The sequence below is a fragment of the Pristis pectinata genome, chromosome 11 (assembly GCF_009764475.1).
Source record: "Pristis pectinata isolate sPriPec2 chromosome 11, sPriPec2.1.pri, whole genome shotgun sequence".
NCBI classification, from domain to species: domain Eukaryota; kingdom Metazoa; phylum Chordata; class Chondrichthyes; order Rhinopristiformes; family Pristidae; genus Pristis; species Pristis pectinata.
This window is the reverse complement of record NC_067415.1, coordinates 34123078-34267256: the sequence shown is the minus strand read 5'-3', so window position 1 is coordinate 34267256 and position 144179 is coordinate 34123078.

Here is a 144179-nt window from a genome sequence, read left to right as displayed (position 1 = left end):
TCATTTTTATCTTACTTCTTTGTTGTGAGTCCATGACTGTCAATTCAGAAATCTCAGTGATGATGTTTCACCATTATCACAACAAAAATGTTTTAATGGCTGAGTTTAGCACCATCCTGAACACCAGGTGACTAGGTTTTAGTCAAGTGTCAATTCTTATGTTTACTACTTTCAAAGCCTGTTGGGGACAACTCCAGCCTTGGTGAAAGCAGACTTGTAAATCTTGTTGATAACCAGAAGGGTACAGAGAAAGCTGGTCATTAAGTTCCAACTGCATTCTGTTTCTATTCGTAGGAAGAGCTTCCTCAGCCTTTCCTTTCAGTTCACAGCTATTTTAAAGGCTTACTACAGTTTTTCACACATATTGGGATAGAAATGTTGGTCAATGTTCAGTCATTGCTGGCAACATGTTAGCTATACTATTTCTTATGAAATTTTCTTTTTCATAAGGGCCAATGCCAGGCTGTGGTGATAGGGCAGCTGCAAAGGATGCACAGGTCCGCCAAACTTACCCACATATGGAGGCACAGCTCACCAAGGCTCACTGCCCCATAACCGGGCTCCCGACCATCTCGTTGCAATGGATGCCTCATCTGCTTGTGCCCAATGGCAGGATTGGGCTGAGATCTCTTTCTCCCAATTTCAGGCTTCTCATTGTGCACTGTGATTTATTTTCAGGTCGGGAATAGGAGTTGAATCCAGAGGACTATTTTGTGTAGAGCTGGGCCTTCTCAGTATGTCACTGACTAGAACACCTAGACTCAAACATCAAATGTGAAAGATCATTTCTTTATGAAACATGCCAAGATCAATGTAACATAACAAAGCTTCAATAGCATGTTACAGCATTATCAGCACTTGGATGTTCTAAGGTGTCATATGAGGGAAAAGGATGCAAAAGGTTTCAAGGGGATATAGCTAGGCTATGTGAGTGAGGAAAACATGACAGATGGAACATAATGTGGAAACATGTGAGGATATCCATGTTGGTACGCAAAACAGAAGAGTTGAGTACTTCTTAAAATGGTGATGAAATGGAAAAAGTTGATATTGATGTTCAAAAGGAATTTGGTGCTCTTGTAAACAAGTCACTGACAGCTAACATGATAGTGTAGCAAATACTTATAAAGTCAAATAGCATTTGGGCCTTTACTAAGCAAGGATTTGAGTACAGTAGTAAATGTGTCTTACTGCAATTGGACCTTGGTGACACTGTACCTAGACCATTGTATACAATTTAGATCTCCTCATGTAAAGATGTACTTGCCTTTGAGGGAGTGTAACAGTACACTAGACTAGTCCCTAGGATGGTGGGTTTATGGAGAAATGATTAGGCTAAACCCTAACTCTCCAGAGTTTTGAAGAATGAGGGGAAGTCTCATTAAAACGTTAGAGTTTTATGGGGCTTGATAGGGCTGAAGAAGGAAGGATGGTTATGCTGGCAGAGGAGTCCAGAACCAAGGTTGCAGTGTCAAAACTAATCTGAGGAATGTTTCTTCCCCCACAGGAAAGTAAAGCTCTAGAATTCCCTTCCCCAGAGACTGAATCATTGAGTTCACTTACAACAGAGAGTGGATATTAAGAGAATAAAGGGATATGGGGATAGTGAAGTCAAAAAATGTTGAGGTACAAGATTAGCCATGATATTTTTGAATGCCAGGGTCCGAAGGCTCGAAGGGCCCGATGGCCTACTCCTGTGCCTAATTCTTATGCTCTGAAATACTGATTTTAAAGGTGGATATTGATGAAGTTAACATCATACAAAGGTCACCTCATTGGTTTTCATATTGATAGAAATATGAATTCATTGACTCGCATGTGGAAGCTTCCAAATTTCAGAAATTAGTTTAAATAAGAGCATATAAAGTGGATGACTTTCATTAATACAAGTCTCTCAAAAGATACTTATTGATATTTGGCATTTTTGTGCTTTGAGTTTCTGAGTCAAGTTATTGAACATCCTTTTCGTTTGTTGCAGGATTACCACATTTAAACAGCATTTGTTATGGATTCAAGCTAAAGTCAGCTTAGAAGCATGGTTGAGAAGTTACATCACATTATGCTTGTAAACTCTACTCAGCTATACGAGACATGTTATGTTAATTTCCTTGTAATTCTTCCAGTTCTCCCACATAGGGGTGGCACGGTAGTGTAGCAGTTAGCGTAACGCTATTACAGCCCCAGCACCCGGGTTCAATGCCCACTGCTGTCTGTAAGGAGTTTTTACGTTCTCCCCATGTGTCTGCATGGGTTTCCTCCGGGTTCTCCTGTTTCCTCCCACATTCCAAAGACATATATTCCAAATAAATATCTTATCTTATATCTTATAACTTCATTGATGGATCTGTGGAAATATCTTAATTGACTCTTCGGTTTCCAAAGGCCTTCCATCGAAGTTACGGTGGATGATTGGAGAGTACTACTAGAAATTCACCTTATGTGCTTTATTTGGGTAATAATGAGCTGAATTTTCCCAGCAACCTCCAATCCATAATAAAGATCTTACTTAGATAGATATTTATTTATTAGTCACATGTACATCGAAACACACAGTGAAATACGTCTTTTTGCGTTACTGAGAATGTGCTGGGGGCAGCCCACAAGTGTCACCACTTTTCCGGCACCAACATAGCATACCCACAGCTGCTAACCCATACGTCTTTGGAATGTAGGAGGAAACCGGAGCACCCGGAGGAAACCCACGCAGACACGGGGAGAATGTACAAACTCCTTACAGACAGGGGTGGAATTGAACCTGGATTGCTGGCGCTGTAATAGCATTACGTTAACCGCTACACTACCGTGCTGCCCAAAAAACTTACCTTGTGTGGTTTGTGCTTGTTTATGATTGCCCAAGCTCAACAGCAAGGCTCTCTGAGGGGGTCTTCTATGTCATGAAGCTGTTGTGTGGAAGAAGGGTGGCTAAGAATAAGGCCCACCTGTGATGAAAAGTATATGGACAGGTGGCTAAACCACTCACCTTGGCTCAGCTGGCTATCAAAGGAATAAAAGTTGTCTGAATAATATTGAATGTTTCTGAATTTCCCCTCTAATGAAATAAATGGAGGCATTGCTCCAATGCCAGGTTTTCTGGACCAATTACTCACTGTAACTAAGGATTTCCCACAGCTTTGCTCTATCACACTGGGCTCCATGAGAAGGCCAACACTAGAATACAGTTCACAAGACTACTGTGAACAGCTGACCATGTTGTCAGGACACCTTCATTCACAGGGAAAATCCTGGAGTCGTTACATTGGTAACAGCGAATATTTTCCACAAAATTAATGCCAATTAGTACAAGTGCAGTTACATAGGTCCCTAGTGAGACTGCACCTGGCATATTATGTATAGGTCGGGTTGTCCTACTTAAGAAAGGATATGCTTGTGATAGAGGAAGCGCAAGGAAGGTTCTCCAGATTAATTGCTGGGATTGGGGAGACGCAAAGGATTTTCCTATAAAAGAGATTCAGTGGACTGGACCTATACTCTCCTTTGAAGCTTGATATGGTATATGGCGGAGCAGACTCGATGGGCCCAATGGCCTAATTCTGCTCCTATATCTTATGGGATGATGTTTCCCCGGCTGGGTGTTGAAAACAAAGGATTACAGTTTAAAAAGGGTGAGCCATTTGATGCTGGAATGTGAAGAAATATCTTCATCCAGAGGGTTGTGAAACTTCAGAATTCTTACCAAAGAAGTTTGTAGAAACTCAGTCACAGAATATACACAAGAAAGAGATTGATACTTTTTTGGTTACTGAGGAAATCAAGGGCTACAGAGTTAGAGCAGGAGAATGGCATCATGATCTAATTGAATAATGAAGCACACAGAAACAGGCCGAATGGTTTACCACTGCTTCAAGTTATTCTTTTACACAATCCCTCAAGATCTGTTTATCAGTTCTATCCAAAGAGATAATATTGATAGAGTTCTTTGATTTCTGAAAATGTTATTATAAATTTATTATGTGCCTTGGGCAAAGACTCCAGAAATACTTGCTTGCCTTGGTACTGTGTTTGACCTGTCTTGTGTTTCATGGAATCTTTTGATCATTCCAACAAATAAAGAGGCCATTTGGCTCATTGTCCAAACTACCCCTTGAAGATCAGCAGATCAATTTTAGTTATAACTGTCTGCGTAAAAAGGTTTTTCAGCATATTTCCCCATGACTTGAGGCCATCAAGTTGAATCTACGTGTTCTGATCTTTGCTAATGGGAGCAGCTTCCCCTCTGTCTCCTATATCCTAACCAGTTTTGAGCTATCATGTCTGCTCTCAACCTTTCTTACTCCAAGTAGGAGCTTCTCCAGTCTAATCTTGCAGCTGGTGTCTCCAGAAACATCCTGGTAAATCTCTTCTACATTTGTCCAAGGCCTTCACATCCTTCCTGAAGTGCTGTGGCCAGAATTGGAGAGAGATTAAGAAATATTAGTTCATTGTCAGAGTGCAATGAAATTCCTTGCTCACCTGAAGCTCAGAGTAAACAGTATACAGGGCAATAATAAATACAACGATGAGCAGAAAACAATGGAAAGGTCAAAATTATAGGAGTGCAAATTGAAGTAGTGCAAAAAGAGAATGCTAAAGTGACAACAACAGAAGAGATAGAATTAAGGGTTTGAGAACATGGCAACACCACTCGGAAGGGGGTATGCAAGTGGTGACTGGAAGCAGTTTTCCAGTTGTGGCCTAACCAGTGTTTAACACAGGTTCAGCACAACTTCCCTGCTTTTCTACTTGTTGCCTCTGTATATGAATCCCAGGAACCTGTTTGCTTTATCAACCACTCTCAATATGTACCTGCCCCACTGGTGCCACACAAGGCTGTGTCCTCAGCCCCCTACTCTACTCCTAATACACTCATGACTGCGTGGCCAGATTCTGCTCTAACTCCATCTACACATTTACAGCTGATGCCACCGTTGTAGGCCGTACCTCAAACAACGATGAGTCGGGGTACAGGAAGGAGATATAGAGAGGTTAGTGGCATGGTGTCATAACAACAACCTTTCCTTCAATGTCAACAAAACAAAAGAGCTGGTCATTGACTTCAGGAAAGGGGGCGGTGTACATGCACCTGTCTACATCAACGGTGCCGAGGTTGAGAGGGTTGAGAGCTTCAAGTTCCTGGGAGTGAACATCACCAATAACCTGTCCTGGTCAGATCATGTAGACACCATGACCAAGAAAGCTCACCAGCGCCTCTACTTCCTCAGGAGGCTAAAGAAATTCAGTATGTCCCCTTTGACACTCACCAACTTTTATCGATGCACCATAGAAAACATCCTATCTGGATGCATCACGGCTTGGTATAGCAACTGCTCTGCCCAGGACCACAAGAAACTGCAGAGAGTTGTGGACACAGCCCAGCACGTCACGGAAACCAGCCTCCCCTCCATGGACTCTGTCTTTACCTCTCGCTGCCTTGGCAAAGCAGCCAGCATAATCAAAGACCCCACCCACCTGGGTCATTCTCTCTTCTCTCCTCTTCTATCAGGTAGAAAATACAGGAGCCTGAAGGCACATACCACCAGGCTCAAGAACAGCTTCTATCCCACTGTGATAACCCTTATACAATGAGATGGACTCTGACCTCACAATCTACCTTGTTGTGACCTTGCACCTTATTGCACGGCACTTTCTCTATTGCTGTGACACTTCACTCTGTACTGTTATTGTTTTCACCTATACTACCTCAACGCACTCTGTACTAACTCAATGTAACTGCATTCTGTAATGAATTGACCTGTACGATCGGTATGCAAGACAAGTTGTTCACTGTACCTCAGTACAAGTGACAATAATAGACCAATACCAATACCACTTTAAAGATTTCTTCACAAACCAAAGTCCTTCTGCTCCTTCATACCTGTTAGGTAAATGTAATTTTGTCTATATTTTCTCCCCTCATTACGTCTGCCAAAATTGATCACTTCACGCTTCCCTGAATTAAATTTCATCTGCCCGTGTCAACTGCTCCATGTGGTTACAAGTTCCACATTCTAACTATGCTCTGAGTATGAAAGGTTCCCCTGAATTCCTTAATAGATTTATTAATGAGTATCTTAAATTTTTAGAGCATCACATGAGAGAAAATATTTTTACTTTTACTCCAAGCAGCCTATTTATAATTTTAAATACCTTCAACATGTCATCCTGAACCTTGACTTTCCAAGGGAAAAGAGCTCAGTGAGACACACCAAGAAAGCCATGAGATAAGCATTATCATCATCCGCTTATATTCACAATCCTTTTTATATGAAGCTGTGATACCTGCAGCTCTCTTGACCCATGATATCACATTATAAAGTCAGCAGTACTGCTGAAGTATGCTGCAAAAGAGTATGCAGTAAAATAAAAATTACAACTGAGCTGCCCCTGCATAATCCTGCAAGTTCATTGGAAGAATAAGTAAACCAATTTTTGTGTCCTCTCCCAGACAAACATCCACCATGTCGAAGCCTTAATTACATTCAGTTGTCTACACTGGACTGGCCACATTGTTACTATGCAAACCACCAGACTCCCAAAACAGACACACCATTCTGAGCTCTGCCATAGAAAGACAATACCAGGGAACGGAGGAAAAGATACAAGGACGTGCTGAAAGCCTCAATGATAATAAAACAGTATTGCTGGTTTAATAAGGTGGTATCATGAAAAAATGCAACATCCCCCATTAACTCTTGGGAATCTCTAGTCCATGATCACTCAATGTGAAGAAGGAGAGTTCAGTGTGGTAATGATAATCTCAAGTTCTTGCTTGGGAAGCACACACACTCCTTGCTTAAATGGCAGTTACTCACAAATTACCCACCTGCCCACTGCATCAGGCAACCCTTGCCTCATCGGTGGAAGAGTCCCTGGTTCTCAAATTGGCCTCATCAGTGATCTCAGAACCCACAAAATCAAAGTGAAAGCAAGTCTCTCTTAATCCCAGAAGACTGCTTAAGGAGGGGAAGATGGAGACAATTGAGCAAATCACTTGTCTTAGGCTTTCTTGCAATATGTACCAAGCACCACATCATGAATAGTAGTAGAAAATTGTGTGCTTTATCAACTTGCAATGAATAAAGTACATAGGTCCTGTATGATGCTAGAAAGCAGTCCTGTTGCCAAAGATTTAGGTTGTGTGGAATGTAAATCAATATCAGCGGTTATTGATATTAGACAGCTGCAATCTAAACTCATTTGGGATATCTTCACAGAAACAGATGTATGTATTTGAGAAGGCTCAGCCCTTCAAAGATCATCCTGTTCTCACCAAGGTCTCCAAAGTTTAATTAAAATCTTTGCTTCTTGGAGGTAGCCATCGCCGCGTGGTCTTATTTCCAATCCAATTAATCAGTTATTGCTACCCTCCCCTGGCTCTCCCAGGGGATGAATGGTTGGACGATTGAATAGATGCCAGAGTAGCCAGGAATAAGGGAACTGAAATCACTGTACTATCATCACTGTTCTAAGAGGGAAGATCACTACTGCTACCTTGGGTCTTTCCAGCTCGCTATCTTAAACAACTACAAAGACTGTAGCAATTCAAGAAGTTGGCTAATCAACTGCACCCTTGCCTTGCCAGCAACATTCTTATTCCATGAATGAATAAAAGGACAATGGATCTTTCATGAGGGAAATGGTGCCCCTTGGAAAGATTGAACATTCTTACATGATGTTACTAGGCAGTCATTTTCTCACAAGCCCACTGAGAGCATAGTGCTTCTATTTACAAATGTCAAGTCAAAGATGGTTCTGCTGAGAATACTTTTAACTTTGAACAACATCATAACATAAGATGGTAATACTCAGTTGGCCCTGTTTTTCATTTAAATTGAAAATTCCCCCCACAGATTGATAAGTTGTAATACTGATATCTGTGCTTTCTTGTACAATGCCATAGTTATTCCTTGATGGAATAAATTGGTTACAAGCATCTCAACACCCTGCAGGCATAATCCATCAGGATTCATGGAATGAACGCTAATGATCAGAGGAGAGTTGGATTGAGGTTACCATTCCTCCATCACGCCGACAGGTTGTGATGGGAAGGGAGCAAATGCCTAAGATATGAAACTTCATTGTGGTGATGTGCACTACAGGATATCAGACATGCCAAATTACAGTGCTTCTGGAACCAAGGAACTAGAGGCCAAGAGTTTCCTTAAACAGAGCTCTTGAATATTGGGAGAGAGAAGACTTTTGCTTCCTTGTTTCGTCAAGATTTCCTCTTTACCTCCTCTTATTTAGCTGAGAATTCTTTTATTTGCTGACATTGTTATGATATTTAATATCTTCAAATGGTGTAAGGACATTCAAAGTATCTACCACAGCCGTCTCCTTCTCATATAACTCCTGTTGCTACATCTAGTATCTTCTTTCAGCTTTACCAATAGCAGAATTCAGCGCTAGATATGGTAAAATGATTTTCCCAACATCTTGCAGCTGCTGCAACAAACAATGTGCTGGAGGAACTCAGCGGGTCATGTAGCATCTGTTGGAGGAAAGAAATTGTCAATGTTTCAGCTCGAAACCCCATCCTCAACTCTTTAAATTGAATTAATTCTTGGCACTGCACCTTACACCGCTCCCTTTCTGGCTTTTCTGACCCAGTTGTCCAGTTCTTTTCCCATTCCTGCAGTAAGCAAAGCTGACCCTGGCACTTGCAAGGAAATAAGAACCCAAAATCTTCATCTGCATTCTGTAAATTGGAGTTGCTGCCAGTGATAGAGAATGGCTGGAGCTGTGTCATTAAATGTTTATGACAATGTGCAAAAATTAAATGCCCTTAAACTAACATTGCATCATTAATTTATCAGTCCTCTGACATAAAAAAGAATCTCCCCACCATGTCTTTAATCTTAGCATCTCATAGGCTGACAGTAAAGCAGGGATCGCTGCAACTTACCCTGGAAGATACATAGATAAAAATGAGTCACAATTGCTCCTTAGCTATTAGTTCTCTTATTACTGCTTTGGTAATTTAATCTTGAAGGTTGTAATCCACAATAAATATCTGCAACAGAGGGATACTGAGTGGATATATGTGACACGTAATAAAGTATATGGGAAAATAATTGCCTTCAGACAAGTTCAGGGTCAAATAATTTGTAGTTTCCCCATTTGTGATGATTTTCATGCTGGATTGATAATTATAGAAATGTAAATTCTCCATAAAAATTGGAATGTACAGCTTCACCTCAACTTATCTAGTGATTTGGTAGCGTGGGTCTGCTGTGTCAGCTTGGTGATGCCCTAGCAAGTATCATGCTTTGGTTTATTAAATGCACAGGAGCTGTACTTACAGGATGCTTGGGTTGTAGAAATGGGGCAAAGCTATATCTCCACTTCACACGTGCTTCAGGTGCATATTCTCTTCTACTGCATGCTGCAACTTTCTCCAGAAATACATCGAATTCCCTGCCTGTTCTCCATAACCATTGACTCCCCTAAATCCTATCTACCTCATCCTTGAGTATATTCAATGATTCACCCTCCACAGTAGAGAATTAAAATTATTCACCAACCCCTGTGAGAAGAAACTCTCTTCACCTCCTTCTTAAATGGACAATCACCTATTCTAACCTCTAGTGCTAGATTCTCTCATGAGGGGAGACACCCTCTCAGCATTCACCCTGTCACACCTCCTCAGAATCTTAAATATTTCAGTAAGATCATCTCCATTCTTCTAAGTTGCAATGAGCAAAGGTCTGACCTGCTTCGCCATAAGGCAACACCTTCATCCCAGGAATCAGCCAAGTGAACCTTTTTTGAACATATTCCAATGCAAGTATATCCATCCTTAAATAAACCTAAACGTGTATTCTCTTCTCCAAGCGTCATCTCACCAAAGCCTTGAATATTGCAGTAAGACTTCCCTAATTTTACACTCCATCCCCCTCATAATAAAGTTCAACATTCCACTGGCTTTCCATATTACTTGTTCTATCTGCACAGTAACATTGATGTACTAGGACATCATGATCCCTTGTGATCAATCTGTACTTTCTCTCCACTTAAACAGTATTCTGCTTCCCTCTTCTTCTCCCAAAATGGATAACCTCATAATCTCCACTTTCTACTCAAACAACTCTACATGTCAGGCAGTATCAGTGGGAGTGGAACAAAGTTGACGTTTGGGTCAAGGACTCTTCATTAGAACTGGTTAAAAAAAAAAGAGGACGCACATGTTTTAAGCTGTTGTGTTACTTATCTTCTTATTGTTCCAGTTATAATGAAGGGTCCATGACCCAAAAAGTTGACTTTCTTGCTCTCCCCATTCATCTGCCAGACCTGGTGAGTGCCTCCAGCATTTTTTGCTTTTGTTTTGGATTTCCAACATTTGCAGATTTTTGTTCCAAAAAGAACACATTACACTCCCTTACCAAGCTTCAATCAATTCACTAATCCCATCTAAGTCAATTTGCAGAATCTGTATCCTCCTCACAATTTACTTTCCCAGCCACCTTTGTATTATCAGCAAATTTGACCTCAATAGTCTCTTCATCTCAGTCATTAACATAGATTGTAGGTAGTTGAAGCCCCAGCACTTATCCTTGTTGCACCCCACTAGATATGGGTTGACAACTGAAAATTATCCATTTATCCCAACTTTCTGGTTTTCTGTCAGTTAGTTACTCCATTATCCATGTTAATATGTTACCCCCAATGCCATGAGCTCTTACCTTGTATAATAACCTTTTGTGTCCCACCTTATCAAATGCCTTATAAGAAGCCAGATTTGCAACATCCCCATTATCTATTGCTCTCATTACATTCTCAAAGGACATTAATAATTTGTCAAAAACTATTTCCCTTTCATAAACCTAATCTAACTCTCCAGATTGTATTGTCCTGCTACCACACTTGTATTAATAGATTCTAGAGTTGGGCAATGTTGCTGAGTGATCTTATGTGATTTTAGTGATAAGTGAGGTGCCGGTAGACTGGAGGGTAGTGTCTGTGTGTTGTGCCTTTACTTAAGAAGGGCAGCAAAGGAAAACCTGGGAACTATAAGACAGTAAGCCTAACATCTGTGGTAGGTAAGTTACTGGAGAGGATTCCGAGGGATAAGATATATGTACATCTGGAAAGGCGGGTTGATTAGGGGCAGTCAATGTGGCTTTGTGCATGGGAGATCATGTCTTACAAACTTGATGAGTTTATTGATGAGGTAACCAAGAAAGTTGATGAGGGCAGGGCAGTAGATGTGATTTATATGGACTTCAGTGAGGCCTTTGATAAGGTTCCACATGGTAAGATGCTCTGGAAGGTTAAATCACGGAGAATCCAGGGAGAGCTGGTTAATTGGATGCACAATTGGCTTGATGGTAGAAAGCAGAGGGTGATGGGGGAAGGTTGTTTTTCGGATTGGAGGCCCATGACTAGAGGTGTGCCTCAGGGGTCAGTGCTGGGCGCATTGTTGTTTGTCATTTATATCGACAATTTGGATAAGAGTGTATAAGGCATGGTTAGCAAGTTTGCAGATGACACTAAAATAGGCGGTATAGTGGCTAATGAAGGAGGTTATTAAAAATGACAGGGGGATCTTGATCAGCTGAGTAAGTGGGCCAAGGAATGGCAAAATGAGTTTAATTTGGGTGAGTGCAAGGTGTTGCATTTTGGAAAGTCAAATTCAGGTAGGACTTTCCCAGTGAACAGCAGGGCCCTGGAGAGTGTTGTAGAACAGAGGGACCTTGAATTACAAGTACATGGTTCACTGAAGGTGGAGTCACAGGTAGACGGGGTGGTGAAGAAGGCTTTTGTCATGCTGGCCTTCATAAGTCAGGGCATTGAGTATAAAGTTGGGAGGTCATGGTGTGCTTTGTACTGGACACTAGTGAGGCCGCACTTGGAACATTGTATTCAGTTTTGGTCGCCCTGCTACAGGAAAGATGTTATTAAACTGGAAAGAGTGCAGAAAAGATTGACAAGGATGCTGCCAGGACTTGAAGGACTGAGTTATAGGGAGAGGTTGGACAGGCTAGGACTTTATTCCTTAGAGTGTTGGAGACCGAGAGGTGATCTTATAGAGGTGTATAAAATCATGAGGGACATAGAGTGAATGCACTCAATCTTTTTCCCAGAGTTGGGGAATCAAGAACTAGAGGGCCTAGAGGGTGAGAGGGGAAAGATTTAAGAGGAACTTGAGGGACAACTTTTTTACACAAAGGGTGGTATCTATGTGGAATTAGCTGCCAGAGGAAGTGATTGAGGCAGGTACAATAACAACTTTTAAAAGACAGTTGGACAGGTACGTGGATTGGAAAGGTTTAGAAAGTCGTGGGACAAACACCGGCAAATAGGACTAGCTTGGATGGGACATCTTAGTTGGCAGGGACCAGATGGGCTGAAGGGTCTTTTACCATGCTGTATGACTCTATGACTCTATATGTGATCCAAAAGTCATCACAGGATTGAATGCAGACTCTGAATTGTGAGCATATTGGTTCAGAGTCAGACAAATGTAATTAAGAGCAATGTAAATAATAGTCAGATAACAGTTTGTGAGAGGATCCAACTGCAACAGCACAATCTAACTACAAAACTTCAACAACCACACAGAAAGAAAATTGCACAATACAGGACATTTCATGTACTTCACTGGTGTCAACATTGTTACCTGAATTCAATACAAAAACTAATAAAAACAATATCTTCAATGGTGAACATTGACCATACTATCAATATAACAGATGGTCTGTAGATAAAAGACAACTCAAGCAATAAATATACTAATTCATTTAAAACTGAATTATTTTTACTTCATCCTGAACCAAATAGTAAAAACTGATGTGTGGAAAGCTCTCCCAAGGAAGTGGCCATACAGCTGGTGGAGATCTACATTACTGGTTACCAGCACTAAATTAATAACTGTTGCTAGCTATATCCACAGTCACATATTCAGCTCCATTGATGTTTTCTCTTATGATGTTGTGAAAGCAAGCTTCTTGTCAACTTGCTCATTTGCCTACACATGACAAAATAAATGCCTTGATGATCCAAGGATTATGTAATGGGTCCTGTCAAAGGCAGCATATTTCAAGTTTTATGTTTCTAATTTATGGGATTTGTGAAATGGAGGCAAGGTTGAAATTTATTGCCCATTCAAATTGACCTTGAGAAGATGGTGCTGATTTATCTTCTTCAACTACTGCAGTCCTTCTGGTGTAGATACTCCCACATTGATCTTGGGCAGGGGTTCCAGGATTTAGAGCAGCTTTCAGGGAAACCTACGGCTGATGGTATTCCTATATGGCTGCTGGCCTTGCACAACTTGGCAGTAAAGCTCATGGGTTTTGAAGGTGCCTTCACAGAAGACGAGGTAAGTAACTGCAGTGCATTTTGCAAGTAGTACACACTGCAGCCGCAGTGCACCAGTGGTGGAGGGGATGAATGTAGATGAACTATCCATCAACTGGGCTATTTTGTCCTGGATGGTGTTGATCTCCTTAAGTATCACTGGAGTTGCAGTGTCCTAGCAAGTGGAGAGCATTCCGGCACACATTTTCATGTGCAGATGGTGAAAAGGCTTTGGAGAGTCAGGAGGTGAATCGCTCATTGCAGGGTATCCAGCTTCTTCACATTTACACATCCAACTGAGGCCAAAAAAATATGCAAATAAAACCCAACCAGCATCTGCATCCCCTTTCCAATGGGCTTCTGTGTGTGTCTTTGCTTGCTGAATTCCCCCTGAGAAATGTCTCCTCCATTGTCTAAAGCATTGCTGGTGGAAGACTGCTAACCTGCAGTGAAGGAGGCTGTAGAGGTCTCTGAAGGTTGACATTGAGCAGTTCTGAGCATAAATGGCTCAGCTTTGAATCACACTGTCTTCCAAACTCAAACACCAGACTGTATATATCTAAATATTTCCACCTTATTCATTTGTGTTGGAATTCTAGAAATCTATAAAAATGTTTGTGGTGAGCCTTTATAATGGCACCGGTGTTTCATACATTTTTTTGCCAATACCCCATGAAAAACAAATTGAAAATTAATATAAATTGTAATTGATGAGCACACCCCCCAATCTTCTGTCTTTTTGTTTGTCATTGAGTGTTGATGGAAAACGTGGGTCAGACTACACTGAAGCCCAACATATATTTTATAACTCTATTTTAATTTTCTTGAGCGCTTGAAGAGTGCTTTTCTTAATATTACTTTTGTCCAGGAAAGTGATGACTCCTTGTCAGGATACATTTACACTTACTCTGGCCATTGGCCAGGACTGAGCTCACTGGCCTCAATGACTAATGGACACCCTTACATACGAACGAGCTCCCATATTATTAAATTCAAAAGTCTGACCGACTTACATGGCAGAACTAGTTTCGTCTCTCTCCCTCTCTCTCTCCACTTTCAGTGATTGGCCTTCCTTACCAGTCTGCAACACACAAAGAGCTAGAGGAACTCAGTGGGTCAGGAAGCATCTATGGAGGGAAATGAACAGTCGATGTTTCGCATCAAGACCCTTCATCTGGACTGATACAGGGGAGATAGCCAGTATAAAAAGGTGAAGGACTACATTCTGCCTGGGTAGTCTACAACCCAATGGCATGAACATTTAATTCTCCAACTTCCAGTAAACTGCTCCTCTTCTGCCCCTTTTCTCTCTCCTCCTAACCGATCCAGCCCCTATCACTGTCTCTTCCCCCTCCTCCACCCGTTCCATCTGCCCATCACCCAAACACTCCTCTCAGTGGTTCCCCTCTGCCACTACTCCCATCTGGCCTCCCCACCTCCCTCCCTTTATTCCATGCTCCATGTCCCTCTCCCATCAGATTCCATCATCTTCAGCCCTTTGTCACTGAGAGCGCCAGTATATACAGTATAAGTGAGAGGGAGGAGTGAGCCTGAGGCTGGTAAGTGATAGGTGGAACCAAGTAAGGGAGGGATGATGGGCAGATAGAACCAGATGGGGAAGAGGATAGGTGCTGTGGGAGAAAAGATAAGGCCTGGGAAGATTCACCTGTTATTGGACTTCTATCTATGCTTAGTGGAAATTGCATAAATACAACCCGGCTCATGGGCCAGCATTTCCTTTTAAGATAGTGTTATCAGTGTTAAATGCGTGTGTGTGCCATGAATACTTACTCATATCTAATCTTCAGCAAAATCAACCACTGATGTAAAACAGAAAAGTTTGTTTAGCTGCATCAGTCCATGATCTTTTACCTTATTAATACATTTGTGCACAGTTTGGGAAAATACTCAATCCCACTGCCTACGAGGAGCTATTCCCATCATTTACCAAATTTTTATTATCATCTCAGAAGGCTTCAGAACCTTTCCTGTCTATCTGACTATGTCCAAGTTGTACGTATGGATGTCTTGTATGATTCTTCTTTGAGCACAATTAGTGTTCAGAAGTTACAACTGTGATGAACACTTGCCTATGATTCCTTTCTTGTGCTAGTGAGAGTGAAGACATATTGTCCTTTTAACTGAAGCATCCTTGAACGTGAACAGAAACCACTGTGACAATCTGTATGATATGAATGTCTAACTGCTGGATAGTGCTTGAATATTTGAGCTGTTTCATTAATGAGCTTCACAGACACTCAAATGCATTAACAAGAAAATATGTAGGGTGATGAGCGTAGGCAGCAAGAATATTGGAATATATGTACAGGAGGCAATTATGTCAAGAGTGCTTAGACCTATCATCACAATCCTTTGTGGACTAATGAACTTCCTTCTCCATCTTGTGGTACTAGCTGCCTCTGCTGCTAATCTCCAGGCAGCCTGACCCATTAGCTTTTGGGTTAGGAACAACTGAAGGGCCACTCAAAGCTCCATATTACAATTTCTTAGTGTTAAGAACAGCAGCATCTGTAATATTGAGTAGTTATCATCTAATCCTGCATACCAGTGGCAAATCTAATAAGATTGCTACTTCAAGCTCATTCTGCAAAGAAAATAATGACACATGGGAGGAATTTTCATCAGTTTTTTCCAGAGTAATTTGTATAGCATTAGACATGGTTTACTATTAACCTGCCAAAAGGAGTAGAATCCAGTCAGTTATCTTTCTAGACCTACAAGTATACCCACACATCAAGTGTGTGGGAGAATGACTGCACAGGCAATTTCACAGCCTGCAGCAGGGAACCAAGATCATTAGCAAGCTTTCCTTGAGTACAATGCATGTTTACACACAGAAGTTGCTGAATTGACCATATTTTCAAAGCAGATAACCAAAAGACAATTCATCTTGGTAATTTCAAGATTTATTTCCAGTAGATTTCAGTTGCTATACAATTGACTGGAGTTGTCTTATTTATTTTATTTGCAACCCCCCACTGTAGTTAGCAGTAAAAAAACACTTTTCAAAGAATAATAGAAAAGTTTTAGAAACGGCAGTTTTGTTCAGCAGATAGTTTTGTTCTTTTTTTCTTAACTGGTCTCTATCTCAGTCTGTTTTGGTCTATCACTCAATCTTTATCAATTTCTCTCTTCACTTAACCTCCTGTCTCCCCTTCTTGGTTACTCTTCCATAATTGATTGCCCATTCTGTCTTTCTATCTTTCCACTTGTCAGATGTTTCATAGTCTCTCTCTTTCTGTCTCTCTGTGTCTCTCTCTGTCTGTCTCTCTGTCTGTCTGTCTGTTTCTCTCTTTCACCCTTTTCCTTCAATCTGTTACTTTGCACTAAAATAGACTTTATCTTTTTGGTTCTAATTGTTCTTTCTTGTAAAAATGTATATAATTTATGTTTAATTTATGTTTTTCTTGTGAATGTTGCTTATATGATGCTATGTGCCTGTGATGCTGCTGCAAGTTAGATTTTCATTGCACCTGTTCATACACTTACATGTACATATGACAATAGACTCGGCATCAAAAACATAAGCTGAAGTCACAAAGTAGGATAATTAAGATTCATAATCAGGTGTTGTTAGATTTAGTTTAAAACCATGAAAAACTAGATCTTAATATTAATAAAGGGAGCAAGTTCATCTGAGGACATGGTAAGGAGTAAAAAAAATGAATTTATAAATCAACACTGGGATTTTACATGGTACTGCTTTAATATATCAAGCATCAACATTGCCACATCGGCATATTGAAGGCACTGTAGCTGCTGCCAGAATATTGTACATTAACTTGGAGAAATGGGAATATTAAGTTCATTTGTTTGGTCTCAGGAGCTTGATTTTTCATTCTGTTGGATCATGGCTGATCTGTGGCTCACTTACAATCGTCTGTCTTTTCTCCATATGTGCTTCTGTCCTGTAGTAAACCAACCCTTGCACATTAATCTTAGTGAATGTTTTCTTTCATCTATACCGTGGGATTGTTCCTTGGATTCAAAGTAAAAGTAATGGGTCAGAACTTGCTGAGGACATAACAATATGTGAATTAAAAACAGAAAATGCTGGACATGCTCAACAGGTCAGACAGCTGTGGAAAAAGAAATAGAGTTTACGTTTCAGGTGGAAGACCTTTCATCACAACTGAACATGTGCAGTTTTTTGACATTCACTTCATGTGATTGACTCACACCATTCTTGATATACAATTCAAACAGCATATTCAGGAAATAGGGAGTTACCTTGTGAGCTGTGAACCTCCAGAACTTTTGATTGATGGTCTGCTATTTGGTTTGCAGAAATGACATCCAGCCCTTAACACAGTAAAATATCCCAAGGCCCTTCAGAGGAGCAATTATCAAATAAAATATGATTGTGGTTTTGTGGATTGGGTGATTAATTGAGATTAAACATGTCACAGAAAGTTAAGTCTGGTACTCAGAAGTCTAAGTATATTTTTAATGATAATTGGTATTGACTACCAACCACTGGTTTGAGGTAGGGAGGGAACAACTTAAACTGTGGTGACACATTCCTTCTGTAAATTATTCCTGAAAATGTTAACAGCATCAAATAATTAATTTTTAGTTTTTTTAGTTTTCTGTCACTTTTTCTTACTCTCGCTCTTAATTAAACCTTGCTATCCCTCTCCTTATTTCACTTTCTGTGATTAGTATTAGTTCCCCACTCTAACCAACCTCCTCTTCCCAGTCGTACTCTACTTGTTTCTCAATCCTTAACTCTCATTGCTTAAGGAGATACACTGTATACTGAACACCCTGTCATTCACTAAGGGGCCGGTATGCTGTTACCCTCGACAACCCTTTGTCAGTTTGCTCCTCCACAGGCTGTGACCCAGAAAATCTTTCAGCTGAAAGAGACAAAAAAGTACAATCTAACTTTCCCCAATGAACTTTGGCTCAATATGTTATCAGTGTCAGGAATTCTGCAATTCCAGCATCGCAAGGAAATTGGCATTTGCAGGAACTGTATTTCAACAAATCGTTGCACAGAGCCCATGGTTTTCCACCAAATAAAATTAAAATGAATGAGTATAAGCCTGCAGATTTTACAATCACAGTCTTGAATGTCCAGTTTCTATTCTGTAAGAATCACCATAGTGTGGAAGTATCCATAAAATTCAGATGTTTTTCTAGGGCCGTCCCTCAGGATTGAAGATAATTTACTTCCACCCTGTCCTAAGGTGGTTGATGGGCTGGGCGGGTGGGCACTCTTGTATGATAGTTTCCTCCTTCTTCTGCATATGCAGAGCCTTGATGTGCTCCCGATGCATGGCCTCAAGGTTCTCAATACAGTCCTAAATGCTCCTTCTCCACTTTGAGCGATCTTGGTCAGAGATACTGCCTGTTTGCACATTCTCCCTATGACCATATGGGTTTCCTCCTGGTGCAAGTTGTTGGGTAAATTGACCCCTGAATTTTCCCCTGCTGTGTACATGAGTGGTAGAATCCATGGGGAGTTGGTAGGAATGTGGGGAGAATTAAAAATGGGATTAAGGTAGGATTAGCGTAAATGGGTGGTTGATTCAATGAGTACAGACTCATTGGGCCAAAAGGCCTGTTTCCATGTTGTATCTCTCTATAATTAAGGCCATGTATGGTGGTGGTCCTGCTCACTGCATTTTTTTTAGAGTTGACACCCAGTGAACATCATGTCCATCTGCCTCCAGATGGGAGGAATCCACTTTGTGGTTTGGGGAGCAGTTCTTCAGCCGCATAGGAGAACCTTTGTGCTGACTTTCCCCATGACAGGCAGCAGGAGACTTCTCTGTAATTACCACAATCAGATTTGCATCCTTTCTTGAAGGTAGTCATGTTGACAACATATCCAGTTTTTCGTCCTCTTTCCAGATGTGAATGATGCGATTGTAGATTTGTGACTGAGGCTTTTCACAGATGAATTTTAATACTGCTTGCTCCAAAGGTTTTGCTTATTTTTTTTGGGATATGGCCTTTTTAACTTCTTGTTGGTCAGAAGTAGTGACGACTGGGATGTTGTGTGGGATAGAATTAAGGCCAATCACCTCAAGGACAGAGTGAGGAGGTCTTCAAATGGTTGCTTCCAGCAGGTACTGTCTGCCTCTCTTCCCACATCTGGTTTGTGGCTGGAGCCAGGGATCAGGAACATGTTATATTTGTAGCTCATGGGGGGGTTGGGAGCATGGTCAGTGTGTCCAGAAGCTGGGGTCAGGAATGCAGTTAAGTGTGCAGCTGAAGACAGGACTGGGATCGTGATTGAGTTTGTGGCCAGAACCAGGAGTCAGGGACACGGCTAGGTGCATGGCTGGATCTGGTATGGGGAACAGAGTCATGGAGTTGTGCAGCATAGAAACAGACCCTTCGGCCCACCGCATCTATGCTGACCATCATGCCTACCTATGCTAATCCCACTTGCCTGCACTAATTCCACATCCCTCTATGCCTTGCTCATTCAAGTAGCTGTTCAGGTGCCTCTTAAATGTTGTCACTGTTCCTGCCTCCACCACTTCCTCTGGCAGCTGATTGCAGGTACCAACTGCTCTCTGTGTGAAAAATTTACCCCACGGATTTCCTTTAGACTTCCTCCCTCTCACCTTAAACCCATACCTTCTAGTTTTAGACATTCTTTCCATGGAAAATAGTCTCTGGCTACCTACCCTACCTATGTCTCTCACAATTTTATATATCTCTATTTTGTCATCCCTAATCCTCCCTCACTCCAGGGAGCAAAGACCCAGCCTTTCTAATAACTCCTGACAACGCAAGCCCTCCTATCTGGACAACATCCTTGCGAATCTCTTCTGCACCCTCTCTGGCTTAATCACATCTTTCCTACAGTGAGGCAGTCAGAACTGCACACAATGCTCCAAGAATGTTTTCTGGTGCGTGATCAGACCTTCGACTGGGAACATGTTTAGGTTTTGTGGCTAGAGCCAGGTTCGGAAATATGGTTATGTGTGCAGTCAGAGCCAGGAGCTGGGAATGTGGTTAGGTGTGCAGCAGGAGCCAGGGACCGGATCCATGGTTAGATGTATGGCTGGTACCAGGATCAGGAATGAGGTTGGGTTTGCAATCAGAGTTGGTGGTTGGGAACCAATACAATTAAAATAGTGCTCAGCTGGTAATAATACTGCATGGTGTTGAGTCAAGAAAATTACCTATTGATTCCTAGTTTGTAGTGAGTGAGTTAATTTTATGTAAAGAAGTGATAAGATCCAGAGAGTCTGCTGCACCATTCAGAGGTTAAGGAAAAGAAAAAGTCCATGCCCACACTCATGATCATAAGCTTTTGATTCCTAGTGACAAATATATATTTATGGACTTTGCCCTGATCCATGATTTTTTGTTTTCGGAAGCCTAGAAATTTGTTTGCATAATTTTTCTGGCATTTAAAATGGCAATAGCATTCTCCCTAATGCTATTTTTAAAAGCCCTTAAAATGCAACATGGATTATCACCAGTTTCCAACAGGACCAGGAGGCTCCCTCATATAAAACTATTCTGTTTCATTAATTGCCAACATTGGGGATCAAATTTCTTACATTGCTGGAACTTTGATCAGAGCTCAGACTTCAGAAAGAAGGCTTTAAGGGGTCACATTGCTATACAACCAGCACCCTTTCCACTATAGAGGAGTGTTAGTAAGGAATGTATGTAAGCAACACTGATAGAAGAGTTCTGATGGAGGGTCTCTGGTTTGAAACATTAACTGCTTCTCCATCTGCAGTTGCTGCCTGACCTGCTGAGTGTTTCTAGCATTTTCTGCTTTTCTTTCAGATTTCCTGCACCTTCAGGTTTTTAATTTTCAGCTACAATGATAGAAGGCTGGATGAATAGTGGTGACAAGAGTCATTCAAGGGGGACAGAAGAACATGGACAAAGTGCACACAGAAGACAGCAAAGGGTACATGTTGCAGGAAATGGCCAGGGAGATGTATGTAAGGGCATGAGTACCCTCAGTGGAAGCTTTAACTTTGGGGAGCTCTGCCATGCAGCTGAATGCCCTGCCCAGACATGAATGCAAAAATCACAATGACCAAAAAATGAAGGTTCCCCTCTATATTCTCAGAGGTTTTTTTTTGACTTTCTGCAATGTAGCAGTGTGCTGAAAAGTGTCATATGCGGTGCAGTGTCTGACAGTGTGGGTCAAAAACTTTGAGAGAAGTAGAGCCAGTAGTGAATTTGTTCTTGAGATTTTCTGAGGTCACAGATGGGAGTGAAGGCTCTCTTATAGAAGGGTAGCCTGAATATACATCACTTCCACAAGGAGTATTGATTAGAGAATGCCTTGCTCTCAAGCCTGAGTGAGAAAGGTTTTTAGAGACAACTATATCAGATGTTATTCAAAGTCTTGCCTGAAATGAACTTTAAGTGTTCCACTATATTCATGGCATTTGGGTGAGCTGAGTGCCAGAAAACCTGAAGTAGGTTATTTGAAAATCTTGCTCTAAAAATTCCACTCCCTCTTAAAAACCAAAGTTAACTCTCTCAGAACAGTAGAAAGTTACTTAATGCAGCATTAACACCATCTCTGCCTCTGCAACACCTATAAAAGTGTTGCATAAATGAACTGTTTTAGCCAAATTCATGCTAGTTTCCCCACAGTGTCTTTGATTCCTTGGCAGAGTTTGATTCTGATATGTCTTTAACAGGCTGGGTGCCAGTTGCTCAACCAGAGAAAGTTGTACAATCAATCATAGTTTTAAGATTAAAAACTGACCATGATAAGTGCCATGTCAGACTTTCTATACTCCCAATTCAGCTGGAAACATCAACAAATGGGGCCGAAGTCTAGACTTTGAAAGTGGAATATTTAATTCTGTTCGAAAATAAAGTTACCAATCAGATAAGAAAATCATAAAACTGAAAAAAAAATTCTCTTACAAAGACCTGTTTTTCTACCTATATGGTAGCTAACAGATGAAAATAAAGAAAGCTTCATTGTGCGGATAACTTTCTCCTGTTTAATATTGGTAAACAATTTCTAACTAAGTGAGTTTAAAGATGGAAACCTATCAAAGTCCACTCTGAAAAACAACCTCACAGCACAAGCACAGAGAGACATCCTTCACCACTGTACCATGAGACGATTTGGACACCGTCCATCTTCCTCTTACCAAACTGTCTGGAAGCTTGGACTCAGTGCTCTGTCCTAATCAACCCCAGAAGTGAGTTTGGATACATACAGATTCCTCTTGAATTAGATCACCAGGGAAGTCAGACACAAATCTCCTCTGTCAATAGTAACGTGGAGCACTGACATCAGTCTATTTTTCTCGGTACCAGAAGTTAAGTAAAAATAATTTTATAAGATTAGTGTTGATTTGTATTACCTTTTTAAGGAATTTCTTTTCTCCAGATAGACTCAGAGAACAAAATAAGCCCCAGACTTCACCTGTTTATTTTTTCTCTCTTTTCCAGGTGTGTGACATCCATAAGGCTATATTTATGACATCTCTTATCCCTTATTTCCTGGATCGTTTGAAAGCCCAAATACAAATTTAATATTAAAAAAGTACTTAATATAAAACTGCCAATGACTTCAATCTGTGAGAGTGTGCATTCTCTCCAATCAAACTGCAACTATTATCCCGCAAAACTTTTGTTGTGGATGTCCACAGAAGCGTAACCATCATATGGCTATGAGTAGAAATTATTTTACAGAATGTAACCTATCTTTTTAATTCTAATTTTTGAGGATGGATGCTTCATTTAAACTAGTTCTTATGCATTGTTAAGATTGACATTTGGAGGGAGCTGACGGAAATGTAGGGAGAATGGGTTTTGGGGAAAATTAGGGGGGAATGCGATTGCTCTGTGAACCGGTATAGATATGATAGCCCCAAATTGCCCACTCCTATGTTGGAAGGAAATATAGATATTTTCCTTGCAATCCCACCTGAAATCAATGTCAACAGCAATGGTAGGAAAAGTGGGTGGTAAACTGCTACCATGCCCCTTCTTGATTAGGATAAATCCTTCCTTAGTCTCTGACTAGAATCAGCCCTGTCTAGAAGCAGAACGTGTGCATGTAACTTTGTAGGTTCCATTTTTATGTATGTTATACATGTTTTCTTTTTGTTGTTTCTTGTGCTGCTCATCCTGAGCCTCAGCTAATAAAGTGTTCAGTCACTACAAAATTTCCATTTCCTTCTACAGCTCTTGCATAATCATACCCCTCCCATTTTCTGACCTGAAGAAATAGCCAAACATCTACCAAAAGTGACAGTCTTAATTAATTTGATGCTTTAAAAATATTACAATCTGGTTGAGCAGCCTCAATGGCCAGTGACATTTATCTGCATTGTTCTGCGTTCCAGTGCTCTTCCCACAAGGGAGTGGCAGGAAGTGTATCTTGGGAGATCTCCAGAAATGGCTATGGATACACCACCAAGTATTGTTGACATGAGCTCTTGGCTTGGCTCCATGCTGTGGCTTTGCTTTTAGTAATGATACCCTCCTGTATGTTCACAGGATGTTGCTTTACTTCTGTGGCATTTCCATTTTTTTGGAATTCAGGATCCACCCAGTTTAAAATGCAATGCAAAACTCTACTGTGTGTCGTATGGATGAATGGTTTTGTAGTATCTATTTGTCTCAAATAATTTATTGCAATTAATTGTGAACTGCTGGAACAATGTTTTGAATTCTGGGGTAGAAATTTATCTTGGCAGTGTGTATCATATGAGTACAATCATATAGTTACACTTCATGTTAATAGGATTTAATGAGGGAAATAACTTAGAACAGGTGGCTGGGCAATTCCATCCATTTTGAACCACTGGCAAAGTCAGATGTCAGTCCCTCTCTGCTTGATGATATGTAATGGGATGACTATCTTTTGCAGTAAAACATGTTGGTGGTAGGCACAAACTGGCTGGAAAAGAATCCACAAAACGAGTACCCCAAATGAGATGGAAAGCTGTCTAGAAACAAACTTGGATAAAGACCAATTGACACCAACAAACTGTAAAGAGAACCTTGAAAAGGCAAACTAGATCTATCACTTAGTAACGTTTGAGTTAAAATGAATATCATTGTTGAAACTGATAATTGTGATAGAAATATCTGCTCCAAGGATAAACAAATTAACGACTGAATAGGTTGGCAGAACTTGGTAGTGAATAAAAATAGAACTGATCACCCAATGAGAAGAGTGAAGCTTAGAGTCATAGAAAGATACAGTCCCTTTGACCCACTGAGTCTGCACCAACCACTACACTAATCACTGACACGACCCACTCACACCAACCTTACATTAATCCTTTTCTTTTTATTCTCCCCACATTTTTATCAATTCTCCCAGCTTTTACCACTCACCTACACACCAGGGACAATTTACATTAGCCTACTAACCCACACATCTTCAGGATGTTGGGGGAAACTGGAGCACTGGAGGAAACCCACGCAGACACAGAGAGAATGTGCAAACTTCACATAGACAGTGCCCGAAGTCAGGATTGAACCTGGGTCTCTGGCACTGTGTAGCAGTGGTTCTACTAGCTGCGCCACTGAGCCACCCTAAGCTTAGGGAACATATTCAAAGATCATGCCCTAGCCTAACTTCAACGTATTGTCAAACCAGGAAAGAAGACATCTCTTTAGATTTAATCAATACTAATGAAATTCTCTCATTACTAATGTGTGGTAAATGTTTCTACTAAATTATTTGCAGCTCAATAAACATATACATTTCTCAATACTTCAGCCTTTGGTATTCTAAGGATACCTTCTGTTAATATCTAAGCTTGTCTATGATAGGCTAATATTAGTTAAGTAATGTCCTATTTTTGTATCTAATTTACAGATAGTATGCAACACCCTAAATTTTATCCCTTAATTAAATATTCATTTATTTCTTTAAAAATAATAGTAAGTTTTCCATTATCTTGGCTCAGCACTTTAAAATATGTTTGGGCATTAAGGATCAAGCTAGTGTAGAAAGGTAATAGAGATTTGTCTTCAGAACTGAGGCAACACAGTGTCATTCCTGGCAATATGCACAGTTACTGTATGAAATATGTCCACAGACAGCTACTACAATGAATTTATGATTTTGGATTGAATGATGGAAAGTTTTGTCAGTTAGAATATGGTATAAAATGTTCAATGCTCTATAGTCATAGATCTGTAACACTGTTGTTGGGAATATGTGGGGGAGAGGTGGGGGATGTGAGGGCAGGGGAACAGTTAGGAAAGGATGCTTTCTAATCTTAAGAAGCTTTGATTTTCTTTTACATGGTCATGCAAGCAAAATCCTCTTAGCCTCTGAGAGAGACTAAATCTGCGTTAGGAATTATCATTTCCCAATCTATGACATAGTGCCAGGCATTGCAAAGTACTGTTGCATTACCCATTTCACTCAGCATTGATAAGCAGTAGGCTCCATACCAGATAGTATTATATTTCAGTAAAAAAAAGGAACCAGCAATGTGATAAACTGTTTTTCTTCCCTACAATCCTTGCAAAAGTGGGCACGCGATTTTCATACGACTCATTTAATTTGGGAGCTCCAATTTTTTTTCAATTAATTTTCAAAACAAGTTGATCAAAGACATTCTGTAACTTCACCTCCTAGGGGATTTAATTTTAATCTGTGCAAACTGCCAAATCAAAATTATAAATACTGGTAACATGAGGCTATTTAATCAGAAACTGGCAGAAGTAGAGAGCATCTTAAAATGATTCAGATGTGCTGAGCTTCATTTTTTAAATGATTTTCAAAGTTCTAAAGCTGCTGTCAGGCTTTCAGTGAAAGTATCCTGAATCCCATCAATCTTTGAGATCTGCAAATGGTGCTCTATTATAATATGTTGATTAGTTGCTTCTTATTTTGAGAGGTAACTTAAAACATTGTATAAGATTCAGTGACTTCACTCTGAAAACTCTTAAACAGTGGAGAAAGAGGTGGTGTTGTTGTTGGAAGGGAGGAGATTGACCCAATTTCCACAATAATCCGAAGAAAGTCAGTATCTGGTACTTGGCAGCTTTGAGCCATGAGCATGAATTATTAACTTGCTGAAAGAATGGAAATTAATTAATTTATAAGGCACAGGAGATTATTTTCTGATGTACGTGCTGAACTTGTGAGACTAAATCCCACTTATTAGGATTGTAGCTCAGAAAAGTAGGAATGTTAGAAGATCCTGAATGCCTGGTTTCTGGTCGATTAAAATACTGGTGGGGAAATTTCCTGAGCATGTACTTGCACTTCAGAAAGCTGAATCTGAAGGTATTTTAAACAAAATCTAAGACTTACATTTATATACCTTCAGAACGGCAGCATGTTCCAAAATGCTTTTCAGCCAATGAAATAATTATGGAACTCCAGAACAATAGGAATGAAAGTTATTTATTTCTCCTGGTAGTAGTAATCCTAATTTAAATGGTATTTATAGGCTCAACTTTGTTTCAACTAGCTGAGTGCAGCATATAAATTTCGCAATTCATAAAGGTGAAGCATATCTAATCAAATATAATGAGCCATCACAGCTGCTCCTAGTTGTAATAGAGTCATAGAGTCATACAGCATAGAAACAGGCCCTTTGGCCCATCATGTCCATGCCAACCATCATACCCATCTATACTAATCCTAGTTACCAGCGCTTGGTCCATAGCAGAAGTTACAGGATCATTTTAATATAAACCTTCAGAAACTGTGGAGGTAGTTGGATAAGAAAGGCATCGAAGGATATGGGCCTAGTACGGGCAACTGGGATTAGCGTGGATAGGCATTGTGGTCGGCATGGATGAACTGGGCCGCAGGGGCCTGTTTCTGTGCTGTATGGTTCTATGATTCTATGAATGGCCATTTGCAGCCATAATGAAAATAAGTATTCCAAAACAGAAAGAAGTACAGCCAAATACCACTGATGAAGAGTACAATGTACCTGAAAACATATTCAGGTGAAATATTGGAAATACTGGGCCAGATGAGCCACTTGGTGAGTCACAAGTCTCAGAAAATAGAATTACCAATAATTGTGGGTGTTTACAATATTGACCAATATTGATGGGTAAAGATTGGCCCGGAGAATTGAAGCTAGACTGTAAAGAGGTGTTCAGTATGGATGCTTCAAAAACTACAGGTGACCCCTGAGTTACAGTGGGTTGTGTTCCTAGAAAACGGTCCACGTTGTGATTTTCTGTAATGTGAAGCCACGTCATCTGTGCATTTATTTATTTGTGTTTATTTATTTACTTCCATTTCACGTAAATTTTGTAAAAGTGAATTTTTATTCTACATCTCAGATTTTTTGGTAGTGATTTGTGAATTCTGTAAGGATGAATTTCCATGACCTGAACTGGTGTAACGTGGGAGTTGCCTGTATTGGGAACATTTGCAAAAATGTTCTGAGACACCTGCACAGATATTACAGGTTATACATCCATATTCATGTCAAGCTCAATGCAAAACCAATCTTCACCAAGCCTTGGCATGTTCCATGTGCATTACAGAAGAGTTAGATAAATTCAAACAAAGCGGAGTACGTAAAGTGATCAAAACTGATTGACTCAGTGGTGATTAAAAGGGATATTGAACAAAGTAGTTGATGATGAAAAGTACCATTTACCACAAGATCCATGTGCAGAAGCAGCAGGAGCCAGGGGTTTCACCAAATTAGATCTGTCATCTGCATATGTTCAGTTGAATCTAGGTAAGGAAAGTCAGTAATATTTGGATAGTTAATAAACAAAAGTGGATATACTTGTTCACTAACCTACCATGATGTGAAATCATCTTTAAAGATTTTTCAACCAACCATAGGCAAGATAGGACAAGGTATAGACCATTGTGTAAGCAATTAAGATGATGTACCAAGAGTCACAACAGCCAAAGAAGAAAATCTTTGAATCCTTTACCTCCTTTGTTTGTGCTTCTTTCTCATGGAATCCTTTTTGATTGGGGTAAACTCTTGCTGAGCTTTATAGACCAAATGTTTGAATATCAGCCACTGTTCCTCTCCTGACTTGTCTCTTAACTTGATTACCCACTCCACCTTATATTACTCCTCCCTTCTACCGTTATAATTGCCCTTATTTAAATTGAAGACTAGTTATGTTTATCCTCATACTGCATTTGGAATTCTATCATTTTGTGGTCACTAGCCTCTAGGGCATCTTTAACCACAAGATCCCTTATTAATCCTTCCTCATTCCTGTGTAGGTTCTGTAACAAACTGCTCTACAAAGCAATCCCTGATGCATTCCACAAATTCTTCTTCTGCAATACCTTTGCCAGTTTGGTTCATTCAATCAATATGTAGATTAAAATCTCCCATGATAATTGCAGTTCCCTTCAAACATGCCATTGATGTTTCCCCATTTATGCTCTTCCCTATTGAGAGGTCACATTTTGGGGGTCTATAGTCTACTCCCAACCATGTACTCCTTCCCCTGCTATTCATGATTTGAACCCAAACAGATTCCACATCACTATCCACTGTCTTCATATCATGACTCAGCACTGCTCTGGTAACCTTCCTTGATTAACAATGTCAGCCCACCTCATTTCCCCTTTGGCCTGTTTTTTTGGAACAGTCTATAACCTGGAATATTGAGCACCCGGTCCTGGCCACATATGATTCTGTAATATCAATTACATCGCACTCAAATGTTGCTATCTGTGCTGTCAAATCATCTATCTTATTGCAAATGCTGTGGGCATTCAAACAAACAACATTATGCTTTGATGTTCTACAGTTATTTACAACTCTGGATTTGCTCTATTTTGCATATTTCCATTTATCTCTTCTGCCCTGGCCTATCACACTATGAATGTCTTCTTCCCCCTCACTATCCTGTGCCATTACTCTTTCATTTCCTCCTGATTTATTAAATCTTCCATTCTTGTAGCTCTCCTAGTTAGTTTAAAGTCCTGTCTACAACCCTACTTATGTGATATGCAAGGACACTGGTCCCAGCACAATTCAGGTGGAACCCATTGCAATGGAGCAGCTCTCTCTTTCCCCTGTACTGGTGCCAGTGTCCCATGAATCAGAACCCATTTCTCTCACACCAAGCTTTGAGCTGGTATTTACCTCTCTAATCCTATTTACCCTTGGCCAAACTGCACATGGCTCAGATAGTAATCTGGAGAGTATCACCTTGTGGTTCTGCTTTTTCAATTTTTCCCTGAGACCCTCATAATCCTTCAGCAGAGCCTCCTTCCTTTTCCCAGCTATGTCACTGGTGTGTACATGGATCATAACCACAGAATCCTCCCCCTCCCAATCCAACTTCTTCTCCAGTCCAGAAGAGATGTCCTAAACCCTAGCACCAGGCAGGCAACATAGACTTTGGGGCTCTGTCTTTGTTGCAGAGAAGTGTCTGTTCCTCTAACTATGTTATCCCCTATGACTACTACATTTCTCCTTTCTCCTCCCACTTGAATGGCTCCTGTGCCATGGTGCTATGGGCAGTTTGCACATCCTCCCTGCAGTCCCCACCCTTGTCCAGACAGAGAGCAAGATTAAGGTCTGAGACTCCTCCAGAACTATCTTTCGGATCCCTCTACCTGCCTCTTCTGCAGTCACACTGTCTTGTCCCTGACCATTCACCAATTTAGAAGTAGTTAGTAGTTAATCTACGGGAAAAGGGGTGAATATATATTCCACTGAGCTTCCATTCCTTTTCATTGTCCTGCTATTTCTGCATTATCCTTGATGGGAAAGGGATAGGGAAATGATTTGTGTTGGTGGTGTAAGGCAGCGCCTGGATCTGCAATAGGCCCAGGCTTGGCTCGGTGATGGATATTTGCAGTGATCTCAATTCCATTCATGACTGATGCTGAAATAACCTGATGTTGCTCCATGGCTGGATTTAACCTCTTACTTCGGACAGATTGTAAAGGTACGCACCTAACGGAATAAAGAGGTCCTTATTTATTTGTTTAAATATTTCGATACCCAATGTAATATCAATATTCAAGGGCATCTTCCCACACATTTGCAATTTACAGCCTGAATAGCTTTAAGGCCAAAGACCATGCATGCACCTCTGGCCCTCTCAGTCCTGTGGGCACAATCCAACATATAGGCCTGTGCTGGAAGTGACAAGTCTACTAAATGCAAACAAGCTTTTCACTGTACCTCGGTACAAGTGACAATAATAAACCAATACCAATACCAATATCCAGCATCTGAGCAAAGTGAGGACACTTTGCTTGGGGGACTTTAGTTCCTACATTCCCTAAATTTGTGAGTAGTAAGAACACCAGTGTTAGCAAACATTCATCTACATTGGAGAATGGCTCGCCAGCAAAAACAAGATGAGGGCAAAGTTCATTTGTTCCAATAGGCTCATATTCCTTGTGAATTTCCTGTTCCTTCTCCAGGTATTCAGATATCGCTTCCCCAGTCAGAAATGGTTTTAATTGATGATGAATGGTTCACATCCTTTCCCTCTAGTGAGTGATATATCTTTTCTCCACCCATTCAACCAGCAGGACTGGCTGTTAAATCAACAATAGCTCTCTGGATATTAGGAGCTCATATACCTGAATCAGGTATCAAATCACTGAGTCTGCCATAAAAAGGTCAAGGAGATTCAAATTTCCCGATCTCAGGAGTAACCAGCTTTATTTTGAAAAGATGTGATTTACCGTCCATCATCAAGCAGTCATTTGTTGGTTATTAGATAATTTGTAGACATGGATTATAAAATCACTAGTCTAAACTGAAGGAAGTTTAATGACTGTACTTAACAGGCACAAACCCTGAATAGTGAGCCTCTTTTGACTGATGTTTAGTTTCAAGTATTAACGGTTGCTTGTTCAATGAATCCTTCAATTAAATATGCATGAGTCATACTGTACCAATTATCCTATTCAACGAGTGGGATCTGGAATAGACTTAAATTAATCCTCTTTCGATAAACCTATTCTGACTTTAATAACCAAGGTTGAACAGCCCACTCAAATAAAAATAGTCAATGCCTATTGAGCCTTTACCAAAATAAAACTTTTAAAGATTCAGAATAAAGTGAGCTGAATTATTTATGAGGTGTATTATTTGGTTGGGGGAATTTAAATTGCACAGCTAGGTATCAGCACTAACCTGCCGACCTAATCAAAGGTGATAAATATGCATAGCAAAGTCAGCTATAATCTCCATTATGATCAAGTCTCTGCTGCTAGCAGATTTTACACACTTGTCATCGAAACTGAGGCAATTATAAAATAGCACTATTAAAAATCCAGATGAAATCTTAAATGAACGAAATGTCATATACAAATCCCAAGGCTATTTGAAGCACTTCTGCAAAACCCATTAACATTGTGATTAGTCAAATGAAACTATTGTTTCTTATCTCTCAAAAGATCTTTACCTCGATATGTTTAGTGCTCCAATCAATAAAACTGCAGGCAACATCCATTTTATTATAACAGGTAGCATTGTGGTTAAGTACAAAGCCAGGACTAAAAAAACTGAGGCACGAGCTCAGATTACAGAGTGGCAGCTGGGGAGTTTAAATCCAGTTAATTAAAAACAAAATGGACTCAAACAATAGCCGTTTAAAGTCAGGGTGACCACAACATTTCTGGATTGATGTGAAACTCATATGGTTCTCTGACGACTCTTGATCCCATAATAAACCACTCAGGCCGAAATGTGATTCCAGGCCCACAGTAACTCTTAGCTGTCTGCTGAAGTGGTCCAGCAAGTCCTTCAGTTGGATGGAGCATTGACATAGGCTCTGAATTTGGGCACAATGATGATACACACAGTCCTCCTGAGAACACCTGGGGATAGCTGTCCCGAAGACAGGTCAAGCTAAAGCCAATCATAGATATACACAAGATCAGACCTTCAAATCAATGACCTGGACTCTTCCTTCATAGAACATAGAACATAGAACACAGAAAAGTACAGCACAGGAACAGGACCTTCAGCCCATGATATCTGTGCTGACCATGATGGCAATCCAAACTAATCCCATCTATCTGCACATGGTCCATATCCCTCAATTCCCTGCCCAGTCATGTGCCTGTCTAAATGTCTCTTAAATGTTGCTATTGTATCTGCTTCCGCCACTTCCCAACCACCACCCCTCCAACCCCAGCAGCTTGTTCCAGGCACCTACCACTCTCTGTGGAAAAATCTTGCCAAGTAAATCTCTTTTAAAATTTCCCCTCTCACTTTAAAGCTATGTCCTCTACTATTTAACCTTTCCACCCTGGGAGAAAGACTGTCTACCCTATCTACACCTCTCATTATTTGATATACTTCTATCAGGTCTTCGCTTTGACACTCCAGAGAAAACAATCATGGTCTGTCCAAACTCTCCGTATAGCTAAAACACTCTAATCTAGGCAACATCCTGGTGAACTTCTCCAAAGTATCCACACCCTTCCTGTAATGCAGTGACCAGAACAGCACACAATACTTCAAATGTAGCCTAACCAAAGTATTTTACAGCTGCCACATACCTTCCTGACTTTTATACTCAGTGCCCTGACTAATGAAGGCAAGTATGCCGTACACCTTCTTTACCACTCGATCTACTTGTGTTGCCACTTTCAGGAAACAATGGACTTGTACCCCAAGATCCCTCTGTACATCAGTGCTCCTAAGGGTCCTGCCATTTACTGCATACTTTCTCCTTACATTTGACCTCCCAAAGTGCAACACCTCACACTTGTCCAGATTAAACTCCACCTGCCATTTCTCTGCCCTTATTTCCAAATGGTCTATATCCTGCTGAATCCTTTGACATCCTTTCTCACCATCCACAAGTCTGACAATTTTCATGTCATCTGCAAACTTACTAATCAATCCATCTATATTTTCATCCAAAACATATCTCTCTCTCTCTCTCTCTCTCTCTCTCTCTCTCTCTCTCTCTCTCTCTCTCTCTCTCTCTCACTATTATATATATATATATCTTTGTGTGTATGTATAAGTATATATATATGTATATATAATGTGGTGACTTAACGGTATCGAACCAGCTCCCGAGATCGCGTAGCCGCTACAAAATATATATACAACAAAGGTCCCTGCACTGATGCTTGCAAAAAACTACTGGTCACAGACCTCCAGCTAAAATAACACTGTTCCACCACAACCCTCTGTCTTCTATAGCCAAGTCAATTTTGAATCCAATCTACCATGTCTCCATGGATCCCATGTGCCTTAATCTTATGGATGAGCCAACCACAAGTGACCTTGTCAAAAGCTTTACTAAAGTCCCTGTATATAATATCCATTGCCTTACCCTGAATTATCTTTGTCATCTCCTCAAAACACACAGTTAAGTTTCTAGGACATGACCACCCCTGCACAAAGACACACTGACTATCCCTAATAAGTCTACACTTTTCCAGATGCGAGTTGATCCTATCCCTAAGAATCTTCTGCAAAGATTTACCAACCACTGATGCAAGGCTCACCAGCCTATAATTTACTGGGTTGTACTATTGCACTTCTTAAACAGATGAGCAACATTGTCTATTCTCCAGTCCTCTTGGACCTCGCCTGTGACTAAAGAGGATACAAAGATCTCTGTCAAGGCCCCAGCAAACTCCTCTCTTGCCTCTCTCAATAACCTGGAATAGATCCCATCAGGCTCTTGGAATTTATCCACCTTAATGCTCTTCAAGGGACCCAACACCTTCTATTTCTTGATATCAACAGCCTTAGAATATCAGCATACATACCACTCCCTGATCTTGCTATCTTCCATGCCCTTCTCCATGGTGAATACTGATGTGAAGTACTCATTTAGCACCTTGCCCATTTCCTGTGGCTGCAGGAATAAACTCCCCCTTTGTCTTTGGGTGGTCCTACCCTTTCCCCAGTTACCCTCTTGTTTTTACTCTATGTATAAAATGTATTGGGATTCTCTTTAATCCTACTCACTTAGAACATTTCATGCCCTTTTAGCCCTCCTGATTTCTTGTTTAAGTTCTTTTCTGCTTCCTTTATATTCTTCAAGAGGCCTGTCTGAATTCAGCTTCCTCCATCTTACAATACTTTTTTTTTGACTAAATTTGCAATCTCTCTCATCATCCAAGGTTCCCAAACCTTGTCATCATGTTCCTTCCTCACAGGAACACGTTGGTCCTGAATTCTGACCAGCTGGCCTTTAAACAACTCCCTCATGTCACATATGGACTTGCCCAATAAGATAAGATAAGATATTTATTAGTCACATGTACATCAAAACACACAGTGAAATGCATTTTTTTGCATTACTGAGAATGTGCTGGGGGGCAGCCAGCAAGTGTCGCCACTCTTCCGACACCAACATAGCATGCCCACAGCTCCTAACCTGTACGTCTTTGGAATGTGGGAGGAAACTGGAGCACCCGGAGAAAACTCACTCAGACACACGGGGAGAACATACAAACTCCCTACAGACAGTGGCGGGAATTGAACCTGGGTCACTGGCGCTGTAATAGCATTATGCTAACCACTACACTATAATACTGCCAACAACTGCTCCCAGCTACTCTCTCCAGCTCCTGCCTAATACTGTTGTAATTAGCCTTTCCCCATTTTAGCCCTTTGCACCAAAGTCCAATCTTATCCATATCCATAACCATCTGAAAACCGACGGAGTTATGATCACTATTCCCAAAATCCTCTCCCACTGAAATTTGATCACCTGGCCAAGCTTATTTCCCAACACAAGGTCTGGTATGGCCCCTTCCCTGTTTGGACTATCTACATACTGTGTCAAGAAACCCTCCTGAATGCACCTAACAAATTCAACCCCATCTTAGCCTCTGGCACTAGGGGAATCCCAGTCAATACTGGGGAAATTAAAGTCACTCACAACAAAAACCCTGTTGCTTTTACATCTTTCCATAATCTACCTACATATCTGTTCCTCCATCTCCCACTGGCTATTAGGAGACTTAAATTAGATGGTGTATCCTGTCTCTGTGGTGGCCCAGATGCACCAGAGTAGGGACCATGGACATACTGTATATAGACTGAAAAGGATGAACATAGGAGCCCTCAACATTGGTTCTGGACTCAGAAACACAGGCAAGAACCAATTCATAAGAACCAGACCTTAGGATTACATTTGTCAGGATAACCAGTGGTGAGTGAATCAACTGGAGTGAAAATCTACATGATATATCCCATCTTTATCAGAGGGGATAGTTCTATGTATTGTCTCACACATGCCCTTGCTGAATGGAAAGATTCAGAACAGGTTTGACAACTCCAGGCCAGGAGTCCAGGATATACCTGGGGCAGAAGAAGCAGCAAAATTGTTCTCCATTACAAATAGGCATCCCCCTCACTCTACCTAGAGAGTATTCAGGCCAGTATGTGTCATGTAACATTTGTGCCACCCAAGTGATCCCCAACAAAAGCCCCTAAACAGCTCCCCTTAATACTCAATCACCAAATCCCCTCTCATCAACATCCAGAGGGGTTCCAATTGACCAGATCCTTAACTGGTCCTGACACAGCTACAAGACAAGATATTTATTTATTAGTCACATGTACATCGAAACACACAGTGAAATGCGTCTTTTTGCGTTACTGAGAATGTGCTGGGGGGCAGCCTGCAAGTGTCGCCACTCTTCCGGTGCCAGCATAACATGCTCACAACTTCCTAACTCATTCATCTTTGGAATGTGGGAGGAAACCGGAGCACCCAGAGGAAACCGCCGCAGATACACAGGGAGAACGTATCAACTCCTTATAGACAGTGGCAGGAATTGAACCTGGATCGCTGGTGCTGTAATAGCGTTACGCTAACCTCTACACTACCGTGTACAAGTTAGGCTTACCCACCTGGCTCTTTGTTGTCATCAGACCACCCAACCAGTTTGTTTCAAGACTATTTCAGATCCTTTTTCCCTAACACATGCTTTATCTGCAGCTGCCTCAGCAGGAAAGAGCAGATGTGGCAATTAACCCCACCCTTAATCTGTGGTGGTTGGGACTGTACTGTCCAAATATGTATTCACCCGCCTTCCACGACCAGCAGTGCCCAAAATAGATTTGGTGGTCAGATTTAAGGATGGAAAACCAGGGGCGGACCTCATCCTCAATGTTCAACCATTGGTTACCTCATTTGCCTCAATGATGATGGCCAAACAAAGAAAATTCCAGCCCAGAAAGTATATTGGTTGCATTTCGTTCATTGAAGCTTGGATGTAATTACCAGTGCCCACTGTCTTTAGCATCATGCAGCTGAGGTTAATTGTTGAACACTGTGCAATCCATCTCTGCAATGCTGGTGTTCTTTCCATCGTTTACCTTGGGATATTTCTCAAATCAAGCACTTCAGGCAATTCATCAGACTTGGTGTTTGTTCACTAAGATCAGGGGCTATGTCAGAATCAGGCCATACAAGTTCTGCACAGCTGGGATTATGAAATGTGCTGGCAGCGATTACAGATGGACAAAGGCCAGATTACAGATATAGCTACATTGGAAGACACTCAGCCACCAATTAGCATGATAATTTGATTAGTATGACCATTATTTTCTCATTCAGTGTCCTGACTCTCCAAATATGTTTACATAGTTTGGTTGGACGTCTGACAATGTTTTCATCTGTGAACACTTAAGTTTATCTAAACTATTTTGTTTTCGTAATTCATTTTAAATCTGGTTTGCTTCCTTTAGATAGATTAGTTGCAAGGCAGTTTCTTGCTCTGCATCATGTAACTCCACCATCAGTCAACATACTAGGTGCACATGATCTATTGTTGGGGCAGCAAGATGGTCTTACAGTGACGTTACCAGGGAAAGTGATAATTCTGAGCCATAATTCTGCTGTGAAGTCTCATGTCTAAGATGGCAGACATTATTGCCCCATTTTACAAAATTCCACATGCAGGATCACACAGAATGAGGCAATGTTAGTGAATACGAGTGATTGAAGAATCACACAGGACCCAGGTCCATTGCAAGCACCAAAGGATATGTATATCATTAGTGGAGAGAGTTGTTCCCACAGAACAATGGGAAAACTTCATTATTATACTTTATTTCCAGCTTTATTACAAATCAATAATATTAACACTTTTTATGCACATTCTCCCGGGTGTTTTACAAATAGACAGTTTACCTGTCTTATGGACAAATGAAAGGCAGCTCTGGGTCATCCCATGATGCTTACCAAATATCCTGTTCACTGTCTCTCAGCCAGAACAATAACCCTGGTATTCAGACGCCTTGTGTATCCAGCTTGAACTGTCTCAGTGCTGATAGGCAGAGGTCCAACTAATCAATTCTGTCTTTGAGACCACAGAATTGGAATGTGGTCAAGTCCCATAATACCTAGTCAGTTCTCCTTTTTGCTCATAGTATAAGACTATTCTCCATTTTGTAACATAGTTTGTACATTCTACCGTGTCTGTGTGGGTTTCCTCCGGGTGCTCCGGTTTCCTCCCACATTGCAAAGATGTATGGGTAGGTTAGTTTGGGTTTAAAATGGGCGGTGCGGACTCGTTGGGCCGGAAGGGCCTGTTACCACACTGTAAATAAATTTTTTTTAAAATTAATAAAAAATCTACTTGTGCAATACTGCTTTCACCTTGGCCACTTCTACAGGCAAATTAAAGGAAAATAAAGACAAATTATATTGATTTTACGAGAGACTTAATGTGTTGCATGCTGGATATGCAAATTTATTTAAGGACAACAGTGCTCAAAAAGGCTATTGTATGTTACTAAAGATGCAACAGTATGAATATCCTTATATATATATATAAATTTTTCTACAAGTATAATCTGATTATGCAATTTCAATCTTCAAAGAAAAACATTTCATCTTCTCATGAACTTTTGTTGCTCAACTCTTGTTACTGAGTTTTCTTTCTCGATTACTTGTATTTGCATAAGTCATTTTGTAGATTTCAAGGAGGCACCCTCCTGTAATATTTCCGTACTTATCGTGTGCAGCCATACAGCTCCCAATGACATCAAGACATCCAGGTCTCAGGTAGTGGAGCCTGAAACTCTACCTCAGGACTACCCTGATTGCATTTGGCCTGTTCAACTCAATCCAAAGAAATCTGATGATCAGAAACATTTAAAAGCAGTTGAAATAGGCTTAAATAATTTTAAAAAGTAAAAATACTTTCAAAAATAATTTTAAATAAAAATTAATTTCATTACGTACACATTAAACTACTATAAATCGATTAAAACATAAAGTGAAATAAACAAGTAACCTCAACTGTCAGGTGGGAAAGCCTGCACCAGAAAGGAGAACAAGTGATCCAGTGTTGGGGTTGGTGGTGTGCAGAGTGTCTCTGGGGGAGAATGTGGTTATAGTAGTCAGATCATCCAAGGGAACCAAATATATAGTAGTGAGCATGAATGGAGGTCAATACTGTTGCACTCTTTTAGAGCAAGCAATCAAAGACAAATTTCTGCACTCTATGTTTAATATTTCTCCCCTTATCTTTGTTTCAATTCTGCCCCCCCAAAATGAATCCTTTTATGCACTGCTCACTCTTAATTGGCTTTGTTAAATATTGCTTCTAATATAGTAAGAAATCTGGCAATTAATGTAAGATATCAGTTCTGGAAGTAGTTTCAGAAGAATTAGAAGTACTTGGGAAAAAGAACTGGGGCTCAGAACTGTTACGCAGTTGGCTGAGTAAGTTAATCAACCTGCAGCATGTCAGCCACAAGGAACTGAGAAAGTACATGAACCACACAGCTGATATCTCATCAATGCAGCTGATTAGTGCACTCTGAGCTTGTGTTAGTCCAGGCAAGAAGATGATAAAGACAATTGTAGGGGGAATTGGAAAGGGACAGCTTTCATCAAGATCAACTGCCTCTGAGAGTTGTAAGACTGCCAGAGTGCATGACCATAAATGTCATACTGTAATTTTTCCCATTTGTGCTAAAAAATTAACCATCAAAAGTTGTGCAAGTTATGGGAGGTAATCTATTGTTGGCCTGTGTTTGATGCATCTTTTGTAACTTCATTGTGAGAAGAGGTCTCAACTGCAGTGTGATGCACTGGTCTTAACAGCAAGGCATTTCTCGGGGTGTCAGCCTACCAATAGTAAACAGAAAAACAGCAGCAAGAAATGATCTCAACCTGCAGTAAATCCTCCAGTAGTATCTGAACAGTAATTTCAGTGCTCAGTGCTCCTCCCTACTTCTGAGGCAACGTCAAATTGCTCTTTATTTAATTCATCACCTCTACACTGGTAGATGAAATGCTGAGTCCTAGCCACCATGAAAATAGTAAAGAACATAAGTTGCTGTGAACAATTGGTACATTCTGCAAACATAATTATTCTTCATGAAGGATGCACTGTCCCTTTCTAGCTTCCACTGGCATTTTCAATTTGTGGTGAAATATTGTGGTTATCAATATTGGTGTTAAGGGATGGAACTCATTTATTTTATATTTGGCACTAAGCATTATCACTGAAGATTCTCGGATTGGATGTAAAAGTCCTGAAATTTTACACAGATATTTCCAGCAATCCAGCTGCCCTCTGATTTATACAAATGAATTCCACTTCCTATCCCGGAAATGCCTTTATGGGATTTCCTGTAATTTATATATTCCATCCTATTTAAAAAGAAATGTTCAACAATCATAACAAGTGTATCAATTAAATCAACACAAATTCTGGAAACACTCAGTAGGTCAGGCAGCATCTGTGAAAAGAGGAGGTTTCAGGTCAAAGATCCTTCAGTTAGAAGGTGGAACCTGTTGAAAGGTCTTTGACCAGAAATGTTAACTCTGTCTCACTTTTCACAGAGGCTGTCTGACCTGCCGAGTACTTCCAGCAATTTTTGATTTTTATTTCTGAATTCAAGCATCAGCACTTTTGATTATAAATCATGAATATTGTTTAAGACTGAATTATTTCTTGTGCTGACCAGTAACCAACAACATTTACTTTTATTTTAAAATAAGTTTTGTCCAAACTGCTTGCTTGCTGTAACTGGATGGAAATGTATGGCCACTGAATTAAGACCTTCCATTTCTGTACTATAGACTAAGAAGGAATATAAAGATAAATTAAAAGAAACATAAGTCAATAGCAATAGTTTTATTTGAACTAAAGCTGTAAGAAGATTGTACAGGCTGGGAGATAAATGGTGTAAGTTTGCAGTGGTGAGTGAAGGTGGCAGTAAGATATTCCCAATAATTATCAGTGTTTGACACCTACATATATTCAGTAAGTGACAGGTACCCTGTGCACAACAGCAAATATCTTTATAAAGGTCCTGGTGGAGGCAAAAGATGTTCAATACTGAGCTGTGTCATTTTTTAACTGTGGGATTCTAAATCTTTTTCAAATTCAATCATTCCACCATTAGTTGCTATGCCTTTAACTCCAAAGACCTTAAGATCAGCAGGCTCCTCGCTAAAACTCTCAGCTTGTTTACCTCTCTTTCCTCCATTAAGATATTGCTTAAAACTTGTCTCAATAATCAAGTTTTTAGTCATCTATCCTAATGATGGACCTTGGGATATTCTGCTACATTAATGGCACAATACTAATGCAAGTTGCTGTTGTTGTAGCTGGATCCCCCAGAGAATGGGTTTATGGATAGTACCCGGATAAGCTTTGAACATTTTATGCCAGAAGGTAGAGGAATAACCCTCAATGATCAAAGACTGTCTTTATTGATCATTTATCTATAATGATCCAACCTATCAGCTAAGAGAATACACAGAGAGGCCCATGCCTTTATCAAGGCTATTATAAAGGATATCCCAAATCAGCTGCCCAGTATTTGGATAAATAGAAGATTGTGGAATAACAGGAAAGCTGCAAAGTGCACCTCACTGGTTTCCTGAGAGGACTACTTCCATTCTTTTCTGTTTTCCATTGTTTCCACTTCCTTCCCTATTTATCTTTTCCTTCATTTTTCAAACCCTATAGAGTTTTCAGAGAGGACAATCGTTAAAAGGAATATAAAAATAGATTACAAATGCTGAAACATGCAATGTACAATCTCTCCTATCACTCAACAAGCAGATAAATACATCTCTACTGTAGCCTTCCATTCAGCACCCATCTGTCCTTTGCAATAACCACACTTCAACCAATTCAGCTTGGGCAATCCTAAGTGTCAAAGGTATTTGAAATGAGAATGCCAAATATTTTGCACTGTTTTTTTTTCTGACCTCGATAATATAGCCTCTCTAAAAGGAAAGGTGTTGGGGATTTGCAAGAGGTTGCCGTATGCAGAAAACTCCAGGCTATTAACCAGGACTTGTTTTCAGAGTGACCCTGTTTTGAATACTATCACCAAGGAATACCTTTAAATATCCTCAATGAGACAGACCAGATTGAGTACACTCCAAGCAGCTGAAAATTACCCTCATACTTTAACCTGGTCATGAATAGCACAAAAATTATAGAATTATTTATGAAAAATTGAAGGATCAGAAAGTAGAGAGTAGCTGTGGACAGCTCCTTATCGGACTACAGGGAAATAGTCGACACTTTTCACAGGGATTTGTGATGGCACCACTGCTCCTTTTGAGATACATCAATGATCTGTACTTGGTTGTGTCAAAGTACAATGTCAAAGTCTGCAGAAATGTAGTAAATAATGAGGGGATAGGTGAAATTTAATGGCAGACCAAGAGGAGATAAACAGACATGTGAAATGGACAGCCACATGAGATGAAACTTGACATAAGAAGGAAACTTTTTCTGGGCTCTGGGGACAAGGCAGTGTATTGGGACCAGAATAAATTTCTCCCCAAGAGCCAGCATATGGGGCTGAATGGCATCTTTCTGTGCCCTTTCACTCTGTGGTTCTCTTAAGGCCAAATTCATTCACTATCCTTCCTTTAAATTCATGAATTACATCATCATAAAATTACTGCATGAATTATTTCTTATCACTCCTCACAGGCAATGCTATAAATAAAACAATCTCTCTGTATCTATAGCCATGCACACTTTGTGTCTGTATAACCTGATATTTTTGCATGGAGCTGTGACTTTGTGAGCTGAATTTGGATCGTGCAATCCCGGCACAGCCAGAGTACTTAACTTCCAGGACATATCAGTACTGTTCAGTCAGCAGTTTCTGTACAAAAGCATTTGCAAAGTATCTGAACAATGAGAGACAATTTTAGAAATTTCCACCCAGATTTTTTTAATTTAAGTTTTATGGTTTTTATGAAACATTAAGCTCTGTGTGTCATTAATTTTGCATCTATAAAATTTCCTGAAGTTCAAAGGTTGTCAGTTGGGTTTATTGAACCAGAGTGTGAAATATGGGGTAGTTAAGAAAGCTGCAATGAATTATGTTTCTTCACCAGAGCTGAGAAAAACATAATAGATTTTGCTGCATATAGCAAATGGAACTGATAGCTATTTCTGGACATTTTTCTGTCAATTCTAGATAAGTGCAATTTCAGTGAAAAGATACTAACAGGATTCTAACAAAAGAAAAATGCATCTACATTTAAACATCAAGACAAAAGCACTCTATTTCCTGTCAAGATGATAGATATCACCCCAATAGTGAGACGATCAAATAGCCCAACGGTAAGTTGGCCCATGAAGAAACTGTAAGCAAATCCTTTGTCAAAGACTGTCACAGAAAGTTGATTGCTGTTTATTTGGTATATAATGCAAAATTCCTTCCTGATTGTGGGCACAGTTTGTTAACACGACACACAATGTGGAATATTAGTTGGCATGATAATACATGTATAGTGCCTTGGACAGAGAGCTGCAGGCTATGCATTGCAGGGATTCACCAACATTGCAGTCTTTTGCTGGTGTAGGGCATGTTTGACTGCACCCAAAATTGTGTTCAGGGCTTCCCCTGGAAATGAAGCTGCATCAGAACACATGGAGGTTTGGTTCCTTAAAAGTTTAAGCAGCCTGAAACACTTCCCAAAATCCTTTGCTGGTCAATACTGGACATCTGAAGAGCTCACATGATTTCTTTATCTTGTGTACTGATCAATTGTTCCATTATATTTCAGCCATCAGGCTAGATGCAGGCAGATGCTTGTGGATGTAGTATCTTCCACATACCTGACCACAGTTGGAGCTCCACCATCTTAAGCCAATTGCCCTAATGAGACAAAAGTGTAGCATCTCTCCGATGTGCTGATTCAATGATTCTATTACCTGAGTCCCTTGGAGATGAGTTCCGCTACAATCCAGTCAGGGTATCTTGTCTCATGGTATTCCCTCTCCACAACCTGACTTTGAAACACACTCAGCCCTTGCCAGGAATTTCACAGCAGAAGAAGAGTAGGAATGAACAGAAGGATCAAGGTAGGAGGTGATGATGGGAGACCATGAGAGAGGAAAAAACTCTGCTCTGCATTCCCACTGAACTGAACCATCAATGCCTAGGTAATGAATGCCACAGGATGTGGACAGCATTCAGACTTGGGCACAGTAATCAAAGTTCATCTGAAGAGATGTTTGTGTTTGAAAGTCAGGTTGTGCAAAAAGGACAGGAACAGAGGTAAGAGAGGTGGGGGAGTGGCTTTGCTGATCATGGACAGTGTCACGGCTGTAGAAAGGGAGGACGTCCTGGAAGGATCGTCTACTGAGTCAGTGTGGGTGGAAGTCAGAAACAGGAAGGGAGCGATCACTCTGTTGGGAGTATTCTACAGACCCCCCCCCAAATAGCAGCAGAGATATTGAGGAGCAGATCACTCCCTTCCTTTTGAAACATCTAAAGCCCGGAATATCCAGCAGCCATTCCTGCCCTTGTGACAGCCAAGTCTCTGTAATGGCCACAACGTCGTAGTTTCATGTACTTACTCATGCTCTAAGTTCATCACCCTTGTTCCTGATACTTCTCACATTAAAGTAGACATGCTTCAGCCTATCCCACTGACTGCAATTTTGCCCTTTCAACTGTCTATCCTTCCTCAGTCTATCTACATGCTGCGTCTACAGGCCAACGAGAGGAGAGGCCATACTTGACCTGGTTCTAGGCAATGAGCCTGATCAGGTTTCAGATCTCTCGGTGGGAGAGCATTTTGGAGACTGACTATAACTCCTTGACCTTTACCATCACCTTGGAGAGGGATAGGAGCGGACGATGTTGGAAAGTATTTAATTGGGGGAGGAAGAATTATGATACTATTAGGCAGGAACTTGGGAGCGTAAATTGGGAACAGATGTTCTTGGGGAAGTGCACAATGGAAATGTGGAGGTTGTTTAGGAAGTACTTGCATGGTGTTCTGGATAGGTTTGTCCCACTGAGCCAGGGTAAGAATAGTAGAGTGAAGGAACCATGGTTGACAAGAGATGTAGAATATCTTGACAAGAGGAAGAAAGAAGCTTGCCTAAGGTTTAGAAAGCAAGGATCAGAGAGTTACAAGGTAGCCAGGAGGGCCCGGTGACTTATCTATCTTAATGTTTTTTTAATATTTCCAGGACATCCTCTTTCCTCACGTCGACATGCCCTAGCGTATCAGCCTGTTATACGCCATCCTCACAAACGTCAAGGTCTCTTTCACTGGTGAATACTGAAGCAAAATATTCACTAAGGACCTCCCCTACCTCTTCCGACTCCAGGCACATTTTACCTCTTTTATCCCTGATCAGTCCTACCCTCACTCTAGTCATCCTCCTAATCTTCACATAACCATAAAACGCCTTGAGGTTTTTCTTAATCCTACTTGCCAAGTACTCCTCATGCCCCCTTCTAGCCCTCCTAAGTCCATTCTTAAGCTCCCTCCTGGTCACCTTGTAGCTCTCTGATCCTTACTTTCTAAACATTAGGTAAGCCTTTGGTGATGATCTTTGCATCCTCACTGGCCACAGGAGTAGTGCCAGATGATTGGAGGGTGGCAAATGTTGCTCCTTTGTTCAAGAAAGGGAGTAGGGATAACCCTGGGAATTACAGACCAGCGAGTCTTATTTCAGTGGTGGGTAAATTACTGGAGAAGATTCTTAGAGACAGGATTTATGGGCATTTGGAGAAGCATAGGCTGATTAGGGACAGTCAGCATGGCTTTGTGAGGGGTAGGTCATGTCTCACGAGCCTGATTGAATCCTTTGAGGATGTGACAAAGCACACAGGAAAAAGAAAGATGGAAAGAAATGCTGATGAAAAGAAATACATTAACAGTAAACTGGAAGGAATACACTATTACGATTCGAACTAACTTTGAATTTGAGGAAAATAAATAGAAAATCGATGCTATTGTCTTTGTGTTAGGGGTCAAGAGCGGGCTTTCAACTGAATAATAATGCTGAAGAGATTTCATTTTCAAGCAATCTGCAAGTCCAAATAAAATGCAAACAATGACAATGTTAATTGAAGTCACTTTGACAGAGTAACATGGCTCCACATTTAAGTTATACTGATGACCAAGAATAATTATACAGAAATACCGACAATCTCGGAAAACAATCTACCATCACATTCCACTTTTAGAATAGTTTTCTGAAATCATGAATATAGACAAAAAAGGTAAAATCATAAATATAATGCAATAAAAGTGAACAAGTGTCCAGGAAATGCAAGTTTGATCCAAATATTGTTTACCTCATTGATTTGACTTGCATTGGAATTAAAGTTTGACTGCAGTGAAAGAGCTTGGGATTCTTTTTTTCTTTAGAAACAAAGGGGTTTAGAAATTGTGGTGAGAATACCAGTGAGGCAATCTGTACTCACCATTGTAATGGAAGGAACTTTCAAGAGAATGCACATGTACAGTTAAATGCAGAAATTCAGTTGTTAGGGTCTGTTGTTCCCTGCTCCTGGCCAAGATGTGATATTTTGCAGCCTTCACCATAGAATCTTCGGAATCATTGTACTTTGAAACTCCCACTTTAAAAAAGTACTGCAAATGTTAAGATTTGTTGCATGGGGTGTAAGTGAGTCTTTGATGGTCTATTACTGCTCCCAGACTCTCTGGCCTAAAATTTTAAAACAACAAAAAATATTTTTATTTTTAAAAAATGTTGGTTTGACTTCTATCTTCATCTCATGTGTATGCTATTTCTCACCACAATTTCTAAACCCCTTTGTTTCTAAAGAAAAGCTCTTCTTTCATTGCAATCAAACTTTAACTCCAATGTTTAAAAGGTCAGATAAAAATTATGCTTTTTAGCTTGCTGACAATGAGAATTCATTGATGTGATAAGCGGTTCTGTCTGCATGGTGACATTATTACTGCATACCAGAGATCTACTAGAACTTATGCCCAATAGCAACAAATGTATAGAAAGTTAAAATTTACTCCACAGCGATCAGTAGCAGGCAATTTCCCTTTGCTCTTCTGTGTAAAATCTGGGCCCTTAGAAACTAGAAGGACTGCAAATTATTTGTATCATTTAGATGTTTAGCCACAGATCCCTCAATAGTTTGAAAATCAAAAACTGCAGAAGCTAGAAATCTGAAACTAAAACAGAAAAGGCCAGAGACACTCAGCAGGCCAGATAACATTGAGGAGAGAAAAACAGAGTTAACATATCAGGTTAAAGATCCTTCATCAAATAAAATTCTTGGTGTGTCCAGAATTTTCTGACTTTGCCTCAATAATTTGCTGCAACAGAATTCGGCATAGTACACCAAGTAAAGGGCTAAAAATATTTTCAGTGAGATGTCACTGCTTTAAAGAATGGTATGATGCATGATTCTTGGTAAGCAGCAATCATATGATATAATCAACATATCTTCAAGGTCACAAAATGTTTATCAAGGCATATATTTCTTACTTGATTTCCACACGTAATTTTTAATTTACATTGTTTGAATTAATGAAACTGACCTGAACTTGACAAGTTGATGACAATGTAAATGATGATAGCACATAACCTCAGGCTGCACAAATGGGAATCCAAAGCTCTGCTGACATATTGTGGATTATCCCTGAGGTCTTTTTATTTTGCGCAGTTAATGGAAAATTTTTGCCAAGATGCACTTTCCTGATACAACTACGGCTCGGCACAGTCACAATGATAAAATATTCAGCCCTCAAATTTCAGGATCCTCCGCTGGTGCCAGTAAGGCAATGTATTAACCCTGCCCCTGGTTCTACCCTAAATCCTGGTTCTTGGATAGTTTGAGTAACAAGAGACCTCTGAGATCAAGTCCCTGAGGATTTTAGATTGCCATTTTTCTACTCTGTTGGGAAGGCACTGCACTTTCTCTGGCTTGGTTCCATAACCCTTTAATTGCCACCAGATCCGTTTTCGATGCAACTGACCTAACAGCACCTAATCTTTTATTGATCTTTTGCCATCAGAATTAAAAAATCCGATAGCACCCATGGTATGGCAACAACAGCTGCTTCATATGAGTTGGCTTACTGGTGTCCAATACACACACAAAGAATTCTGGTATTGATTGTGCCATACACCATATTGGGTGAGATTGTTAGAGTGAGCACAGCTGAAGCCTGCAGATCTATGCAGAGTAGTCAGTTTGTAGCATTAATCAGCATGTCTCTGCTGCTACAGCCAGACAGATCCAGCCCAAGAGTCTTTCACAGCAGCTTCTTGTGGGTTTTTATTTGCTTTAGAGATTGATTTTCTTGGTAAACACTTCAGTCAGAAGAATTGCTGGAAGCTGGATTTTGGCACATTCAGGGAGGAGTAGGGATTGGGTGTGAAAATTGGAGACCATTTTATTGGCAATCTGGTTAGTGCCCCTCGTTCCTTCCCTGCACCCCCCCCCCCCACTACCATCTGAAAATTTCAGGAGCACATGAAAGTGAACATTGAAGACATCTGCTTTTCATTTGATGCTTTATTGATAGAAAGATATTATCTGTCTTACTCCGTGGCCCTGATGACTTAATTTTTATTTTTTTTTATTTACAGCGTGGTAACAGGCCCTTCTGGCCCAATGAGTCCGCGCCGCCCATTTTAAACCCAAATTAACCTACCCGTACATCTTTAGAATGTGGGAGGAAACCGGAGCACCCGGAGGAAACCAACGCAGACATGGGAAGAAAGTACAAACTCCTTACAGACAGCGATGGGAATCGAACCCCAATCGCTGGCACTGTAATAGCGTCACACTAACCGCTACGCTACCGTGCATGTTTCCTAGCATCCAATGTTAGTAAGGAGGACGAGAATCAAAGAGCTACCTTGCGTGATGCTACCAGTCACAGAACAAATGACCACAATGGGCATGAAATTACTCTTTCCATTACAGACTTAAACCCTCTTCTTCCTAGCCTGACATCACCCCTATCCCCATCGACCCCTAACCATCCCATTACCACTGCCTGGCAAGGGCTGCAGCTATTCCTTCCCACCCACTAGCTAATGACTGACAACCTGCTAACAGCAGGAGTACTGCTGGAAGCCCTGCAAAAATGTTAAGTGATCCAGATCCTGGAAGGACCACAGTAGGTCAGCACTCAAGGAGAAAGCTGGATGAACGGATCACACAACAGGTATCTGAAAGAATCCCAATGGGATAGCAAGGCTTTATTGGTATATTATTGTCACTTGTGCCGAGGTACAGTGAAAGACTTGTCTTGCATATCGATCGTACAGGTCAATTAATTACGCAGTGCAGATACATTGAGTTACTACAGAGTGCATTGAGGTCGTACAGCTAAAAACAATAACAGTACAGAGTAAATTGTCACAGCTACAGAGGAAGTGCAGTGCAGGTAGACAATAAGGTGCAAGGTCAAACAAGGTAGATCGTGAGGTCAAAAGTCCATCTCATCGTATAACGGAACCATTCAGTAGTCTTATCACAGTGGGATAGAAGCTGTCCTTGAGCCCTCAGGCTCCTGTATCTTCTGCCTGATGGGAGAGGAGAGAAGAGAGAATGACTCGGGTGGGTGGGGTCTTTGATTATGCTGGCTGCTTCACCAAGGCAGCAAGAGGTATAGATAGAGTCCACGGAGAGGAGACTGTTTTCCATGACGTGCTGGGCTGTGTCCACAACTTTCTGCAGTTTCTTGCGGTCCTGGGCAAAGCAGTTGCTGTACCAAGCCATGATGCATCCAGATAGGATGCTTTCTATGGTGCATCAATAAAAGTCGGTGAGGGTCAAATGGGACGTGCCAAATTTCTTTAGCCTCCTGAGGAAGTAGAGGCGCTGGTGAGCTTTCTTGGCCATGGCATCTATGTGATTGGACCAGATCAGGCTATTGGTGATGTTCACTCCAAGGAACTTGAAGCTCTCAACCCTCTTGACCTCAGCACCATTGATGTAGACAGGTGCATGTACACCGCCCCCTTTCCTGAAGTCAATGACCAGCTCTTTTGCTTTGTTGACATTGAAGGAAAGGTTGTTGTCATGACACCATGCGACTAAGCTCTGTATCTCCTTCCTATACCCCATCTCATCATTATTTGAGATACGGCCTACTACGGTGGTATCATCTGCAAACTTGTAGATGGAGTTAGAGCAGAAACTGGCCATGCAGTCATGAGTATATAGGGAGTACAGTAGAGGGCTGAGGACGCAGCCTTGTGGGGCACCAGTGTTGAGAATAATTGTGCCAGAGGTTTTGCTGCCTATCCTCACTGATAGTGGTCTGTTGGTCAGGAAGTCAAGGATCCAGTTACAGAGGGAGGTGTTGAGTCCCAGGTCTCAGAGTTTGGAGATGAGTTTGCTGCTATAATGTCATAATAGAGATGGAGAAATAAAATCATAGTTACACAGCACAAAACAGGTCCTTCAGCCCAATGAGTCTCTTACTTACTCTAATTCTACAGCAATTTCATGTTCTCCCCACATTCCCATCAACTCCCCCTACACTCACTTACACACAAGGGGCTATTTATAATGGCCAACTAACCTACTAACCTTCACATCTTTGGAACGTGCGAGGATACCAGAGCACCCAGCGGAAACCCACATGGTCACAGGAAGAACATACAAACTCAGGATTGAACACGGATCGTTGGAACTGTGAGTCAGCAGCTCTTCTAGCTGTGCCTCTGTGCTGCCTCTGAAGTCCAGAAGTACTTCATTGGCTTTATAATGCTTTGGAATGTTCTGAGTTAACTGACAACTACAGACTCATGTATTTCAGATGTATTCAATTGTTCAAAGCCCGATGAAAATTCCTGACCTTGTTATTAAATAATGGCATATCTCCAAGAAACAAGTTGGTTAGAAAGATGGACAGATAAAAGGACTGACCAAAATCACAGGCCAGGGCTGGGAGTGGAAGCAGATACAATAGTGGTGCTCATTAGGCTTTTAGATAGACACATGAATATTCAGGAGGGAGGGATATGGATCATGTGCAGGCAGAAGGGATTAGTTTAATTTGGCAACATGCTCCGCACAGACATCGTGGGCCGAAGGGCCTGTTCCTGTGCTGCACTATTCTATGTTCTAAGGCTTTGCCAAAGAACTTTAGCTATTGCTAGAAGGCATTTTTATTATAAAGTTTTGAAACCCCAATAATGAATTTATAAAGGATCTGAGCTGAGATTAATTTTACTCATTTGAAGTCATATGTGGCATTTTCTACCATTGAAAAGTGGGTTTTACATTTTGTTGACAACTTCTGCTGAGAGAATGTGATAGCTATAGGTTTGGGTCATGGCTTCTTGAGTCAAATATAATGTTTTACTATTGATTAACTCCAACACAACAGTGTATTTGAGCTTTCTTGATACATATTCTGTACAGGTCTTTGTATTACATCATTCTAGAGAACTTGATGTTCGCAGAGTCTGGGATTCACTGAAAGAGTCACATGGTTTACTGGTGAACATTGGGTGAAGACGGGATCTGATCCAGCTGGGGCATCATAAGTCCAACCCCTCACAGACTACTGATATTCAACATCACAAATTACATATAACCAATGGCCAGTTATATAAATTCTCATAATGCTCATGACACCTATGTGTCTGTGCCATGGTATGTGAAAAAATGTTAAAAATAATAACATTTTATTTGAAAGTTAAATGTAAAAGTGCCGTGTGACTATGTAAGGGCAAAGCCTGTCATGGAAAATCAAAATGAATAGCTAATAAACTGGGTGCATGAATTTGAATTACTGACTGACTCTAGTTGAAAGCCTGAGAGTCTATCATATGTAGTCTGTTCTGCCCTGATACCAGTCTGTAAAAGGTATAAAGCAGGCATTGTCAGGTTGCAAGGTTTCAAACATTCATCAAAGGAAATTGTGTGTGCATGGTTGATCTAGTGTAGTTTAAGAGTTTACAAATCATGTACCTGTGATGCTGCACAGAAAACCAATATAAGCAAGGAAAATGTTAAACCTTATATAAAAGGAACATTGATGTATAGTTATCCACAGTAAAATGGGCACAAAACAAAGATAAGAGTTCACAAATTCCATTCTCATTATTTCCCTAACAATTCCTGGAATTGTGCATTTGCCAGTTAGAGCATAAAGGTTTTCGAGAGGCAAAGGCAAAAAGGTACAAGTAAAAAAGCACAAGGAAAAAAGCAATGCCAGGTGAAGGCTGAAACAGCCATAATGGAGATGTTAAATACACACTAGAAAATGGAATGAGGAAATCCAAGCTAAAATAGAAAAATAATGGCGGGAAACCAGGAATGCAACAAAAATAAATATTCCACTGAATCAATCTTTTAAAATCAGTTCTGACTCACTATTAGGAACTAAAATGGATTTGGCACATTTGAAGGTTAGCACTAATGAACAATAAGTTAAGAAACAGCCGTATGAAAAGAATATTCTCTTGGCCTGGAATTCTTTCTCTATTCACATGTGCTGGACCTGTTTGAGTTGGATGTGCTTTTTCGTAAGAATTTACATTCAGGCTAACATTCACTAGTTCTGGTGTCCAATAGAGGCTGCACACAAGCCGAGATTGCCTTCCTCATCTCAGCCAGAGTTAAGGATGACTTGCTTCCACTCCAGTTCTGAGGGTTCTGAGGAGCTGATTGGACCCACAAACTCTGCCACAGGCGGTGACGGAGGGGTGAGCTTCTGACCTGAGGTTATCAACACCATTCCAAGTGCACCTTCGCCACCTTTAAAGAATCTTGGCCAGGGATTCCCATAAGTCAGTGGGCACTTGACACACTTTCATGGAGGCACTGAGAACAGCTGTGAGTTGTTTCCTTTGACCACTGGGTAATCTCTGGCTATGATGGAGCTCAGAGTAGAATTTCAGAGCAGACTGAGTGTAATTAGGGCCTCAGAACTGGCGATGTTGGCCTGGGAGAAGACACTGACATCAGTTTGCTTACTTTGCCAATGGATTTGAGGATTTACCAGAGGCAGCATTGATGCTATCATTCCAATGAGATGAGGTGTCTGCTGGCGGTAGACCGTGTCTCAAGCACACAGGAGACAGGGACATTGCCTCCCGATAGATCATCAGCTGTGCCAAGTTTGAGGTTTTGATCTTCAAACACGATTTTCCTCAGACAGCCAAAGGCTGCGCTGGCAGACTGAAGATGACGGCCGTCATCAAAGTCTGCCCTCAGCTGAGAGGTGGTCTCCAGTATGGGAAGCCAGCTACATTTTCCACAGTCATGACCATTTATTATAAGAGGGGATAACGTTGAGCAGAGGATGCAGGTTGCCAAAGCACCTTTGTCTTACGGATGTTAGGCTTAAGGCCCATTCCCCTGTATGCTTCAGTGAGCGAGCAGACAATGACTGGGAGCTCGGCCTCCGAACATGTGCATATCCAAGTGCACTGCAGCTCGATGACACCTGGACATGTTGGAGGTTGTGGTGCCCTTGACTATGAAGTGGATGCAACCTAGATTGATCAGTTTCCCATTTGTCTTGTAGATTAGCTCCACTCCGATGTGAAGCTCATTGGAGGTGTGGCAAGAAAGACTGAGGAAATTGTTGGGCCTTGCTTGGCACTAGTCTGATCTGAGACTATGTCTGTTGTGGACGAGTTGATGAAGCTCACTGCTTTCATGTCACCATAGAGCAGATGTATGATGAAGGTGAACCTCTGTAGGTTGCCAGGTTTGAGAAGGGTACTCCATTTCTCTCTCGATTGATGGAGTCAAAGACTTCTGTGAGATCAAAGAAGATAAGATATCTTTATTAGCCACATGTACATTGAAACACACAGTGAAATGCATCTTTTGTGCAGAGTGTTCTGAGGGCAGCCCGCAAGAGCCACCACGCTTCTGGCGCCAACATAGCATGCCCACAACTTCCTAACCTGTACATCTTTGGAATGTGGGAGGAAACCAGAGCACCCGGAGGAAACCCACGCAGACACAGGGAGAACGTACAAACTCCTTACCAACAGTGGCTGGAATTGAACCTGGGTCACTGGTACTGTAATAACGTTACACTAACCGCTACACTGCCGTGCCTGCTCATGTATTGGCCATGTATTGTGGTTGATGCTGCTCCCTGCACTTTTGTAGGAATTGAAGGTAACATGTATTGTGTTCCCAGATGGACACACTCCACACTACAGGTTAGGGGACAGCCCTTCAGTCATTGGGAGCAGGCAGCTGTGAAGGACCCAAGCATTGCCTTTGCATGTGGCATGAAGTAAGGAGGACCCTTGGCACCAGAACTAAAACACCATTGGAGGGAAGGTTGCTCCAGTGGCTGATTGATAAAATGTCCACTGACTCAAAATAAGAATGATTGATAGAACCAATTTACCCATGGCAGTCAGCGAGACTCCTGAGAAATCAAAACAAGGCTAGAAACTGCAAATGATTTTTAGCAGCCAGACAATAAAGAATGCAGACCATTGCAACCATAGAAACAGATGAGTTCCAGCCTCATAACATAGCCTGAGAAAATAATGGAGAAATTTTAAGCACTAAAAAAACAGTGCAGCTATCTCAGTTCTGTATGAGGCCATATTCCACGAAAGATAACGGACCAGAATGAGGTAAAATTGCCAAATGTGTGCCGTTTTCATCCATCTCTGTTCTATGCCAAGTCATCAATTATAAGTGAATTCCTTACACCCCGGAAATCAGTTGTGGGAGGAGATTAGCGACTGCAGTTGTGGGAGGAGATTAGGGACTGCAATTGTGGGAGGAGATTAGTGACTGCAGTTGTGGGAGGAGATTAGGGACTGCAGTTGTGGGAGGAGATTAGTGACTGCAGTGTGGGAGGAGATTAGTGACTGCAGTTGTGGGAGGAGATTAGCGACTGCAGTTGTGGGAGGAGATTAGCGACTGCAGTTGTTTCCAGGCTATCAGTTTACTGACCCACCTGGGAAAATTGTTGGAATGAATCATTGTATTCTGTCTACAGGAACACCCCAAGGCATTGATTTCTTCAATACAGGCCAGACAATTTAGAGGATTTACAGTGCAGTAAGAATGTGGGGCTTGCTGCCACCTGGAGTGATTGAAGCAGTTTGGATTAATGCATTTGCTTCAGAACCCACTTCTGTTCCTCATTCATTACAGAGACATTTCAACACCCAGCAAAGGCAGGATTTGCTCCCACTTTGCTGATGATACTGCCATTTGGCTATCCACCATGAGTTTTGAAAACAACAGCAAGATAGCTCCTGTATGTCTGAGTAATATTCTGCTGTATTCCTGGAAGACTGGCTGTGTCAGTCACCAATTCTGCTGACCATCAGAAGGTCTCAGAGTTTATGTTTCAAAGAACAGAATCTGAAGATTTATAGGCCATCAAAATTCAAGCAAGATCAGCCAAGAGCAGAACCTGCAATCCATAACTTTCCAGCAGGCTCTAGCTTAGATGTGACATCTTGAGGACAACATTGCTATGGTGTTGGCCACCTGGACTAATTATAAATTCTCACTTAATTATCATGATGTCATTTGCTAACCTTTCCTGAGATTGTACAAAACCATCCAGCCTGGGCTCAAGCTCACCAAGTGATAAAGATGATACAATCAATCTAGAACCAGCAACAAATGCTTCCCACCTTTGATCCAGGCAACATATCTCCACACCGTCTGAGAACTCCAGAAGATAGGACAAAGTCTCTGCTTCAATGTCATGGCAGAGGTTCCCTCACCAGACACAGACAAACCAATCAATGCCAGAGCTGATGGGAGGAAGGCAGAAGTTTCACTTGTACATCTGCAACACTGCGCTGCACAACCTAGGATGCAGACCTTTGCATTCAGTCACAGAAATCACAGCATTCAGCTGCGTCTGTAGCCCTGAACTCCATCAGAAAGGACAGCTACAAATTCCACAATGTGCCCAGTATAACAAGGATGCTGAAACAATAATAAACTTGGACCCTGCTTAGCAAGCTGCCAATGTTCTGAACAATTAACACACATCCCCCTCACTCCTGACAGGAAATCCCTGAAGTGATGAGTCGCAGGAGGAATTGGCAAATCTCCCACTCTTTATTAGAAATTATGTTACAGAATCGATATAACCCCTTCACACAACCCTGAGTGTTCAATAATCTGTTGAAAGTCAAACCACAATGAAATGATGCTGGAAAAATGAACATATATACACATATCACAAACTGTATTCTCGAAATTCTAGTGAGCAGAAACAGTCTCATTACCAGTAATGATGTCAATTGGGACTAGAAATAGTTTCTCTGTGAAGTCACCAGATCCTTGTATTGTGTATCATGCCAATTCTTATATTATGCTTGTGGCTACCATGGACAACTCTGTTAAAGAATATTCACATGCCACATTACAATAAAAAAAAACTAGCATTTCACATTTTCAAATAATTTAAACGTTTCAAAGCCAATTAATTATGTATGAAGACACAAGAAACTGCAGATGCTGGAAATCTGGAGCACACAGAAAGCGCTGGAGGAACTCAGCAGGTCAGGCAACATCTACGGAGGGAAGTGGACAGTTGACGTTTCGGGTTGAGACCCTTCAACGGGATGATGAAAAGTCCTGACCCCAGACAGTGACAGGATGATGAAAGGTCCCGACCCGACCCGACCTGAAACTCCATAGATACTGCCTGACCCGCTGAGTTCCTCCATCACTTTTTGTGTAATGATGTCTGAGGTGTTATTATTGCATTGCAGTACAGGAACACAATTTAGCCTTCTGAGTCTATTCCATCATTCAATCAAATCATGGCTGATTTGGGAGCCAACTCACCTGCCTCATCTCCTGTTCCTATTTATCTCAGATTGAAAATTTAGCATTTACTGCCATTTGCAGAAGAGACCTCTGAACTTCTGGCACCCTTTGTGTGCAGAGGTGTATCACAAGTTCATTCCTGCAAGGCCAAGGTTTAATATTTAGTCCCCATTTCCTGGCCCATCTTCCCTATCAGCACCCTTAATATTTTCAATTTTAATCAAATCAACTATTAAAGGTAGAAATCCTACAAAGCAGTGTGTGGCTTTCATGTGCTATGAATCCCCATTTACCTATAGCTTTGATTGCAAGTGACATATTAATGTGCACTTTGCAGACAGTTGTAAAATTGAGTCACACAGTTCTGAATGCTGGGTATGTACCGCCAATATCAATTCTCATGCCATGCCCATTGCCACCCGTCTTGTCAACATAAATTTTGTAAATGCAATTAGCGCACCATGTAGGCCATGCTTAGGAAATCTGGTTGGAACAGCAGGTAGAAATGCTGCATCTTTGGTATTGGTATTGGTATTGGTCTATTATTGTCACTTGTACCGAGGTACAGTGAAAAACTTGTCTTGCATACCGATCGTGCAGGTCAATTCATTACACAATGCAGTTACATTGAGTCAGTACAGACAGCATTGATGTAGTACAGGTAAAAACAATAACAGTACAGAGTAAAGTGTCACAGCTACAGAGAAAGTGCAGTGCAATAAGCTGCAAGGTCACAACAAGGTAGATCATGAGGTCAGAGTCCATCTTTATTTAAAGAGATTATAGAACGTAGTTTCGTTGGGAACTGACTTGGAAAAGAACTTGGGTTTGACTGACTTTGGACTGAAATGGTGGATGAGGTTATTATTGCTCATAATTGAGCAGAAACACTCCAGATTTTTGTGCAGTATGTGAAATCTTTAATGGTGGCCCCACTGAGACTACAGCACAGCCAGGAGCAGGAAGGCAGGGAAGGCCAACTTGCCAGAGCATGTCTAAAGAGGAGATGGAGAAAAGTTGTGGCAAGGAGGGCCAATCCTCCCAGAGTATTTCAGGTAGAACACTTCCATTCCCACCTATGTGATAAGCAATGCATCCTGAGGCTAAGATTTTCAGTGTAACTGGTGAGTGGCATCTGCCACCTGCTATTGGCTGAGCTGCAGCAGACACCTAGACCACTCTGTCTGTGGCACTGAAGCTCTCAATAGCTCTGAACTTCTTTATCATTTCCAGTGGTGGCAGACAATAACTACCTGGTATCCCATTTTGCAACACATCATCCCGTTTGTGACGTGATGCAACATTTTTACTCAGGGGATGAGGAATTAAGCTCCTTCTCCTTAAAGCAGAGAGCAGCGGACAGCACATGCTGTCCGCTGAAGTGATGAACTTCCTAAAGGTTGTTGAGTGATTGCACACAGATGGTGCTGTGTGCCCGACACGAGAGTCTGAACTTCTCATCAACAGAAATTGTTATCACTACCTGTGGTTGCAAATGTTACATAACCACCAGGAATGCCTGCATGACATCTTCATTCTGAGACAGCCCATGGTACCCCCACATTTCAGGTGCTGCAATGGATGGGATATTTCCTGCATCAGCCTCCCCTTCATGGACTCTGTCTACATTTCCTGCTACCTTGGTAAAGCAGCCAACATAATCCAGTTTCCTCCCACATCCCAAAGATGTGTAGGTTGCAAGGTTAATTTGCCAAAAACAGCCAATATAATCAAAGACCCCTAGAGACCTACATTAGACTATTGTTTATTGACTACAGCTCTGCCTTCAATACAATAATCCCAAGCAAGCTTATCACCAAACTCCGAGACATAGCACTCAACACCTCCCTCTGTAACTGGATCCTTGACTTCCTAACAAACGGACCGCAATCAGTGACGATAGGCAGCAGTACCTCCAGCATGACTATTCTCAACACTGGTGCCCCACAAGGCTGCGTCCTCAGCCCTCTACTCTACTCCCTGTACAATCATGACTGTGTGGCCAGATTCTGCTCTAACTCCATCTACAAGTTTGCAGATGATACCACCGTTGTAGGCCGTATCTCAAACAGCGATGAGTCGGAGCACAGGAAGGAGATAGAGAGCTTAGTGGAATGGTGTCGTGACAACAACCTTTCCCTCAATGTCAACAAAACAAAAGAGCTGGTCATTGACTTCAGGAAAGGGGGCGGTGTACTTGCACCTGTCTACATCAATGGTGCTGAGGTCAAGAGGGTTGAGAGCTTCAAGTTCCTGGGAGTGAACATCACCAACAGCCTGTCCTGGTCAAATCATGTAGATGCCATGGCCAAGAAAGCTCACCAGCACCTCTACTTCCTCAGGAGGCTAAAGATATTTGGTTTGTCCCCTTTGACTCTCACCAACTTTTACCGATGCACCACAGAAAGCATCCTATCTGGATGTATCACGGCTTGGTACAGCAACTGCTCTGCCCAGGACCACAAGAAACTGCAGAGAGTTGTGAACTGCCTCCTTGGACCCTGACTTTACCTCACATTGTCTTGGTGAAACAGCATAATCAAAGACCCCACCCACCCGGGACATTCTCTCTTCTCTCCTCTTCCATGGGGTAGAAGATACAGGAGCCTGAGGGCACGTACCACCAGACTTAAGGACATCTTCTACCCCACTGTGATAAGACTATTGAACAGTTCCCTTATACAATGAGTTGGACTATGACTTCACGATCTACCTTGTTGCACTTTCTCTGTAGCTGTGACACTTTACTCTGTACTGTTATTGTTTTTACCTGTACTACATCAATGCATTCTGTACTAACTCAACGTAACTGTACTGTGTAATGAATTGATCTGTACGATCAGTATGCAAGACAATTTTTCACTGTACCTCGGTACAAGCAACAATAATAAACCAAGACCAATACCAATACCCACCCCAGTCATGCTCTCTTCTCCCCCCCTCCCATTGGGCAGAAGATACAAAAGCCTGAAAGCACGTACCATCAGGCTCAAGGACAGCTTCTATCCCACTCTTTTAAGACTATTGAATGGACTTCTTGTACAATATGATGGACTCTTGACCTCACAATCCACCTCATCATGGCCTTGCACCTTATTTGTCTGCCGGCATTGCACTTTCTCTGTAACTGTAACACTTTATCTGTTATTGTTTTTCCCTTGTACAACCCTGATGTACCGATGTGGTGAAATGATCTGTATGGATGGCATGTTTTTCACCGTACCTCAGTACATGTGACAATAAACCAATTTACCAGTTTCAATGATCTGACGTTATTGCGTGGATTGGACTCCTGGTGTTGTCGGAAAGCAAACCTATAACCACAGCCGGGGGGGGGCATTAGAAACATCACAGTGCAACAGGAATCCTCAAAATGAGATTGTGTTGCTTGGACCAATTAGGGGACCTCTACAGCACACTGAAGAGAGGGTGTCTCATTTTCCCATTGTCTGCTGCACTCTTCACAATCCAGTGATGTAGGCACAGACCTTGCCCACGGCCCTGCAATAGTAGGAGGAAGGAGGAGACAAGCAATAGGAGAGGGACGTGTGTGAACAGGGCAGATAGTGAGAAAGAAAGGCCCCATTTACAGATCCTGTCATTGGCTGCTCTCTCCGTGTTTCAGATGAGGACCCCAGGCTGAGAGTCAGCCCAAGTCTTAATGTGAAACATTTCGGACTTGGAATGATAATTGGCCAACTACCACGCCTGTCAAAGGTCACCTCCATCAGTAAGCATTGCCACTTTCCCTTGACATTGACGTTTGCCCATCTCCTCAGATCACAATACACCAGAAATTTAAATAAAAGCAGGGAATGTTGAAACAATTAGTCAGGCAGCATCTGTGAAAAGAAAAATACAGTTAACGTTTTAGGACAACGACTTTTCACCAGAACCAGGAGAAGTAGAAAACAAGCATGGTTTAGGTTGCAGAGGAGGGGTGGAGAGGAGAAAGGAATGTTTGTGTTCGGGTGGAGACCAAGAGAGACCGAATGACACAGATGGTGTTGGTGTTGCCTTTGCCTGAGAGAGGGCGATGAAAGCCTGTTAATTATTGCTGTTTTGTCTGGAGGAGGTGTTAACAGAGGGAGATGAATGAGAACAGAGGGGAAAAAAAATGCTGGTACTGTGAGAAATAAACCATTGCCGTTGCTAGAAAGCTAAAAAAGGAGACAATGCATTTTCCATTCACCTCACACGAGTGAACACAAATAAAGAGAAACTCCAAGCCCCTTGATGACGTAGTTCCCACACTTCCACCACTCTGCTGATGGTCATCTCAGCATTCCCTTGAGCACAAGTTATGAATTGAAGAACCAATCAACTGAACATGCTGAACCTTTTGTACGTAGAACCAATGGCCCAACATTCAACAGTTAATAAGTTAATCTTATTCATCACTACTTCGACACAAAACTCCACCAGAGACAGAAGGTAAGCTACTGGAAGACTGCAGTGGAGGACACTGAAGATAACGCAGAAGAATGATTTTAACCCGCTCTGGTTCTGGATGGTCTTGCAGACTTTGGTTGCAAATTTTGTCTTGAAGGACATTTCAAGTGGCCAGTGCTACTTGTCTGGGGCAGGCCTTTACCAATCATAGAGCCTGCTGAGGGTAGATTGCTGGATTGTAGTAGCACCCTGAAAGTACCTTCAAACACTGGCATCTCAGGCCCTGATGGCAGCAGTCTGAGCTTCCACCACAGTGCCACATGCATTGGTATTGGTATTGGTTTATTATTGTCACTTGTACCGGAGTACAGTGAAAAGCTTGTCTTACAAACCGATTGTACAGGTCAATTCGTTACACAGTGCAGTTACACTGAGTTAGTAGAAAGTGCAAAAACAGTAACAGTACAGTAAAGTACTGTAAAAACAGTAACAGTACAGAGTAAAGTGTCACAGCTACAGAGAAAGTGCAATGCAATAAGGTGCAAGTTCACAACAAGGTAGATCGTGAGGTCATAGTCCATCTCACTGTATAAAGGAACAGTTCAATAGTCTTATCACAGTGGAGTAGAAGCTGTCCTTAAGTCTGGTGGTACGTGCCCTCAGGCTCCTGTATCTTCTACCCGATGGAAGAGGAGAGAAGAGAGAATGTCCCGGGTAGGTGGGGTCTTTGATTATGCTGGCTGCTTCACCAAGACAACGAGAGGTAAACAAGACAAGGAGGGGAGGCCGGTGTTGGGTGACCTCTGTATGTGTTGCAATGGAAATTTAGGCACGTCCCATCAAATGCCGCCCCATGATTGGGTTTAGGAGAGCTGGAGGTGTCTATGTTCTTCTTGGAAAGGATTGGTACCAGTCTCTATGCAAAGTTGAGTTCTGTGTTGTAGCTGAACTCCTTCCTGCTCCTAGACATATAACACAGGCTCTCAGGCAGACTTACCAATGCCTCAAACATCTTGAGATGTGTGAGCGTCAGCCACTGTTAATTGCTGTCCATCATATTCCTCACATCTATCCACCAGACTATCACTGGTGCTTGCCTCATTCTTCTACCACATAGCAGAAGAGCTACCCTCTCTCCGTGCCACCCACCCCTCACCCTCCCTGACCAATCTGCTGATTCACTAGGTGTAGATCTTTCTTCAAATGTCCCATCCACTCTCCACAAAATACCAGGATCTGAGTCGATGGATGTAGTGTTGAATGGAGTGATGCAGTGTCTTCTTCTTCTGAGTCTATAGGTTTCTTAGCTGCTGCATCTTATGTATCTGAAATGAGAAATGAACAAAGGTATATTCATGATCAGTGAAGGAAGCGGGTGAGAAGGGCATGTTCAAACCATCTGCATCATATAAAGCAGAAGAGATTGTGGGATTGGGGAAAGGGGATGTGCAACCAAGTACTGGATACGAATATAAATCTGTAATGATTTTCAGTCTTTCTGTTACATAAACTGGAGAGATTATTCTTCTTAAAGCAAACAAGGTTCAGAGACATTTAGATGGAAGAACTCAAGATCTAGAGGAGGCCATATACAGTGAATAAAGAGAAACTGTTTCCATTGGCAGATGGATGAAGAACCAGCAAAAGCAAATATGGCAAAGGAAACAGAGATGATATGAGGAAAAGTCTTTCCAACCACCAGGTAATTATGACCAGGAATTCATTGATTGAAAGGATGGTGGAAGCAGATTTAATTGTGGCTTTCAAAAAGGAATCAGAGAAGTATTTGATATGAAAGAAAACCTCGTTGCTATGGGGAATGAACCCAGGATTTATTGGATTACTGGTTACAAAAATCAAGCATGAGCCCCTTGGGCTGAATGGTCTCCTTCTGAGCTGTAAAAGCTCAGATTCTATGATTCAATGTGCTGAGTCTTGCTGACTTGCCCTTTGCTGCCTGGAATTACCACTTGCAATGCCCACGTGCCTGCCCAGACGTCAGAGCCTTTTGCAGCCGGCGATGCAGGGAACGGAGCTTTGCCAACTGTAAAACCCACAATTAATTAGTAAGGTGTATCTGTAAGTAAGTGAACATCTCTGATGTTCAGATACATTAAAAAATATGTAATTAAAGTAAATATTTATTTTTTAAAAAATAAAAAAACTTAAAAACACCTGAAATACATAAATTAAAAATACCTTGAAGTAAAGCAACACACAAAGGAACTGGAGGAACTCAGCGGGTCAGGCAGCATCTGTGGAGGGAAATAGACATCCAACATTTCGGGTCCAGACCCTTCATCTGGACTGGAAAGTAAGGAGGGAGATAACCAATATAAAAAGTGGGGGGGAAATAAAAGAAAATAGACTGGATGTCCACAGTGAAAATCAGGCGGTCAGGGCCAGGGAACTTAAAGTTGTTGAAGTGATGGAAGTAAAGCAAAATGATTTGAAGGCAGTAACTTGCCTTTCTTTCTGTCTTCTAAGCCTCAATGCCACAATCCCTATTGAAATCATGGGTTCCTGCAAACTGTGCCACCTCTGACCCAGTGCAAGGTCTCTGAGGTGATTCCCAGCATAATACTGGGGAGTTCCGGTAAGACAGGGTGCCAGCACAGAACTCTATGGGGACACCAGGGATGGCACAAATTTACAGGTTCAGTAATCTGCAGATCCTGGACTTCCCACCATTTAGGAGAGCACGTTTAGGAGTCTGGGACTTACTTCATCTTCAATGCCTGAACACCAAAGGTTCTGATCAAAATCACCAACACTTTCCAACAAGATTCAGCCCAATGAAAAGGCGCTTTTACAGCAGATAATTTGATCACAGCTAATCCCACAAACCATAAAATAAATGATCATTCAATCTGCAGTCTCCTTTGAGAGATTAATGGACATCAGAAAAACTATACGAATACTTGTGCACAATATTTTACAATGACTGGCGGTGTTAATGATTGACAAAAATACAGCTTGGTCAGAGGATACACCAACATTTGCTGCTTGGAAGTTCCAGCCTCTTCAGCTGAAAATTGCCAGGAATGAAAATCTCCGGGGAACTGATTTTTAGCAGTGACTAGAATTTCGATGTTTTTTCATAAAATATCAGAACAACATAAAGCATAAACTCTTCAACTTCTCTGTAATACTTTTGAAAGTAGTAACACCTCAATTCCAGCTGATGGCTCACACCCGCTGTCTTCAAATGTATTCAGAGTTGGCAAAAACATACTAAAGATTATTTATGCAAGTAGAATCAGAATTAGAATCAGGTTTATTATCACTGACATATGTCGTGAAATTTGTTGTTTTGCGGCAGCAGTACAGTGCGAGACATAAAGATATAAGTTACAAAAATGAATAAATAGTGCAGAAGCGGAAGAACAAGGTAGTGTTCATGGATTATTCAGAAATCTGATGGTGAAGGGGAAAAAGCTGTCTTAAAGCATTGAGTGTGGGTCTTCAGGCTCCTGTACCTCCTCCCCAATGGTAGTAACGAGAAGAGGGCATGTCCCGGGTGGTGAGGGTCCTCAGTGATGGATGCCTCCTTCTTGAGGCACTGCCTCTTGAAGATGTCCTCAATGGCAGGGAGCATTGTGCCCTTGATGGAGCTGGCTGAGTCTACAACCCTCTGCAGTCTCTTTGGATTATGTGCATTGGAGCCTCTATACCAGGTGGTGATGCAGCCAGTCAGAATGCTCTCCACCATACATCTGTAGAAATTTGCAAGAGTCTTTGGTGACGTACCAAATCTCCTCAAACTCCTAATGAAGTAGAGCCGCTGGCGTGCATTCTTCGTGATTGCATCAATGTGTTGGGCCCAACGTAGATCCCCTGAGGTGTTGATGTCCAGGAACTTGAAGATGTTCACCCTTTCCACCGCTGACCCCTCAATGAGGACCGGTGTGTGTTCTCCCAACTTCCCCGTCCTGAAGTTCACAATCAATTCCTTGGTCTTGCTGACATTGAATGTGAAGTTGTTGTTGAGACATCACTCAACCAGCCGATCTGTCTCGCTTCTGTACGCCTCCTCGTCGCCATCTGAGATTCTGCCAACAACAGTGGTGTCACTGGCAAATTTATAGATGGTATTTGAGCTGTGCTTAGCCACAATGTCATGAGTGAAGAGAGAGTAGAGCAGTGGGCCAAGCACGCATCCTTGAGGTGCGCCTGTGTTGTTTGTCAGTGAGGAAGAGATGCTACTATCAACACTCACTGACTGTGGTCTCCCGATAAGGAAGTCAAGGATCCAGGTGCAGAGGGAGGGACAGTAGTCCAGGTTTTGAAGCTTGTTGATTAGTACTGAGGGGATGATGATGTTGAACGGCGAGCTGCAATCGATAAACAGCAGCCTGATGTATGTTTTGCTGTTGACTAGGTGCAGCTGCATGGATATTTTTTTGTCAAGTATAAATTTCCAATAAATGTGTTTCCTAATCATTACCAAATAGGGAGTTTTCCATGTTGAACTTTGAAGAGAAAAATAAAATGAGAAAAAATTCCTCCAGTTACCTTTTGAGGCAGGAGGAAGTTGAGAATCAGATGTTACTACAAGTATCATAGAGTCAAACAGAACCGAAACAGGACCTTGTTCCAACCAAGTCGATGGTGATCATCGTGCATGCATTTATACTAATACTACATTAATCCCATTTTATCTTCCTCACATTTCCATCAACCAACCATCGGATTTTACTTCTCAACTATATAATTGGTAATTGATTTATTATTGCCACATGTACCAAGATACAGTGAAAAGCTTTGTTTGCATGCCATCCAAACAGATCATTCCATACATAAGTACATTGAGGTAATACAAAAGGAAAAACAATACCAGAATGCAGAATATAGTGTTACAGTTATAGCAAAAGTGCAGTGCAGGTAGGCAATTAAGTTGCAAGGCCATGACAAGGTAGATTGAGAGATCAAGAGTTCATCTTTATCATACAAGAGGTCCATTCAAGAGTCTTGTCACAGCAGGATAGAAGCTGTCCTTGAGCCTGGTGGTACGTGTTCTCACGCTTTTGTATCTTTTGCCCAATGGAAGGGGGGAGAAGAGAGAATGACTGAGGTGGGAGAGATTCTTTGATTATATTAGCTGTTTTGGACCAATTAACCTCACAACCTGCATATCTTTAGGATGTGGGAGGAAACTGGAGCACACGGAGAAAACCTATGTGATCACTCAGAAACCGTGCAAACTCCACATTGACAGCGCTGGAGGTCAGGATTGAATTTAGGTGCCTGGAGCTGCAGCGCCACCATGCTGTCCTTAAGTGGAAGGTTTTCTACTCCCCAAAATAAGGCGAAGTTACTCCAGAAGTCTTTCAGGTTTACAATAAAACTAGCTGGTCATTCCCAGAGCAGTTCTTTCTGCAAGCAGCTTTTTCTCACCACATAATATGCACAGATTTCTTTGCTCATTTACATAAAGTGGGAATCTCTCCAAAATCCTTCCAACTGAAATGTATACCCAGTCCCATTTCTTTACTCCCATTCCAATGTCCCAGCTTTAGAGCAGAATCCCCCAGACACTGTGACCAATATCAAAGGAATGTGCTAGATCACCGAAAGTTATTTCACGTAATATTGGTCTTGATTTCCCTCATGGCAATAATCCAGGATGAGCCTATCACCAGATGTTTGAGACATCGCCCTGCTTTACATAATATTCTGGCCTGGACAATGCTGGTGAGTATCTTTCCATGGGGAAATAGACAGAATTAGTGGAGGTAAAGCTGGCAAAACCATTGACATTTCATCAGTTTTCATTTTCCTAATGCTGCTAAAGGTAGCTAGGCAGGAGAGTGGACATCTTCAGGAAGCAAGTAACACCACTCCCCTCAAGGATCAGACTGGAGGCATTTCCCTGGAGAGGATTTTACATCAAAAGACACTTGTTTTGAGGAACAGGGTGGAACAATAAAACTAATTGACTCATTGTCATCCTGTTCACTTGATCCTGCCTTATTCATAAACGAGCAATGGAATCCAAAAATCCATTGTCTCACCAGTATGTTCTGCCAATGTTTATTTAAACATTCAGCAATGCAAAAATATATAAAAACAGCACCAGTGTAACCAACTGGTGAAAAGAAATGTTAAATGCAATTAGTTCTTATTTTCTTGCTGAATTAAAAGAATGACTCTGGAAATATTCAGCAGCCACACCAACTTTATAAACCACTGGCCAGGGAAACACCTTGCCATTGATACCCAAAGCCCACATTACAGTTTTCAGGCAGCCCTCTGAATGGTTTGACAGCTTCACTTTGAATTAGCCTGGAGGGTTCTATGCCAGACCTAAGACTCCATGCTCAAATGGGACATGGTAGTGTAGCAGTTAGTGTAACGCTATTACAGCACCAGCGACCCGGGTTCAATTCCGGCCACGGTCTGTAAGGCGTTTGTACGTTCTCCCCATGTCTGCATGGGTTTCCTCCAGGTGCTCCGGTTTCCTCCCACAGTCCAAAGACATACAGGTTAGGAATTGTGGGCATGCTATGTTGGTGCCGGAAGCGTGGTGACACTTGCCAGCTGTTCCCAGAACACTCTACGCAAAAGATGCATTTCACTGTGTGTTTCGATGTACATGTGACTAATAAAGAGGTCTTATCTCTTATCTTACTTTGGGCCATGCAAGCTCCACCTCCTTGAACCAGTTTCCAAATAGCTGAATCCACTGAGCATCACAGCTCAAAGAATGGCCCAGGAAACTGAGTTCTTCTTGACAGTCCCCTGATGAACAGGAATGCTACTTCTGTTTCCGTAGCATGTCATTCCACACCATCCCTTCAGGGTCATCTGCCATCATCCGCCAGCCAATTCTGGATGCAGTAGTGCTCATTCGGTGCCCACAGGTCATTGGCTGCATGGTCAGGAAGCCCAGGCCTCAAGCCTCATACAATACCAATGCCAGGATGTCGGCTTCACCACTCACTTCGGGTGAAAATCAAAGCTGTTTTGTCAAATCTGTAAATGATTCAGCATTTTTCTAAGCCTTTGACTACAGGTATATTTCCATAAAGATTTTCATATTCTGTTACACCATGGGAGGCTTCTCAGCCAACCAAGTCTATGCTGGCTGGCAGAGCAACCCATTCCTCACTAATTTTCCTTGTAACCTATCCTCGCCACAGTCCCATCATCTCCCTCCCAGATTCTACCACTTAGCTAAAAACCGGGGCCAACATACAGTGGCCAATTACAGCTTGCACTTCCTTGCGATGTGGGAGGAAACTGGAGATTTGCAGAGGAAACCCATCGATGGAGAGAACATGTGAACTCCACACAGACGGTCAGGATTGAACTCAGGTCATGAGAGCTGTGAGGCAGCAGCTCTACTGACTTCACCACTGGGCCGCCCTGGTTTCTTTACTAATAGTGGTGTTTCCTGATGTTAATTTATAACCACAGACCCAGGAAGGGAAAAGGAAATCCAAGTATCCTGTTCCATTTTCCATTCATTTCATGAAAATACATTCAGGTGGCCAGGAATCTCGACAATTCTGCCTCCTCCTGGAAAAATGAAGTGTAGCATGAAGAACATTTTGTTTGTTGTGTCCAAGCTTCACAGTATTGATTTACCCAGGAATAGTGACAGCAGGACCAGCAGTTAAGAGGACTCCCAGGACAGCAACAAGGATGCTCATCCTGTTGTCCCTCTGCGCCAAATGCTCAGAAATTCAAAAAAGGTCTAGAAAAGAAAAAAAAATTAAATTAGTTCGGAGCAGCAACCTTCACTCCCCTGCCCCCAACCCCCTTTAATGACATGTTGCAGTGTTTGACAATCCTTTGTTATGAAGGGAACAGCTAGAATGCTCACACATCACATCCATCACAATTACAACACATCCAAGCAATGCAGTGATGTAGTTCAATGAAATTTCAATCATTGTGCTGTGTACTGGTTTGGTGACTACAGTGCCCCTTTCACATGTTTAACATCTGCAGATAATACAAACCCTGATTGAAAAATCAACTATGTTCAAGAGAGGAATGTAAAGAATGCAAGCTGTATTGGCATTTGCTTCAGGGTAATAGATCAACTTTCCACCATAATGCTCCCTTGAGGAAAATAAAGAAACAAAATGTTGTTACAGTAAACACAGGGATCAGATATCTTGACATAAAATTAATTCATACTTTCCCAGCAGCACCTTGAATGTGTAAAAAGGTAATGGGGGCAGGAGAGTGCAGTGCTTACTGAACCATTTATGCCGGTGAAGTAGATGGAATCCGCTTTCCAATGACAGCTGTTTTACATTTCTGTCAGGATTGGTGAATCTTCTCGCTTCCAAGGAGAGCAAATTAGTCATTTATCATCGTACCATAATGAACAGCAGCATACCTGAGTTTGCAGGAATCAGATGATGTTTTTCATGGGGGGAAAAGTTTATTACTATTATATCAATGATAGCAACATAATTGTTCATTTACATTTTGGCTTCAATTCTGGTTTTGTCTATAAATGATTTAAACAATTTCTTCCAAGTTCATGAAAAGACCGTTCCTTTCCCCAGCGGGTTGCCTTTAGAAGTTTAGAATGTTGTATAGTTATGAAGATTTTGCTTTTTTCTACAGTTGCATTTCTCGCTTGTTCCCTATGGATTAAGAATTATGATTTGCTTTTCCTGGAGGTCGTGGAGTTGGTGCAGTGATGGCAGTGGCTGGGTGGGAGACTCTGTGCGGTTGGCAGAGTCAGCATTTTCTGTTATCACACCGTAGCACAGCCGTATTGTGTATGGGATCCTGACTAACTAGGCAAAATAAATGTGATGATGATGGGAACAGCTCAATTTCAGCTGCACTATCTGAAGGGTCAAGAGGATACTTCTCAGCTGCCTGAAGCCACTCTTTGGTCTGGCTCGGTGTCTCAAAGATAGATAGCATAAATTAATAGCATTGCAAATACTGCCTGGACACTGGGCAGCGATACTATCCAGGATATCCAAACTGTGGTTGCCAGCTACATGTTGAGTGTGAAGTGAGTTTAGTCAATGACACCCGGCATAACCAGGAAGTGCGTAATCCTGACAAATTCATGTGTTCCTACTTCCTCACATGGGGGAAAGGTTATTGGTTATTATACGTAAGAGGGCAAATATAATTGCAGATGGGTCTTCCTCCAGGCAGGAGAGATTCATGAATGTAACAACTAATAGTCACCTTTACAGACACAGACACCAGTTCTGGTCCTGCTCTGTGTCTGCAGCATGTCAGCACCTCCTAGGAGAAGCAGAGTCTCCTGAAATGCTGTCCTTCTCTGAGCTGGACATGGACAAATTGCTCCCAAAACTCCTGCTGAGGAGCTATCCTCCATCGCACTCTACTCCTGTTATCCTGCTCTGGATACCTCCTCATTTTCCTTTTGCATTGTAAGGCTGCAGGGATCATGAGCAGAGCACCAATGCCTGGAGACAATCAGTTCTGTCAATACACACACACATTTCTTTTTGCAAAACTACCACTCAAGCCACCCCTAGGGAAAAGGCTAACTCACAATTTACTCTACTCAGCAAGGAACTTGCATGTAATTGATGGGATGGAGATTTGGTGTTTTACTTTCTGCTAAACACTGGGCCTTCTGTGTGAACTGAATACAAGCATCGTTAAAGTATAACTTGCATCAAATCAGCACTATGGACTGATTAACATGGGGACTTGCCTTCTCTGCACAATTCCAGCATGAACGGGTATTGCACGCAGAAATGCCCATCCTAATATTGTGGAAGGCATGACCCACTGTAGAAATGTACCTTGCTATGTCACATGGTAAATTGGAAAAAAAAAATTGGCACTGAAACACGCAAACAGCAGGAATCAGGGTGCTGAATTTGTGACCCCAAACTCTCAAATAAAGAGACCACGATGCTAAAGCAGCCAACCTGTCTCATCCTATGGGTTCTTGAGTGTGCAACTTTGCACATTTGAGTTAACTAAAGAAGACAGCAGGTTTCTGATGTGATGCCACATTTAATGGATTTAACTTCTCCATCTGCTTACAGGAGTTAAAGACAGCTGGGAGACTAGAAAAAAACATGACTACTGAGGAGAAAATTGCCCAAGGTTCCAGCTGATGAGTGCTGTCTAACTACCCTGCAGTGTCCAAATCTGGATGGGTGGTGAACAGCTTGTGCTTCATACCACATAACTGGGGACACTGTTGATTGAGGCTTAAACATGAGCAATGGCCACTTGGGGGAGTTAACACATTTAACACTGATATGTACCCCAGCAAGAAGCCAGTGTCTTTGAAGCTGGGACATGAAATGGCCATTGGATCTCAATAGCAGAGTCTGTGAAATGCAACATGACCTGGGATGAAAAATGGAAATAAATAGTAAAACAAATCAAGTTAATAACATGCACAAGTAATTATTTAACTACATCACACATTTGACAGAATGCAATGGAAAACTGAAAAGCTTTGTCTTGGAATTCCTCAGTTATCCCATCCCAAATCCTGCAGAATATGAGTGGAAATAAAGGGAAAATAGACAGCAATTTGGGATGGTCCCTCCTCATCACAATTTCCTTTCTACCAATGACCATTCATGGCACATTGTTTGCAAATTTTGGTGTGGAGGCAGGGACCTGGATCATTGCTCTTTTCCTTTGCACCTATTCTTCATTCCCCGGAGAAGTCTCTGGGGAAACTGCAGGAAGGCCCCAAGCCCACAATTCATTCTTAATACTAACCCTGAACTTTTTTTTAGTGAGGTTTTGTTCGAAAGCAAGAAATGACAACATTGTTTCCATAAAACTAAAAGATGCCAGAGCAAGATTAGCTGGTAAACATTCACCTATAAACTTCCTTTGTCTCTGCCTCATTGCTATCCCAGTTTATCTCCTAGGGATTAACTCCTCCAAGGATCCTTCATTGAAAGGCAAGTGATCACCATCTTGTACAAGCGTTTTGGACCCCTTAACCATCTTCAACTGAATGACTTAATTGTATAGTTCAGTCAAGGTGAAGGCTCAGGAAATGATTTTTCTTAAAACCAAAATTCAACTAATTGAATGAGGCAACACTTTATGGATTCTCACATGGCCAGAGTGATTGAAAGTTATAAAGTGGAACATTGGATAACGTTTTTTGGTACTAGATACAGCTTGGTTAGTCATTCTCCTCAATCTTGAAACTTGCACTGTGGTGGATTGTCTGGTAATTTGTTTTTATCAGAAATAGCATAAATGGAATAAATGCGATTATTATTCACAATAATAGTCAACATCATATCCTTAATTCTAATGAAAAACAATAAACATCTTTGAATCTTACTATATTGTACAATAACTTGTAAAGTCATGTGAAAGTGCCAAGATAGATCGAAAGGCCATATTAGCAGTCTCCTTTCTCTCCAATTTGATTTAATTTTTTGTGTTCTGAGGGATCACACTTCAGCTTCAACCAAGGCTTTCAGTAAAATATTGTCAAGTTTCCTCTACCCTTATGGGCTATTGGCAGACTACTGCTCATGTTTAGAAATAATACAATATATGTACTTCATGGAAACCATTCCAATGACAAAGTGACTTTGGATGAGAAACCCATCTTCTAATTGTTGTTTCTGGTAGCAATCACTGCATATAAAGCCTATAAGTTAGTCCAACTGTTGGACTTAGCACCTTTGTTAATCATACATTGTGCACAAAATCTGGCTGTACATCATAGTGTGGACTTTTTGTTTAGTTATGACCACTGATCATGTAGATACATTCTGCAGTAATGCTGGATCTTTGATTTACAGTCCTTCTGATGCTGACAATTTCCATCTGACAAAACATTTTCATCAAATCTCCTCCACCAGTCACTGCTGGCATCACAGCAGGAAAATGCTCATCCAACTAGAAAACATCACAGTGAGACAGCTTTATATCAAGAACAGCACAACAGCTAAGGAAGAATGATGGAATAATTTAATTTGCTTGATAACAGGATGGGAATGAGTCAGAGTGACCTGCTATCAAGTCATTTGCTGGTGTTAAGACAGTAGGGGGTGAGGAGGAAAGCTAAAAACCAAGGAAAACTCACGTACAAGTCTCTCACGGATACGCTACAGCCTAGGAAGACATCTGTACTCTTTTTCTAGGATTAAAACAGCATTAGCAATCTCCCTGACACTACCTTAAACAACACTAACATAGTAATGTAGATAATTATTGCAGCAAATAAATGAATGTACATGGGCTCCCTGGGTTACGGATAACCTGATTGACAGAAATCTGACTTTACACAAATCCTCCTATACATTTTTAAAGCATTATTCAAGATAGTAATAACAATAATAATATGTTTTCTGGTTTTGATTAATAGCTGGATACAGCATATATTCTGTTAGGTTAATTATGGGCAATGATAGGGTGAATATTGAATGAAATGAAAGAATTATATGAATTGTATGTAAAGCAAAATGATATGGGTAATTATTGAAAACGGATGTTTCTGACCTACAGAGAAATCAGCTTACTGACAGTTCTCAGGAATGGAACCCTTACATAACCTGGGGACTGCCTGTATATAACTTATAATTCTGCTCTTCAAAGTCAGCAAGGGACGTAGTGCTTTTGACAGCCTACCTTCTGCTACTGTTTTGATCTTTGGCAGGCACTATTTTGGTTGATCTTACTAACGGCTGCATTTGCAGACATGTGCACTCTGCAAGCTTGAAGAAATTAAATAAACTTCTGAGGACAAAATTCAGCCTTCACTTAAAAAACGTAACAAACAAAAATATTGCAAAATGCATTCCTGTCAGTTCCAGAACAGCACTACTAGTATCTCTCGTACAGTATTTATCTCAGGAACAAAGCATTAAGGGTCAAATTTCCTGTTTTACTAGCTCCTTTCCTTACAGCTCTGACCTCAGGAAGGAGCCCTTAATGGTCTCAAATGCCATTAGCACTCATTGAGCTGAGTGTTATCAAGGAATGAGGCTTTGCTGCAGTGTTGGAGGACAGTGGCAGAGCCCTCTCAGAGAGGCAAAGGAACCTGTGCAGGCTTCAGAAAAACTGTGTGTATTGGAGGCATCTTCCTTATTCAAAAGGCACATGACAGGAAGTTGCCGGGGAGGTATATGTAACAGCATGAAAGTCCTTAAAGTAAGCTTCAACTTTTGTAAGCCAAATGTCGCATCCAGTTTTGAATCCAAGATTCACATTGACCAGAATTAAAGGATCCCCACTGAATTGGTCAAGCCTTCTTGACTTCTGCAATGCAGCAGTCGACTGAAAAGTATCATATGTGGCACAAGTCAGCAGAGACAACCTACAGGTATGCTACAGCAAGTTTCTGACAGTGATGGTCCTTCACCTTGCGAACAGTGGAGCCAGTTGTATAGGTTTGTGTGAGCATTTTGGAGGTCACAGAACCGAGTAAGGTTGACCTTATGAACGTTGGCCCTGCATTAAGTGTTGACTGGAGGTGCCACACTGGTGCTACTGGTAATGCAGCTGTCTCACAGCTCCGGTGACCTGTGTTTGATTCTCACCTCCAGTGCTGTCTGCCTGGGGTTTGCACATCTTCCTTGTGACTGCCAAGGCTTTCCCCAGGTTCTCCAGTTTCCTTCCACATACGAAAGAAGTGCTGGTTATTGGCTTAATTGGCAATGTAAATTACCCCTAAATTAGGTGACTGGTGGGAGCATCAAAAGGTGTTAATGGGCATGTGAGAGAGAGTAAGTACTGGGAGATATGTAAATTGATGACATTGCTAAGAGCAAGTATAGACTAAACGGGCTGAAAGGTCTCCTTCCATGTGGTTATGGAATATGAAATATTCAGTGCCTGGGTGGAAGAGGATTTTGGTGCCAGCTCGTTTGTTTGATATCTTCTTCTAGTTTTATTACTCATTTGATGAATGTGAAACCACTTCCCCTTTTGAAGGGTTTCTACTGAGATTTCTGGCCACCTTCATTTGAGGGGAACCTGCTGCAACCACTTGGGCTGTTGTGGCTGGGATTCCAGTTTGAGGCAGTGTACTGGAGATTTGTTTTTCAGAGACCTGTGTAGCATCCTGCCATGACAGAAAGACAAATGAGTTTGACTCTTCTAAGTAACACACAGTTTAAGCCTCCAGTGTTATTAAATGCTGTTCCTTCTGGGAATGGACAGTACCCAGTCACTAATGTGGTGCAAAATCTCACTGCAAAGAAATTTTGGGAGCTACGCTACTATTGGGTGAGTAGACCCCTGGAAGACTGTGCTCGGGTATCCATATGCTATTAACACCTGATGCCAATTATCTTCGGAACATGCGATTTTCTTCTATGTAATGTTTTTATTTGTCTTCACACGCATGAATTTCCAGGCCAATCTGAAGAGGCAGAGCTGCTAGAGACTCAATGAGGACCCATACTTCAGGGAGCTAAGGATTAGTGAGACAGTAATAGATCGCAAACATTTGCTGCAATGTAACCTGGAGCCAGTTCAAATACCAAAACAGCATTGCCAGTAGCTGTGGAGATCATGATGGCCCTAAATTTCCACATGACAGGATCATTCTGTTCACCTATTGGGGACATATGGCGTGATGCAATTAACAAACAATTATTGTCCTGAGTTGTTCTGGCACAACACTGTTGATTGCCTCCACGAAATTGAGAGGATTAAGAGTAAAATACTTGCCATGGGATTACAAGGAGGTTCAATTAGGCTGGACTACCAGGTTTTCTAGAGAGCTGACAAATTACCCACCTTATTTATTTCAAAGAAGGTGCCTTCAAAAATGGCAGGGAACATGCAAATGTCATCAAGACCCAATCCATCATTTTAACTGGAGCATTATTTACATCAGAAGTGAAGATCTCCCTATCAACCAACTCCGTCAAGAGTTCGATCAAAGGCCAGATCAGTTCAAGTAAGATAAATGTTAAATGTTGCTTTAGTTTTAATTGCAGGAACAGGACTATAACTGCTCCTTTAGGCCTCTAACTGCAATTTGTGCCTCTCCTACTTTCTGAAACAACACCCCTTATACCATCCCCAGGTCTGGGCTCCGTTGATACAATCTCCCAGCAGCAGGTATCTATCATTGAAATTCTCACCTATTGCCCACAGTCAGGCAGTGAATTCTGCCACTTTTGGGCTGGAGCCAGAGCCTGAATATCACGATGAGGCCTAAGAGTTAAAGATCTCAGTATCAACCCCACCCGCACCCACAACAAACCAGGCAAAGTTAATAATGAAACATAAAGCAGAGAATGCAAAACTAACTTGGTGCACATGTAGCAGCGTCAGGGTGCCCAAGCATCTCACCATGGAGGCAAGCAGGCTCATTAACAATTTCTCATGGAGCTGCTGCATACATTTGTGAGCCTGGTCTAAATGTTAGGGCTACTTTGCTGCTTTCCCACAGCTCTGGAAGCCCAGTATGAAAGGGAACCAGGAGCTGACAGCATCAAAGGCTATGAGTTTTACAACATCGGTCAGGAGAGGGAGAATACATTATCCCCCCCCATCCAACCAGGGAGCGCCTTGCCCCTAATGTCCCTCTGGGAGATGAGACCTCTCTCTCCTGCATTACCTTCTTGAATCGCTGCAGCTCTTCTGACAAAGGTACCCTTGTGTAGAGTTCCAGGAGTTCAACCCAATGACAATGAATTAGCACCAATATACTGTATTTCCAAGTTATGTCGGTGGATGAATTGAAGTGGCACTTCCATGTGGTGGTGTTCCAGTTCCCATGGTAGAGATCATGGGCTGAAAGGTGTGGTCAGAGCAGCCTAAGATAATGTAAGATAAGATACCTTTATTAGTCATATACACATCGAAACACACAGTGAAATGCATCTTTTTGCGTAGAATGTTCTGGGGGCAGCCCGCAAGTGTCGCCATGCTTCCGGCGCCAACATAGCATGCCCACAACTTCCTAACCTGTATGCCTTTGGAATGTGGGAGGAAACTGGAGCACCCGGAGGAAACCCACACAGACAAGGGGAGAACGTACAAACTCCTTACAGACAGTGGCCGGAATTGAACTCGGGTCGCTAGTGCTGTAACGCGTTACACTAACTGCTACACTACCGTGCGCATTTGGTAGATGGTACGCTCTGCAGCCATGATGCACTGGAAATAGAAGGAGTGAATCCTAAGGAAGTGGAGGGGTCGCCAATCAAACCTGTTGCTTTATCCTGGATGACGTCAAATGGAGACGATGCCATCATATTCCCGACCAATGCCATGTTTGTGGTGGAAAGACTTTGGGGAGTCAGAAACTCCATTATTCTCTGCAGGATACCCAGCCTCTGACTTGCTCTTGTAGTCATAATATTTATGTGGATATTCACTTGAAATTTTGGACAGGTGGTCCAAATGAATGTTTTCTCGGTCTTATTGCACAGGCTGCATCGCCCTTAGAGGAATTGCAAATGAAGGCTTCCTGGTGGTACACTCATGCAATGTTGGGTTGATCTCTGGGACAGCTAAGCTCATTGTTCTTCTAGTGTTTAGATCTATGATCCAAAGCTGTGATGAGGTCTGAAGCTGAGTGTGTGTGGCAAAAGCCAAACTAAGCATAAACAAGCCTGGTGAATAAGTGCCACTTAATAGCCCTGTTGATGACACCTTTCATCAATTCACTGCAAATTGGCTGATGTGGTGGAAATTAGTCAGTTTGGATTTTTGTGAACAGGATATACCTGGGCAATCTTCCACATTGTGGGATGGATGCCAGTAGTGTAACTGCACTGAAATAGCTTAGCTGGAAGCACAGCTAATTCTGGAATGCAGGTCTTCAGTGTTATGGCCCGGTTGTTTTCTCTGAGTATTTCTTAACTGGAGAGAGATTGAAAGGTATTGGTGTTCAGAGGGATCTTTTTGTTCTTGTACATAAATCACAGAAACTTAAGCATGCAGCTTCTGCAAGGAATTCAGAAGAGAAGTGGTATTTTGGCTTTTGTTACTAGTCATAATGTCATAGAGTCACACAGCACAGAGACAGGTCCTTCAGCCCAACTGGTCCATGCCAACCAAGATTCCCATCTAAGCTAGTCCCATTTGCCTGCATTTGGCCCATATCTCTCTAAACCTTTCCTATCTATGTACCTGTCCAAGTACCTTTTAAATGTTGTTAATGTACCTTTCCTCCGGCAGCTCATTCCATATACTGACCACTCCCTGGGTGAAAAAGTTGGTCTTCAGATTTCTATTAAATCTCTCCCCTCTCACCTTAAACCTATGCCCTCTAGTTCTTGATTCCCCAACCGAGGGAAAAAGACTGTGCACATTTACCCTATCTATGCCTCTCATAGACGGAATTGAGTATGTCTGGCTCCAATTATATTCGATCTTTGTGAGACTATTGTGTACAGGTCTAATTTTCCTACCTAAGTAACAATATACTTACAATGGAGGGAATGCAGTGAAGATTCACCAGGTGGTTTTCTGGGATGGCAGGTTTGTCATGAGATGGGCCTATAATCTCGAAAACTCAGAAGAGTGTGTAGCGATCTCATTGAACTGTACAAAATTCCAAAGGCATCTGACAGGATCGATGTGGAATTGATGTTTCTCAAACCAGGAGTCACAGTCTCCGAATAAAGGCTCCAGCAACTAGGATAGGGATGAGAGGGTAGCAAATCTCTAGGAATTCTCTACCCATGAAGGTCATATAGGCTATCACTGAATATTCTGAAGACAGGGCTCAATAGATTTTTAAATATTAAAGAAATCAAGGGATATGGGGTTAGTGCTTGAAAGTGGTGCTGAAGTGAGAGATCAGCCAGGATTTTATTGAATGGTGGAGCAAGCATGAGGCGCTGAATGGCCACGCCTGCTTCTATTTCTTATGTTCTTCTGGTCCCATGTCCACTGCTCCCTGCTGTCCCAGCACCTGAAGTCTATCTTTAAAAAGGGTGATGAGCTCAGGAGGAAAGAAGACGGTTCACCCACTCAGCACTTCTGGCTGAACATGATTTCATATTCTTCAGCTTTACCTTCAGCATTACATGCTGGATCCTGCCGTTGCTGAGGATGGGGAGGCTCTTGGAGCCTCCTCCTCCCATTAGTTGTTTCATTATTTCCCACCATTCCCAATTGGATGTGGCAGGACTGCAGAGCTTGGATCTGACTGATAGGCTGCAAGATCATTTTGCTCTATCAGTTTCATTCTGATCTCTCAGTTTTGCTGGCATGTAGTCCTAAAATGCCGCTTTGTTAGCTTGCCATCTCATTTGTGGGTATGCCTGATAGTAATCTTGCCATGTCTTCTGCATTCTGCATCTTTATAAAGTTAGTTCAGCAATCGGGTCCTACTTCTTCAGAATATTTTGGGAAATAGCTTCTAATTCAGCATCACCTCCAGACTGCCCAAACGAGCTCATCTAGAGGCACAAGGTCAGTCTTTACATGTGCAGTAATCCCTGATTACAAACATGTGAGTTATGAACTTTTGCTATTAATCCATTAGTTCTTTGGGATATGTGTTTTCAATTTTGTGAAGTTATTTGTTGCTACAATAAAAAGTGCACCACTCTCCATGCTGAGGAATACGCTGCATCAAAATATTCACAATGCATTTTATCCAGCATTTTCCATTTACAAAAAAATTGCTTAAAACATTTTCCAGTAATCCATTCCTTTGGTAAATTGAGGAAATGTTGTGTAGAGATGATCCATCTACTTTGATCCCTCAACTACATGTTCTGTTCAACCACTGATCTGGAATGAAGAGGTTGACATTTGTCCACCATTGCTTATGCTAAACATAGGAAAACAGGAGCAGGAATAGGCCATTCAGCTGCTCAACCCTGACCCACCAGTCAGTATAATCATGGTTGATCTGCCTCAGGCCTCATCTCCCCTTCTGTGCCAGTTCCCCAGGACCCTCACTTTCCCGATCTTCCAAAAATATATACAGGCAATGGAGTTAATACTTGTAGACAGTGAACCTGACTTTTGAAACAAAGTGTGGTGTACAGCTACCACGTTGCATATTTTGCTCAAGTGACTGAGGATGAATTACTAAATCCTTAATCTCTGACGAGCCCCAATTTTCTCCAGCTACATATATGATGCCAATGAGTTCAGCCTTGCTACATAATCTATTCTATCACCAGCAATTCCATTTGGTCAATGTCAACAACTCAGGCTGAATTTGACTGTAACCTTTGCATCTTAATAAACCCGATCTATCACAAAGACTGTCTGCTTCTATCTCCATGATTTTTGACAGAGCTGTATTTTCTAAACTGCACTGCTGTAGGCAAGGACCAAAACAATATATGCTGAAAACAGCACAATGTGGGAAAGGTATAATTTGAAATCCAGTGTTTATCCTCCTTCCTGGGGCACCAAACTTCTAATAAAATAGGTTCCTTGCCAGTTCCAAAGCTGTCTCTGACTGGAGATAAATGGGAAGCAGCATCATTGTATCCAGATGACAGTGACCTAAATCACAACGACACAAGCTAAAATTATCGCTTTCTAAATTTTGCGAGCCATTGCGTGGAGATTTTGTTTGAAGGTACTTTCTTGCCTATCCTGAAGGGGCAATATTAATCTGCATTGATTTAATAGAAGACTCTCTGTAGACATATAACCTGCATTCCATCAAACTGCATTACAGTTTAAGCTGCGCAGGGCTGTAAGAGTACTTATTGTCTAATTCAGATCTGTTGTCCAAAATGATTTTGAACCAACAGGTTTTGGGTTTTTTTTCAGAGATTTGTTTATGAAGTTAAAAGCAGTGTAAAGAAAGATTTGCCTTCCTGGCCTTTCAACGTCAGCTGCAAATTCTTTCCCAAACATTTGCATTTTTGACTGTTTTACTTGTTTAACAATTTCTGTCAAATTGTGTATAAAATCACTCACATTTAAATATGCCAGAAGCCTATGTCAGCCTCTTGTTACTGTGTGAGGTCAGTATTCACATACATTGATTTTCAAGTGATTAAATGTGATGTAAAATATGCTGTGACTCATTGCCACCCATTTCATGCTACTGTGAAAGACAAGACCAGCTCAAATACTTCCTTTAATTTTTATCCTAGTGTGTTCACAAACTCTTATCAGTTGTGTTCCCTACTATATATCTCTCCTCTCTGTTTTCCTGCCAATTTGGAATTCAAACATCCTCATTACTGACTGCAGAATTAAACTGGTCCTATTGGGTGACATTTCCTAAGGAAGAAGCATCTATGTTACCCCCTCCTTCAGATTTGAGGTAGGACCCCAGCAGGTTCCTTGCACTGGATAACAAGAAAGTTTCAGACAAACCAGAGTAAGTCTTTCACCAAGTTGGTGATCTTTCAGTTACAGCTGATGTTTTTGTTCCAGTATGCTTCCCTGTAGAGCACAAGGCTCCTGAATTACATAGATTTTTGAGATGAACATTGACAAAGACCATTGCATCGCTTTCCAGCTCTTCTTGGCAAACACAAATCTCCAAAGGCAATGGGCCATAGTCTAATCCACACAGCAGCCACCTCAACTCCAGCTATGTATAAAAGATCTGAGGGGAAGGTAAACAAGGTCTTGGTACTTGTTTGAAGGTTCTGGTTTTGAGGAATTTTGCCAAATCACTTTGACAGGCTTCTTGGGGAACCATCCGACTGGATCCACCATCTTCTTTTCCTGCAGGGCCTCGAGGATATTCCATGCAGATCATTGCCTGACTAACTTAACATAGAACATAGAACATAGAACACTACAGCACAGTACAGGCCCTTTGACCCACAATGTTGTGCCGACACTTTATCCTGCTCTAGGATCTATCTAACCCTTCCCTCCCACATATCCCCCTATTTTTCTATCATTCATGTGTCTATCTAAGAGTCTTTTAAATGTCCCTAATGTATCTGCCCCACAACCTCTGCTGGCAGTGCGTTCCACACACCCATCACTCTCTGTGTAAAAAACTTACCCCTTATACCTTCCTCCAATCACCTTAAAATTATGTCCCCTCGTGTTAGCCATTGTCGCACTGGGAAAAAGTCTCTGACTGTCCACTCGATCGATGCCTCTTATCATCTTGTACACCTCTATCAAGTCACCTCTCATCCTCCTTCTCTCCAAAGTGAAAAGCCCTAGCTCACTCAACCTATCCTCATAAGACATGCTCTCCAATCCAGGCAGCGTCCTGGTAAATCTCCTCTGCACCCTCTCTAAAGCTTCCACGTCCTTTCTAGTATGAGACAACAAAACTTGTGAATTTTTTTTGCACAAACTTTTTTTAATAGAAGAGGTTTATAGTACAGCATGGTCCAAGTGAATAGCACATTCTGTGGCAACTTGGCCTGGCCCATCCTTCACAGGGTAGAGGGCAGGATTACACACAGATTGATGCAGCTGCCTGCAAAATGACCTTCAGGATGAGGGCTATGTGGCATATATATGTCTCCCTTTCTCTGGGTGAAATGGAAAATGGCTATGGGTATTTTTGTGCCAGGCAGCAAAAGCAAGAGAACCTTGCACCTGATAACAGGTTCTCTCCCACAATCGAGAGGGAGAACCACTCCCACATTCCCAGCTTCAACTTCCCTTTGGCCAGTTATTACTGCATAACCCAGCTCCTCCACGCCATATTCCCAGCACCTGCAGGCAGTCAAGCTTGACGATTAACGGAACAGGGGATCAGTCTGAACAGTAGCGAAAGAACATGGCATCACTTTCACTTCAATTGACTCTACTCAGTTTGAATTGATCGTAGATGCTGATCAGTCTGTGGACTGACATTGTGTATGAGTAGTGGACTACAACATTGTCCTTATACTGGGAGGCTTTGACCAGAGTGTCTTTGTTGCCTTGGGTCATCACCGCTCTTATGCCCGTGTCCTTCATGATGGATTTGGCAAAAAGCTTGATACAACATGCAAATATGACAGAGGGCAGCCTTACTCGACTCCGGGTTTGATCAGCAAACATTCCACTTTGGATGCATTAATTTGAACTGTGCTACTGATGTCTGTGTACTGCATTTGTTTCTAATTACAGGTTCACTCTCCAAAGCCCATTTTGGAGAACACATCCATCATGCATGGGTTCCATTCTCTGTCAAAGCCTTTTCCTGGTCCAAGCTGATAAAGCAACTGTCAACTCTGTCCTGCATGTAGGCAATCATGTCCTTGAGTAACACAAGCCTGAAAGAAATCTTCCTGCTGGAATTGGAGCAGATCTAGTCTCATAAAATTGGCTCTATTAGTGATTGGCTTGAACAGAATCTTATAATCCACATTTAATAGTGGTTTCCAGTTTCTGATCTCTTCCTTTTCCATCTTCTGGTTGTAGATAAGAGTAATGATGCTTTTTCTCATGGATTTTGGCATGCTGTCAACTCAATGTCTGGGCCCATGAAGTCCAACACAGCCATGTAAGCCATCACTTATAGAAGTTTTATTCACCTAAAAAGACAAACCATGTCAGCTTGTCCAGAGTCAACGGGTGGTACAGACTCTTCTACTTGCTGTTGTCTAAAACCTCCAAGAGAGGAGACGGGAAATTCCAGGAGGACCTACTATTTGTGGCCTTTACACTCTACATTAATGTACCCAAAATACGATTAGCAACCATAGCGCCCCATAATCCTGTAACATAACGAGTAGTATATTCTGTGTGGTGCCAAAATGCCAGCCTGTTTCAATCACTTGGAAGCCTTAATACACAAATTAAGATTTTTTGAAACCATTTGAGAAAGAACACTTGGTAGACACAACTGGAGGTCCAGTGAAGATGAATTTGAACTTACATCTGAGGGGCTGGAGGAACAGTAGTCCTCCAGATACCACTGCTCGTCCAGATCTTCTCCAGGCACCACACAATGGTGTGTGTTCTTGCTGCTGCAGGAACTGCAGCCTTGTGAATGCAAAGCCCCACCAGCAGTGCAGGAACTAATGTGGGCCAGGGGCTGCAATGGCACAAGTATGAAACCTGCACTGGTGCAATCAAGCAAAGCTGGCATGATGATCATCATCACTACTTCAATCATGGCTCCCAGTGTCCCCAGACCCCACCACCCTGGACTCACTTACGTTGCTAGATAACTAATATTGACCCATCTCAGTCAGCTGGTACCAAGATTCTTTTGTTGGTAAACCCCTTGCCCGCCAATATCAACGAAAATGGGACTTCAAAATCAAAGCCAACTTTTCACTGAACACTCTGATGATAGGTCAGCAAAAAGTCACCATTGGCCATAGTGAGTGATTTTCAGGCTGTTGCACTTTAAGGCACTTCACAAAGGTATTTTCAAGTATTCCATTTAAATGTAGAAACCCTGATAACTGTGACACAACATCATTCTCAAATCGTCTCAAATCATTTTAAGTGATCACTGCTAGTGAGGAACATTAATCACATCAGCAACTAATAGACACAATGGTGCAAAGCTACACTGTACATAACAGTGAGGCCAACAGTATACAGCGTAAAGAATCTAACAATCTAACATATTATTATTAAAACTCCAATTACAGTTATTGCTGTTGCTATTTCCAGGTGAAGATGTGCATAAGTTTTAGATTTATTTTATTGACTTACGATGTTCAATTTCCTGGCCATTGTTTAATGCAGAAATAATTTTGGAAAAAACAGCAAAGGAATTGAATTTTCCATTTGGATAGCAATAGTGCAGTGTTCAGAAGAAAAAAACATAACGTAAAGCATTGCTTTTGTGTCGGAAGATTGACACTTTAAATATGTTCCTTTCCATACCTCAGATATTTTCATTATTAGTACAGACAGGGTGAAAAACGGCAAGTGATTGGAGTTCTTCAGTACTTGTACTTTGTTTAAGTATAAAGCCACTTTAGGTGATTGTTTTTTAGGTTAGTTATCCCAGGAACAGTTGTCATTTTAAATTAAAGTAAGCAGTACTGTGGAATGTTGCTTTTACCATATATCATCAAAACTCTTGCCATATATTCTGATATCAACATCAGAGAATATAAGGACAATGCATGTTTTTTCTCATTGAATTGTTTCATATCCTTTTAAAATGTACCATTTCTACATCCTTATAAAATTGTCACAGGAATTGTGTGCATGTGTGTTGCCACACGCGCGTGTGTGTGTGCAAGTGTGTGCGTGTGCGCATGCGTGTGTGTGTGGGGGGGATTAGAACAGGGAATTTTTATCACACCACTTACCTGGAAGAAAAACTCCTATTTTACAATGATCAAGCTGAGACAATGGACCAAAAGTAATTCCTAATAATTCAATCAGGATGAGAGCCAGACTGAGGATTTTCAGAAGAGAATCTCAGAACCAAGGGTTTCCCACAAGCCATATCAAATTTAACTACAGAGCCTGCTTTAAATTATTGCCTAAGAGTGAGACAAGAGCCAGCCGTCTGTGGGGGCTGGAAAACAGCTGGAGGACAGATGGCGGGCAAGTTATCAGGGAGGCAGATTCAGACATTGGTGGCTCCAGAAATGGATGTTGCAGGGTTTTTTGGGAGGGTTGCATAGAATTGTACATCAAGTGAGATCAAAACAATGGGGGAAAATATTACTTAGACATCAAGGAGGACTGGACATTCTGGAGAAGACCAGAAATAAGGCTATCTCCATAACTTCCCAAGACTTGGAAAGTGCTTAGGAGACAAAAGCAAGGTAAATGTCCTCAAGCTACTTTTCTGTCTGATACATTTCATAAAAGTGAATTGGTCATCCATTCCCACTGTGCTGCGCAGAGCAGATTCATTGCCCATCTCCTGCCCCACTTCTTGAGAGTAGATTAAGACATACTCCTGATCTGTCAGAGGATGGATAGCTGCACTTTTAGATGGTCTGCCTCCAAGGGAGGATAGGTTGCCTATCCCCAAGTGCAAATTAAAATCAAAATATCACAGATAGTGGAAATTTGAAACAAAAACAGAAAATACTGGAAACACTCAACAAGTCAGACAGCATCTGTGGAAAGAGAAAGAGAGGTGACATTTCAGATCGAGGACCCTCCATTCTGTTTCCTTTTCCACAGACATTGCTGAGTGTTTCCAGCTTTTTCTGTTTTTGCCCCCAGAGTGAACTGGTTATCAGCCCTTTGACCTGCACCCAGGAGTGGATTGGTTGCCTGTTCCATCCTGCTCTCAAGAGTGCATAGGTTACATGCCCCAGGACCTGCCCATGAGAGTGGATTAGTTGCCTGCCCCTTAATTTTCCCCCAAGCACAGCAGATGGGTTACCTTTGTTAACTCATAAGTGGGAGGGTTGGAGGAGGAGCCCAACATTAAAGTCACTACCAAATGAATAATCAAAGCTTCATCCAAAAGTTTCTAAGTAAAGGTGTAACTCTGAAAAATTGCACCTCAAACATCTTGCCCAATTAATCTGCCCAACTTTTAACACAGTCAATTGGGCTAACAACCTGCAGGATCAGAATTTTTTTTTCAAAAAAGTTCACTTCTCCTGGGGTTACTTGATGCTGCCAGCAAGCTCCTCATTTAAAAAAAAGCATTAAGTCCTCTTGTAATTATAGTCATTGTAAACGGCAACAACTCTGCAAAGAGGATATTTTGAATGTAAATGTGAAGCAAATTATGTTTTTTTTAAAGCTGTAACTTTGCATATTTCTGTAATTCCACCTCTGAACTTACTTTATTATAAATCTATAAAACCAATTAAACTGATTTGCCAAGATTGCATACTGAACCAGAAGGTTTATAATTTCAAAGCTGAATTCTTTTCTCAGGCATCAGAAGGTTAAAAAAAGTCTGGTTGACTGATCCAAAATTAAATTAGCATATCTGCCACGTACCAGATTTAACTGGGCTTGCACATTGCTTATTACCATCCATATCAGCATAATAAACTGTGTGTAAGGCAGAGCAAAGGCCTCCCACAACTTCAGGCTTTACATACCCTCTGTACTTGATGTGTCAAATAACAATACAACAAAAGAATAAAAACAAATATAGCAGCTGTTCTGTTTTTAAATGTTTGCATTTCTTTTATCTATTTGAACACTTAATGACCTAGTCTTTAAAAAGCAACAAGGTAATATATTTGTAATGGAGAGCAATGATTATAATGAAAATAATTTAAACAAATTTAACATTAACAACTGATTTCCTTTTAGGGACCTGTTCTTGTGCTTGAATTGGACAACTTGAAGAATTGGATCTTTGACACTACTATATCTTCATTATTAAAGTTTCTCAATTTGTCACTATCTCTAAGAACCAATCAATCTTGACAGAAGGTTCTCCTCTTTCTCATTCTTAAACTTGATGTGTTTGAGAGATGGCTATATTGAACGGCTTTGCCTGATGACATTTCACAATGTGTGATGTGTCAAAGGAACAGGGCTTGGAGAACACATGACACACAGGGGTCTTTATCATATCAGTGCACTTTATAACTTGAAATTGCACAGCTGGGAATATAATATTTTAAAAGATGCTTTGGTACTTGTTGCAACCCAACCTGGGTGACATGATCAGGGCCAGTGAACTGGTAAAAGATTGAAAATCGATTATTTGGCCCCACTGGAATCGTGCCTCGTGAAAACTGCAAATTGTTTTTGCCCTTTTGCCCAACCAATTCCAATTCCACTTCTCTATGGGTGGGAATGCAACTGATAGGACTTAAGTTAGGTCTACCAGTTAGAAAACCCAGGCCATGTCTTCTGTGCAGCAATTGAGGTTCCAACTCACTCCCCTATTGGCGCTGGAAGTGTGGCGACACTTGCGGGCTGCACCCAGAATATTCTACGCAAAGATGCATTTCACTGAGTGTTTCAATGTACATGTGACCAATAAAGAAATTTTATCTTATCTTATCAAAATTGGCATACAGTTAAGATCAGACTCACTGTATTTTTTTACATACATAAACACGAACATCAACTTAGTACTACTCACAAGCTCATTTCAATAAGTGGTAAGCTCAGCTGCCTGGTCATTTTTTGTGGAAATCTTGTGATCAGGAATGAAGAATAGTGGTGTAGGGAGAAGATGCTGCAGGGGCAGTGCAACTAAGCTTTCCTTTTGGGACCTTGTCTCTGATTTCCTGCTCAGGTTAAAATTGCGATTGGATCCCAGTAACTTGAGTACAATCCAACCAGCATTCTTAAAAATAGTTTTGTCCTGGCTGCCACCTAATTGAGCAAGTTAAACTAGAGAAAAATTAGCTCTGGGGCATGTATACTGCTACATTCCAGGCACGCACAGTCAAAATTGCATCCTGGGTCTGAAACATGCTCACACAAGATACAATTTCATTCTGAGGTGTGAATGAAGCAGTGGGAGATGACTGAGCAAGGTAATTTTCTTGACACATTATTCGTTTAACTGTAGCACAATATTCATACAATGGAGCAAGATTTAATTATAAAAATCAGACAGGCATCAAATTTGATATTGTTTTCAATTATTAAAATTAAACAAGTTTTGTATTTCTAATTCAAACTCTGCACAATATTACATTTGCAAGAAATAAGCAAACACTTATGATAATTTAACTGAATCATGTCCATCTTTTCCATCACTTGTATTGATTGTGACAACTGAAGTATTTAATCAAACTATATTTACACATGTACCTTACTGTTAGGAGAATTATAAACATCTACTGGTTGCTTAAGTCTTATGCTCACTTATACTAAACACAGGAATAACCATGGAGAAAGCAGCCATTAAGGTGATAAAGATAGTAGGAAAATGGCTGACATTGAATGTCTATGAATCCATCATTCAGAATGGTAATAATACCAAGGATGTAAAAACCACTGATATAAAAGTCACAAAGAGGGAAAACAAACAAAGGGATATGTAAAAAGCTGTGAAACGCAGATCAGAGATTTAGGATATGCCCAGCAAATTAGGCAGTGCCAGTGGAGAGAGAGAAACTGATATAATGTTGCCAAGGGACAACCTATTGCAGAATTGGCCAGGGATATTGATTACTTATGTTTTGATGGGCTATCTTTCTGTAGAAAATAAATCTGGCTACTCTGGTCCCAGATGGAGGATTCCACTCTGAGTCTCTGTTACCATAGCTGATGCCTCTCTTGTACCTTCATAGTGACCAGCCATGGACCTGAAGTGAGAAAAGGCTGATTCTGATCTGAGGATAGAAACACCAGAGGTCAGAACAGTGACACTTCTCACCAACAGATTCATATTCTTGAAAGATAAAAATGAATTGTAATGAACTGAAAAATATATTATTTCCATTAACTCTATTGATTGTTAAAACAAATGATGAAAAATTGAATAAAAAATGTTTTCAAAATTGTAAAGAATGAAACAGGTTCTGAACAATTCAGAAGTACTTTTGAGCATGCTGGATGTCTGCTGGAAATATAATGAATGTCACTTATAAGTTGTACCAGATCTCTTGAATCACTATGCTCTGTCTATTCCTGCCAGAAAACAATTCTATATAGGATGTCAAACTGCAACAAACAATATGGAACTCTCTCTATCAGCAGTTCCTAGAGAATTTCAGAGGCAGAATTGGAAGTCTCACTTTGTACACACATTGAAAGACAACAGTTTACCAGCATAACTATCCACTTTAAAATGTAGAACACTTTCTTGGATATTTATTTCTTTGTTATACCAGAAACATATTTTGAAACAATTTGTGTTGTATACTTCTTTTTTATATTGGATATATAAAAAAAATTATGCTACAACCATGAAGCAACACATCAAAAAATGCATGTTCCAAAAAAAAGCAAAAACTGGGGAAACAAGATATACCAAAAGAGAGTGTTTGTAAAGGAATTTGTACGTGCATCTTATGTTTTGCCAATTAACGCCACATATTCCATGAACAGTTCAGTAATTTAGAACTGATGCAAAGTTAAGAGAGGGTGGGACAGGGGAATAAAAAAACAAAAATAAAAAAAATAAATTTGTTGCTTTCACAGTTTGATTGTTGCTGTGCTAAAGCCACATCCTCTAACATTACCTCCAAGAGTATGTCCAATTCTCCACTTTTCTGTAAGTCCTCCCTTAAAAACCACATCAGTGCAAGCATTTCACTAAACCTTCCAATAGTTCTTTCTTCAGCTTAATGTTCATATTAGTCTGAAACTATTTATGATGTGGATTTAGAATATTTTCTTTTTCCAAGAAGCTGTATAAATGCATGATGATTGCTGATGTGGTGGTGAGAAGAACCTGCAATAACTAAGGTCTTTTATTCCAAAGCTGATCATCCTGAAATATTTCTATGACTTTGATATCCTTCCAGATGTAAACAATTCAAACTAACATTGTCCCATCTGCTGCTGGTCCAAGTTTGACCTTATTCTATTTCTTCCTTTCTCTGGAAGTTTCTAAAACCAATCCCATTTGGTTTTCACTGCTTTATCAACTGATTCCCCACCCCATCCCCCCATCCTCCTATCTCCCCCATCTACCCCACACACCCCCACACTCCCCATCCCCCCATCTCCCCATCATCCACCATCCCCCCATACCCCCCACACCCCACATCCCCCATCTCCCCCCAATCTCCCCCTAGGTTATCCAAATCCACAAGCCTCTGCCGTGCCATCCTTCATAAAGTGTCACCATGCTGTTTGGTAAACCAGACCCCACCTGGACAGAAGGTCGACTTTGACCTTGACTTTGAATTCAGACATTGAAGATAGAGTTTAACATGAATAGGTAAAGTTATGATTGGCTAGAAAAAGGGTTGCATAGCCCTGAGAAAAACAGCGAAAAGTAGCTGAGAGTAAATTTAACACCAGACTGCATCTTGTTTGCTTCTGCTTTGGTGTCAAATTGCACCAACTGTGGAATATGACCATACATTTCCTGTCATGAGTCACCTTCAGTTCATTTCTGTGAATTGTCCTGGGAATTTTCCGACGGTAAGGTTGAGGTAAAAACACTTTGCTCTTGCTGTGACCTGCAGCTTTGTGTAGTCCTGCTATGTCCTGCCTCAAACCAGGAATGTTCAATTCTCCAGCAGCGCCGAGGCTGCCTACAATCTCCTCCACTGGTAGCGGAATAATGGTTTTTTTGTGCACTGTGCCTTTCCGTTTCACACTGGCAGCACTTCCTATCTGCTGCACCTCCAAAATGTCAAACCATTTCAAAGGACAAATGCAGCAGGAACATAGGAACACTATTCACCCCTCCCCTACAAATTCCTCTTCAAGTTACATATCAACCTGACTTGGAAGTACATTGACATTTCTGCATCAGTGCTGGGTTGACGTCTTGGAACTCCCCACTCAACAACTCCACGGGAGAACCTTTAACCATTCAGGCATCCATGGCTCAATAAGGAAGCTCAGGCTCAATAAGGAAGCTCACCACCACCATCTCAAGTGCAATTTGGTATGGGCAGTAGATTCCTATTGTCATCTACTGTGAGTGTAGTAAAAATAAAATTAATTTGTCAGGATAATAGTTCTCTGTAGCATCCTCTATTTTGAAGGAATATTGCACCACTGACCGACCACTGATTGTGCCAACCTTGTACAATTGCAGAGATTAAATGTTAGTTGATTTCACTCTATTTGTTTTGAACAGATTAATCTGTTCTCCTGATCCATTAGTCAATGCTGGCAATTTTGCAAACAAGCAGATGAAAGTAGTAGTACTGAGGATTAAACTAGCGGCAAGTTTTTAATAGCCCAATATTAATAGCATACTCTGGGTTTCTTCTGAGCTTTTCAATTATCATTTAGTTCTTACACATTTTACAACCCCAATTACACTTATGCACTTACACAAGAAGTAACATGACTTCTCGGCCTAGAAGTTTATCTGCACCATTTTTTTTCCCAGCCTTAACACAGTATCAGCAATCTCCTAGTTTAAAAAAGAACAAAATATTGTGAAATTCATTAGTTCCTATTTGAAAACACCATTGATGGGCTCCCATGGGCAACATTATTCTATTTCGGGAGCAGTGGGCATCAGTGGTCAAATTCCCCACATTAATGGCTCTTTTTCTTGCAGTTCTGACTTGAGCAAATCAGTGCTCTTTCAATTACTATGGGACGTTGACAAGGAATGAGTGCATGTTGCAATGCTGGGAGGGGGTTGGCAGATTCCTCCCAGAGGACGGATAAATCAGCATAGGCTTCTGGAGAACAGCAGACACAGGAGACAGTTTGCTTGTGCAAAGGGCAGTTATGCCAAGAAGTTGCCATTGAGATGTCTGTAAGTGCACGAGTGGCATCTATCAACAGAGACAAGGCAAGGCATCCTGTGGCAAGGCTTGTGAGAATGACCCAAACTTTAGACTTAACTTTGACAGCAGTGAAGCTAGTCCCACAAGCTTGTACTTGATATTTTCAGAGGTCACAGAAAAAACTGAAGTAGCAAACGCAAGTTCAAATTATTAGCATCGCAGATTTTGATATGCACTATTTTTAAGGCAGGAATTAAAACAGATAAGGGAAAGAGAGGGAATCTATTCTCCTTCATGGTGGTTCAAGGATCAGGGACATCGATTCAAAGTGATGTGAAAAAGATACAGTAAGTGTGAGAAAGATCCTTTTTTTGAAAAACACAGGGAGTAGTTATGATCTGGAACTCAGTGTCTCTAAGGGTGGTGGAAGCAAAGTCATTGAGAGATTTTCAAGGGGAATGGATAAGCACTTGAGGCAAAATTATTTGTAGACCTATAAGGAATAAACAGGAAAATGGAATAATAGATTGCCCTACAAGGGGCTAGTATGAACTCATTGGCCTGAAGGGCATCCTCATGTGCCATAATCTTTCCTTAATTCCATGATTTTTTAGTGTACTTACAGGTATTGAAGAAGAAATATTAAACATCCAAATCTTGTGTGATTCAGTGATTACAATCTGAAAGAACCAGACAATTAAGATTTTTATTTCGTATCTACTTTCCCCCATGAGGAGAAACATAATCTAGTTCCTATTTTCATCTAATACAGAGTTACTCTGCATTATTGGTACTCAATGAGATGCAGCAAGTTGGAGCAGGGCACTCTCACTTACACGGTTAGATGGACCTTTTTCTGCACTTTTTAAATTTGAATTATTTTTCCATCCTAATGCTGGTTCCAAAAGTTAATCTTCTTGACCACTGAGAAAGAAACAAGGAAACATCAAAAGAAATGAATGAGAGCAGGCAAATTAAAGTAAAATCAGTCAGGAAAGAGAAAAAAAGAAGCAAAGATTAATTTAGGATATGAGAAATACAAAAAGTAAAAAGGAATCACAAATTTTAAATTTGACTTTTTAAAAGTCAATAATAACAATTAATTCCATGCGGGAATTTAATTGCACAATTTAAATTTCTCACTTTCTGGGCTGAAGGTTGACAGGCAATCATTAAACAATCAGGCAAAAGGGTGCCAGGGTCATTCATGGCCAAACTCATCTTTCTGTGGTGAGTTTAATGGACAGTTAATATGTGATCCACCAAATTCTTAAAAAGGGCAGGGGGACGAATGCTCAGATGCTGTTTCTGTGATATAATTAGGAGAACAGTTAAAGTACCTCAGGAATTGGTGTTGTACCTTTGTTATTTGTGATACATCTTAATGACTTGGATGTGAATGTAGGAGGCATGATCAGTAAGTATGCAGATGACAAGAAAATTGGTAATGTTGTAGAGAGCAAGAAAGTTTGTCTAAGACTACAGAAGGATATAAATCAGATGGAAAGCTGGGTGGACCATCAGTAGATGGAATTTAATCCTGACAAGTGTGAGGTAATGCATTTGGGAAGTCAAATAAGGTAGGACATATTAGTAAGTTGTAGGGCATTAAGGAATGTTGATGAACAGAGAGACCCAGGGTCCATGTCCATAGTTCCCTGAAAGTGGCAACATAGGTCAATGGGATGGTTCAGAAGGCATATGGGATATTTGCTTTCATAGATTGGGGCATAAAACATAAGACTTGGGATGTTATGTTGCAACTTTACAATACCCTGGTTAGGCTACACTTGGAGTATTGTGTGCAGTTCTAGTTGCCACGTTATAGGGAGGATGTGGTTGCGATGGAGAGAGTGCAGAGGAGATCCACCAGGATGTTGCCTGGATTGGAAGACTTTTGTCATGGGGAGAGATTGGATAGGCTGAGCTTGTTTTTGTAGGAGGGTGAGGGAGCTATTGATAGAAGTGTGGAAGATTATGAGAGACATAAAGTAGATTGTTCAAAGCTTTTTCCTATGGTAGGTGTATAAAAAACAAAAAGGCATACTTAAGGTGAGAAGAGTCTAAAAGGGGATCTGAGAGATATGGTTGTTTTTTTTTAAAGAGAGTGATTGATATCTGGAACATGCTGCAAGAAGAGTTGGTGGAATCAGATACAATTACTACATTTAAACATTTGGACAGACAATGATATGGTCCTAATGTGGGCAAATGGGCTTTGTGTAAATGGGCAAAAAAAGGTTAGCATAAATATGGTGGGCCAAAGGGCCTGTTTCTGTGCTCTATGACTCTGTCTAGTAGACCACCAGGTTCTGGAGATTTGCAACTTAGGTGCATATTTTGCATCATACGTTGTACACGATGTATCACTTGCCAGGTGATTTACACATTAGCTGTGATGTACATTGTTTAGAAGCCATTATGTTTCCAGCAAAATGGTGGGACAGTGTTGTAGGTAGTGTAGCTGTCTTACAGATCTGGTGACCCAGATTTAATTCTGACCTCTAGTCCTGTCTCTATGGTATTTGCACATTTTCTCTGTGGTTGTGTGGGTTTCCCTGGTGCTCCAGTTCCTTCCTGCATCCTATTGACAAACTGTTTGTTAGGTTAATTGGTTAACGCAAATTGTGCCTAGTGCAGGTGGGTGGCAGGAAAATCAGAGGTGTTAATGTGCGAGGGACAACAGGTTACAGGGAAATAAGAGCTGGAATTGACTTGATGGCCGCATGGTCTCCTCCACCATGAGGAAAATACAAAAGTTTGGACAATGACTTCCCTGCTGCGTCACAGTGGAAGATGGCCCGAGCAACAAGTGAAGCAGTGACTTCCCTGAGTACCATAGGTTAACCAGAGCTGGCCTTTGTCACAAGCTAATAGAAGTCTGAAACTGGACAAGAGATGTAATTTTGTTGTCTGGCTGCTGCCCAGAAGGCAATGTTGGTATGCCAGATCAGCACAACAGTGTTACTTAATTTGTATAAATTTTTGGATAAAAAGAACACACTGTGTAATATGGAATAGTTTTTTTAAGAGACTTGCACAATAATGTACTTCCATTATGGATGGCAGCTGTGTATCCACAAAGTTCAAGGTTATTTTTCCAATTTTCCAAGGGTTTATCCTGAGTGCTAACACCTCAGGACTGTGAGATATCAACTTTGTATTCTCAACAACCCACTAGATGAGATTTCTTTATTAGTCACATGTACATCGAAACACAGTGAAATACATCTTTTTGTGTAGAGTGTTCTGGGGCAGCCCAGAAGTGTCGCCACGCTTCCAGCGCCAACATAGCATGCCCACAACTTCCTAACCCGTAAGTCTTTGGAATGTGGGAGGAAACCAGAGCACCCAGAGGAAACCCCTACAGACACAGGGAGAACGTACAAACTCCTTACAGACAGTGGCTGGATTTGAACCCATGTTGCTGGCGCTGTAAAGCATTACACTAACCGCTACACTACCGTGCCTGGGTAGTGACAGATGACAGATTACAACAACTCACTAGAGACGTTAGTAAAAACTATGTAACCTTGGTTCCCAGGTCTACAGCCTGCCAGGAAAGCTAATTCTTGACCTACTTCTCCAGAGACAGAATATGAAAAGTGGCAATATCTTTCTATTATAAATCCTACTAGTTGGATTTGAGTGTGATCTGGTGTAATATACTGTTATCATAGTTCCATTCACCTTAATAACAATTTACAAATATAATACTTCTATATTCAACAGGACTTCACAAAAGGCATCAAGCTGGATGTCCAAAAGCTGATCAGATGTGAGTTTTAAGCAGTGAGTTAAAGTGGAGAAGTTTAGGAAGAAAACTTCAAAACTTATTGATGAGATAGTTGAAAGGATGGCTATCAGTGGAGTGATGGAAATTGGAAATGGGCAAGAGGCCAGAATTGAGCTGTTTTTGCACCTGTTTTCGTATTCCCACTCATTTTATACAAGGATATGCTTCAACACAATCTTGGGATAACACAAAAATCGAGTTTTCGTGTTACTAATGATTTCTCCATTTAACCATAATCTAATGCACTCAAGCTCAACTTTTGGCACTGGTCGGATGGACAACAAAAATCCTCTTTGATGTATTCTTTATACATCTGTGTTGCGCACATGTATCCAGAAAACATCAAATGAGGTTTGTTGCCAATTAATTGGTTTCAGTGTTATTCTCTAAGAGATGCATGTTGTTCCCCTTTTCTCCATCTCAATTCTAATGGATAGTCCCACTGACCCCCAAGGTGACCTTTACTCCATTTTCTTGAACCATACCTCTTGCAAGAACTGTTCCTGAATCTCTGTCATACTTTTGATACTTTCCACAACAGTGGTTCTGTTAAAGTCCTTTTTCTTCACCCAAAGATTCCCCACCACAGCAGAGGGACCTCAACCATGTTGTTTCCATTTCTTGATAACACCTCCATCAATGGGCATTTGCACAGCAGATTCAATGGTGTGGAAATATTCAAAGAGGCTTCTCAGTAGAGATATCAAGCAAAAAAAGTTTGACTGATCTAGATAAGGTAACTACCACTGCTAATTAAAATGCATTATTCAGTAAGTAGGTTTATAGTAGTGTCTAAAAGCAAAAGACATCTAGAAGCAGTGATGTTTAGGAAAGAAATTCCAAAAGTTTGGGCTGTCAGTGATGGAATGGTTGGGGATGAGTAACAGACCAGAATTCAGCAGACATGGACATCTTGTAAAGTTATAAGGTTGTATCGGAGGTTGCAGAGAGAATGAGGGGCAAAAATATTGACATCTGAAAACAATGTGGAGAATTTCAAATTTGAGCCCAGAGTTAATATATGTTCGAAAGCACTGGGCTGATGGACTCAGATGCAGACACCAGAGTCTTGAGTGACCTCAAGTCTACAGAGAACAGAAGCAAGACCAGGAAGGAGTGTATTATTCTTGTTGAATCAGGAGGCAACAAAGTTGTGTGTGGAAGCTGCAGCTGCAGGTGAGCTGAGTGAAGAATGGAACTGCCTGGTTTTATGAAGAGTGAATTAGTCAGTCTTATTGATAGTGAAGATATAAGGTCCAAAGTCCAATTTGAAGCTAAAAGTGACAATGACATTGCAAACAGTTGAGTTCCATATGGAGTGAATAGCCCAGAAACTGGGCAAAGGCTTTAGTCTCCCTGATATTGAGTAAATTTTTGTGGATCAACTACTGCAGCTTGGACAAACACTTGGACAATTTAAGGTCACTTTAAGGACAGATAGGAGGTCAAGAGACATGGTGGCGAGATAAAACTGGATGTCATCAGCATACATGAGGAATCCGATGCTGTATTTCTGGAAGATGCTCCTGAAGGACAACATGTAAATAAGAATAGAAGGGTAATGGTGTGGATGTGGAGCAAGAAGCTGTTGCAGAAATTCTCCTCTTCAGCTTCAAGCAATTTCAGGCCCAAATGTTAATTGCTCATCCAGTGATATCCCATTGTAATTCAAAGTCTTCCAATTACTTAATATGGAAAAAGTGCAGTGTATCCGTGCTGAAGTTTAGAAGTAAATCCACCTCACTTTCTTCCATCTCCTGTAACAGGAAAGTGCTGAAATGAAAATTTCTCATTAGCAGTCAAAACAATCTCCTTATTGACTGTCAGGCTGCTTGTAATTACACTCAATCAGTTTGCACATACATTCATAATTATTTCATTCACACTGCACATCCTCGCTGTATCCTCCATCACATTCATCAGTCTTCACATTCCTTTGACTGTACATTGTTTCTATTTTAATACAAAAATGACTCATTTCAAAATAGTGACATTGTTTCTACAGCAGACTCCTCAGCTATTCTTTTCACTTCGCAGGCATTTCCTTAGGCTTGAGAAGGCATATGGCATGCTTGCCTTCATTAGTTGAGGCATTGAGTTCAAGAGTCAGGAAGTAATGCTGCAGCTTTATAGAACTTTAGTTTGGCTGCATCTGGAGTATTCCATTCAGTTCTGGTCACCCTATTATAGGAAGGATGTGGAGGCTTTAGGGAGTGTGCAGAAGTTTACCAAGATGCTGCCTGGATTAGAGGGCATGTGCTCTGAGAATAGGTTGGAAAAACTTGGCTTGTTCTCTCTGGAGCGGCAGAGGCTGAGTGGAGATCTGATAGAGGTTTATAAGATTGAGAGGCATAGATAGAGTAGATAGCCAGTATCCTTTCCCCAGGGTTAAAATGTCTAATACCAGAGGGCATGCATTTAAGGTATTGGGGGTAAATTCAAAAGAGATATGCGGGGCAAGTTTTTTTTACACAGAGTAGTGGGTGCCTAGAATGTGCTCCCTGGGGTGGTGGTGGAGGTAAATACGACAGGCGTTCAAGAAGCTCTTGGATTGGCGCATGAACGTGAGGGAAATGGTAGGATATGGACATTGTGCAGGCGGAAGGGATTAGTTTAGTTGGGTATTTTATTACTAATTGGCTCGGCACAACATTGTGGGCCGAAGGGCCTGTTCTTGTGCTGTACTGTTTCATGTTCTATGACTGCCTTTGCTGAAAGGTTACACCCAAGACGTGAGGGGTGGTCCTCATTTTCCAAGGTCTCTCCATTATCCAAGCTGTTTTGCTATCATAGCTCATGAACTCGATGTCCAGATACTCACAGAGTGAGGGACAATGGGAAGAAGAGGGGCAGTTTTAAGAACAAGGTGATGGGCACACGTTCTGGAGGAGGAAACAGGATGAACACAGAAATGTACAGTGCAGGAACAGGGCCTTTTGCCCACCATGTCTGCGCCAACCATGATGCCAATCTAATTAATCCCATCTGTCTGCACATGATCCATATTTCTCTACTCCCTACCTGTCATGTGTCTATCTAAATGTCTCTTAAACATTGTTATCATACATGTTTCTACCACCTCACATGACAGCATGTTGCAGGCACTTATCAGCTTCTGACGCTCCAGAGAAAACAATCTAAATTCTCCTTGTAGCTAATGCATTCCAATCCAGGCAACATGCTGGTGACCCTCTTCTGCACCCTCAAGTCATTACCAGGGTCCTTCTCAGGAATAACACTGTTATTCTGCACTCACCCTACATAAAGTTGAAATGTGCCTTTAAGACAATGTGCAATCTCTTCCATTTAATTAATCAAATATGATCTTTAAACACTAGGGGTCAAACTCTTGACCATGTTAATCACAAAAGTTCCACTTTTGCATTATAGTTATCCCTTCATTCAAGTCAGCAGCCCCAATGCCATTACATCCAGTGGACTACTTGACTGTCTCAATCATGCTTACTTTTAATGAACATGGATTTTTCTGTTCACATTTGCAAGCTCCATAAACATTTCAGTCAGGATTGTCTACCTTTCTGAAATGGGTTGTGACTTCAATTCCTGCTTCCAATGTTTGAGTAGATTAATCACAAAATATCAATCTTCAGCAATCTCCTTTTAATTATAAGACTAACGAATGCCACTAGGTAAGGAGAGGTCGACCTTGATTAACCGAGCACAGCAAATACAGTAGTTTAAGAGCTTAAAGATTACATATTCATGAATTCAGGTAGTCACATATTTTAAAGACATGTTCTCTTCAATAGATGAAGGCAACATAACTGTTACTTAATGAATCACTTCATTTGCTGCTCCAGTTGAACCATTTGACATACAATTCATCAACATGATTATAAATTCTGTATAGATTGATTTACTTGTCCATATATTAGGTTCACAATTGAAAAGCATTTGCTACAGGGAAATGATGCCCATGGAGAATATCAAAATGAGGGTGTTGTTTTGGTAAAAGTTATCTTGGGCAATGCACAAAATGAGTAATAGCAAGTTGGTCTCCCATTTTATTCCCTAGCCAGTTTCCCTTGAAAATGTTTTGTGTCACTACTTTGAATGTGGCTGCAATCACAGAAAATGCTTGAAGTACTTGGTACGTCAAATAGCATCTATGGAAAGAGAAATAAAGTTAAAACTGTCTGTTGTCAGACCATTTGACCTGAAACATTAACTTTGTTTCTCTTTCCACAGATGCTGCTTAGCCTGCTGAGTGCTTTCAACATTTTCTGTTTTGTTTCAGATTTCCAGCTTCTGCTTTTTTTTAAGTTGTCATTTCCTATGAATATATCCATCTTACTCATATGATTTTGTCCGGTTGTCTAAAATGGGTATCAGTAAGTCAGCAATCCGTTTTACATCTTTACCAGTTTTTAGTTTCATTAACTTCAGGGAAATCAAAATTAAGAGGTGTAATATAGTTTGCTAGCTCAGTATCATCCATTTCATATGTCACACATAGTTAAGTTGGAACCCCAGTACATTTTATCCATATAAACTGAAGATTCCAGATCCATTCCTTAGTTGGTGTTGAGGTAACACCTCTCAGCTGTGGCATTTCACATTTCAGGAAAGGGGAATATCAGCCTTTTTCTGGTGACCCCTTCAGGAGCTATCAATCACCAACCTCCACCTTTCCACCAGACCAGCCTCTCTTCCTGTCCCTGAAATGCCAAATGGTCAAACAAGCTGCTGACAATTAAGAGAAGATTTCTTTACTCTTTCTATGCCTGGGGTAGGGAAGCAGTTCCAAACAGCAAGTAAATTGAAATGGTTCAGTTTAGTGATTTGCACTTGGAACAACTCTGGTACCTCATCATTGTTTGAGACTCGGAAAATCCACCCTGTCCAATCGATACTAGAGGCAGGAAGGGGACTGGTGCTGGAGAACTCTGTCTTGGCAACGGTCAAGACTTACTGTTATGCAGATAAAATTTGGATTTAATGCAAAACAGATTTTTGTAAAGCTACAGTGACTGTATTCAAAGACATCTTGTTCAAGGTATAAAGGATAGAAGAGTGGGAAAGAAATGTAAAGTAATTGAAAAGGTAAGGAAAAAAAACTGTCAAAAATCTTAAATAATGAATGCAGTAAATAAACAACCCATTCAATTGACAGCCAGTGCTCTATGCACAAAATCTACTTAAATCTGTGTGCGGATGGTTTTCTACTTGAAGCACCAACCAGCCTCCCACCTCACTTGATACTGATTGGCTTGCAGTGAGCAATCTTAAAACAAAAAAAAATTGAGCATGAGATAGAAGTGTTTCCTCTTTATTATTAGTTTTGGGTGGAGGATCTTGTTGGAAATTATGAGCAAATGGTGCAAGTCCATTACAATGAATAGGTGGAGAGTCATGGGCTGAGCAGTTGCAGTCTCCTCTCTGTGACAGTTCAGATTTTCCACTTGAATAATGAAATTGTTTGTTTTTTTTAATAACACATTTGAAATTAGGATGGGTGCCTCTGCTCTATTCATATGACTTGACATGTCTGTAAGAGAAAACAAGTAACTAAACACAGCAAAAAAAAAATGAGCTGCTGGAGGAATTCAGCAGGCCAGGCAGCATCTATGGAGGGAAATGGACATTTCAGGTCGAGACCTTTCTTCTGGACTAAGGGTAGAGGGGAGATGAGGAGGGATGGGGCAAGAGCTGGCAAGTGAAAGCTGGATCCAGGTGACGAGGGGTTGACTCCATCGAGTTAGGTGGTGGCGACTGTGACAGAAGCTGGGAGGTGATAGGTGGATGAAACAAAGGCTGCAGATTATGGGAACATGAAGAGGAACCAAAATAAGCAAGTTATGGTGGGCAGATGGGAACAGTGGGGAGGGGACTCAGAGGGAGGTGTGTATGGGTAGGTGGTCAGATGGAGTAGGTGAGGAGGGGAACGAAACTGGGTGATGGGGGGCTGGGGGTGTGTGGTGATTGATTGATTGGAAAGAAGGATGTGTGAGAGAGGGTCTGGGTAGATCAGAAGAAGAGAGAAAGGGACGGGGGGGGGGGGGTGTCTTCTGATCTATGCAGGTCCTCAAACACACCCCCTTCTTTCCAGAGCCTCTACCAAGAGCTGTTCTGTCATGTTGGGTCTGGCAGTCACAAAACATCAAATGGTGTTATAGGGAGAACAGAGCAAAAAGTAAGTTTGGTGCAGCCAAGGAACACCTCATTCCCTCTCAAACAGAAACATGAGCAGTGTGCTAGAATGTGGCAGATATGGATGACTGTAACTGGCGTATACCAATACCATTTCATATGCTTGCAGTAGGGAAATCCCCATTTCCGCTGTGGTGTGGACAACGTTGTGTCAGAATCTTTGAGAATCCTAGAATCCAATGTGAAGAAGCAAACAATTCCTCAAAATCTGTACTGAAGCTGAGGAAGTGAATTGAGGTGGTTGTGTCTGTATTGAAGGCTCATTTAGATAAGGTGTAGAAAAACAGAGAGCCCACGGCAAGGGAGCTGTGTTCAGAAGGTTCCCTGTTTGGACATTGTGCTCCTTGTATTCAAACCTGAGAACAAGCCCTATACTCTGTGGCAGGGACATTAAGGCTGTGGGTCCAGTCAGCCAAAGGATTAGACAACTTCAGAAGGAAATCTGAACAGAGGTATTGCCTGAACATCTGAAACCAAGTTGAGAGAGAAAGAGAGAGAAGATCTTGCTGTGAAGGGTGGACAGTTTACTCCTCTAGCAACTAATTGACGATTGGAAATGGAGAAAAAAAGGACTGCAGATGCTGGAATCTAGATGAAAAACACAATGATGCTGGAGGAACTCAGCAGGCCAGGCAGCATCCATGGAGAAAAGCAGGCGGTCAACGTGTCAGGTCAGGTCCCTTCTTCAGGACTGAAGATAGGAAAAGGGGAAGCCCAATATATAAGAAGGAAAAGCAGAGCAGTGATAGGTGGACGAAGGAGGTGAGGCAGGGTGGGCACAGGGTGGTGATAGGTAGATGCCGGTAAGAGATAGTGATAGGCAGGTGCGGGGGAAGAGGGGAATGGTATCTATGAATGTGGTGTCGCATCAGAACTAGGTATGTTCACAGCTGATCTACAGGGTGACAATGACCAGCCATGACTTGGCAATGCCACAAGGGATGTTAACAAATGATCTTTAAATTCAAGAAGCTATGATGAGCCAGAAAATGTTGAGGGTAAAGAAACTGCCACAGACAATGAGGAAAGTCAATGATCTTACCACCTTAAATCTGAAGCAAATAATACCTGTAGTTTCCCCTGATGGAGTTTGCTAAACAGAAAATGCATGTTGTTCTCCCACTCAGCTGACCCAGTAGTTGAGGATGAAGAGCCCAGAAAAAAAGGCACAAGGGAGACTGGAGATGCTGGAAACCTGGAGCAAAACACAAAGGCTTTGGAGGAACTCAGCAGGTCAGGCAACATCTATGGAGGGAAATGGACAGTCGGTGTTTCGGGCTGAGACTCTTCATCTGGACTGGGTCCAGATGAGAAGCTGGAATCAAAAGGTGAGGTCTTCCTTTTTGATTTGTTTAAAGCACAGTCTGTTCAAACACTCACGTTCTTAAGGAAATAGAGGCTGTGGAATGGTCAGACTTTGTAATATGTTATATAGATGATATAGGATTTGGGTTAGGGGGCACAATTTCAAAATCAGGCCCAAAGGCAGATAGTTTGACAAATATTGAGAAGAACTGTAACCCAATTCTGGAAGACAAACTGATTAACAGGCTGGTTATCCAGGTGGAAAATGCAACTTAATGCAGATTGCTCTGAGGCAATACATCTTAGAAGCTAAATTGTTCAGTCAAGATGTTGATGGCCATGAATGTATAACATTAATTAGGCCACATCAGGAAGAGTATGATTTTTGTTTTGCAAGGATATTAAAGCTACAGAGAATATACAACATAGTGCAAACAAAATAATGTCTGGAATGGGAAATCATAATAGTAAAGAGACCATTGAGATATCAGTTTGGGGATGATATCAAACTGATAGTGGTTAGTTAACACTGAGGAGTATCGCAACAAGTTAATATACTTGCAGCAGACAAATAATTGGCAAATGAAACTCAATACGGGTAAATGCAAGGTAGTACATTTTGGCAGGAGGAATAGGGAACTCACTTGGAAGGTACAAGTCCACAAGGGATTGTACCACAAAGATACCAATCACTAAAACATGCATCACAGCATGCTACAAAAGGCAAGCAACAGGCTTCATTTCTAGTTAGAACTGTAAAGTAGGACAGTTATGCTAAACCTGTTTTAAACCTTGGTTAGACGACACTTGGAGTACTGAGTACAGTTGTGACCAGCATATTATGGAAAGGATATACAGACACTAGAAAAGTTGTAGAGAAGATTGACAAGGATCAAATCCAAAATTAGAGGGTATGCATCAGGAAAGGATGAATTGACTAGGTCTATTTTCTCTTGAAAAAAGAAGGCTGGTGTGTAACCTAATATGCACCTTTAAAAAGTGGAAGGTTTTGAAAGAGTGGATATGGATAGAGCATCTCTACCTGTGAGAAACAACATTACCAGAGGCTGTCAATGTACAATAATCATCAAGGAATTCAATAGATAATTCAGAGGTAGCTCTGCTGTAGAGCAGACCTGCAGTGAGAGTGTTGGTTTCACCTGTTGTGAAAACAACTGATGAGCTCAAGCAATGTTTCTATACCCTGGATCCTCCTTTGATACACTGAGCCTTCATGTAGATTTGTGGGTATTGCTGTTCTATGACTGGAACAGATTAATCTTTTCAGATCAGGGCACTGGGGCATCTGGAACTAAGGTGGAGGGATAGAGTGGGGCTGCAGGACCCACCATGGTCAAATGAATGATGAATTGGTCTTGGTGTATGTGTGCCTGTGAGTGCATGAGATAATGTAGTTCATACTAACAGCAGCATCATTTCTGTCAGCAGCAGAAGTAAAGATCAATTGCAAAAGCAATTCAAAATCTCCCTTCACTTAACTTCCTCAGCATGATTTGCTTCATGGAATATTTGGAAGTTGCATTTACCACAGTTACTTATATTTACTGAATTAAGCAGGTGCATTTTCCATTTATCTCTACAAAGAAATACAAACTTTTCTACCTCCCGTGAAACACAGATCAGACTTCATGTATCCTTCCCTCAGATAAAGACATCAGATCTGCTTGTAAACTGCAGAATTTGAAAACGATAAATCGATATGCAGAGATGTTGAGGAATTGAGTCAGACACAGTTGTCAGCAATGTGCTTGAGATCAGGTAACCATGTGGTTCTTTCCCACTCCTAACAGTCCAGCCAGGTTCCTTTTGTTCACCCTTTCCATCCTCCCCTCCCCTCCCCTCCCCCCCCCCACCCCCATTACCCAGACTCATTACCCTCCCCCACTTGGCTTCATCTGCTCATCATTACCCCTGCCCTCATCTGGTTCCACCTATCACCTACCACCCCCTACCTATATACACTGGATATCTTCCCTATATGTTCTGTCCTGATCTAGGGGTTCGACCCAAAATGTCGATCATCCCACTGCCTCCACAGATGCAGCCTGCCTGACCTGCTGGGTTCATCCTTCAAAAAAAATTTTAGCATTCTGAAGTGTTTTTAATTAAATAACCAAAAACATTAAAGTAAAATAACTTAAACACATTTTTGCTCCAAATTAGAGCATCTGTAGTCTCTTGTATATGGGCTTGTTTTTAAAATGTCCTATTTTGTGCCCGCTACTTTTAGTAGAATATACTGGCTGCCACCCATGTTCACCTGAGAGGGCCGATGACTGTCTGCACCCAATTGTGGGATCCCAGAGAGAGAGATGAATCTGCCAACAGCAACTTGCTGCTGAAATCCCATCTCCAGGCATCCTGTCAGCCAATCAGAGCTCTGTGCTCTCAGAAGTAATTACAATAGATTTAAGTAATTTAAAGCACGGTAGTGTAGTAGTTAGCATAACGCTATTACAGCGCCAGCGACACGGGTTCAATTCCAGCCACTGTCTGTAAGGAGTTTGTACGTTCTCCCTACATCTGCGTGAGTTTCCTTCCGGTGCTCCGGTTTCTTCCCACATTCCAAAGACGTACTGGTTAGGAGGTTGTGGGCATGTTACGTTGGCGCCAGAAGCATGGCAACATTTGCGGGCTGCCCCCAGAACTCTATGCAAAAGATGCATTTCACTGTGTGTTTTGATGTACATGTGACTAATAAAGATATCTTATCTTATGAAGGCATAACATTGAAAACATTTTTTAAGTATTTAAGTGTTTTTAATTAAATAACCAAAAACATTAAAGTAATATAACTTAAGCACTATGACCCTATGACTGACCTGCACTTCACTTCCACAACAGGGATGGCGACCCATTCAAGTGAAAGAGGTCACTTTCTGTACATTATCCTTCCCCGTTGTCACACCAAGGGACTGGATGCGATGGGCTGTCACATCAGTGCTCCATTGCTGGATTCACTGACAAAGCAGGAGGTTTAGCACACATGTATGTCAAAAATGAGCTGAGCTACAAACAGCTTCCAGTCAGTTGAATTTAAGATGTCTTTATTAGTCACATGTACATTGAAACAGTGAATTTTGCATAGTGTTCTGGGGGCAGCCCGCAAGCGTCGCCATGCTTCCGGCGCCAACATAGCATGCCCACAACTTGGACCAACCTTTTCTCATAATCAAAGACATCATCCAGAATTCATAGGGTTAAATAATGCTTGCGACAACAAACAAGGGAGAGTGATACACTTGTGTAGGAATGGTATTGATTTATTTATTCTTTCAGAGTGCAGACCCTTTGTTTTGAAACAAGTCAATTGTCTGTGCATTGGTTTCTAGATGTGTTCACTGGGCTGATGCTCAGAATCAATAGCACTTGGACCAAAGCACATCTAAGCAAGATTTCCAACAAAATAGCAGCACATGAAATAGTAACAAGCAATGCTGCCCAAAGGGATAAATAATCTCTAAAATAATGCTGTTTTATTTTATGTAGTCCAGTACTACATATCTTCTACCTAACTTTGAAATAGACAGCATTATACACAGCCAAAATTAATTCCTGTCCCAAGAACCTAAGTATTATTACTGAAATGCTCAGGGTCACAGGAAGAGGTTAATTTTTCCCTACAGGGTAACATTGATTAGACTGCTTCAGAAGAGCTAACCCCAGCATCATTATTCAAGTCCCATCAATGTGCCTTGAACTGTCATACTTGGCTGCACATTTGATAAATATGACATGCCACTCAAACAAATCCTACATTTTAGTTGGATTTTCCTGCAGAATTGGATTTCGCAAAATCAAATGGGATTCTGAACTTCATATGTTGAGGTATAAAGTACAAGAGTAAGGAAGTTATACCAGACCTTTATAAAACACTGTTTAGGCCCTAGCCAGGCTATTGGTTCTAGTGTTTACTTAAACCTCTGAAGCAAAGGGTGGGGAGATTCCCAGAGGGACTCTTGGAATTAATGGAATTTCCCAATATCCTGTGGGATTTAACTTCAGTTCATTTTTTAAAGAAGTTCCTGTCCTACAACCAATCCCAGCATGACACACCTCCCAAACATGCTTCCCTCTGCTTCTCTCCAAATGCAACAGGATACTTCACTGAACCTCAGTTCTACTGCTTTTGGCACATACTCCATCTACTTCTCTCTTCATAATTATTCCCTTCATCCTTACTTTCTCTCCGACAGTAACAATTTGTTCTCTAAATTTCTGCTGGTGCCAAACCCAATTCATTTTGCATTAATGCAAATATCCTGGGAAAACTGAGAAAAATTTCCCAATGCAAGTATTTGAATGCCCTATAATTTTCTGCTAACATTTCATTTGAAAAAAATGAAAATGATTGGTCTTGCTAAATTTCAAAAGATGCAACAATGTGATCACATAAGTGAATATAAAGTGAATTAAGTTTTTGAAGAAAATTATTTAAACTTGCAGTTCATGAAAATGCTGAATTCAGTTGCCACTGATTCAACCACATAATTTCCTATCTGTTTTATGTCTATGGAGATTTAATTGGATGGCATTGGCTCCGATACTTACAGCAACTTATAATTGGGAGTCCAAGTGATGACTGTTTGGATTTTTGTAGTGTAGATCACCATTTGTGTTCCCTGTTACCCTGAACTCGCTTTCTCTGGATCTGGAAAGCTGATCTCACATGTCCAGGCTGTTCTGGTGCCAAGGGACAAAGCCCTAAGCAATAATAGGACCTCAAAAGGACCTCGGAGAAGGCAGCATCCATCATTAAGGACCGTCACCATCCGGGACATGCCCTCTTCTCATTACTACCATCAGGGAGGAGATACAGGAGCCTGAAGATCCACAATCAATGTTTTAAAAACAGCTTCTTTCCCTCCGTCATCAGATTTCTAAATGGTCCATGAACACCACCTCATTATTCTGCTTTTGCACTATTTATTTGGTAGCTTATAGTAATTTTTACGTTTTGCACTGTACTGCTGCCGCAAAACAACAAGTTTCACAACATATGTCAATGATAATAAACCTGATTCTGGGGGAGGGCCAGAACGTTCCTGGCCCAGGAAACCTTTGACAATCAGCAAATGCATGCCATTCAGAAACTTGGAAAATTAGAAAAGTGAAAAAAATAATGTTACAAAACCAAAAGATGTCAGTGAACCAGATGGGGTTTCATAACAATCCAGTTGCCGCTACTGAGACTAACTCTTTAGACTTATTGAACTTCTTGGATTTAAGTTCCCTGGCTTCTGGGATGTGGTGACTAGAACTGCATAGAACACTCTGAGAATGGTCTAAAATGAACTTTGATACAAGTTTAGCAGAGATTCTCTACTTTTCAATTCCATTCCTCTGAACATAAATCCTGATGTCTGGTTTGTTTTATGGCCCCATTAACCTGTGCCATAACTTTGAATAATTTGTGTATCTACCTTCCAGGTTCCTTTATTTTATTTCATTTCCCAAATAAAACATAACCTCTGATTTTCTTATGAAAATTTGATTCCTCACAGATATTTGTTTAAAATTATTTGTCAATTATGTGCTCTAATTTATAAATGCCTACTCATAATTTGCTGCCCTCTTTCTCAGTATTGACTATCCCTTTTAATTTGGTTTTGTCCACAACTTTAAACATTGGGGTTTTGATTCCAGTGTCTAATTCATTAACCCAATCCCACTTTCAATAGCTTCAATTTTACCACTATTTCCCACTCTCTGATTTGCAGCTTGTTAGCTACACAGATGAAAATTCATTCCTTTTCATTTCATCTATACCTCTGTACCTGAGCTCACTAGAGTACTTTGGAGACAAGCTAATATTGCTCAAACTTGTATCACATTGAATTAAAAACTATTTTCGCCAAATAAATGTCCCTGTAGAAATGGTTCAAACTGCCAGCATCATCTTTGGAAACAGTTTCAAATTACGTCAACATTCTTCTGAAAGTGCAAATTTCTTCGATAGATTGCAATCCATTAATTAAGCAGTAATAATAGGGTATTATATAATAGGGTATTATAGAATTATAGGATCCAATGGTTTGAAAGTCTCCAGCTTTCCTCTAGCACTCCCACCATAATAACAATAGGGATGGCTTGGACAATGGAAATTGGACTGGGATCAATCTATGGATATCCATCAGAAATTTCATGAGCTTTAGAAGGGCAGTGATATGCCTAGTCAGCAGGAAAGCTATTGTACCAAGGAAAAGAACCACAATTTGATAAGAGGAACAGAGGTTTCACATTAAGTGCTCAAAATGTACTGCAGAGATAAGGCTCAATGAAAGAGAGGAGGTTTACTTTGATAATCAAAGATACAAAATGTGGTGAGTACAAAAATAGTACAAAAAAAAAGAGTACAAAAATTTTATAAGCTACATAAGTGACTTGTATCCAAAACAGAATGAACTTGGATGCTATTTGAGCATCCATGGTAAGCAGCTGGAAATTCTGCAGCGATCCTGCTGAACACGCTTTGGCGATGTCAGCTGCTAAGCAATACACAATTTATGTCACTCTCGTGATTTGCTATTGTGAATAAATGGTTCACAAGTAGCAATATGCAGGCTTTATTTGGAGGATAAAATATGTACCAGGATGGTAAATTCCTCTTTCTCTCTTAATATTTTCTGGGTTCTCAGACCACTACCATCACTGCCCCAGGTGTCCACAACTGACAGGCATTTGAGCACAAATCTGCTCTAAAGTGGGCCTAGTATCTCAAGTAGTCTGACCTGACAAAGTGTCTGCAAAACAGTGCACTCAGGGCCCAGGACTGCTGAGTTTGGATACAGCTTGGAAAATGGGTGCTTTGGCTCATTGCATCCAAACCCTCAGGCACCCATCTACATTATTCCCATTTTTCCTTTCCTATCCCCATCAGTATCAACATATCTGCCCTTCACCCCCCAATTCTCCTGTCACTCATCTGCAGTAGTGGTAATTTATTGCAGTCATTTAACCTACGAACAATGTCTTTGGCATGTGGGTGGAAAACAGAACACTAGAGGGAAATCCTTGCAGGCATGAGGAAACTCCATACAGCAGCACCCAAGGTCAGGATCAAACCTGGGCTTGTGAGGCAACAAGCACCAATTGCTCTGCCACTGCTCTGCCCTATAATCTTTGCAGATATTCAATAATTTTTAAGCTTGTATTTATGATAAAAAGGATCAGTAAAAGATCAGTCATTGAAAGAATAAGCAGCATGTTAACCAGTGAACCACAAATAGACAAATGATAGGAGAGCTCCAGTAATCAGAAATAGACAAGTAATCCAATCTGTCCTTCTTACATGAATGGCAAATTTGTAATGACAAAGCACAACTGCTATCCACAGAGAATATCAGAATAAAGTAAAATTATTATGATAACTGATGGATATTTTTAAATCTGATGTTCCAGTCCTCTATCCAGTTGTATAGACTGTAGTAGGAGCTGCAACAAGAATGCAGTTAGCTTAAAATAACCCAGCATGGAAATGGTCAGGGGCTGTCTACTGAAGGCAGTTTTATGGCCTTCACGCATAAAAAAATGACTACATATCCCAGCATCCTCAGTAAGGAACCAAGGGGCAATTAAGTTAACTTTTAAAATGGGTTGAGAACTGAAAGGAATGCTGGAGGGGCTGATGTATAATTATTGATGTTTAACTATCTGTCCATTTCTCTGAACAACAGTGGTCTGGCTGTAAATCTGCTGGAGAAGCAGCAATCTTGGTTCCACTATGCCTTGATTCATCCCCAAAGATCTTTGGAAATCTTTGCCATGGTAGGTATTATGAGAACAAGAATGAGAATGAGAAGCAGTTTAAAAAGGTAGGCCCGTTTTTGTAGTTCTTGTTGCTGTGGTGAGAAATACGAGCATGGGAGCGGGAAGTCTTGTTTGCCATGGTAAGGGTTATGTTTGTTCTTCATCACGAGACAAACTTGGCGTGGGTTTAACATCTGAACATTTATTGAAAAACAACAAAACAACAACAGGCTGCACAGACTTACAACACCAGGCTGGCTGGCTTTTCCCGCTCTTTCCAGCCACTTCCTGTTTCCCTATGTAACCCCTTGCATTACCTGCTGGGAACTGTAATTCTTTATTATAACTACATAACAACACATAATAACACATCATCCCCCTTTAAAACAAAACAGACACAATACTTTGTCCTTATAAACCTGCCAAGAACCCTTGTCCACTCAACAGCTTTCAATCAGTCTCTGAGGTGGTTTTATGGTCCTTTTTGGTCTGGTACTTGTTTCCGCAGGTGTAAGTGGTTCTGCTTGCTGCTTTGGTCTGTAGGTAAGGCATATTTCACATGAAGCAGTAGTCCGGCTGATGTCTTGGTTTATTCTTGGCCAGTACATCACCTCACGTGCTCTGCATTTACATTTTTCCTCCCCAAGATGCCCTTTGTGTATCTTCTGGAGCATCTCCTTGCCTAGTGACACTGGAATCACAAACCTGTTCCCTTTGAAAACCATTATCTTTCACTACTGACAGTTCAGCTCTGCATGCCCAATAATCCGGAATACACATTGGACAGTCATACTTTGCTGCTGGCCATCCTTTCCATATTGTGTCCTTGAGTACTTTGTTTCAACTGCCTCTGCTGCTTTCCTAATCTGCTCAGTTCTATCTGGAAATACTTGAAGAGAGGTGACAATCATGTCAACTTAGGCCTGTATATCTGCATTAACCTGTTGGTCACTTTTTTCTGTCTTGTCGACTGCTCGAGACAGAGCATCAGCAGCAAACATATATTTTCCCGATGCGTAGATCATCTTGACATCATATTTCTGCAGCCTTATCAACATGTGCTGTATCCTCATGGGACAGTCATTCAGTGGTTTGGACATAATTGAGACCAATGGTTTATGGTTTGTCTCCACTTCAATAGCTTACCCATAGATGTACTATGGAACCTTTCACATGCATATGTAGTGGCGAAAAGTATTTGTGCATAGTTGGCTTCCACACTTGTTAAAGCCCTTGATGCATAGGCCACAGGTTGCCATTTGCCATCATGCTGCTGCAGTAGTACTGATCCAAGGCAGTGTTGGGACACATCAGCTGATATCCTGAAACACCTTTCCGGATCATAAAACTTCAGCACGGGCTCTTCAGTTAGGACATTTTTCAACATCTGGAAACACTCTTCTTGCTCATGAGACCAAATCCATTCATTTTGTTGCTCAAGGAGTGACCTGAGTGGTGCTGACACTGTTGACAGTCGAGGGATGAAAGTCAAGGTTGACAGTCGAGGTAAGTCACCATCCCTAAGAAACGTCTCACCTCCTCTTTGGTTTGAGGCTTCTCCACGTTTTTAATGGCTGATGTCTTTCTTGGGTCAGGCTTCACTCCCTCTTCAGATATGACATCTCCTATGAAGGTCAGTGTCTTCACACCAAACTCACATTTCTCTTTATTTATTTTCAAATTGACATTCCTTGTCACGTCAAGCACTTGTCTCAGTCGAGTATCGTGTTCCTCCTTGGTGGACCCCCAGACAATGATATCATCCATCATGGTCTCGACACCAGGTATGCCCTCAAAAATCATGTGGGTGGTTTTATTGTAGACTTCTGGTGCGGACAGGATCCCATATGGCAGCCGAAGATAGCGATAGTTTCCATGTGGTGTGTTAAAAGTATACAGTCTCAAACTTGCCTCATCATGCTTCATCTGCCAAAATCCAGACGATGCGTCGAGCTTGCTAAACCATTTGGCACCTGAAAACCGGGACATGATCTCCTCCCGTGTTGGCAATTTAAAATGCTCTCTTGCTGGTTTTATTGAGATCTCTCGGGTCTAGACATGTCCACAATGCTCCATTTTTCTTTTGTACAATGACCAGCGAACTCACCCAATCTCTTGGTTCTTCAATTTTCTGTATGACATTCATTCGTTCCATAAGTTCTTGCTTAAGTTTATCTCTAAGTTGAAACGGAACTTTCCTGCATGCATGGACAACAGGAGCCACTGCCTCATCTATGTGAATTTTGTGTACACCAGGTAAGCATCCAAGCCCCTCAAAGACATACCTGCATACTATTCCATGAGTGTTGTGTGGTCATCTTTGGTATGTGAAGCTACTATGAAAGCTCTTTTCACTAGGTTGAGCTTTTCACATGCACTCAGACCTAATATTGGCTGTACTCTCTTTTCTACAATCAGTAGCTGTGATTTTAAACGCTGCCCCTTGTGCTTAAAGGTCACCATACAGCCCCCTTTTACTGGAACGTTCTCTCCACTGTCGCCTGTCACTTTTAACTTCACAGGGTGAATCTTACTCTTTACTGTGATAGTCTTATAATCATCCATGGATAACAGATTCACCTGAACTCTGGTGTCAAGCTTGAATGGAATTACTGTCTCATTCACAGTTACTGGAATGATCCATTCTGTTTTACCAGCAGCCACAATCTGTACAGAATCCACAAAGAATTCTTTCATTTTCTCATCAACTGTGTGCACCTTTCTCTTGTTAGCCCCAGCTTTACAGCACCTTGCAAAGTGATTCTTCTTCCCACAGCTATTGTAGGACTTCCCATAAGCAGGGCACATCTTTGGAATGTGTTTACCTCCACACCTGCTGCATTTGCTGTTTGAGCTTTCCTCTTTGATTTGCTGTTGCTTTCGGAAATGCCTTGGGAGCTGCTTCTCTGTTTTCATGGCATGTACTGTTGTGTCTGCTCTGTACAGCTCCTTAGCTTGTGCTTGTGTGGTTTCTGCTGACCTACACATATTCACCGCCTTTTCCAGGGTCAAATCTTTTTCACGCAACAGTCTTTCTCTGAGTCCATTATCTGGAATTCCACAAACTATTCTGTCTTTAACTAGTGAGTTTCTCAAATCTCCAAATTCACAAGACTTACTCAGTGTGTGAAGTTCAGCTAGGTATTGGTCGAAGCTAACACCTTGTTTCTGGTCACAGGAAAAGAATTTATATCTCTCAAATGTGATGTTTTTACTTGGGATAAAATACTCCTCAAATTTTTCCATCAAGGTGCCCAACTCAGAAGCTGTCTCATCAATTTGAAAGCTGTTATAGATGTCCAAAGCATCTTCACCAACCACGTACAGAAAAATAGACGCTTTCAATTTTTCATTGTTCCTTCCCACTCCACTAGCATCTAAATATATGTTGAATCACTGTTTGAAGCGTTTCCAATTATCAGCTAGATTGCCAGTAAACTGCATAGGCTTGGGAGGACTTAGCTTATCCATAATGGGAACTATCGGCCTCTCACCTGAATCTGTCTTGGCAAATCCGGTGACTGCTGAACTTCAGGAACAATGTGCTCCTTCGCCACACCAGCCAGCTTTTTCTCCGTCTTTTTACAGCTTTTCTTTCGTACTCACTGAGTCTTTCTCAATTGCATACAGTATTCATTTACTTTCCTTGTTCAGACCTCACACCAACTTCTGACACCATGTTGTGTTTGTTCTTCATCACGAGACAAACTTGGCGTGGGCTTAACATCTGGACATTTATTGAAAAACAACAAAACAACAACAGGCTGCACAGACTTACAACACCAGGCTGGCTGCTTTTCCCGCTCTTTCCAGCCACTTCCTGTTTCCCCATGTGACCCCCCCTTGCATTGCCTGCTGGGAACTGTAGTTCTTTATTATAACTACATAACAACACATAATAACACAGTAAGTATCGTGAGAACTAGAGCAAGAACAAGAGCGGGAAGCAGTTTGAAAAGGTAGGCCCGTTTTCGTAGTTCTTGTTGCTGTGGTGATTTGACAGGCCTGTTGATTAGCTAATTGGATAATTAGGCAGCAGCTGCCAATAAAAAGAAGTTAAGGTCAAGCAGAGTGGCCATTGTTGGAGTGGACAGTGTTAGAGTGAGGAATTGAGGCTTTGGCCACAGAGGCTTCAGCATAAAGAGGTGGAGTAGGTGAGCAGAGGCTTCTGGTAGGTACTCTTTCTTTCTTTATTATTTGATATTGTCTTTGTACAGAACAGTGGGAATGGCAGTCAGGGCAGAAGTCTGTTCCTCCTGTAGGATGTGGAAAATCAGGGAGACCCCCAGTATCCCTGAGGACTACACCTGCAAGAAGTGCGTCCAGCTGCAGCTCCTTACAGACTGCATTAGGGAGCTGGAGCTGAAGCTGAGTGAACTCCGGATCATTCGGGAAACTGAAGAGATGATAGATTGGAGTTACCAGGAGGCAGTTACGTCTAGAGTGTGGGATGTAGGTAGCTGGGTGACCATTAGGGGAGGGAAAAGGAATAGGCAGTCGGTACAGGATACCCCGGTCACCATTTCCCTTGATAACAGGTATATCGTTTTGGATACTGTTAGGGGGAGTTGAATTAACAGTGGAGACCAACAGCAGCCGGATCTCTTGCACGGAGTCTGGCTCTATGGCTCAGAAACGAAGGGGGGAGGGGAAGAGGAGTGCAATAGTCATAGGGGATTAGTTGGTTAGGGGGACAGACCGGAGATCCTGTAGACAAGAACAGGACTCACGGATGGTATATTCCCTCCCAGGTGTCAGGGTCTGGGACATTTCGGATCAAGCGCACAGTATTCTTAAGGGGGAGGGTGAGCAGCCAGAAGTCATGGTACACATTGGCACCAATGACATAGGTAAGATAAGGGATAAGGTCCTGAAGAGTGAGTTTTGGGAGTTAGGAAGGAAGTTAAAAAGCAGGACCTCAAGGGTAGTAATCTCTGGATTGCTGCCTGTGCCATGTGCCAGGGAGGGAAAGAACAGGAGGACAAGGCAGATAAATGAGTGGCTGAAGAGTTGGTGCAAGGCTCAGGGGTTTAGATTGGTGGATCACTGGAATCTCTTCTGGGGTAGATACAACCTGTACAGAAAGGACAGATTACACTTGAACTCGAGATGGAATAACGTCCTTGCGGGCAGGTTTGCTGGCGCTGTTTGGGAGGGTTTAAATTAGGTTGGCAGGGGAATGGGAACCAGAGTGTTAGATTAGTTGATGCATCAGTTGGTGTAGAAGTAGATGCGATGTGTACAGAGAATGTGAGGAAGGATAGGCAGGGGATAGGTCAGTCAGTTTGATGGATTGAAATGTGTTTACTTTATATGCGAGAAGTCTTAAGAATGAGGGTGATAAACTCAGAGCTTGGATCAGTACATGGAATCACAATGTTGTGGCAATTACAGAGACTTGGCTGTCGCAAGGGCAGGAGTGGCTGCTTGAGGTTCCAGGGTTTAGATGTTTCAAAAGATTTAGGGAGGGAGGGAGCTAGCATTGAAGATGGTGGGGGTGGTGGCATTGCTAATTAGGGATAGTATCAGGGTAGGGATAGTGAGGATGACTAGGGTAAGGTTAGGACTACGCAGGGATAAGGGGGGAAACATGTCTGCAGGCGAAGGAGGTAGGGAAGGCCCTAAGTGAATACTTTGCTTCAGTGTGCACCGAGGATAGGGACTTAGATGAAGGGGAGGTTAGCGTAGAACAGGTAAATGTGTTGGAGCATGTCGTGGTTAAGAAAGAAGCAGTGTTGGAGCTACTAAAAAGCATCAGGATAAGTTCTAAGATAAGTCCCTGGGGTCAGGTAGGATATACCCCAGGGTACTATGCGAAGCGAGGGAAGAGATAGCTGGAGCATTAACAATGATCTTTGGGTCCTCCCTGGCCACAGGAGCAGGACTGGAGGATGGCAAATGTTGTTCCATTGTTCAAGGAAGGTAAGAGGGGATAATCCTGGGAATTATAGACCAGTTAGTCTCACGTCAGTGGTAGGCAAGCTATCGGAGAGGATACTTAGGGACAAGATTTATGAGCATTTGGAGATGCATAGTCTTATAAGGGATAGTCAACATGGCTTTGAGAGGGGCAAGTCGTGCCTCATGAGCCTAATAGAGTTTTTTTGAGGAAGTGACAAGACAAATTGATGAAGGTAGCGCAGTGGTTGTGGTGTATATGGATTTTAGCAAGGCATTTGACAAGGTTTCTCATGGTAGGCTCATCCAGCAGGTCAAGAGGTATAGAATCCATAGAAAATTGGCTGAGTGGACACAGAACGCAGAGGGTGGTTGTTGAAGGGGAGTATTTGACCTGGAGGTCAGTGATTAGTGGTGTTTCACAGGAATCTGTCCTGGGACCCCTGCTTTTTGTGATTTTTATAAATGATTGGATGAAGAAGTGGAAGAGTGGGTTGGTAAGTTTGAAGATGACATGAACGTTGGTGGTGTAGTAGATAGTGCAGAAGGTTGTTGTAGGTTGCAACAGGATAACGACAGGATGCAGAGCTGGGCAGAGAATTGGCAGTTGGAGTTTAATCCAGGGAGGTATGAAGTGATACACTTTGGAAGATCTAGCTTGAAGGCAGAGTACATAGTTAATGACAGGATTCTTAGCAGTGTGGAGGAACAGAGTGATCTTGGGGTCTAGTACATAGATCCCTCAAAGTTGCCGTGCAAGTTGATAGGGTGGTTAAAAAGGCATATGGTGTGCTGGCCTTCATTAGTCAGGGGATTGAGTTCAAGAGCTGTGAGGTAATGTTGCAGCTCTTTAAGACTCTGGTTAGACAACATCTGGAATATTATGTTCAGTTCTGGTCACCTTATTATAGGAAAGATGTGGAAGTTTTGGAGGTGGTGCAGAGGAGAGTTACCAGGATGCTCGCTGGATTGGAGAACACATCTTATGAGGAGGGGCTGAGCAAGTTAGGGCTTTTCTCCTTGGAGAGATGGAGGATAACAGGAGACTTGATAGAGGTATATAAGATTATGAGAAGCATAGACAGAGTGGACAGCCAGCATCTTTACCCAAGGGTGGTAATGGCCAATTATAGAGGTCATCCGTTTAAGGTGTTTGGAGGAAAGTTCAGGGGGAATGTCAGAGGTAGTTTTTTTTTTACAGAGTGTGATGGGTGCCTGGAATGCACTGTTGGGGGGGGGGGGCTGGGAGGTGGTAAGGGTCATTTTAGAGACCCTTAGATAGGCACATGGATGAAAGAAAAATGGAGGGTTATGGGAGTTGGAGAGGGGGTTAGATAGAATGTGGATAAGGTTTATATAGGTTGGCACAACATCGGGGGCTGAAGGGCCAGAACTGTGCTGTACTATTCTATGTTCTATGTTCAATTAAATATTAATAATCAGTTAGTTGTTGGAGTAAAATCTATTCACAATCCAGCATCTTAATAGTCAAACATCAACACAATGACATTTCCTTAATGACAATGGACTCCGTCATAAAGTTACCAATTCGTGAACTTGCAGCAAACACAGAACAAATATGTTATAATCAAAAGGGGGGCCAAGCAAAATCAGTTGCATGCAGAATCATCTGGTTTATTAATCACCTGTAACTTAAATGTAGGTCTGTGACCTATTGAATTATCGAAGGCAAATATGATGCTGGCACACAGACAGGATATTATATTCAAGTTAAATTCTTGTATACTGAAGGCCAGGTGGTCTAGTGTCTTGGAAATCAATAAGCAAGGTTTGCAGTCTATGGGTAAAGTCTTGTAAATGAGAGCAGGAAACTAAGAGATCCCGTGGAGTTAATGGATAACAGTCATCAGAGAATGGATCAAAGGAACAGGCTCTCAGCTCTGAAGACACTATAGTCAGACAGTGTCACCAGAAGATGTACATCACTGGATCATTGGTGAACTGACTATCAAGAAAGCCTAGCGTACCCAGGTTTAAGCTCATAACCTAGAGAAAGAGAAAGAAGATATCAGAGATTGTAGTATTAGGTACAGGATAATGTAGTACATTGTAAATATAATCTCTCAACCTAAGTAAAGGTAGATCATCATGTAATTAGAAATTCTGCATTGTCCTCAGTTAATAAATCTCCAGTGGAATCCTGTACAATCTCTGCCCAATGAAAATTTAAGTAAGCTTAGTGGAAATACTTGTCCTACAACAGAAACTGTAGTTTTTTTTGTTGGTGGAATCCAAAGACATAATCATAAAAATGGAGCCAAACTAGTTAGCAATGAAATAAATAAGCATATTTTTAGTATTGATACAAAGGGTTTTATGAATTTAGAATTCTCTCCCCCAAAAGTTTATGAATGTGGGTTCAATTGAGAGTTTCAAGACTAAAATCGTTGGATTTTTGTTCTGTAATTATACCAAAAAATACAGAGAAAAGTTGGTGGATGGAGTTCTGGTGAAGTCCATAATCCAACATAACACACTGAGTCATTGGAATTGAATGGCTTTCTCCAGCTCATATATCCCTCAATAGTTGCATGGTTTGAAAGGAAGTATCCTGTAATCTTCTAGAAATCTTTCTCAACCTTTAACTTTATCAGTAGTAAGGTAGACTGCAGTAACTTTTATCTCTATAGTGTATTTAACCTGATGAAACATCCCAAGGGGCATTACCATGAGATACCCAGGACAAATGACAGACCAAGGAGGTGGATTTTGAGGAACACCTTAAAGGAGGAGAGGAGAGAAGAGAGCAAGAGATTTTGGCAGGAAATTCCACAGCTCGGTGGCAGGACAACAGATGGAATGGAGGGAGGGTCAGGAGAATGGGTGCAGGAGGCATTGAAAGAAATTGTGAATATCTAAGCACCAGAGTTCTCAGAAGATCATAAGGCCAGGGGAAGTTAAGGTACATGGGGAAATGAAGCCCTGAAGAGATTTGAGAATGTTAAATTCTCTGTAGCTTAGCTGGACCAGGAGCCAATATAGATCAGCAAGCTCTGCAAAGAGATGGAGCAACATGAGGTAGGATATAAACAATTGTGTTTTGGATGAACTCAAGTTTATGGAGGGTCTTGGATGAGATGTTGGCGAGATGAGAATCAGAATAATCACATCCATTGACAATGAAAGCTTTTGAGGATTTTTTAGTTGATGGGCTGAAGCAGGTGTGGAGAAAGATAATACTCAAGAACTTGGTGACAGAGATGTCATAGTGTTGCAAGCTCATTTCAGCGTCAAATAGGCTAATGAAATTGGGAATAGTCTGGTTAAACCACATGTAGTTGAAAACAATGCTCAGAGAATAGGGTTGGTGGCAGGTATCCAAACTTTTTCCTTCACAATCTTATTTGGTCAATATTTCTGCTCATCCAGTACTGGACAATGGACAAACAACATGACAATTAGAAGGAGTGCAGCAATTCAGAAGAGTGTTAGTGAGAGAGAGCTGGACTTTACTTAGATGTATTAATACACTGATAATTCAAAATTATTAATCTGTCAACTGAAGAAAATTAGTTGCAAGACATCAAGTCTGTTAATGACTTTGTCAATCATAGGCATGGATTTTTGTCTGCATTCTGAAACAAATTACCCCATTTTTGGAACATAACTAAGGTAATTTTAGGTTCTAAATAGAGCATAGAGTTTGAACATGCTCCTGAATTTCAATTAAATTATCGATGATAGAATAATAAGTATGTACTCAACACATTACACCCTTATTTAAATGGTGAAATAAGATCTCACTTTCTCGCTGGTGGTGATCAACATAGACCAGCATTACAAACTCAGCCAGTCGAAACATAGTCAAATATTTACCAAATTAGATTTGACCCCTATTCACTCATGATCACGACTTAGCTTTCCCTTACATTAGCTCCCCAAAATTATATTAATGTAATGATATTCCATCTATCTCTGAAACTTCATTGAAAATAAACTCCATTAGACTAATTTAACCACAATATGTAAACAAGATTAAGCCTTATTAGATTAGTGTATCTTTGATATTTTTTATTTGACTAATTTTTATTTCCATTTTTAATTGAACAAATCTCAAATATTATCCATAAATTGCCTTGGATAAGAAATAAGAAAAGTTGCTGAAAATGGACCAGGATGTGGGAAACTTTAATCAGGACTTCATTAATGCTTTCTTATGAGACAATATCAGTTAATGGTAGTAATTTTGGGAAAAATACAATATGAGGCATAGCTGCATTTGATAGTATATATTTGAAGATCATGCAGTATATTTTTTAATTCTACAGTCAATTGAGATCATTGCAAGAATTCATACAAACTGAAAAGAAGCATTCACGTCTGTTACGTGGTATTCCAGGATAACAGAGGCTTGGGCTGAATGTTTGGCTGAACTCTGTAGCATTCACACTCATCGCCTTTGGTTAGGCCTGGATATTTTGGATGACTTTGGATTTAGAAGAGTTTGCAATGTTTTTTCAGTTGGAAACTAATTTTAAGAAATGTGTATGTGCTTATACTGCCACACTGTGTTCTAAAGGATACAGGATTAATCTATCCACTCACTGGGGGCCTAATCCAATTTCATAGGCAAATTAATTTAATTATGAATCCTTTAAAATGTTCCAGCCAGTTTAACTTTTTGGAGATAAATGCCAAGTAAGTTATTTATGTTATGCTTGCTTACCCTAAAGTAAAGCAAAGGTTCTGCAAACTCTAGGTTGCAGGTCTTTTAAAGGCTGTCTTGGTAAAAGTCATAATTAAGAGGATTTTCTCGACTTCTGAATTACAGAGAAACATCAAAGGTAAGTCCTTTCCACAAGACTGGTGGAATCCTTTGCCCATCAAAAGGAAATTGTTTACAGTAGTTTTACAATAACTTAAGCTTTATTGAAGTAGTTATGTGCTGTGAAATCATTTCCACTGGTCCTTTTATTGAGGAAATATAATTTCAAAGAGGTCCTGAGACTTCAGATTATCTAAATTTAGCAAATTGGTATATGGCAGGGCATAACTAATTATACACTGTCCCTTCCACTCACCCCCTTGGAACCTAGGACATAGGGGAAGGGAGATGACCTTTACAGTTGCTATGTAACTCAGTTCATTGATGAATATTACTTTATTTTCTCCCAGACTGATAACTGCATTATTCTCAATCCCTTACATCATGTTCGAAATGTATTTTCTGTATCCTTGTCTACCTGGATTGAATCCATTTCATATTACTAACCTCTGCAGATGGTACTGACTGATGTAACAGTTGGAAGGAGAATGATCCTTGGAACCTAAGATTTTTCATTCATCCGTGACTCCTCCTGTGCTAATTAGAGGCTGTTAAATGAGATTAGCACAATATTCCAGTTCATAATTCATGAGGAGTTACTACAGTAACCAAGATAAATTTTCAATTGTAAAAGCCTCAATTGTTTGAATAATAGAATACTTTTACAGGGGTAAACCAAACTGAAAAGTATATGAGTAATCACTGCAGGTAACTGCAGAGGAAAAGTAGACCTCAATGTCACATTTCAAAACATTCTTACTGTTTTCATCACTTGATATTCTTCCATTTTGGATGGGTAAATGAAAAGGACAAATTGATGTGCATGATTTTAGATCAAATGCTGACTTTGAGAACATTCATACTTTTGATGTTGAATGAATGTATTTTTTTCCACAGGAACTATTTATCTGGATGACAGTAGTCAGAGAAATCTTACATTATTAAAGACTACTTACTTCAGAAGAAGCATTTCAAAGTCCTCAGTCCGAACAATTCTGGTGTACATTTTAAAAGTCAAAGGCCCTGATGTGAATGTAAAACTGGTTCCTATCTGAATGATGGAGTTGGCCTTGGGTTAGATGGATAGATGGCATGCTTTAAACTTAAATAACCTTGATAAGATTTTACTATTTCAATTTGATTGATCACTTTTTTTTTATTTTACTGTTTCCTGCAAGTTCTATGCTTATTTTCCAGAACAAAGTTGAGGCAGGAGCAGACATGACTTCATGCACAGCAGTGCATGCCAGGCAGACAATTTCCACTAGTCTGATCTGGGGCTATGAGGAGGGATTTTCTAATGTGCAAGGGGCTATGTCCATTAGTGATGGAATTCCTGAAATTTAGAGACCTGGCTGAGGATCTTCTCTTGAAATAATGCTTTAGCAACCTGTTTTCTGTCTGAAGAGGCCTGTTTTTCTGCTCAAGGTCCATGCTGTTTCCTATTTGTCATGTTACTTATTAATTCTGCAGCAGCAATGTCAAAATGCACTACATGTTGACTGATGTCACTGCTGCTCACCCAGCAGCCTCCATGCATGGGCATACCAGGCGCATGGAAGTCTGCAACTCAAATTCCCAAAGAAGCCACCTCATCAGGCAATTGACTTTACATAGTACAAAAAATGCACTTACTTATTACAACACAGAAGGAGGCCATTCAGTCTATTTGATCCATGCCAGCTCTCAACAGAACAACCCTATCAGTTCCCCCAATACCCCCACTTTATCTCCTTGTAACCCTGCAACTTCAATGCTCATCCACTCCCTTTTTGATTTTTTTTTTCCCAATTGCCTACACCAGGGGTAATTTCCAGTAGCCAATTAATCTACCAGCGCATCTCTGGGACGTGGGAGGAAACTGGAGAAACCCACATAGTCACAGATAGCATCAAACATCCCAAACAGTTAATTATTATGCTGAGATTTATTGCCCCGATTAATTTTGCATTCAGAAGCAATTAGCTTAAGGATTCAGTAGCTTAAAAATTCAATGAGTGGTGATCTTCAGCATGTTTGGGTGACTGGTCCAGAGATGGAAGTTGTCTACAAGTCAGCCTGATAGAGACTGCATTGCCCAGTGGAAACCTCTCTAATGGAGAAAAGATGCATCTCCTCAGACGTGTTCAAGTAGGAATGTCTGGTACAATAAACACACACTCTGGGCTAAAGAACAGGTTACAGCTGTTGCAGCAGTCTCCAAAATTGAACAGAATGTCCTTTGTTCATTTCTGTTTGTAAAAAAATCATTGCTACTGAAGTTTTCTTCTGAATCCCCACAAATTAGAGCCTGTCTCAGCTTCAGTATCCATCCCAGTATTGAATTCTGATGAATAACTCCCCTAAGTATAAGTTACTCAAGAATTACCAGTCACACCAAGTTTGATATAAGTTTCAATATAATAATGCACATTATCCTCACTGGCAGCACATGAGTTCCAGACCAAGCAAAGATCACACAATTCAGCGAGCTTCTGTTTTTGCCAATGATTATTGTTGGATTGTAGCTGCTATTCTAGTTTTTGGCTTACAGCACTTTCTAAGCTAAAATCTTCTGACACTCTTTCCAAAAAGAGAGCTGCTAAGATGGTTTTATTATTGCTGGTATTTTAGACTTTCAGGTCATATATTAACATGATTTGCCTTATTGTTGACACATTTGTTTTTGCTGGACCACATTAATATTGTTACTGGCATTTGTAAAACAGCCACCATTCCCTGGGTTTAAGTATATCACAAAAAAAAGTTATTTCCAGAATTCACTCTCAATTTTCAGAATATCAGCATAAATGAATGTGATATGGTGACGCATATGATCTGCTCGTCACCTTCATGTAAGCAAAAAAAGATAACTGCTGACAGCTGTAATCTGATGAGCTGGTTATATCATTTGGTTCCCCACATCCATGGATAACATATGGTTAAAGGATTAACCAGCTTTGGTTATGAGAACAGTTTCCAGACAGGCAATGGAAAATTATATTAAAAAACACTGTGGCATTCTTCCAAAGCAGCACTAAAAATTAATGACAGTAAAATGGAGTGATACAGAGCCTTACAAGTTAAATGTTTCAGAATGAGGTTTTCAATCTTTCATACATAGTGGTATGCAGGATAGAAGAAAGTAAGGCTTTGGAGACAATTTTACTAATTGATCTAATGTTGGCAGCCTACGTGTTGCTTTTCAAATTTACCTAATGTTTCAGTAACTCAGTGAAAGAAAGTCTGTCACAAAAGTCTGAGAACAATCTTTACATCTAAGATTTGATTGTCCATGCAAAGATATAAACATATTGAAATCACTGTCAGAAATTGAAAAGTAAAATTAATTTATTTCACAGTGAAATTCACAGAAAAGTTTGAAATTGCACAACACTGTCAACTTTGCCATTTCTTTGAGTATTAGAATGGAGCCAGGAAGCCACTATAAGAAAATCTCATGGAGGACTTAAGTCTAGTGCATCCAAATCACTGTAGCATAATTTCATGAAGTATTTAATACAGCAAGGGAAATTAATGAATATATAAATGCATTTGAAGAGAATAGAACTAACACAATTTAATTTATCTTGCATTAAGTTATTATTCCATCTGAAAATGAAAAATCAGAACTCCAAAACAAATGGAAAATATTGGAAGTCCCATCAAAAATTTTTAGGAAGTACCTTTTAAATATCTTCAAATACCCAGGTCCTAGCCATCGTTCAGCTGGAAATGACACAGCAGAGCAGCACCTTTGAGGTCTTCCAGTGTTTGCAGCCAGTCCAATTTCACTGACAATGAGACTCCATTCATAACAATATTGTTCAGCATGTAGATCTTTAATGTTCTGCTTTTATTAACTGACTGATGTTATAAGGATATTGCCAGTGGCCCCCATCCTTTACTGATTGGTTCAAATATATTAATGTCAACTTAATTAGGACACTGATTTGTCTTCTTGCCTTGCTGCACCTGTTCTCTGCTGTGATATGGAAGTTGCTCAGAGATGTTGACAGCCATGTTTGCACTCTGCAGTCAATGGTGATAATTTCCTCATACATGCTGACATCAGAGACAATATCATCTGGCATTTCATACTGGAAAACTGTGATCATATATTATTAGCCAACAATGGGCAGTGTTCCCTGCTGCACTTATCAAATACTCAGAAATGTGTCCCTTGCATTTCTGAAGACCCCACTATTCTGCCTCTCAGTCAAAGGAATGTGCAACACTTGAATGCAGAAGGATGCTTCTGCTGGTAAAGAAACACACTAAGGATCCATAAAATCATAACTCTTCCTATTTATATGAGCAGTAGGGTTAATCGTTATGCATATCTGATTCTGTCCCATACCCCATTATATACTGAACTTGGCAAAGCTATTTTTGTGGGAACATCACAGTAGGTCACTGCACAGTAAATCAATCTGCCATGAAAGAGAGATCCAGTTGGATTCCTAATGCAGAGGTATACATTCTTGTGTCATCCCATTAATTTGTCCCATAGATGGGAACTTGGAAAGAAAGGCTTACATTTACATAGTCCCCTTCATGTCCCGTGTCTTTGGGGGGGGGGGGGGGTCTCTGGCCTATAATAATAACTCATGGATCCTGCCTGAATTACAAAGATTTTCTAGCTTTTTCTGTATATATTTTAGAAAATGAAGATGCCATTGTGAATGACAGTGCTCGTTCTCCCATGCAGCTAGCTAAATAATGGTATTTAACAACATGGTAAACACAGTGAAAAGTTTCCTCCAAAACCTTTTTTGTGCCAAGCCATTTTTAAACTTTTTGCCAGTTTACTAGAAGTAATAACCAGAAGATATCTTTTACAGATTCTTAATTATTCTTTTGTCAATCAACTCATGAAACAAGAGAAGTTCTGGTCGCCTCATTATAGGAAGCATGTGGAAGCTTTAGAGAGGGTACAGTGATTTACCAGGATGTTGCCTGGATTACAGAGCATGTCTTATGAGGACAGGTTGAGTGAGCTAGGGCTTTTCTCTTTGGAGAGAAGGAGGATGAGAGGTGACTTGATAGAAGTGTACAAGATGATAAGAGGCATAAATCAAGTGGACAGTCAGAGACTTTTTCCCAGCGCGACAATGGCTAACACGAGGGGACATAATTTTAAGGTGATTGGAGGAAGGTATAAGGGGGATGTCGGGGTAAGTTTTTTGCACAGAGAGTGGTGGGTGTGCGGAACGCACTGCCCGCAGAGGTTGTGGGGGCAGATATATTAGGGACATTTAAGAGACTCTTAGATAGACACATGAATGATAGAAAAATAGGGGGCTACGTAGGAGGGAAGGGTTAGATAGATCTTAGAGCAGGATGAAATGTCGGCACAACATTGTGGGCCAAAGGACCTGTACTGTGCTGTAGTGTTCTATGTTCAAACAAGTGTGTGTGTGTGTGTGCATTTAAAATAGATGTACTAACGGTGACATTAAGGTATGCCAGTGCTGACAATAGAATAGTTATGGACTTCCTATTTCAGCCATCATTACCACTCATGGGGTGTCGGGCATATTATAGACCATATGATCCTTCCACACAATGCTAACTTTATTCCCAACCCTTTATCTGAATACCGGGTTGCAGCAGTGTGATAGTTCAATTTCCTCTATCTTTATAATCTCTCTGTACCTAAGAGATGTGCCCAGTTACCTGTTTTAGACTTATATATGTTATAATTTGGCTTGGAACGCTTGAGCTAGTAAAATAAGGACTCTTACAAAGAGTGGAAACATGAGGTTTTCACTTCATCCAGCTCCTAAGGTTGGAAGGGCAATATCCTAATTACTGTGTGCCCAGTTCTCCTTAGTTGTCTGTTTTACTCGTTATGTATGTTTGCTTTTTCCTCAATTTTATGCTATATTTCAGTTTTTGAAGCATGGCAGTATGTTGGAAGACTTCAATGAAAAACATTAAGGTTGGATTTGCCAAATTTGTGTTTTTTTGTTTCTGTCCATTCATTTCCTGTATAAATCTGAACTGCAATTGTGTTCTTCTAAACCCAGCTGAGATCTAAACTAAAAAAAATGACAGCTGTGATGCTGAGATTGTCAATTTACTCCTCTAGTCCAAGGAGATGAGATCAGCAAGATCAGGATTAATAAATCATAATCTACCACTGAATGAAATATTCTTGTGACAAAATTTAGATCTCAAGCTGCAGATGTCACCTCTGTAAAACTGTTTCTTCACATACTCTGACAAGGAAAAACAAACAAGGAACAATGAAAAGATATAAAATCAGCAAAACACCAGAAGGCTATTTTCAACTCTGCAGTCCTGTTTCTGCCCTCAGAAGTGGGTAACTGGCCTGGAAGATTGGGTGATCACCTGGAAGATTGGGTGATCACCCTTTGGATGCTTGTGGCTTTCCTGATTCAGTTTCTAAACAGGCCTTTAATGGGTGTAACGAATCACCATCGGGAAAGATGTTTAAATGTGGAAATCAGAGTTCTGTACACCTTGTTGATCCACAGTTACATGTCAGAACATAAGAAGTAGGAGCAGGAGCAGGCCATCCATCTGGTGAGTTTATTCCACAATTCAACAAACACATTTTCCTGACCATTCCCCATATCTCTTTATTTCTTTAATTTCTAAAATAAAAACCTATCGATCTCTGTTTTGAATGCAATCAATTGCTGTATTCATTTTTAACTGGGCATATCATGTGCATTGGCTCTCAAAGTGACAATGACAATGAGCTGGAATAGTCCACTGAGAAATTCAAATGGCAATCTTTTGAGGAGGAGGAGGAATATTGCACCACTTCCCTCAGCACTTCTGGTCTGTTTCTAGTCCCCTACGGATCAGCTTCCATTTTATAACGCTCTGTCTCTCTGCAGAAACCAGCCAACTTTCTGACTTTCAAGTATGGCAAACTGCAGTAAAATGCTTGTTTGGTGCCCGCAGATCTCTGGTTAAATTCAAACACAGTCTAAACCTGAACATAATCCAGTCTTTCTAACATTGGTTTTAGTGGGTGCTTCAGAAATAAAGCCAACTGCAGGCCTGTTTTCTATATAAATAAAACTAACTGTGCAGATTCTAATTATTGCAAACATTTGGAAAGAGATAAATACAGTTCTGGGACCAAAAAAAAATTAAAAGTATAATCTATCCACACTTCTAAATTTAGTTTAGAAGCATTCTTCAAATAAAATTTGGGAGTGATTCAAGGACAGCTGGATGTTGTAGGATGTGAAAATGATTACTTATGATCAGATTGTGTGATGCCATTCAGTTTAGAGGCCATGTTCCAATACTTTCTGTATGATGAGGGACTGTAATGAAGCCAGAATTGACTCAAATCGGAGCAAGTCAGCAGTATGGGGTTGGTATTCTCTGGATTAATACAACATCAGTGCAAATTCACATCTATTTTTGGAAGTTGCAGCATAACTGCAGCATTAAATTGCAATGAAGAGGACACTACCAGTGGTGGGGATAAGATAAGGGACAAGGTACACATGATTTAGAAGATTAGGTAGTTGGTGAGTAGATAAGTTGGAGAAGATTGAGGAAGGTTACAGAGATAAGGATGATTTGAGGATATAAGAACATTTATACATGAGACATTAGGGAACTGGTGGCTAAACTAGAGGTGATGGGTAGGAGTTGGAATATAAGAGGATACAGATAGTAAAATTTTCAATGTTTGAAAGATTATAGAGTGAATGAATAGTCAGGGAAGTATTGGAAAGGTTGATAAGAGTCAGACAAGATAAAATAAACCAATTTGATCCTCCTTTAATGGACTGTTCAAAAGTTGGCTGATTCTCACAATACCTCCTTCTCACATGCATTGAATATATTAATACCCTAAAATGACTGGTTTGGGAAGGAGAGGACTTGACTTGTTCTCCTCTGGAGAATGCACCATTTGTGCTGGATGCTTGACATGCTGTTATTCTGTTCCAAAAGTGCAACATCAAAATATCCAATACAGATTAAGCTAATGAAGAGCCCCACTCTCAAGAACAAGCATATAAACGAAGACAGAACGTGATTACATCAGTCATCCTAAATTTTATGATTTCTGACTTCCATTGTAACCTTCTAATGATGCTCTCTCTAAATTGCTACACTGCATGTCTGATGTCTATTTTGTCTGATATCGAAGCTTGGATGAACAGGAATTTCCTGAACCTTTGAGACTGAAGGCATTGGCTTCCGTTCCCACCACAGACTCCCATTCCTTTGTCACAAATTCTGTCCCTCTCCCATGAAACTGGTTGAGTCTGAACCAAGTTGTTCACAACATTGATGTCATTATTTGACTCTGCAATCACCTTCTGACCATGTACCTGCCACATCAGTGAAACTGCCAATTTCTACCTCTTCATCACCTGACTTTGCCCTGACTCAGTTCAACAGCAGCTGAAATCCTCATCTATGTTTTTTTGACATGTTGATGATTCCAAATTATTTTTCTTTTTCCCAGTTCTGACAAAGCATCTCAGGCCTGAAATATTAACTGCTTCTTTTTCCACAGATGCTGCACGATCTGTGTGTGTTTTCTGTTTCTATTTCAGATTTCCAGCATCTGCATTTTCCTGATTTTTCATTTATGATCCCAATGTTGATTGGTTTTCCTTGCACCTCTTTCCTGAGTTCAACCAAAACTTGTCTGGGTGGGGTAAAACTAGTTAAGGTTCACGGAGCAGCACTGCCTAGAACTCTACTAACATATTTATTAAAGCCAACCAAATACTGAAAATAAGCAATAGCAATACAAGCACAACAAATAATATTCTATAAGCTCCTTTAAATGCAACCTGTGTCATATACATACACATGTGCCACTCACTCTTTCTTGCTCTCTCTACGAGAGGTCACCTCTGCTGGCAGTTCCTTTGCAAGCTGCTCTTTAACTTGAAATGTACCTTACTCTTTAACCCTTGGTGATCTTCGACAGCACTCAGACTGTTCATTATCTACACAGCTCCTTGTAAATTGCTCCCTTGACTTCTCTAAGCCTCTTTACTGAATAATCTAAAAATCACACCAGTGACAATGTGATTGATATCACTCTCCTTTTTGATTGTAGCTTCTTCATTCTGTTTGCCTATTACACCATGAATATTCGATATAAAATGTTCAATGTCTAATCATTAGCATAACAAAGATGCTTTGATATAAAACAAGTTTAAATTCATCAGCACTGCAAAAGTTGTTAACAAGGTTTTCCCCTGATGTTCACACTTGCAAGCACATATTGAGGACAGACCCAGAGCCACCAGAGCCATTTTATTATCTATGTAATGATTTGTAACTTTTTATTGACACTGTCACATAACAAAGGTCTAAGAAAAACTTTATGCTTGTATAAGCAACTTCTCCAGAATTCCCTGTCCAGCTTACAGCCCATTTGAAAAGTTCAGCACTGTTAGTGAGTTCCCAGAGCATCTCAGGATAGGAACTCCAATTAATACTTGGTCAATTTTGTTTCATCATGACTCATGCATTCTTTCTTAAAGCATATCTACAGGAATCCAGCTCCAAGTAATGGTGTCCTGACACCTCAAGGAGCAGTCACTTCCAACAGCCTTTACCTTTTCTTGCTGAGACGGAATCAACCATGGCTGCTTCTGCTGCCTCTTCTATCCTCACTTCTCATTCATTGCAGATGACAATGCCCCTCTGGATCACAACCCATATGTGACTTGGGGTTCTAATCCAAGGATTCCGTGCTTGCTGCCACCATGAAATAATTCTGATGATTTGTATGTCTCATTCTGCTTCAGTTTTCCCTTGTTTTACTTCACACTATAAGTACTGTGCGACACCAAGAGCATTTAGCCATTTGATTGTGTTTGTCTCCACTTCGGGCCAATATTACATCCAAATTTGTTAATGTATTCCTCCAGGTTTAAATTAGTCAATTCATTAGATAACAATATTCATCTCTTTTCATTGGAATAAGGTCTATAGGATTTAATCATCTATTGACACTACATGAGTGGGCATCATACAAAAGGGCAGGTACATAACTTGGCATGTCAGGTTATTGTCATAGGTGAAAAGTTTTACAGCTGTGGTTTACAGAACATCACATTTCCCTTCATGATAAATTGCTCACTTAATTTCTCTTCTACAAATATGTTTACCTGTTCATGCAAATATGTGTTTAACAAAACCTGCTCTCTGAGTCTTACAGATTGGACTGGGACAGAACAAAGCTTTCCTGATACAACAAGACAGCTCAGTCTGCTCCTGCATATTGTATCCCCTGTGCAAGGTGGGCACAGTGGTACCATTTCCCTCTGTAGGCTGATCACACAGGAAGATGCTGGCCTACTATGACTGTTATGGTGCAGTCCAACAGCACCAGTGTCCCAGTTAGATCCACATGCTCCATTATAGTAGAAAGAGGGAGGAACAGGTCTCTTGTCCAAGTAAATCCTGTGAGATCTGGACCCAGCCACATTATGCCTTCTACTCTTGTTATGTAAGGCATCAGGTGGTTCCTTTTCAGGACACCATAATGCAGTCCATCTACTGATGGCAAGGCTGTCCACTATTCCCTCTTTAATTCTCCCATCTGGTATTAACATGCTCCTAGATTCATTATCCAAGGCACTTTCCTTTATCTGTCTATGTGAAGGGATATTAGCTGCTGAGGACAGAACCAGACACACCAAAGCCATCTGGTTATCTATGTGATAACTTGTAATTTTTGGTAATATTGTCACATGGCAGGGTGTTCCAGAAGAAAATATCTTATAATGAAACAGAATGAAGCCATTCAGCCCATCAAGTCCATTCCAGTTTGTGTTTGTATAAATATATTCTCCAAGACTTCCTGTCCAGATTACAGCTTGTTTGAAAAGTTCAACACTGACACCAGGCTCCCCTCAGCTTCTTAGGATAGGAATTTCAGTCAAAATTTAGTCAATTGTGGTTCACTGTGAATTAATCATTCCTGATGAAGACTTGACTGCACAATGTGCTCCTAGCTAGCCTTTCTTGTTCTGATGTAATGAACACAAGGTCACCCAATCTCTGCTGTCTGTGTTCTGACCTGTACAGAATCAAGTCTCACTCACCCATCAAGTCTGTACTTGCCTACCTACATCAGCTCGTGGTTAATTGACATCTCAGTTTTAAAATTCACTTCCATGTTTTCAAATCCCTCTAACGCATCCATCCTGCCCGTGTCTGTAATCACCTCCAGCTCCACAGCATTCTGTGATATCTGTGCTGATCCACCTCTGGTCTCTTGAACATCCCTGATTTTAACTCTTCAACTACTGGAAGCTGAGTTTCAGCTATCCCAACCAGAAACTGATTCCCTGAACCTCTCATCCTCTCTTTCCTCTTTTCAGAGATTCCTTAAAACCTGCCCTTTAAAGAACTTTTTGGTCATCTGTCCTTACATCTCATTATCGTGTTCAATGTCAGATTTTTGTTTTGATAATTCATCCATGAAAGGTTTGGATGATTAAAAGTGAGAAAAAAATACCTTTTCTTTTGTCATTGCTGCTGTACATTTCAATTCAATACATTTGCCAAGATCTGCTTACCAAGGCGGAACTGAATATTTAAAAAGAAGTTGATGAAGGTGAAATTGCTTTTCTAGATTTTTGGTGAATCATTGGTTTTGCTTCAAATATCTACAGAATCTTTGTCACATTTATTCAGGAAACCTTCCATCATTCCCATTGCAGTTTTACGGAAGAAAAATAAGTAACTAAGGGCTAAAATACAGGTTTTAAAGAGTTGTGCACAGGGTTTGCAAAGGAAGCCATATTTATCAAGCAGCATCAGAAGACATCAGACCATTTTGTGCCACTCAATAGGAGGATGTATTACTTTTCCCTTGTCACCAGCGCCTTTACTGATTATGGTGTTGCATCCTGAGTCTTGAAGAGTTCTGCTCATTGCTGCAATTGGATCTTCAAAGGAGGAACACATATTGAATAATTCTGACTGGGGAAAGGAATGTGATGAAAGTGAAAGTCACTTTTACAGTGCAGACTGATTCCAGAGAGCAGCAGTAGTCTTCGTCGGGTCAACCAGCTTACTTCATGTTCTGATCAAAGATCATCAACTTCTCTCCACAGATGCTGCCTGACCTGCTGCATATTTCTAGAGTTTTTTTGTTTTTTCATCAGTTGCTGAGATTTCCATTGACAATAAGTATGCAAGTCTTTTGCAATCACAGCCATGGCATCCTGCACAACTTGATGCCTTTTTCACTTTACCTGTTCAATAGGAACAAGGAGCACAAAAGCATAACATACAAAAGTGAAGCAGCAGTAAGCCATTTATTGTTACTCTTCCATTTAATGAGGTTTTGGCTGACTTTTAACCTCAGCACCACCTTTCAGCATGGCTGGTGGATGAGAAGGGATACCTGCCACTCAAATAACTCATGGTGAACCTTCATGAGATCACTGGTGCTGCTCAGGAGCACTACAATTAAACATATTATAAAACAAACGTTAGAAGTAAGCCTGCAGTGGGAAACATTTTAGCGGAATTCTAGAAGCTGCTTTGTTCCATGGGGAGGACTAAGTCAGTGACAAGTGTCTGGTGATTGACGCCATCTGCCAGGAGGCTGATAATTACTTCAACAGCTCCTGAGTTCAGGAAGAAGAATAAGAAGCTGGTGTCATTGGACTGACTCATTTAGGGCATCATTACACATTCGTGTGCCAGTATTTTTCTGAGATCTAAATCCATTGAATAGCAGCCTCCATTCAGCAGCTTCTGTAAAGTCTAAGCAAAGTCCTTGCTCTTCACAGCTACTCATTAGATCCTTATTGTAAGTTTACTTATCCATTCATCATCCCATCTCCGTGGTTCATCAAGATGAACAGTTTTTATGCTATTATTGCATCATTGATTCTGGTAATTTTTTCAAGGACTGTGTCATAGAGTCATAGAGTAATATAGCACAGAAATAGGCCCTTCAGTCCAACTCACCCATGCTGACCAAGATTCCCATCTAAGCTAGTCCCATTTGCCCGCGTTTGACCCATATCTGTCTAAACCTTTCCATTCCATGTACCTATTGAAGTATTTTTTAAATGTTGTTATTGTACCTGCCTCAACCACTTCCTCTGGCAGAATGTTTCATATGCACATTGCCTTCTGCATGAACAAGTTGTCTGCAGTTCCCTTTCAAATCTTCCCCATCTCACTTTAAACCTATACCCTCTAGTGTTTGATTCCCTTTCCCTGAGAACAAGACCGTGTGCATTCATCCTATCTATGCCCCTCATGATTTTATGCACCACTAAAAGGACAGGGGAAACATAGTGAAGAAACATTGCATGGTATAACCACAATTCTATAACCATATAGCCATTTATATGACATGCCCTAAAACATATCGGAACTGCCAGCCAACGTTGGAGAATGGAGGGGATCCTCCTCCTATACTCCCGGGTTCTTGGGTTGGCAGCAGACAAGCTGCTGCTTCCCAATGAGTATCATGGCAGTCTGATGCTGCCATGTGGAAGGAGACTGTGAAGATCTGAGTGAGTGTTGGCCCTTGCTGATGCAATGAGAAGTCAGGCTGATCAGCTTGACTACCAACTGCCCCTCTATTCCCCAGTGATAAATGTGAGGACAGGTGCCATGAAGGGAAAGGTACCTTTAAATCCATGTGAGGTGTTAAAACAGATGTCTGCTAGTCCCACTTGGGTATTGTCTTATGTATTCTGACTCTATTAATGGTCTCCCAGGACAGGCAGGCCCTGCTTTAATGCCTTCACAAGTCTGACATGCCTAGAGCTCTCATGAAGGATGAGGAAGTTGGCAAATATTTCTGGTGCTGCTTCTTTCTCCAGGCTGCACCACAATGACATGAAGCTGTCTTCGATAGTTACTGCACAGCAGAGCAGTGGACTTCACTGCTATCCCAGCCATCTGCTGCACATGGTGGGAGGCATGGCACTGTGCTCACACTGGAGTCTGATGCTCTGCCTGCCTCTTTTGTTCCATGCCAGATTGCCTTGAAATCTTGCTGGATGTGCTCCGGAGCCATGGCTGGCCAATCTTACACTGCTACTCATCTACAAGAAGTCCCACTTCTGCATCTCTGCTCCCTGGCTTCCTTATGCCCAGGTCTCAGTTCTTCAGCTGCACTGTCTGCAACTCCTCAAGTACTATGTCTGGTCTGCTGTGGCCAAAGGGTGGTTGAGTGGGTGCAAGGTTTGCCAAATGTACAAAGGAGCTCTTGGCCTTCATTATCATGTTCTTCTGTTTTCTGGCTTGTAGCCTCTATCATCAGAATTGCTGCTTCCTCTACATGATCAGCTTCATACAATGAACAGCAACATAGTGGATTTCTAATGATAAATGAGACAACCTGGAGAATTTGAAGCCTGGCACAAAGGAATATGGTTGTGGTTATTGGAGGCCAATTATCTTAGCCCTGGTCATTGCTGTGGATGTTCTTAAGGGAATTTCTTAGGTCCAACCATCAGCTGCTTCAAGAGGCGATGCCTCAAGAAGGCGGCATACATCATTAAGGACCCTCACCACCCGGGAGATGCCCTCGTCATGTTACTACCATCGGGGAGGAGATACAGGAGCCTGAAGACCCACACTCAATGGTTCAGTATCAGCTTCTTCCCCTCTGCCATCAGATTTCTGAACAGTCCATGAACCCATGAACACTACCTCATTATTCCTCTTTTGCACCATTTATTTTTGTAACTTATAGTCATTTTTATGTCTTTATGTGTTGCACTATACTGCTGCTGCAAAACAACAAATCTCACGACATATGTCAGTGATAATAAAACCTGATTCCGATTCTGAATGACCTGCCCTCCATCACAAGGTCAAAAGTAGGGATTTTGCTGATGGTTAGGCAATGTTTAGATCCATTTATATTTCCTCGGATAAAGAGACAGCCCACATTGCACACAGCAATACCTGGTCAAGACTCAGGCATAGACAAGAAATAGGCACACCATATAAATTTCAGGCAATTGCCATTCTAAACAAAAGAGAATCCAATCACCTTCTTTCGACATTACTGATAATTCCATCACTGAATTCCCCATCATCAATATCCTTGGGTTACCTTGCCTCTAAACCTTCATAGATAAGTCACATAAATACATCCTGACTCTTCAAAACCTTTGCATCATCTAAAAGGTAATTCATGGAATGTTCTCTACTTATGTGAATGAAGATAGCTCCAACAACCTTCAAGAAGCTCATTATCATCCACAACACACACCCACTGCAAGTTCCTCTACAAATTATATTAATCTTGACTTGGAGTTACATTGTTGTTCCTTCATTGTCAAAGCGCTGTAGTCATTGTGGCAAAGTTGGAGTCGTACTCCAGCATAAAGATCGCGATGGGTTAAAAAGTTGGCTCGTTGCCACCTACTCAACAGCATTTCGGAATTGATGACAAATGCTGGCATTGCTGGCAACACAACATTTTTGGAAAAAAAGCATTTCATGGTTCTTTGGTGACATTTCACTAAAATATTCCATGCAACAGTACCTCTGTGTTCAGATTTACCTTTTAATCTTGAAGACCCACTATGAACTTGCTGTGCTACCCAGTTGGATTCTGATTGACAAGCACCTCAATTGCATTTCACTGGCTTTGCTCCATTTCCTTCAATATCTGAACAGAAATCTATTAGCTTCAGTCTTCAAAGCTGTAGCTGAAATCATCCTCAGCCATGTGAGAGGGACTATTTCAATTTTCTTCTCGATTTTGAGTGAAAAGTGCTTCTTGATTTCCCTCCTGAATGATCCAGCTCTAATCTTCACATCTTCTCATCCTCTTTTGGATTTCTCCTACCAGAGGATATAGTTTCTTTGTCTCAGACCTCTACAATGCTTCTAGGAGTTTAACCACCAAAATTACATTGCCCCTCAGTGGAATAGACCCAAAGTAACTCAAATTGCCCCATAATTTAATTCTCTAAATTATAGATTTCACGGTGATATATTTCATATACTAAAACAGGGACACATCATATAGATTCTTAAAAATAGGATTATTTGTGCAATAAGACAATACATGAAGAAATGTTGCCTAATTATCCTGAAGAGTCTTCTATCTGAAACATTAACTCTGTTTCTCTCTCCACAGATGCTGCCTTAACTGCTGAGTATTTCTAGCATTTTCTGGTTTTGTTTCATGAAGGATGGTCCTTCAACTCACAAGCTGTAGCTGCAAATGGAAAAGACTGGCATTTCCCAAATCTGGGAAGGTGACCGGAGCTGGCACTCAGGCAACTGGATTGATACTGTCCTGGTTTAATATCTTAACCTACATCCAATGTGATCTTTGACACAACTGTCAGCCATTTCATCATGCTCAAAGAAAGTTAAAAAGCAATCATATAAAGATTAAATTAATCAACTGACAAAATAAAGGAGTGAATCTTTTTATCAGCTGTTACATTCCTTCTACAGCTGGTGGTCTTGTAAACTTGTTTTTACAGCTGACAGTCTTGTAATACTTCCTGTTCCCATGGGCAGTGAATGGAATTCAGGAAGCAATAGAAGGTGTAAACTCCCACGCAAATGGCAAACCATAAAGTGACATGGAACATTTCTTACTGTGGAAAGAATGTCAGATTATCCAATCTGTGGCAGCACCTAGCAATCTTAAAGATGCCCTTCTCCTCCAAATCCCCCCAAAAAAATGGAATACAGGGAATAGGAGCAGTCAGGCTGGCACAACTTCTAATCCCAACAATGTGTGCTTAGGTCAGGTGAAAAACTTAAAAAATTCAAACCTAACCCAACATGCCTCCAGTCTGCTTACTTTTGACTTTAATGGGAGCAGGGATGGCATGGGGGAGCAATTCTGCACCCAAGAGGTATTCTGTTCATTTAAGTATAACAATACTGGTTGCTTCAGATGTCATCTAACTCCCAGCTTTAACTGAAGATGCCCAATGTTTCTTGCATCTCTGGAAACCTGACAGCTTAAGGGAAGTGAGGCCAACTTCGCGGAAGAGGTAAATGCCTTTGCAGCTCTTGTTATGAGACAATGGGAGCAGTGTTAGCCTTTCCCCTACTGTCAGCAATGAACATCACCTGCACCAGATATAAAACATACTGAGAGCATTAACCGCCCTGACCCCATGGTCAGACTCTCCCTGCATTCAAACGCTCCAGGGATTGTTGACCACAGATCAATGATCAGACCTCTCCCCAGTCCATTGCTCTCAATTTACCGCCAACCCAGCTGTAAAGTTCTGCACTGCTCCATGAACATTCTCTATCTAATAGGAGGGTAAGGTCTGTCAATCAGTCTGGTATCTGGTCAAGTAACAAGGAAATAAAGGTGGAAACTGTAACCATGAGGTTACAGAGCACATGGGGACACCTAGGCCCTCATACCTATCTGTTACTGCTCTCAGAATCTCTCAGAACACCAGTAACTATCTGGGTAAATGCCCCACAATGATTTTCAACTGCAGTAGAAACACAAAGCGGTGACAGATATTTAACAGTCCATCCTACCCTCCACCTGATTTTATTTTCCAATGAAGTCAATGGCCTGCTTTGTCAAATTCCATACTTTTTAGCACATGGATGCCCTCAAAGCCTTTATATGGTTTGTAAATATATCAGAAAATTCCTGAAACAATATCAGGGAATTAAAGTATTAGTTTCTTAACAAATGTAAGGATTAATTCACTTCATTCACCATTAAACTTTTAATGGTTTACATTCTGCTATTCGTTAAGAAACTAATAGCCTCTACTTTAGGCAGGCCCAATACAACTCAAAATAGACTTGTCTGTCACTAAAGTTTCACATAAATCAGGGCTGCCAATGAGGGCGGTAAAAAGGCAGGAATCAGGTCTAGGTTTGCATGGAGCTTTTATTTTTTTGTTCCTTCCACCTTGCTCTGCACCTTATTAATGTTCCGTAAATCTCTAATGCCACTTCTTCTTCAGTTCCCCAGATGAACAGTGTGCTTATTAAGGCAACACTGTAAGCAACCTAAGCTTTCAAGCTTTCTCTGGACTTACATGAAGAAGGAGAATTTAGCTGATTACATCTGGTCTTGGATTACTAGTCCAAACCTAACCACTGCACCATCACCAAACCTATTCTACAAATGGAATTTGTTGGAGGTTGAAAACCCACTAAGCACACATACTTTACTGCTGTAGGGCGATGAGTTGGTGGAAACCCTGGGGGACTGGTCTCAGAATGACTTTACTGGACACTGTGCTTCACACAAGGCCAAGTCTGAAACATCCAGTGATAATGCAGTGGGCTTTTTTATACAGGCTTTCAGTTGTAAGTCTTACCTTGAATATAAAGAAATGAAAGAATGCTTCCACTGAATAATGCAGCTGGTAAAAAGTATTATACAGCCTATTAAATCATGGGCTCCACCAGATTGCCTTGGTAACATGTTGGCTTGGTTAGGAATGCATAGGTGTGCCTGATTTGTCAATAAGGTCACCAGCCTCCATTGGCAACCGTGCATCATTTATACAACAGAACAGATTTAATAGGTTAAAATATGGCTTCTTTAATGTTTTCTGTATCCTTGAGTCCAACATAATTTCTTAGCACCTGATTTTTCTCCTTTTTATTTTGGTTCATCTTTTTTTCAATTGAAACCCTCTCTGTTTCTTTCTTTGCTTTTCCTGCTTCCTTACTTGATCCCTATTGTTTTGTCCTTTTACTCTGGAAAAATTATAATTTTATGTTGTGGACATTCTCTGGCATCGCAGTCAAACAGTCATTATTTCTGTTTCAGCTCACTGTCAGTTTTGGTGAGTCTCTTGACTATATAAGGCATCCTGACTGCTTCTATTTTCACCAGATGACACCACTTCAAGCTGCCAGCCTAGTTGATCGGGTAGGTGGAAATAGAGTTGATCACCAGTCACAATCTATTATCATACAAATCTGGCATCTTCCTATTTTGACTCCTCAGTTGCTTTCCTGATAACCTCACTAAGAAATTCTGGAAGCCCTGTTCCTTCCCTCCAGCGCATGAATTCAGCCTACTCCAATCTCTAGTTGTGCTATTTTACTCCATTATTTGTATAACTATGCTGCAAAGTTCAGCAGCCATTGCTCCTTAGCTTCATGGGAACGGGTGACATGAACTGAAGACTGAGCAGCTTGATGGTGATTAACAGATGATTTAAAGGAAGGAAGTGGATGCACTATAGACAGATTTATGGATGATCAAAAAGCAGCTGGGCAGGCAAGCTGTGAGAAGGATACAAACAGTGCACAGAAAGATATTGATAGGTTAATTCAATGGGCAAGAAGTTGGCAAATGATGGGAAAATGCAAAAAGGTTCACTTTGGAAGGCAGAAGAGTTATTTCAATGGGGAAGGACTGTAGAATTGGGAATCCTGGTACATGAAACACTGAAAGCTGGCATCCAGGTGCAGTAGGAGTTAGGAAAGCTAATGGAATGCTGTCTTTATTTCAGCATTCATCAAGGGTATTGGAGTATATAGCAGGGAAGTCTTATAACAACAGAGCAAGACACTAGTAATATGTCATCTAGATAACTGTATAGCTTTGGGCTCCTTATTCAGGGAAAATTATTGTCATTGGAGGCAGTTCAAGGAAAGGTTCACTCAGATGATGGAAGTCAAAAAAAACTGCTGGAAATCTGAAACAGAAAATGTTGGAAACACTCAGGAGTCAAGCAGCATCTGTGGAAAGAGAAACAGAGTCAACATTTCAGGTCAAAGACCAGAAAATTAACTCTGTTTCACTTTCCACAGATGCTGCCTGACACTCAGTGTTTCCAGCATTTTCTGTTTTTGTCACTAGGGTGATACTGGGTAAGAAGGGAATTATCTTATGAGAAAATATTGATAAGGTTGGATCTGTACTCATTAGTATTAAAAGGATGAAAGATGATCTTATCGAAACATAATCAAATTCATAGGGAGTTGGCAGGGAGATGTTTCCCCTTACTGGAGAGTCTAGGACCAGAGGGGTTAGCCTCAGAATAAGACTGAGATCGAGAAGAATTCCTCCTCTCAAAAGGCTGTGAGACTTTGTAATTCCTTCCCCTAGAAAGCTGAAAAAGATTTTTAACCATGTAACAAATCAGTTCTGACAGAGAACCTGAGGGAAGTTGGATCATTCATAATCTTATTGAATGGCAGAGCAGTCTTGAGAGGTTGAATGGTCTACTCCTGTTCCTTATGGTCTTATTGTCTTCCTTCCTTGCCAGTAGAGTGCAAAGGAATCCTGTTTACAACAGCATATAGACAACTTCTATATATTTGGAACCAGTATGTTATTCAGTTGTTTATGGGCCTGGAGTACTGGTAGGATGTTTCTCCTGTGACTTAAACAAAAGCACTTGTGCAGCATGTTGCTGTTTGGCAGTCAAATTTTTATTGCAAGCGACATCTGCACGGCTCCAAATGTGACGGTGGCAAACAATTCCAGGAAAACAAAAGAATGGATTAATTAGGTGGACAGTTAGCACCAAACAAGAAAATTCCACCTCAATTTTCCAGCATTAAACTCTGTCATTAATAAAATCAGGTCTTGCCCTGTTTTAATTTACTCTGCTGTTCGAGAGGAAGCAATTGAACGCTCACTACTGATTCTTGAAGACAGCTCGGGATACAGGGCACCAGGGAAACAGCTGGTGTTGATGAAAGAATACAAGCCTTTATGCAAATTAATTTTAATGCCACCTTCACTAAATAATGACTTAACATAACCAGGATTTTCAATATTATGTACTTTAATTAAGTTTCCTTTATTGGGTCATAATGGATCTTAATAATATTTTCTTCAACATGAACATGGAAACATTTATTAGGTCATCTGTCCATTCTCCAGAGGGCTGAGCAGGGTTCAACATCTTGTGCTTGTGGAAGGGACAAGGCAACACATTTAGCTTCAAATTCAAATGAAAAACATGCATCTGAGTACTTGAATGTCCATCACACATAATTGGGTACTGGCCTTCCCCAGGTTATGAATGTTTGATTTATGAACACCCATACATATGACGTACCTTTGGGAGACGATGGTTTGTCAGCTGCTGTGGGTCTGCAGGCATCTTCTGCCAGGTGGGAGCAGGATACTTCCATGTGCCTTCTCTCTCAATCCCCCCATCTCACCTCCCGAGCCACAATAATCAGGGACTGGGTTGGGTTGAGCAGAGCTGGGAGCATTGAGCAGACTCACTGACTCACTCACTGACTCAGTGAAGCCGGCTGGCAGCCGCTCTTCCCATGCCTGCTCTCTCTCTCTCTCTCCTGTCCCAGCTGTTTCTGACTGATGAATAATTTGGGTTACAAGGAATTCTCAGGAATGGAACGCTGTTGTAACCTGGGGGCTGCCTGTACTGTCATACAATTCAGTCCCATAAACTAGACCAGAAATTGTTGTCCTGTTTTCACATTACAAAAAGTCCACAGGAGATTAATTCCTTCTGGCCTGCTTCCCCTCTCCATGACCTAGTTGTGGACTGTTTAAATACTGAGCAGTGTGGGAGGGTCGGGGACTGGCAGTACCGTGTCTGTAACCTCACGTTCCCCATGGAGTTTTGGAGCAGCAGCTGGCCCCTCTAATGGAGGCCTGCAGGCCGTGGCTTCACATCGCCTGTGGAAAGCAAATATTGAAAATTAGATATGGCTAATGTATATCTATATTTAAAATGAAACGTACATATGTATTCAGAAATAAATGATCAACAACTGCATTTTAAGTCACAACTGAACTGTTGGTTATTTAATTAAAGAGACTGCATTTCCTCTTCAACAGTTTCCCAACAAAAAAGCCTGGTAATTCCTTTTCATATTTTTATATTTTCTTATGACATAGAAGGAGGTCACTTGGCTAATACTGTCCATACAGGCTCCCACATCAATCCCATCAATCCCATTCCTCCACTTATTTCTCCATAACCCATTCTCTCAATTCTCCAAACAGCTTCCTACACTGACTTACAGTGGCCAGTTTACCCACCAGCGTGTCTTTAGGATGTGGGAGGAAACTAGAGCACTCGGAGGAAACCCACAGGAAGAATGTGCAGACTTCACATAGATAGCACCTGAGGTTAGGATCGAACTTGGCTTGGTGGAGCTGTAAGGCAGCAGCGTTACCTGCTGCGTCACTGTGCCATTCTGTTCACCAGCCAATGGTATAGGTTGGCAGCTTACGGCTGTGATCAAGTCGTGGTCCAATATGTTGATATGTCATTGATAATGCCACTGTCATGTGGTTTGTACCGACTGTAGCTAGTAGTTCAAAGAAGACTTTGAATAAACTGGCACATCATGTTTAAGCTCCTGAGTCCGTGTGTATTTTTAAGAGCACAGCCTAATATGGTTTCACTAGGAACCAGACTTAACACTGGCAATGATCTTGGGAACTTGCAGAATGCAGACTGCATGAAGCAAAACAATTCAGGTGGAAAACACTATGAAGCTGGAGGAAATCAGCAGGCCAGGCAACATCTGTGGAGAAAAGCAGGCGGTCAACGTTTCGGGTCAGGACCCTTCTTCAGGACTGAAGATAGGAAAAGGGGAAGCCCAATAGATAGGAGGGAAAAGCAGAGCAGTGATGGGTGGACAAAAGAGGGGAGGTGGGGTGGGCACCTGGTGGTGATAGGTAGATGCAGGTAAGAGATAGTGATAGGCAGGTGCGGGGAAGGAGGGGAGAGCAGATCCACTGGGAGATGGGTCAAGGGTAAGGAGAGAAAGGAAGGAAAGGATATAAAAGAAGAGATAGGCTAGGAAAGAAGAGAAGAAGCATGGTGGGGGGGGATTACTTAAAGTGGGAAAATTCAATGTTCATGCAATGGACAAATCCTTGAAATGGTCATGGGCACTATTGCAGATGGCTCTTAGATGGG